This window comes from Xenopus tropicalis, chromosome 1 (assembly GCF_000004195.4).
Source record: "Xenopus tropicalis strain Nigerian chromosome 1, UCB_Xtro_10.0, whole genome shotgun sequence".
Taxonomy (NCBI): Eukaryota; Metazoa; Chordata; class Amphibia; order Anura; family Pipidae; genus Xenopus; species Xenopus tropicalis.
The window spans coordinates 14393575-14537753 of record NC_030677.2 but is presented as its reverse complement, the minus strand read 5'-3'; the positions used below and the strand labels follow the sequence as shown (position 1 = coordinate 14537753).

Genomic DNA, 144179 nt, shown 5'->3' with positions numbered 1-144179 from the left:
TCATTTAAAATACAAACAAAAAAAAGGACAGAGACTGAAAAACATGGAAAATTATAACCAAGGTGCTGTTATTCCTGTCATACGGGTGTGCTGCAAAGGGTTAAAAGACAGCGACCTTCCCCAATCAGAGCAGGTGATGTGCAAGACAGCTGAACTCGGCTCATATTTTATTGATATATCAAAATTAAAATAAATAAATCCCACATTAGCACTGATTGCATTCCTCATCCCATAACCCCTGCACCTGTAACAAGGGCCCCTAATCAGACACGTATTATACATTAAAAAAAAAAAATTAACATTACATTTCAAAAGACAAAAAAAATAAGTACGGTATTGAAATCAGTAATTCAGATTTATAATATTCACCCACCCCCAGAATAGGTTTTTTTTTTATATATAAATTAGCTCCAGTTTAATCAATTTAATTCTTAAGTGGGCAGCTTTCTCGGCTGTATAAGTTCATTAGGTGCTGCAGGTGTAAGAGAGCATTCTTGGAGTTTCATATTGGGCCTGCTTTGTGCCTCTCTGGGGGGAAAGGGGTAAAGCAGAGAGGTTAGTGGGCAGAAAGGGGATCTGACGGCTGTGAAACGCGTGGTCATACAATGAAATCTTCAGTAGTGTATAAAATATGTCTAAAGGAAAACTATACCCCCAAACAATGTGGCTCTATAAAAATATATTGCATAAAGCAGCTTATACGCAACACCCTGCTTCATCTAAATAAACCATTTTTATAAATATATAGTTTTTTAGTAGTATGTGCCATTGGGTAATCCTAAACAAAAAACTGCCATTTCAAGTACTAAAGGCCACCCCCTGGGATCATTTCAGCACGACTGAAAAAAATTCGGAGTAACCACAATAATTTCTGATGTGCGAAAATGTCACGAAAATCATTTTCTTGGTCGTACGAAAATATCATGGTTGCGGAAAGTCATGAAATTTTCGGATCCGAACGATTGTAAACGGCGCAAAAATCTTTCTGGCTTTGAAACTTCAATGCATGATTTTGGAAGTCTCCCATAGGACTCAATGGCACTCTGCAGCTCCAACCTGGCCCAAGGAAAGTCTCCCATAGGGCTCAATGGCACTCTGCAGCTCCAACCCAGCCCAAGGGAAGTCTCCCATAGGGCTCAATGGCACTCTGCAGCTCCAACCCGGCCCAAGGAAAGTCTCCCATAGGGCTTCAATGGCACTCTGCAGCTCCAACCCGGCCCAAGGAAAGTCTCCCCATAGGGCTCAATGGCACTCTGCCAGCTCCAACCCGGCCCAAGGGAAGTCTCCCATAGGGCTCAATGGCACTCTGCAGCTCCAACCCGGCCCAAGGAAAGTCTCCCATAGGGCTCAATGGCACTCTGCAGCTCCAACCTGGCCCAAGGAAAGTCTCCCATAGGGCTCAATGGCACTCTGCAGCTCCAACCCGGCCCAAGGAAAGCCTCCCATAGGGCTCAATGGCACTCTGCAGCTCCAACCTGGCCCAAGGAAAGTCTCCCATAGGGCTCAATGGCACTCTGCAGCTCCAACCCGGCCCAAGGAAAGTCTCCCATAGGGCTCAATGGCACTCTGCAGCTCCAACCCGGCCCAAGGAAAGTCTCCCATAGGGCCTCAATGGCCACTCTGCAGCTCCAACCCGGCCCAAGGAAAGCCTCCCATAGGGCTCAATGCACTCTGCAGCTCCAACCCGGCCCAAGGAAAGTCTCCCATAGGGCTCAATGGCACTCTGCAGCTCCAACCGGCCCCAAGGAAAGTCTCCCATAGGGCTCAATGGCACTCTGCAGCTCCAACCCGCGGCCCAAGGAAAGCCTCCCATAGGGCTCAATGGCACTCTGCAGCTCCAACCCGGCCCAAGGAAAGCCTCTCCATAGGGCTCAATGGCACTCTGCAGCTCCAACCCGGCCCAAGGAAAGTCTCCCATAGGGCTCAATGGCACTCTGCAGCTCCCAACGCCGGCCCCAAGGAAAGCCTCCCATAGGGCTCAATGGCACTCTGCAGCTCCAACCCGGCACCAAGGAAAGCCTCCCATAGGCTCAATGGCACTCTGCAGCTCCAACCCGGACCCAAGGAAAGTTTCCCATAGGGCTCAATGGCACTCTGCAGCTCCAACCCGGCCCAAGGAAAGCCTCCCATAGGGCTCAATGGCACTCTGCAGCTCCAACCCGGCCCAAGGAAAGCCTCCCCATAGGGCTCAATGGCACTCTGCAGCTCCAACCCGGCCCAAGGAAAGCTCCCATAGGGCTCAATGGCACTCTGCAGCTCCAACCTGGCCCAAGAAAGCCCATAGGGCTCAATGGCACTCTGCAGCCCAACCTGGCCCAAGGAAAGTCTCCCATAGGCTCATGGCACTCGCAGCTCCAACCCGGCCCAAGGAAAGTCTCCCATAGGGCTCAATGGCACTCTGCAGCTCCAACCCGGGCCCAAGGAAAGCCTCCCATAGGGCTCAATGGCACTCTGCAGCTCCAACCCGGCCCGAGGAAAGTCTCCCATAGGGCTCAATGGCACTTTCCAGCTCCAATCTGGCCAATAGATAGTCACGATACCGAAGCTTGAATGAATCCGAAATGATGGTAGTCTTTGTGAAAAATACGACTTTTTCGTGAAAGCTAACGAAAACCACAAACAAGTCGTGTAATTTCAACTATATCATCGTGGTCATTACGAAAAGTTCTATAAATGAGAAAAAATACGTTTTTTTCTGGAAAAAAAAAATTGTGCTTTCATGAATGGGCCCCTTATACTACTTCCTGTTACAGTTAGAGCTGCATCACTTCCTGTCAGCTGATCTCTGAGGGGGCACACAGCCCATCACAAAATGGCAGCTCAAGGGAAAGGCTGTAAAAGGGCAATATTTACTGATATATATATTCCAGTTTGGTGAGATTCTTTACTAGGTCACCTAATATGATATACACTGTCTAAGTAGTCAACCGTTTAAAAAAAAAATGCTTATTCCATGGCTTTTTTTTTAGGTCACCCAAGAAGTAATCGTTCCAAAACCCTTTTTTTCATTCACACACACCTGAAACTAAAGCCTTATATGTTTCCCAGAGCTGTAGGCTGATTTACTCAATGGCGCCCTAATACACATAACACAGATAATCTCACGTGCAGCATTTTCAAAAAGTTTGAAAAACTGAAATTGAAAAAATTGATTGTACGGTATTAACAGTAATCAGAAAGAGATTAGGCTGATGCCACACGTGGCGTTTTTACGCTGCATTTTTTCTCAGCCTAAAAAAACGCCACACAAGCCACACAGCCCCTGACTATGGCGTTTTTCATCTAGTACTGGTGACGTAGCAAATCCCGTTTCCATGGTGCTAATAGTGCGAAATAGTAAAAAACGCCGCGTATTTCCGCTAGGTCTGGCAGCTGCCTTTGTGTATACAAATTTTATGGGGTACTTTTTATTTCTAAATGACACTGTTACACAGCAAATTATTCCCTCTGCCATTTAACCTTTTATTCTTGAACCAACAAATGTATTTGTAGCTGTAATATTGGTGTGTAGGCGCCATCTCAGTGCATTGTGCCTGAGTCTGAGCTTTCAGCCAGCGCTACACATTAGAACTGCTTTCAGCTAACCTATTGTTTCTCCTACTCCCATGTAACTGGAGGAGTCCCAAGCCGGACTTGGATTTCTTACTATTGAGTGCTATTCTGATACCTACTGGGAGCTGCTATCTTGCTCCCTTCCCATTGTTCTGCTGATCGGCTGCTGGGGGTGAGGGGGGGGGGATATCACTCCAACTTGCAGCGCAGCAGTAAAGTGTGCCTGAGTCTGAGCTTTCAGCCAGCGCTACACATTAGAACTGCTTTCAGCTAACCTATTGTTTCTCCTACTCCCATGTAACTGGAGGAGTCCCAAGCCGGACTTGGATTTCTGACTATTGAGTACTATTCTGATACCTACAGGGAGCTGCTATCTTGCTCCCTTCCCATTGTTCTGCTGATTGGCTGCTAGGGGTGAGGGGGGGGGGATATCACTCCAACTTGCAGCGCAGCAGTAAAGTGTGCCTGAGTCTGAGCTTTCAGCCAGCGCTACACATTAGAACTGCTTTCAGCTAACCTATTGTTTCTCCTACTCCCATGTAACTGGAGGAGTCCCAAGCCGGACTTGGATTTCTTACTATTGAGTGCTATTCTGATACCTACAGGGAGCTGCTATCTTGCTCCCTTCCCATTGTTCTGCTGATCGGCTGCTGGGGGGGAAGGGAGGGGGATGATAGTTTGCACTTGAATCAGACCTGCATGCTCACAAACTAACTGAACAGTTATGTCCCTTATAGCCCCTCCCTCAAGTCACTGATTGATTGGTTACTAACTGCTAACAGCTTGGAGAGCTGAAAGCAGGAAGTAGTGTTCTGGCTATTATTTTAGACATCTGTTCCACTCCAGCTTTTATAACAAACAAACTATATAAGAAATATTTTATACTGTGTTTTGCGCAGTCTGTCTATTTAACCCAGTTTCATTTTTACACTGCAAAATGGTGCTTGGCCGAGTGTATAGTCCCCTGTATGAGTGACAGCCGCTTTCTGAATGTATAGTAGGGCTTAGTGCTGCTCTGCAAAATACCCCCCCAGCTTGTCGGATATTGATCAGCTCTAACGTAATTAGACCTGCCGTATGCACCCCCCCCCCAAAAAAAATTAGCACCATTTTGATATGATTTCACATTTAATCAGACTAATTTGCACCTAATGTTTTTTCCTTTTAATTTTTTTTTTTTATAATGTTAATGTTAATTCACCAAACATTTCAGTACATATGCAGGTGTGATAATTAATGGGAAGCTCCAGGCATGAATTATTCCTGGCTAATTGTGGGTGGGCGGGAGCACTGGCACGCACAGCAGAATATACACAAGCTGATACAGAAGGGGGTTTCCATGAGAGTCGTATCCAGCGCTGCATTCCAACTACAGGTAGTATTTACCTTGCCCAAAGGCTTAGTAGCCGGTTCGCAGCCTTCGACTATAGGGCCGGCCTTAAGCTGAATGGATCAGTAGCACTGTATACACTGGGGCTCACTTATAAACAGTGGGCAGTAACCAACAGCAACCAATCGATAACCAATGTTCATAAATGAGCCCCACTGTCTGTCTTCAGTGTGATAGACTGTTCCACATACAGTAGGTCTCCCCCCCCCCTCAAAGGTTGGTCCTGTCCAACTTCAGCTAAAGTTTCGGTCTGTGTAGGGCAGGGCCCCCCAACCTTTCTTACTCGTGAGCCCCAGTCAAATATAAAAAGACTTGGGGAGCAACACAAGCACCATAAAAGTTCATGGAGGAGCCAAATAAGGGCTGTGATTGGTTTTTAGGGGCCTCTATGCAGCCTATCAGCTTACAGGGGCTTTATTTGGTAGGAAATCTTGTTTTTATTCAACCAAAACTTGCCCCCAAGTCAGGAATTCAAAAATAACTCCCTGGTTTGGGGGCACTGGGAGCAACATCCAAGGGGTTGGGGAGCAACATGTTGCCCTGAGCCGCTGGTTGGGGATCACTGCTGTAGGGGAACAAATGTCAGTCTGATTGACTGTGATTGGCCAGTGGAGGTGATACTCCCAAAACTTGATGACACTGGTCTCCAATGGGATGGAAAGAGGGTAATAATTTAATAATTATATAGTAATAATAATTTAAACATTAAATAAACCCAATAGGATTGGTTTGCCACCAAGAAGCATTTTATGTTTTATTATTACTGAGAAAAAAAGAAATCATTTTTAAAAACCTGAATTATTTGATTAAAATGGAGTCTATGGGACATGGCCTTCCTGTAATTCGGAGCTTTCTGGATAATGGGTTCCTGGATAAACGTTCCCATACCTCTACTTGTTCCATGGAACTGTGTTCTCTTGCACCCCCAGAATACCCCAATCTCAGCATTGCTTGCTCTCACCCCTACTATTTAGTCTACTCCAATGAGAAATCAGTTATTATGTCTCATAGGCCCCACATAGGTGGTAAATAAGCCTTAGGCCCATTGCAATCCCTGACTTTAAGAGTACAATTTAAATTGCCCCCATGATGATGTTCTCTCGCCCCCTGTCAAACCTCAAGCTTTGGCCAAATGCTGGGGGGGGGAAACATTGATCAGATTCAACATATTATCTAGATCACGGACCTGGAGATGTAATAGACACCCTGGGGCAACATTTGCAGCCCTGGTCAGGGTCCCACCCCACATAATTCAGATGTAAAGTGGCTGACAAAGACCTTGTCTCTCTACATTCCAGTTGGCTTCAAGGTCTGGATTGGCATAGGCTTCCTCCTCATACCTGTGGAGCCCATTGGCCATTGGTTTTTAGAATGATCCTCACTGGTCTGGTTCCACAGGTCTTGTCTTGCTCCCTGGCCCTGGTTAATAACCTGTCACTCCACATCTTTATGCCCAGGTGCAACTTCTTTGTGCTCCTCACACCAAGAGGTCTTTTTAGAAATGATCTGAATTCCTCAGCAGAGATGTCAAACACAGAAGGATCTACCTGAGCTGCGGCATCTTCTTTAATTCCATCCCCATAATTATAGCAGATTAGGGAGGAAATGAACTCAGCACCCAGTGATTTGGAAGTAGCAGTCCTACCCACTACTAATAGCTAATGGGCCTTAAAGGGAATGTTGGGGGGGGGATTCACCTAATGTGGGGGGCAGAGATTCCAGCACAGCCCTGCACAGTACATTTCCCATAAGTCCCTATATAAAGGGGAATGTTGGGGGGATACACCTAATGTGGGGGGCAGAGATTCCAGCACAGCCCTGCACAGTACATTTCCCATAAGTCCCTATATAAAGGGGAATGTTGGGGGGATTCACCTAATGTGGGGGGGCAGAGATTCCAGCACAGCCCTGCACAGTACATTTCCCATAAGCCCCTATATAAAGGGGAATGTTGGGGGGATACACCTAATGTGGGGGGCAGAGATTCCAGCACAGCCCTGCACAGTACATTTCCCATAAGTCCCTATATAAAGGGGAATGTTGGGGGGATTCACCTAATGTGGGGGGCAGAGATTCCAGCACAGCCCTGCACAGTACATTTCCCATAAGTCCCTATATAAAGGGGAATGTTGGGGGGGATACACCTAATGTGGGGGGCAGAGATTCCAGCACAGCCCTGCACAGTACATTTCCCATAAGTCCCTATATAAAGGAGAATGTTGGGGGGATTCACCTAATGTGGGGGGGGGGGGGGGCAGAGATTCCAGCACAGCCCTGCACAGTACATTTCCCATAAGTCCCTATATAAAGGGGAATGTTGGGGGGATACACCTAATGTGGGGGGGCAGAGATTCCAGCACAGCCCTGCACAGTACATTTCCCATAAGTCCCTATATAAAGGAGAATGTTGGGGGGGATACACCTAATGTGGGGGGCAGAGATTCCAGCACAGCCCTGCACAGTACATTTCCCATAAGTCCCTATATAAAGGGGAATGTTGGGGGGATACACCTAATGTGGGGGGCAGAGATTCCAGCACAGCCCTGCACAGTACATTTCCCATAAGTCCCTATATAAAGGAGAATGTTGGGGGGATTCACCTAATGTGGGGGGGGGGGGGGCAGAGATTCCAGCACAGCCCTGCACAGTACATTTCCCATAAGTCCCTATATAAAGGGGAATGTTGGGGGGATTCACCTAATGTGGGGGGCAGAGATTCCAGCACAGCCCTGCACAGTACATTTCCCATAAGTCCCTATATAAAGGAGAATGTTGGGGGGATTCACCTAATGTGGGGGGGCAGAGATTCCAGCACAGCCCTGCACAGTACATTTCCCATAAGTCCCTATATAAAGGGGAATGTTGGGGGGATACACCTAATGTGGGGGGGCAGAGATTCCAGCACAGCCCTGCACAGTACATTTCCCATAAGTCCCTATATAAAGGGGAATGTTGGGGGGATACACCTAATGTGGGGGGCAGAGATTCCAGCACAGCCCTGCACAGTACATTTCCCATAAGTCCCTATATAAAGGGGAATGTTGAGGGGATACACCTAATGTGGGGGGCAGAGATTCCAGCACAGCCCTGCACAGTACATTACCCATAAGCCCCTATATAAAGGGGAATGTTGGGGGGATACACCTAATGTGGGGGGCAGAGATTCCAGCACAGCCCTGCACAGTACATTACCCATAAGTCCCTATATAAAGGGGAATGTTGGGGGGATACACCTAATGTGGGGGGCAGAGATTCCAGCACAGCCCTGCACAGTACATTTCCCATAAGTCCCTATATAAAGGGGAATGTTGGGGGGATTCACCTAATGTGGGGGGGGGGGGGGCAGAGATTCCAGCACAGCCCTGCACAGTACATTTCCCATAAGTCCCTATATAAAGGGGAATGTTGGGGGGATACACCTAATGTGGGGGGGGGCAGAGATTCCAGCACAGCCCTGCACAGTACATTTCCCATAAGTCCCTATATAAAGGGAATGTTGGGGGGATACACCTAATGTGGGGGGGCAGAGATTCCAGCACAGCCCTGCACAGTACATTTCCCATAAGTCCCTATATAAAGGGGAATGTTGGGGGGATCCACCTAATGTGGGGGGGTGCAGAGATTCCAGCACAGCCCTGCACAGTACATTTCCCATAAGTCCCCTATATAAAGGGGAATGTTGGGGGGATCACCTAATGTGGGGGGGGGGGGCAGAGATTCCAGCACAGCCCTGCACAGTACATTTCCCATAAGTCCCTATATAAAGGGGAATGTTGGGGGGATACACCTAATGTGGGGGGGCAGAGATTCCAGCACAGCCCTGCACAGTACATTACCCATAAGTCCCTATATAAAGGGGAATGTTGGGGGGATACACCTAATGTGGGGGCAGAGATTCCAGCACAGCCCTGCACAGTACATTTCCCATAAGTCCCTATATAAAGGGGGAAGTTGGGGGGATACACCTAATGTGGGGGGCAGAGATTCCAGCACAGCCCTGCACAGTACATTTCCCATAAGTCCCTATATAAAGGGGAATGTTGGGGGGATACACCTAATGTGGGGGGCAGAGATTCCAGCACAGCCCTGCACAGTACATTTCCCATAAGTCCCTATATAAAGGGGAATGTTGGGGGGATACACCTAATGTGGGGGGCAGAGATTCCAGCACAGCCCTGCACAGTACATTTCCCATAAGCCCCTATATAAAGGGGAATGTTGGGGGGGATACACCTAATGTGGGGGGGGGGGGGCAGAGATTCCAGCACAGCCCTGCACAGTACATTTCCCATAAGTCCCTATATAAAGGGGAATGTTGGGGGGATACACCTAATGTGGGGGGGCAGAGAATTCATCGTTCTTATAACGGTGCCTTTTGGGGAGGCTGCAGGACAGTATTTAGTTGCTGTCTGTGTTCATCACAGGGAGGATTGGCCCTGACACCTTGCTGCCGGGCCTGGGAAACAAACTTCAGATTTAATTGACATTATTTACATTTCCCTTTGATTAAATACAGTCTCCCGCAGGTGTGAGGTGCAAATCAGCTTCAGCGTGAGAGCTTATTTAGCCCAATTTCCATAAAGCTGAACTGAATGATGAGTTTGCCCCAGCTGTCTGACCCTGCATGTTCCTTCTGGCACCACTAGGGGGCACTACTACATTGTAGTTTGCTCTGTAGCTGACCCATAATCCATGACTGCTTGCAGCCAGCAGCTGAGGTGTAATTAATGCAGCAGAAATTCACGTTAGGAAGGTTCTACTAATAGTTATCTGTGATTCCAGCGGGGAACAGGGCAAGAGAGATTTTGCAGAACTTCATTATTTGTATAAAGTGGAGCTGCCCATCATATATGGCTCTTTAGCTATTGCAGAGCTACAAACCCCACCCAATCCTCACCATCCATTGGCTGTCAGCAGGGGGCAGACTGGACAACAATATTATAAAGTGTAATTTTCACCATCTTGCCCTACAGTAACCAACGTCAGATTACTATTATCTTACTCTTCCTCTTTTCTACTATTACTCATGTTATTTCTTGCCCTGTTGTTGTTACCTCTCCCTACTATACCTGTTATCCCACAGCCCCAGTCCCTTCCCAGAGGCTATTACCCCCCCACTGCTACTATAGGCACCATCTCTCCCTACTATACCTGTTATCCCACAGCCCCAGTCCCTTCCCAGAGGCTATTATCCCCCCACTGCTACTATAGGCACCATCTCTCCCTACTATACCTGCTATCCCACAGCCCCAGTCCCTTCCCAGAGGCTATTATCCCCCACTGCTACTATAGGCACCATCTCTCCCTACTATACCTGCTATCACACAGCCCCAGTCCCTTCCCAGAGGCTATTATCCCCCCACTGCTACTATAGGCACCATCTCTCCCTACTATACCTGCTATCCCACAGCCCCAGTCCCTTCCCAGAGGCTATTATCCCCCCACTGCTACTATAGGCACCATCTCTCCCTACTATACCTGCTATCCCACAGCCCCAGTCCCTTCCCAGAGGCTATTATCCCCCCACTGCTACTATAGGCACCATCTCTCCCTACTATACTTGCTATCCCACAGCCCAGTCCCTTCCCAGAGGCTATTATCCCCCCCCCACTGCTACTATAGGCACCATCTCTCCCTACAATACCTGCTATCCCACAGCCCCAGTCCCTTCCCAGAGGCTATTATCCCCCCACTGCTACTATAGGCACCATCTCTCCCTACTATACCTGCTATCCCACAGCCCCAGTCCCTTCCCAGAGGCTATTATCCCCCCACTGCTACTATAGGCACCATCTCTCCCTACTATACCTGCTATCCCACAGCCCCAGTCCCTTCCCAGAGGCTATTATCCCCCCCACTGCTACTATAGGCACCATCTCTCCCTACTATACCTGCTATCCCACAGCCCCAGTCCCTTCCCAGAGGCTATTATCCCCCCACTGCTACTATAGGCACCATCTCTCCCTACTATACCTGCTATCCCACAGCCCCAGTCCCTTCCCAGAGGCTATTATCCCCCACTGCTACTATAGGCACCATCTCTCCCTACTATACTTGCTATCCCACAGCCCCAGTCCCTTCCCAGAGGCTATTATCCCCCCCCCACTGCTACTATAGGCACCATCTCTCCCTACTATACCTGCTATCCCACAGCCCCAGTCCCTTCCCAGAGGCTATTATCCCCCCACTGCTACTATAGGCACCATCTCTCCCTACTATACCTGCTATCCCACAGCCCCAGTCCCTTCCCAGAGGCTATTATCCCCCACTGCTACTATAGGCACCATCTCTCCCTACTATACCTGCTATCCCACAGCCCCAGTCCCTTCCCAGAGGCTATTATCCCCCCACTGCTACTATAGGCACCATCTCTCCCTACTATACCTGCTATCCCACAGCCCCAGTCCCTTCCCAGAGGCTATTATCCCCCACTGCTACTATAGGCACCATCTCTCCCTACTATACCTGCTATCCCACAGCCCCAGTCCCTTCCCAGAGGCTATTATCCCCCCACTGCTACTATAGGCACCATCTCTCCCTACTATACCTGCTATCCCACAGCCCCAGTCCCTTCCCAGAGGCTATTATCCCCCACTGCTACTATAGGCACCATCTCTCCCTACTATACCTGCTATCCCACAGCCCCAGTCCCTTCCCAGAGGCTATTATCCCCCCACTGCTACTATAGGCACCATCTCTCCCTACTATACCTGCTATCCCACAGCCCCAGTCCCTTCCAGAGGCTATTATCCCCCCACTGCTACTATAGGCACCATCTCTCCCTACTATACCTGCTATCCCACAGCCCCAGTCCCTTCCCAGAGGCTATTATCCCCCCACTGCTACTATAGGCACCATCTCTCCCTACTATACCTGCTATCCCACAGCCCCAGTCCCTTCCCAGAGGCTATTATCCCCCCCCACTGCTACTATAGGCACCATCTCTCCCTACTACACCTGCTATCCCACAGCCCCAGTCCCTTCCCAGAGGCTATTATCCCCCCACTGCTACTATAGGCACCATCTCTCCCTACTATACCTGCTATCCCACAGCCCCAGTCCCTTCCCAGAGGCTATTATCCCCCCACTGCTACTATAGGCACCATCTCTCCCTACTATACCTGCTATCCCACAGCCCCAGTCCCTTCCCAGAGGCTATTATCCCCCACTGCTACTATAGGCACCATCTCTCCCTACTATACCTGCTATCCCACAGCCCCAGTCCCTTCCAGAGGCTATTATCCCCCACTGCTACTATAGGCACCATCTCTCCCTACTATACCTGCTATCCCACAGCCCCAGTCCCTTCCCAGAGGCTATTATCCCCCACTGCTACTATAGGCACCATCTCTCACTACTATACCTGCTATCCCACAGCCCCAGTCCCTTCCCAGAGGCTATTATCCCCCACTGCTACTATAGGCACCATCTCTCCCTACTATACCTGCTATCCACAGCCCCAGTCCCTTCCCAGAGGCTATTATCCCCCACTGCTACTATAGGCACCATCTCTCACTACTATACCTGCTATCCCACAGCCCCAGTCCCTTCCCAGAGGCTATTATCCCCCACTGCTACTATAGGCACCATCTCTCACTACTATACCTGCTATCCCACAGCCCCAGTCCCTTCCCAGAGGCTATTATCCCCCACTGCTACTATAGGCACCATCTCTCCCTACTATACCTGCTATCCCACAGCCCCAGTCCCTTCCCAGAGGCTATTATCCCCCACTGCTACTATAGGCACCATCTCTCCCTACTATACCTGCTATCCCACAGCCCCAGTCCCTTCCCAGAGGCTATTATCCCCCACTGCTACTATAGGCACCATCTCTCCCTACTATACCTGCTATCACACAGCCCCAGTCCCTTCCCAGAGGCTATTATCCCCCACTGCTACTATAGGCACCATCTCTCCCTACTATACCTGCTATCCCACAGCCCCAGTCCCCTTCCCAGAGGCTATTATCCCCCACTGCTACCTATAGGCACCATCTCTCCCTACTATACCTGCTATCACACAGCCCCAGTCCCTTCCCAGAGGCTATTATCCCCCACTGCTACTATAGGCACCATCTCTCCCTACTATACCTGCTATCCCACAGCCCCAGTCCCTTCCCAGAGGCTATTATCCCCCACTGCTACTATAGGCACCATCTCTCCCTACTATACCTGCTATCCCACAGCCCCAGTCCCTTCCCAGAGGCTATTATCCCCCTACTGCTACTATAGGCACCATCTCTCCCTACTATACCTGCTATCCCACAGCCCCAGTCCCTTCCCAGAGGCTATTATCCCCCCACTGCTACTATAGGCACCATCTCTCCCTACTATACCTGCTATCCCACAGCCCCAGTCCCTTCCCAGAGGCTATTATCCCACTGCTACTATAGGCACCATCTCTCCCTACTATACCTGCTATCCCACAGCCCCAGTCCCTTCCAGAGGCTATTATCCCCCCACTGCTACTATAGGCACCATCTCTCCCTACTATACCTGCTATCCCACAGCCCCAGTCCCTTCCCAGAGGCTATTATCCCCCCACTGCTACTATAGGCACCATCTCTCCCTACTATACCTGCTATCCCACAGCCACAGTCCCTTCCCAGAGGCTATTATCCCCCCACTGCTACTATAGGCACCATCTCTCCCTACTATACCTGCTATCCCACAGCCCCAGTCCCTTCCCAGAGGCTATTATCCCCCCACTGCTACTATAGGCACCATCTCTCCCTACTATACCTGCTATCCCACAGCCCCAGTCCCTTCCCAGAGGCTATTATCCCCCTACTGCTACTATAGGCACCATCTCTCCCTACTATACCTGCTATCCCACAGCCCCAGTCCCTTCCCAGAGGCTATTATCCCCCCACTGCTACTATAGGCACCATCTCTCCCTACTATACCTGCTATCCCACAGCCCCAGTCCCTTCCCAGAGGCTATTATCCCTACTGCTACTATAGGCACCATCTCTCCCTACTATACCTGCTATCCCACAGCCCCAGTCCCTTCCCAGAGGCTATTATCCCCCCACTGCTACTATAGGCACCATCTCTCCCTACTATAACTGCTATCCCACAGCCCCAGTCCCTTCCCAGAGGCTATTATCCCCCCACTGCTACTATAGGCACCATCTCTCCCTACTATACCTGCTATCCCACAGCCCCAGTCCCTTCCCAGAGGCTATTATCCCCCACTGCTACTATAGGCACCATCTCTCCCTACTATACCTGCTATCCCACAGCCCCAGTCCCTTCCCAGAGGCTATTATCCCACTGCTACTATAGGCACCATCTCTCCCTACTATACCTGCTATCCCACAGCCCCAGCCCCTTCCCAGAGGCTATTATCCCCCCACTGCTACTATAGGCACCATCTCTCCCTACTATACCTGCTATCCCACAGCCCCAGTCCCTTCCCAGAGGCTATTATCCCCCCACTGCTACTATAGGCACCATCTCTCCCTACTATACCTGCTATCCCACAGCCCCAGTCCCTTCCCAGAGGCTATTATCCCCCCACTGCTACTATAGGCACCATCTCTCCCTACTATACCTGCTATCCCACAGCCCCAGTCCCTTCCCAGAGGCTATTATCCCCCCCACTGCTACTATAGGCACCATCTCTCCCTACTATACCTGCTATCCCACAGCCCCAGTCCCTTCCCAGAGGCTATTATCCCCCCACTGCTACTATAGGCCCCTTGCTCACTTTTATCCCAAGAAACCCATAAAATATGTTAAGGCAGAGAGTTTGCCAGAATGTTTGTGTATTTCTCCTGCAAGAAACCATCATGATTTGCACAGTTAAAATAACTTTATGCAGTGGCCCCTATTTCCCTATGTGAGACCTTTGCAAACCCTTCTTTGGCTAAATTCATTGAAGAATCCCATGGCCTTCATAACAACCCAGAGGGGGTGAGGCTGATGGGGTGGGGTGCCGGCCTGGTTACACATCTCGGAGGTCCCTTTCTCCCAGGTGGCAGGTGTTCCGGCCCGAGGTGAGGAAATACATTTTCATTGTTTGAAACAATTTTCCTTTCACACCCAGTGAATTTTTTTGTATTCCTTCTAAGCCTTAAACTACTAGTTACCTTATAATCCCTGCAGTGAAAAGTGTCTAGACTGCCAGCCCTTTATATCAGATGAACAGCAGTTACCTTTCTCCCAGCGGGAGGTACATAAGCCCAGGGGTGTCTGGGTGGGAGGGTGGGACGCGTGTGCCAGAATATCCCATTTGCACCAAGGAGAGAGGTAGAAGGCTGCAAAGTTGAACCATGTGACTTTTACATGAAAGATCCTCTTTCCCATTCACAAATATGCATATAAGTCTCCACCATTTTGTTCTTTGCATTCCATGCTTCCTGCTGAGGGATTAGGGACTGAGGCCAAGACAATTGCAAATAGCTGGAAAACATGTATATAGAGTTTGTAATGCCCTGTAATCTAATGCAGCTTCATGTTATGGTTCTAAATATAGTTTATGTCCACACTAAGCAGGGATGGATTAGAACAAAATGGGGTGCTAGGAATGGTTGGGATTTAGGGTTCATCATGTCACTGCCAGTTTATTGCCCCTTCCCAGAAAGTTCTGTTTAGGTGGTCCAGAGAAGAGAGACTGCCCTGTGAAGATCTGTGGAGCAGCAGTTATGGGTAGTAGCAGGTATGGTAGGATTGCTGGTATAGTATACTTAGATTGTAAGCTCTACGGGGCAGGGACCCCTGCAGGGACCTCCTTCCTACTGTGGCACGTATTCCCTGTGCATTTATATATATATTTATTGTATTTATTTATTATAACACTTGTCCTCCCTGTGTGTAATTTTGTATATTGTAAGATTGTACAGCGCTGCGTACCCTTGTGGCGCTTTATAAATAAAGTTATACATACATACATACTTAGTGGGACATCATGGCAACAAAAGTTAAGAAGACATTGGATACAGTAGGGCAGGATGGACAGCAGGAGAAGATAACAACAGTAAGACAAGATGGAGACATTAGGGCAAGATGCTAGCAGCAGAACAAGATGGAAACAGTAGGGCAAGATGGAGAAACTAGGACTAGATAGAGACAATAAGTCAAGATGGAGACAGTAGGGCAAGATGAAAACAGTATGGCAAGATAGAGACAGAAGGGCAAGATGGAGACAGTAGGACAAGATAGAGACAGAAGGGCAAGATGGAGACAGTAGGACAAGATAGAGACAGAAGGGCAAGATGGAGACAGTAGGACAAGATAGAGACAGAAGGGCAAGATGGAGACAGTAGGGCAAGATGGAGAAACTAGGACTAGATAGAGACAATAAGGCAATATGGAGACAGTAGGGCAAGATGGAGACAGTAGGGCAAGATAGAGACAGAAGGGCAAGATGGAGACAGTAGGACAAGATAGAGACAGAAGGGCAAGATGGAGACAGTAGGACAAGATGGAGACAGTAGGGCAAGATGAAAACAGTATGGCAAGATAGAGACAGAAGGGCAAGATGGAGACAGTAGGACAAGATGGAGACAGTAGGGCAAGATGGAGACAGTAGGACAAGATGGAGAAACTAGGACTAGATAGAGACAATAAGGCAAGATGGAGACAGTAGGGCAAGATGGAGACAGTAGGGCAAGATGGAGACAGTAGGGCAAGATGGAGACAGTAGGGCAAGATAGAGACAGAAGGGCAAGATGGAGACAGTAGGACAAGATAGAGACAGAAGGGCAAGATGGAGACAGTAGGACAAGATGGAGACAGTAGGGCAAGATGAAAACAGTATGGCAAGATAGAGACAGAAGGGCAAGATGGAGACAGTAGGACAAGATGGAGACAGTAGGGCAAGATGGAGACAGTAGGACAAGATAGAGACAGAAGGGCAAGATGGAGACAGTAGGACAAGATGGAGACAGTAGTGCAAGATGGAGACAGTAGGACAAGATGGAGACAGTAGTGCAAGATGGAGACAGTAGGACAAGATGGAGACAGTAAGGCAAGAAGGAAGAAGTAGGAGAAGATGGAGACAGTGCAAAATGGCAACATTAAGGTCAAATGGGGACAACTCTAGCTGTCAATAGAGAAATGTTTTGTTAAGTAATGGGTCCACTGCACCCTTAAAATCCCATTGAAAAAAAGAAATAAAAAAGAGTAGAGAATGACAAACAGGGAGTGCATAAGGGCCCGGGCAGAAGAAGCAAATTCATCAATACGAGCAGAAAGTGCTGTTTGCACAGTGCCTTACTTATACTCTGTGAGCCAGCACCTCACTCCCTGCTTGCAGGGTTGGACTGGGGGGTGCAGTGCATACCGGGGCTTGCACCCCCAAGGTGCCTTTGCCACGTCCCCCTAACCCCCTGCAGGGGCACCCTCCCGACGTCCTACCCTAAGAGTGCATAAGTGAAATGCGTCAGGGGAGGACACTGGCAGCTAAGCCCTGCCTGCCTGTTGGGCCACCGTAGGATCACTAATCAGGGGGAAGGTGCTCCTCAGGCTTGAATCCAAGACCTACATACCCTCAGTAAGTGCCCTGAGAGGCGATGGGACAGTGGGAGATGGAACCACTCTCGGACACACTTTGCTTCCCTGTTTAGGGTTTGAATTGTAGCATCTGTTTTTTGCCTTTCCCTTTAAATCCCTTTTATTGTTAAAAGAATTCTTGTAAGTGAGTAGAAAAAGCCAACAATTTCAAGGTTGTCAGTCCTGAACCTGTATCGGCACAAGTCCCTCCGGGAATAACAACACTTCTGTAGGTAATTCATACCAGCAGCTTTTAACCTTCTCTCTTTCTGACTGGTAAGAATCTTACTGATCTCTGTGGGAAACCCTTTCCCTGCCATGTTGTACTGGTGGGGAGCAGTGGCGTGTAGGTCACAACATGAACACTGCTGGGTTAGCTACTTCTTTCTTGTACACACACGGATACTTGTCCTTATATATCTACGACATATTCCATAGTGCTTAACAGATACCATACATCAGTCTGTCTCTACAATCTAGGTTTGCACGACCATCTCCTATTTTGTGTTCACCCTTTCTTGTGCTCTCGTTAGATTCTTCCCTTAATCTTACAAGGATAGGCTAAAAAATAATGTGGCACAATGTCTAGCACTGGCTATTGCCTAGCAATGCACATTAGCACCTCACCGTTCCCATAGTAATGAGTGAGCGCCTACTTGCCCCTTTTTTGCCCTCTCTCCTGCCTGCATTGGCTTTTGCCCCGCACTTCTCATATGTGCAGATTTCCTTCTTTCCTTGTGATGTTTTGCCCTCCCTCTTCCTGACTAATTAGCCATTCTCTCCCTTCTAGTTCTCTCTCTTGCTCTTGCCCCTCCAATGTCAATGGTTTCCCCCGCTTTCCACTAATGCCAACTCTCCTGTACTCAGTGTCTATTTGTCCATTCTGCTTTTTAGGGGTATTTGTGCCCTAACTCCCCTCTTCTCCATGTGTTTTGCACACTCAGATATGGTAGCAACTGTGACTTCATCTTCATTTTTAAGCTTCCGAATCCCTGTATATTGTTCCATAGTTATAGGCCTGAAACAAGGACTAAAGGTGGCCATACACGTCGGTGAGGTCGCCAAGCGAGTGAATCTTCTCCTGATATACCCACCTACAGGTGGGCAATATTGCGAAAATGTAGGCTAATTCGATCGTTTAGCCCTGGGGCCAAACAATCGAATTATAACGGGAGCAATGGGCACAGTCGGTTCGGGGACCGCATCAACGTGCCAATGTGGTCCCCGATCTGACTAAATCTTTTAATCTGCCCAATCAATATCTGGCCAATTTCAGGCCAGATATCGGTCAGGTTTGGCCGTCGTTTCTGCCCCTTATCGGGCTGATAAGCTGCTGAATCGGTCCAAGGGACTGATATCGGCAGCTACAATCGGCCCGTGTCCTATACTGCATGGCTATAGTTATGAACATATGGGGGTACATCCTTTCTGAAGCCACTAGCTGACCCTACAGGTCTGAAAACTAGAACACAAACTTCCCAATTGTCAGTTCCCTAGCTGCCAACAATGGATGTTACTGTGGCAATTCCCTTCCTGAGTTGCATTATTCTCGTCAATGAGCTATTTCAATGGTACTTTCCTCACTCCACCCTGGTGTCTAGGTGTGTCTGCCTTTGTCTTCTGGGCCACTAATTGCCCCTTTCTATTCTTTCTGCCATTTATTTATTTCCTGTGGCAAACAGTTTCTTAATAAAATGGATACCAACAATTTGAGGCTTATTGTTTTCCTCCTGGCAGACACTTGTTTGGGTGCTTGCTGAGAGTCAGACCAGGATCTGGATTACATGTAAACATTTCCTATTCTTGTATGAAGCTGATCTTTCCTACATCTATTTCTCAATTACTGTTTAGCAGTTTGATTTTTGTACCTGCTATTAAACAGCAATGGGGCTCATTCAGTTACTAATGCGACCGACACTGTTGTAGACATAGTTACAACAGACTCAAGATTGCTTGGCGCCCAGTGGACATTTTGCCAGATACACAATTTCATAATGTCTGCGGAACAGGTTGTCTTCTTATAGGTTTGTGGGATGTGTGGCTCTAAAGAGATTTTCCTTTGGCATCCAAGAACTTGCCCACCTGCTGGTTCCTATTAATGAGTTCCCTCATTTTTGTGCCAGGGTAGTGTTTGTATCCTTACTGACCCCAATTTTTAAAATATCTCTATCTAATCATTAGATAGAGATAGAAGGTGAGATTAGAAGGTGGTGGTCCACCTTTTGCAAAATGCTACAACTCTGGTAGGACTTCTCCATTAAAGCAGATGTGTGTCAAGCCACAAGCCTCCAGTTATACAGGGCCGGTCAGTAAACCCTACACATTTTGCCTGTGACTTGTTCTTGAGTCCCGTCTAGAATGTTCTTAGCAGTGTCTATCATGTTTCTGATTCTTTTCTGACATGTTCCTGAGCCTGGCCTACCTTGTTCCTAAATTCTCCCTTCTTTTGAGTCTTTGCAACCATATTTCTGAGTTATTCTTTGCTTGTTCCTGAGGATTCCAGCTTTGTCCTTTAGTTTTATTGACATGTCCCTGAGTTCTAACCTGCCTTTTTTTCATTTATGACTCTTCTGCTTGGCTTGGCATGCTAAATGTTGTTGGCTTAAACCTTAGAGAGTTGTCCTTGTCCTTGTTCCTGTCTACTGCCAACTGCCTGGCAAATTTCATGCTTTCCATTTCTCTAAAACCAAACCAATGTATCCTTGTTCTTGTCTGCAGCCTCCTTTATCCAGTATTTGTAGTCGCCAACTCACTGTTTCAGTCTCTCCCTCTTTTCCAGTGTCGGACTGGGAACCTAGGGGCCCACCAGAAAACCATAGACCCTAGGCTCGCTTTCCAAACTATTTTTCCTCCTTTCCTCACCCAACCACTTTATTCTCCTAGTCCCTTTTATTTACATGCTAGCATCTATTCTTCCATCTATTTCTCCTCTTTCTTCCCATTCAGAAATAGGTAATAACCATGAAACAGACCAAATGGTCAGGAGCAGGAGGGCTCACTTATACCTGGGCCCACCGGGAGTTTTCCTGGTATCCTGGTGGGCCAGTCCGACACTGCTCTTTTCCCATGTCTTCTCTAGCCAGAGACAATCCTTACTTGTGGTGGGCTATTCTGCTCCAGTTGCCCCGTTCTGCCCTATTTTTAACCCTGGCTATATCATAATCCATTCCAGTCAAATGTTTATCCCAGGAGGATTCCCAACCTTATGAGCAGGGCCTCCACCGCCACCAGAGCTCTGAAGAACTCATTCTTACAGAAAAAGCAGAAACGTAAGACTGCCCATTTAATGGTAATTAACTTCTTTATCCTCAGAGCGCTAAGTTTTCCATTAATGCTACGTTTGTTAATGGGATATTTTCCCATTAATTGCTACTTAGAAGACCATATTCCTCCTTCTCAATCCCCGGCTGCCATTTCTCTGGCCCAGTGGAACGGATAACTCAGGGCTTTATTAATTCATAACTGTGTGAACTTGTGACCCGTTCTCTTGTCATTCGGAGATTGCCCTGTGCCCTTCTTAACACTCGTCACTCGCAGGGACCCAAGTGCTGAGGACGCATTTTGCACATCGCAGGACACGAGAGGTCGCAGGGGTCACCCATACGAGTGAAGGCATCTCCCGCAGTTACTAAAATCATTTTTCTCTGCATATTCTATGGGATGTATGATGCTAAGGGCCCTTGTAGTGTTTCATTTTGTGTTTGACACACATTCAGTCGCGCCTAAATGCATCAGATAATTGATTCCTGCTTGTACCCTTGGGAGTTGCACATTCTGTTGCATTTATTTACCATTTGCTGCATATTCAATAATGATAGAAATTCACATCAAACTCACAATGTATATCAATTGGAGTACATCAAGGACCCTTGTAGGGGGCGTGCACCTTTAAATTAACTCAAGTATGATGCGAAGAGTGCAATTGGTCTTCATTATTTATTATTTGCAGTTTTTGAACTTCTGCGGCTCTCCAGTTTTTAATTTTGGCAGCTATCTGGTTGGTGCCCCCTTGGCGCAATTTAACCTAGCAACCATGCAGTGGTTTAAAAGAGAGATGAATAGGTATAGAGGGGGGCCCCATAGTGTAAAATCAATGATAAATATTTATTAAGCAAAAAAAATTGCACAATTGTACAATCAGCATCTCAAATAATACGGTCCAGATTGATAGCTTAACGCGTTTTGTCTTGCTTTGGACTTCATCAGGGGAACCCTTTCTTCTTGGATTTCATCTAAAAAGTAACAATAAAATTGTAGCCCCAAAGAGCAACCTTTTTTTTTTTGCTGTTAGGGTCACTGACCCCGGTTTGAAAGCACGAAAAAGTTGAAAAGATGAAGGCAAATAATTAAAAAACTATAGAAAAGAAAAAATGAAGACCAGTTGAAAAGTTGCTCAGAACCTTAAGGTGATCCACACCCCCAGCCACTGCTGTGCTCGCTCTTCTGCACTACTTACATTGCTGATAAAAATTAATGATGGCTTTGCGTTCCACTGTGGAATGCACAGCCATCTTTATTTTTTAAGTAACTAGTGCAGCAGATCAGTGACCAAGATAGCTGGGGGCAACTGGCAGATTTTAGCTGTTCCAATTGTTCGGGCTGTCCAAGCCATCAGAAAACTAGGAAGGCAGCCTTACCATGTACAGGGATAGGACCCATTATCCAGAATGCTCGGGACCAAGGGTATTCCGGATAAGGGGTCTTGCTGTAATTTGGATCTCCATACCTTAAGTCTACAAAAAAAATCAATAAAACATTCATTAAATCCAATAGGATTGTTTTACATCCAGTAAGGGTTATTTATATCTTAGTTGGGATCAAGTACAGGTACTGTTTTATTATTACAGAGAAAAGGGAATCATTTAACCATTAAATAAACCCAATAGGGCTGTTCTGCCCCCAATAAGGGGTAATTATATCTTAGTTGGGATCAAGTACAGGTACTGTTTTATTATTACAGAGAAAAGGGAATCATTTAACCATTAAATAAACCCAATAGGGCTGTTCTGCCCCCAATAAGGGGTAATTATATCTTAGTTGGGATCAAGTACAGGTACTGTTTTATTATTACAGAGAAAAGGGAATCATTTAACCATTAAATAAACCCAATAGGGCTGTTCTGCCCCAATAAGGGGTAATTATATCTTAGTTGGGATCAAGTACAGGTACTGTTTTATTATTACAGAGAAAAGGGAATCATTTAACCATTAAATAAACCCAATAGGGCTGTTCTGCCCCAATAAGGGGTAATTATATCTTAGTTGGGATCAAGTACAGGTACTGTTTTATTATTACAGAGAAAAAGGAATCATTTAACCATTAAATAAACCCAATAGGGCTGTTCTGCCCCCAATAAGGGGTAATTATATCTTAATTGGGATCAAGTACAGGTACTTTTTTTATTATTACAGAGAAAAGGGAATCATTTAACCATGAAATAAACCCAATAGGGCTGTTCTGCCCCCAATAAGGGGTAATTATATCTTAGTTGGGATCAAGTACAGGTACTGTTTTATTATTACAGAGAAAAGGGAATCATTTAACCATGAAATAAACCCAATAGGGCTGTTCTGCCCCCAATAAGGGGTAATTATATCTTAGTTGGGATCAATTACAAGTTACTGTTTTATTTCTACAGAAAATTATGAATTATTTGATTAAAATGCAGTCTATGGGAGACAGGCTCTCGGTAATTCGGAGCTTTCTGGATAACGGGTTTCCAGATAAGGGATCCTCTACCTGTATTACTTTCTACCTATTCAGCTGGTGGACCAATCCGAACGGTAACTCTCAGGGTGGCCTAAAATTGTCTTGATTGGTAGTTGGCTGTCTGGAGTAAGTATGTTAGACCCTGGAAATCACTAAGGTTATAATGGCATATGGGCTGGTTTTGAGTGTTTTGTCACCCCAGCACTTAGTAGCTCCATAGAAGCAGACAACAGGGCTATAGGGGACAAATAGGGTTGCCACCCCTTTATATTGAATCCACATACTGCATGGCTAGTTAGCAAATAATTTAGATACATGGCTGCACATAAATCAGTTCAGTCTGCAGCATGCACCTAAATGAATTGCTTATCAGCTTGATGAGCTAAATAATTTTTAAGACAGTTCCACAAGGTGTAAAGTTAAAACACAATATGGAGTTTGGACCTTTGGTACCCCGTTCTCTTTTTAAAAGAAGGAGGTTGCTCTAAACAGCTTAGTGGGTTTTACTAACGTCTCCCATAATTGATTGATCTGTAGATGCAACAATTAACTCGGGAATGAATGAACTTTGGGAGGAATGTCTATTATTAGCATCACGGACGTTAGTTCACGGTGGCGTTTCATGAATGCCGTACAGCCGCAGCCCAAGCAAGTCATTACAGGATACCTAATTAACACCCACTAGTGTATTAATCAAGGCTAATTGCTGTTCGTGTGAAGGGCCTTTACAATTCATCAGCCACGCGTGATTAAGTCTTATTGCCTTACACAATGTTGCAAGACGTTGCGAGGTCACGGATATCGAGCTCCGGCGTGACACGGTGTCAGGGAGCAAAAATAAGGAAATTCCAGAGTTTTGGTGCAAAGAATGTCACGGTTTTTGGTCTTTTTTCACTTGTTCCCAACATCAGCAGGGGAGATTTTCTATGTTTAGGGGCTGGATTTTGGGCAAGGAAAAATGTTGCAACTGGCTGAATGTGCCCTCGTTGCAGGTCTGGACTGGGATACAAAATCCTGGCAATTAGTGATGAGCGAATCTGTCCCGTTTCGGTTCGCCATAAAATTCGCGAAACAGCAAGAAAATTAGTGAAACGCTGCTAAAATTTTTTATTGTCGTCTGCGCTTTTTTTGACATGACCGTGCCCTTTTTTGACGCGATCACGCCCATTATTGATGTACGGCGAAATTTTTTTCAGCGCGCCAAATTTTTCCACGGTGAATTTTCACGCCAATAGCGAAATGCGGAAATACGCTGGGAATCCATGCCTGTCGAAAAAAATTCGCTTATCACTACTGCCAATTTAAGTACACAGAGGCCCAAACAGCCCCCCCAGCCCAATAAATAGTGACTGTCTGTGGCACCTTACAGCCCCCCTGGCATTCCCAGTACCCAGAGGCACAAACAGCCCCCCCCAGCCCAATAAATAGTGTCTGTCTGTGGCATCTTACAGCCCCCCTGGCATTCCCAGTACCCAGAGGCACAAACAGCCCCCCCAGCCCAATAAATAGTGACTGTCTGTGGCACCTTACAGCCCCCCTGGCATTCCCAGTACCCAGAGGCACAAACAGCCCCCCAGCCCAATAAATAGTGAGTGTCTGTGGCACCTTACAGCCCCCCTGGCATTCCCAGTACCCAGAGGCACAAACAGCCCCCCAGCCCAATAAATAGTGAGTGTCTGTGGCACCTTACAGCCCTCCTGGCATTCCCAGTACCCAGAGGCACAAACAGCCCCCCCAGCCCAATAATTAGTGACTGTCTGTGGCACCTTACAGCCCCCCCCGGCATTCCCAGTACCCAGAGGCACAAACAGCCCCCCCCAGCCCAATAAATAGTGACTGTCTGTGCCACCTTACAGCCCCCCCGGCATTCCCAGTACCCAGAGGCACAAACAGCACCCCCCCCAGCCCAATAAATAGTGACTGTCTGTGGCACCTTACAGCCCCCCCGGCATTCCCAGTACCCAGAGGCACAAACAGCCCCCCCCCAGCCCAATAAATAGTGACTGTCTGTGGCACCTTACAGCCCCCCTGGCATTCCCAGTACCCAGAGGCACAAACAGCCCCCCCAGCCCAATAAATAGTAACTGTCTGTGGCACCTTACAGCCCCCCTGGCATTCCCAGTACCCAGAAGCACAAACAGCCCCCCCCAGCCCAATAAATAGTGACTGTCTGTGGCACCTTACAGCCCCCCTGGCATTCCCAGTACCCAGAGGCCCAAACAGCCCCCCCAGCCCAATAAATAGTGACAGTCTGTGGCACCTTACAGCAGCCCCTCTGGCATTCCCAGTACCCAGAGGCCCAAACAGCCCCCCCCCCAGCCCAATAAATAGTGACTGTCTGTGGCACCTTACAGCCCCCCTGGCATTCCCAGTACCCAGAGGCACAAACAGCCCCCCAGCCCAATAAAGAGTGACTGTCTGTGGCACCTTACAGCCTCCCTGGCATTCCCAGTACCCAGAGGCACAAACAGCCCCCCCAGCCCAATAAATAGTGACTGTCTGTGGCACCTTACAGCCCCCCTGGCATTCCCAGTACCCAGAGGCACAAACAGCCCCCCCAGCCCAATAAATAGTGACTGTCTGTGGCACCTTACAGCCCCCCTGGCATTCCCAGTACCCAGAGGCACAAACAGCCCCCCCCAGCCCAATAAATAGTGACTGTCTGTGGCACCTTACAGCCCCCCTGGCATTCCCAGTACCCAGAGGCACAAACAGCCCCCCCAGCCCAATAAATAGTGACTGTCTGTGGCACCTTACAGCCCCCCTGGCATTCCCAGTACCCAGAGGCACAAACAGCCCCCCCAGCCCAATAAATAGTGACTGTCTGTGGCACCTTACAGCCCCCCTGGCATTCCCAGTACCCAGAGGCACAAACAGCCCCCCCAGCCCAATAAATAGTGACTGTCTGTGGCATCTTACAGCAGCCCCTCTGGCAGAACCCACAGATTGCCAGTCCGGGCCTGCCTCATTGTATAAAAAAAACAGTATTAAGGCCGATCATTTTTTATATAGAAAGATGAATCATTAACATGAAGACTGGTCTCGTGGATCGTTCATTGGGAAGATTGCTGGGCAGACTGGGTATGAAGTCAGTTAGGAACCAATCAAGAATGCAGCCCTTTGCTACTATCTCTCTATCAGAACCATCAGACGATAAACAACTGATATTATGGTTTGTTCCAAACTTCATTTTCAAACCAAATGAATGAAATAAGCAATATCCATGGCATGATATGTCTGTTCTGTTCTGATCGCTGCTTGAAAACACGATAGAATGAAGCCTTGTATCCAGGCATAGGGGCTGATTTATCATTTTCAGACTTTCGGACTAAAAGTACGATTCAAATTGACGGAAAGCACGAAAAAGTCGAGGAAATTAATGAAAAAATCAGTTATTCAGTCTAGGCACCCTGTTTGGGACATTCCAAATACTTGCCTAAAGGAAAATTATACCACCAAAATGAATACTTAACCAACATATTTATACAAAGACCAATTAAACTAGCTTACCAAACTGGAACACATATGTCAGTAAATATTGCCCTTTTACATTGCTTACCTTTAGCCGCCATTTGGTGATGGGCTGTGTGTTCCCTCTGACAGCTATACCCCCACAAACAATGTAGGTCTCTAGGGATCTTTCCGTAATTTTGATCTCCATACCTTAAGTCTACTAAAAAATTATTTAAACATCATTTAACCCCAATAGAATTGTTTAGCCTCCAATAAGGATTAATTATATCTTAGTTGGGATCAAGTACAGGTACTGTTTTATTATTACAGAGAAAAGGGAATCATTTAACCATGAAATAAACCCAATAGGGCTGTTCTGCCCCAATAAGGGGTAATTATATCTTAGTTGGGATCAAGTACAGGTACTGTTTTATTATTACAGAGAAAAGGGAATCATTTAACCATTAAATAAACCCAATAGGGCTGTTCTGCCCCCAATAAGGGGTAATTATATCTTAGTTGGGATCAAGTACAGGTACTGTTTTATTATTACAGAGAAAAGGGAATCATTTAACCATTAAATAAACCCAATAGGGCTGTTCTGCCCCAATAAGGGGTAATTATATCTTAGTTGGGAACAAGTACAGGTACTGTTTTATTATTACAGAGAAAAGGGAATCATTTAACCATGACTTAAACCCAATAGGATGGTTCTGCTCGGATCTGTTCTGTTTCCTGTCAGGAGCACACAAAACGCTCACAAAATGGCGGCTCAATGTACAAGATGTAAAAGGGCACTATTTACTGATATATATATTCCAGTAGTTTTCCTTTAAAATGTAGTGGTGTGCCTCATCTCAGCATTTATACTTAATGTTAGGGTTGTTTATTATCATCCTGATGAGCAGTAGTAGCCAATAGTAAGAATGAATTGCTAGGCACGCCTGACTACTGAATGGCAGGGAAGTGCTTTATTGTTTTTGCAAAGAAGTGACATAATGGGCCACCAAATCCGTATTGGCCAACAGATGATAAGGGAGTCGTACACGCTGACCTCTGCAAAGCTTTTTACTACATTCACATTGTGGGTAATTACAACAATATGTACAGCATTTGGGTGGGGGGCTGTAGTTTTTTTTCCTTAGGGGCACTCAAGCAAATCCCTGCTGAGTCAATAGACCACTACTTTCTTTACAAGAAAACGCATATATTAAGCAGCAAATCAATACTGAATGGCAGAAAGGCAGACAGCATCCTGAACTTTTGCTTATGCCAACCCTGACACTCGAGCATTAAGCATATTACTGCCATAATAGGGAGCACAATATAAAGTCACGGGGTGTCGTTCTTTAGTGCCATAATAGGAAGCTGAATAGGAAAAGCACAGGGTGTCGTTCTTTACTTCCACATGACAATGGTTGAAACCAAGGGGGGTGGGTTGGGGTGTAAAAGGGTATGACATGTCTTTATTTTCCTGCATTCAAATTGGGCTCCTAAGGACCACCAACACAGGTTCCAATGGTATCCTCATAGGACAGTGGTCTCCAGCTCTCTATCCTCTCAGTAACAGTCATTTATGTTATATGTTGGTGCTGTGAATCCATGGGCCAACCAACACTGTATATATGAGCAGACGCAGGCCACAATGGAGCCATATGGCAAGTGGTGAGGACAGGGCTGACTTTCATCTGCTGGCAGGGCTAGAACTAGGGGTCAGCATGGTAGGCATGTGTGCAGTTCCAAAGTTCCAAGTTCAGTTCCAAGACCTGGCGAAATGGAGGAAACTGGTTATTAATGGAGAGGGGTAGTGTGGGCAGTGGCAGCAAGGGTGTTGGGGGAGTTGTGGGTGCCTGCAGGAAGGGGGCAAGCTGGTGGGGCACTGGGCTAATTAGTACAGGTATTGGATCCCTTATCTGGAAACCTGTTATCCAGAAAGTTCAGAATTACGGAAAGACCATCTCCCATAGACTCCATTATAAGTAAATAATTATAATTTTTAAAAATGATTTCCTTTTTCTCTGTAATTATAAGACAGTACCTTGTACTTGATCCCAACTGAGATATAATTACCCCTTATTGGGGCAGAACAGCCCTATTGGGTTTATTTAATGGTTAAATTATTTCCTTTTTTCTGTATTAATAAAACAGTACCTGTACTTGATCCCAACTAAGATATAATTACCCCTTATTGGGGGCAGAACAGTCCTAATGGGTTTATTTAATGGTTAAATGATTCCCTTTTCTCTGTAATAATAAGACAGTACCTGTACTTGATCCCAACTAAGATATAATTACCCCTTATTGGGGGCAGAACAGCCCTATTGGGTTTATTTCATGGTTAAATGATTCCCTTTTCTCTGTAATAATAAAACAGTACCTGTACTTGATCCCAACTAAGATATAATTACCCCTTATTGGGGCAGAACAGCCCTATTGGGTTTATTTAATGGTTAAATGATTCCCTTTTCTCTGTAATAATAAAACAGTACCTGTACTTGATCCCAACTAAGATATAATTAATCCTTATTGGAGGCAAAACAAGCCTATTGGGTTTATTCATTATTTAAATGATTTTTAGCAGACTTAAATTGTGGGGATCCAAATTACGGAAAGATCCCTTATCCGGAAAACCCCAGGTCCCAAGTATTCTGGATAACGGGTCTCATACTGTATTGCCTTGAGTGGAAAAACTACTTGGCTCTGCCCGTGGCCATTGCGCCCTGCGCCTCACACCGGATTTTTAATTCTGCTAAAACCTCAGCACTGTCCCAGCAGCACATCCACAGTGAACGAGCTGCTTGCTGGCCACTAAAAGTCCCAAAGTCGTAGTAAAAATAATAATTATATTGTATCGAAAATAAAATAGTAGTTAAATGTTACTGAAAATGTCATTTCAATAATCAAACATTTACAAATTTACTTCCTGTATACATTTTTACATTCACTTTATTATGCCATGTCACGCTAATGACATCACTAAGCACTGATTATAACTGATGACATCACTAAGTACCATTTTTAAGTATTTTACAGGTTATTTATGGCTCCAGTGTATTATATAGAATTTGATTACATGCCAGGAAGCTTAATTATTGTAAATCTGAGTACCGCAAGTTCTTGGTGTGTTATGTTCTGTACTTGGCACAATACTGCTGATGCTTTCCCTATGCACTGCTCAGGAGAGATTTTACAGCTTTGTCATGGTGTTTTTGCATACACAATTTGTGTAGAGTATTTATATATATATATATATACAAATATATACACTTGAGGCATCATAGCTCATAAATAACTCTCTTTATCACCTGTGGTAAAGGCTTATTTAAAGAAATAATAATAAACCATACTGGCCAGAAAAGCGTCTGGATGGAGAATTATTTTAATGCAAAAACACAGAGGTCAGGAATTTAAGTCTCCCCTTTTTTTCCATGACAAAAGCTGCCAACTGTCACTATTGTAAAGACCAATTTGTAGCGCTGCTCCCTTCATTCTTCCTTAGCAGCAAATCCTGGGGCCACAATATGGTTAAAAAGCCCTCCTGCGGTGTAGATAGCTGACCCCTACAGTCTTGCCATTTAGAGGCTGGGTGGTATCTTTTATAACATAGAGGACTGAGGGTGTGCGAGGGAGGTCAGAGGGCAATTGCTGTGGGCTGCTCAGGAAAACACCTCCACTGGCCTTTATTATTCCATGAAGAATGGATGGGGAAGGCTTGGATAAACCCTTGGTTTTAACTACTTACGTATAAAGCCCAAGGCTGTTAGGGGACGCCGGGAGCTGTAGTTGGGCTGTGAGTATAATTAAGGAGCAAAGTAGCATTTTAAAACCCAGTATTTTGTTTTACATGTGGGTTGCCCCGATTATTTAGGGCTGCTGTATGTGCTTTTGTGTAAAGCAGCAATAAAATATGTACCCATGTCAAAGCTGTAGGTTTACCATTGGCATTCTTTATTCTGTGCGCTGATATATTAAAGTTAAAGGGGGCTTATCACTACCAGTAAGACACGGCCTGCTGTTTGGGTGTAAGGGGACTGAATGGACACAGTGGCGCAACCAGCTGTGCTGATCCCTTGAGCGTTTGCCTGCCTCACAGCCTTGGTATGTACATGGCAACTGGGGGCACCTCTACCTGTGTTTTACATCAGAGACGGGGCCAAGAATACTTATGGAAATAGGCAATACACCTGTCACTACTGGGGTGTAGTGTGAAATAGTGGTCGGGGTTAATGAAAGGCGACACTGAGTTATATGGCACTTAATTTGTCTATGCAGAGTGAAACTTACAAAAGTGATTCTAGTTGCCCTTGAATTTAAAATCTTCCCTTTTTTAATTCTCACTGAATATACCCGCTTATCATGTGTTTCAATGCACTCATATATTTTTTCAGGGGCTCTGGGAATGGATAAGGATTGGCTGAAGTACAGAAGACCTATTGGACTGCTCCATGTTTACCACACTCCTCAGTATGTACCTGCTGCTCAGTGTGTATGTATGGGTTGTGCTGCCCAAGGTGATAATGCCTCTGAGCATGGGCGACCGTGGGAAGTTTAAAAAGGACGGCGCTTGTGCCCATTAGTTTGCCCTCGCAAGAAAAAAAAAAGTGTGAATTTTTGGCAGGCATTTAGCTGCCTAATGCAGTCACATGACCCATATTGGGGTCCTGAACAAGTACAAGCAAAGGAGCTGGTATTGTGTACTATATATTTACTCAGCCTCAGCCTGATTTATACAGGGAACTCTGAGTATCACTCATGTATTATAAGGGATAATGTACCCCCTACTGTAAATGATAAGGATATTAGCAGTCACTGAGGGGTTCTGTGCCCATATAAAGGCACAAGGCTGCAGGCTGAGTTATACAGGGAACTCTGAGTATCACTCATGTATTATAAGGGATAATGTACCCCCTACTGTAAATGATAAGGATATTAGCAGTCACTGAGGGGTTCTGTGCCCATATAAAGGCACAAGGCTGCAGGCTGAGTTATACAGGGAACTCTGAGTATCACTCATGTATTATAAGGGATAATGTACCCCTACTGTAAATGATAAGGATATTAGCAGTCACTGAGGGGTTCTGTGCCCATATAAAGGCACAAGGCTGCAGGCTGAGTTATACAGGGAACTCTGAGTATCACTCATGTATTATAAGGGATAATGTACCCCCTACTGTAAATGATAAGGATATTAGCAGTCACTGAGGGGTTCTGTGCCCATATAAAGGCACAAGGCTGCAGGCTGAGTTATACAGGGAACTCTGAGTATCACTCATGTATTATAAGGGATAATGTACCCCCTACTGTAAATGATAAGGATATTAGCAGTCACTGAGGGGTTCTGTGCCCATATAAAGGCACAAGGCTGCAGGCTGAGTTATACAGGGAACTCTGAGTATCACTCATGTATTATAAGGGATAATGTACCCCCTACTGTAAATGATAAGGATATGAGCAGTCACTGAGGGGTTCTGTGCCCATATAAAGGCACAAGGCTGCAGGCTGAGTTATACAGGGAACTCTGAGTATCACTCATGTATTATAAGGGATAATGTACCCCCTACTGTAAATGATAAGGATATGAGCAGTCACTGAGGGGTTCTGTGCCCATATAAAGGCACAAGGCTGCAGGCTGAGTTATACAGGGAACTCTGAGTATCACTCATGTATTATAAGGGATAATGTGCCCCCTACTGTAAAGTAGGGATTAGATACCCCAATAAACATTGATGAATTTTGTAAATGTTGTAGAAGCTGGCATCAAGACGTTAGATGTCCTAGTGACACAGACATAGGTGGCCATGCACAGGCATCAATTAGAGTCCTTTAGACTGATTTGGCAGCTTATCAGCCCCTTTATGGGCACCCCCGACCGACATACCTGACCACCATGTGTCCTAAAATTGGCCAGATCTCGATTAAGCAGGTTTGATTTTCTGCTGGATAGGGGACTTGATTGGCTCATTGATGTGGACCAACAGCACCTATGCCCACTGTTTTCATTTGATCCTGTGGCCCTAGGGCCAAATGATCAAATTAGCCCAATATCGCCCCCCTTAGGTAGACATATCAGAAGAAGATCCGCTCATTTGGCGACCTCAGCAAACAAGGGGAACCCAACATAACCATCTTATGTCTAGATACACATGGCTAGTTTGGACAATTTAGACCAAACGGTTTTGACATCTGCCAATTTGTGCACCCATCACAACCCAATCCAATATCTCAGGATCAGGTTCCAGTGTCATCAGTGTTGTTTTGTAATTTGGGTTGAACAATTAAAAGACAAGTAAGTGTAACCCATCTTGACCCACACATCACTACTGTATGGCCCCAACCTGCTATAGAACTCCACAGAATTGTTCAAGTACAGGTACTGTTTTATTATTACAGAGAAAAGGGAATCATTTAACCATTAAAAAACCCAATAGGGCTGTTCTGCCCCAATAAGGGGTAATTATATCTTAGTTGGGATCAAGTACAGGTACTGTTTTATTATTACAGAGAAAAGGGAATCATTTAACCATGAAATAAACCCAATAGGGCTGTTCTGCCCCAATAAGGGGTAATTATATCTTAGTTGGGATCAAGTACAGGTACTGTTTTATTATTACAGAGAAAAGGGAATCATTTAACCATTAAATAAACCCAATAGGGCTGTTCTGCCCCCAATAAGGGGTAATTATATCTTAGTTGGGATCAAGTACAGGTACTGTTTTATTATTACAGAGAAAAGGGAATCATTTAACCATTAAATAAACCCAATAGGGCTGTTCTGCCCCCAATAAGGGGTAATTATATCTTAGTTGGGATCAAGTACAGGTACTGTTTTATTATTACAGAGAAAAGGGAATCATTTAACCATTAAATAAACCCAATAGGGCTGTTCTGCCCCAATAAGGGGTAATTATATCTTAGTTGGGATCAAGTACAGGTACTGTTTTATTATTACAGAGAAAAGGAAATCATTTTTAAAAATTACAATTATTTCCTTATAATGGCGTCTATGGGAGATGGCCTTTCCGTAATTCGGAACTTTCTGGATACTGGGTTTCCAGATAACAGATCCCATACCTGTACCTTGTACTTAAACCCAACTAAGATATAATTAATCCTTATTGAAGGTAAAACATTCCTATTGGGGTTATTTAATGTTTATATTATATTTTTTAACAGTCTAAATATATGGAGATCCAAATTACAGAAAGACCCCTTATCTGGAAAACCCCATGTCCCAAGCATTCTGGAAATCAGGTTCCATACCTGTAGCTGCGCTAGTGTATACAGTATTATTCAATAGGAGCTTTTTGTGTACAGACATAGGATCAGTTATCTGGAAACCCATTTCCCATAGACCCCATTTTGAACAACTAATTCAATTTTTTAAAAATGATTTCCTTTTTCCCTTTGTAATAATAAAACAGTACCTGTACTTGATACCAACTAAGATATAATTACCCCTTATTGGGGGCAGAACAGCCCTATTGGGTTTATTTAATGGTTAAATGATTCCCTTTTCTCTGTATTAATAAAACAGTACCTGTACTTGATCCCAACTGAGATATAATTACCCCTTATTGGGGCAGAACAGCCCTATTGGGTTTATTTCATGGTTAAATGATTCCCTTTTCTCTGTAATAATAAAACAGTACCTGTACTTGATCCCAACTAAGATATAATTACCCCTTATTGGGGCAGAACAGCCCTATTGGGTTTATTTAATGGTTAAATGATTCCCTTTTCTCTGTAATAATAAAACAGTACCTGTACTTGATCCCAACTAAGATATAATTACCCCTTATTGGGGCAGAACAGCCCTATTGGGTTTATTTAATGGTTAAATGATTCCCTTTTCTCTGTAATAATAAAACAGTACCTGTACTTGATCCCAACTAAGATATAATTACCCCTTATTGGGGCAGAACAGCCCTATTGGGTTTATTTAATGGTTAAATGATTCCCTTTTCTCTGTAATAATAAAACAGTACCTGTACTTGATCCCAACTAAGATATAATTACCCCTTATTGGGGCAGAACAGCCCTATTGGGTTTATTTAATGGTTAAATGATTCCCTTTTCTCTGTAATAATAAAACAGTACCTGTACTTGATCCCAACTAAGATATAATTACCCCTTATTGGGGCAGAACAGTCCAATTGGGTTTATTTAATGTTTATATGTTTATAAAAAGCCTTAAGGTATTGAGATCCATATAACAGAAAGATCCCTTATTGAGAAAACAACAGCATTCTGGATAACAGGTCACATACCTGTACAGTCTGTAAAACATTTTGTAAATTTGAATTGAATAGCCTTTTAAATGATTTCATAATAATAAGGATGGCGTAACTTTTAGGCAATGGGGCGTATTTGCAAAGTGCTAAACCAGTAATAGCTTTAATAAACTCTTTCTATTATTTACATTCATATGGAATATAAGAGAAAGAAAAAAAAAAAAAAGAACCAGTATTGGGCTTTTCTATTTGGAGGTTTACACAGTGCTAAATGTGAATATTGCTTGTGAAGCAAAAAAACAAATACCATGTTAAAAGTGCTGGAGAGATTTTACACAGTACAAGGAAAATACATTAAAGGGGAAGCTGAGTTCTTCATTCAATTAAAACTCTTTTTCTACTCTTTATACATCAGTTCATGTAAAATATTCTTTTGCTTTTTTTTTGTCTTATTGCAGTCCCAGTACAACACCTGACAAACTTTATTACAGTCAGAAAGTGAGAATAAACCAACAATATTTAACTTCAAACTGTGCCGTATAAGTCCAGCCCAAGCAAGCACATTTCTTCTTTTTTTTTTTTTTAAAGAGATATACCACATTAAGATTATTTTTCGTAATAAATCCCGTGATATTTTGTTTAACAAAAAATAAAAACAGTACATAAACAGTACATAACAGTACATAAAGTGCATATCATGAGGCGAGGCACAGAAAAAAAAAAATATATATATCTATATGAATCTATAGTTCTGTTTACACCTAAATTGTCACTTGTCACAAATAATCACCCAATGCACAGGTATGTCATTGACTTAAATATATAAATAAATATATATATATATAAAATAAATCTTAGAATTTGTTTCCTAACAATTTAAACCTGGCTTTGGACCCTTAGCATTTCCTTAATCTGCTGTCGTGGCTGGAAGGTCAGCACAGTAATATTATGGTATATATTTATCTGAGGGGAAGAGAAAATCCCCCAAAACAACTTCAAACGGATAACTGAAGATAACTGAGCCTCTTCACTCCTGGTGGGTTATTTTAAATAAATGTATTTGCACTCAAAAAGATACATTTGTAGAAACATGTGCACTATATATAGATTGTAAGCTCTATGGGGCAGGGACCTCCATCCTCTTGTGTCTTTGACTCTTAACTTATTGCAACTGTATCTTGTATTTATTGTTATACTTTTGAATTTATCTATTATTATCTTAATAACCCCCTGTTTGTATTATTCTATTCTACTGTACAGTTCTGCGTACATAAGTATAAATAAAGATATACATACATACATACACTAAATATTATTGTTCTGCTATTAAATATTCAGCCATACATTTAGGGGCAAATATATCCATATGTGTGTTTAGAGCTAAATATATAAAAACTCACCCACGTTCTATTCATTCCTATGGGGTTTGTAGAAGCAAATTTGATCCAATTTGATCCAATATTTTACCCATTCATAAATAGGAATGACTAGAAAGTGGGTGAGTTTTTAGGTATTAAGCTCTAAACTCACATTTTGGTGTAAATTATAAGACGTTAGTGCTAATTCAGATGTTACAGTTAGTCTATATTGTGTTTAGTATTATGTAAGAAATTAAAAGTTTAATAAAATGCTTGAATCATTTAAAAACAGAAGGAACATTAACAATAATTTATTTTTTTTCTAGATTATGCTCTTGCGTATATGAATGTGAGGCTTGATGGCAAGGGGTGCCTTCTCACTACATCTATTTAACTTTGCCTGCCAAGGTGGAGGAAAAGTTATCCGAAAGTCCGCGTTTCAGATAATCTGCTCTTTTATTCTTTACTTTTTTATTGGAAAACATATAAAAAATAATTCTAGTTTGTATCCCTTTTTATTTTTTCATTGCATTGGATTTCTGTCAGGGAAAATAGCAGAGGAAATACTACTATCAAAGCTGAATAAAGGGGAAAAAAACAGTTGATATTTGTTTGAGATTCTTAGCTATCATATCAATATATACATCAATATACTGACTGATAAACACACATTGAAAGATCTAAGTATAATGGTCTGAAGTCGTAATGTAACGCAAAATGTAAGAAAATATTACATATATATATTCTTTAATTTTATATTATTTTATATATATATTGTTTTTTTATATGATGTATTTTTTATATTCTAGGCTACTGGAGAAAAAGAAACAAAAATATAAATATAATCGGACTGTTAGCTGGCAGCGATTCTCCTATTTCGTGTGTGTTTATATGCTTTTATTTATTTACCTTATATTTCTAGATATTTATTCCTTCATAAAAATCCTCCTCCCCCCAAAAAAGTCCAACATTACGTTATATTTTGTTTTAGTTTTATTTAAAAAAGCGCCTCGTTCTGATTCGATGGGAAGTTTTCCTTCGTTGTTTTCAAACCTATTTACTTCAAAATACATTCTTATAAATAAATATATATTCTTTATATCTCTATATAAAAATGGGGATGATTTATGCTTTGTCTGTACATGAAATGGCATTTCTGAAATACCAGTTTACGTTGCTGATGTTTGAAAGAAAAATATATATTTCTCAAATTGTTGTTTTTTTTTTGTCACCGTATTATTCAGTTCTTACCAAGACTTAACTACTCTTTTCTTATTTTCCTCCTTAATTTCTTCAGCTTCTTTTGACATGTTAATTGTGTTCAATTAACAAATTTTGCTAGTTTCCTTTCCTTAGACCCCAGTGGAAGTCAGACAAGCATATCCAATTAACAGGCTTGTTCATTTAAACCTTTTGTGCGTTTCAAACCTCTGCGGCTAAAGATACTTTAAAATAGTCACAAGATGTGACAAGACATAAGGATTAGTACTTTTTTGGGGGGGATTTCGTACTTCTTCCAACCCACAAATTATTTGCTGTTATTGGCTGAGAGAGTTCTCAGATTCCTGTGCCATTCAGTTCCCAGTCAGGCTTTACCATAGGTTACACTTTCTCGTCCCGGTGACAGTAACTGAAGAGGAAGGAAATAATAAACAAGCGTCACTCTTAAATAAGGTAAGAATCTCAGCAGGAAATACACAGGAATTCATGACTTTGTATAAGCTACTCGTCTTCAGCTATTTATTTAAGACGCCTATTACAGGCTTATTTTAGACCTTGTTTCTTCATTCATGGGTGCTATTAGTTGCATTACTGGTTTTAAAGAAACCACGTAAGGCGTGCTTATGTAAAGCGAAAGCTTACTAATAATCTCCCATGACATAATTAGCCATGAAAATTGCAGTTTCTGTTTTATAACATTTCCCCCGGCATTAATGTCAGCCTTTTGTAAATGTTGCCCCGTAGCAAGTCAGTGCAAGATAATGGTAGCATTTATATTTACATGTTGCTGTAATTGAACGACACGTGAAAAAATTAAAAATTGGTCGCGTCAGATAGTCGCTGAAATTTGCCAGCAAGTTGCCGAAGGTCCGTAATATAAAAACGATCAGGCCAAGAGCTTGGTAGAGAGCCGGACACATGCATTGATCAGCAAAACATGCCCAAAATGCTTAATACCTGGCAATTTATCTCAAATTAATTTTAAAGTATTTGGACAAGAATATACAAAAGCTTTTACACTAAATTATATAGATATATACTGTAAATAGGTCTTATTTGGCTTTGGATGTCTGCCTACACCATACGCCCGCCTTGCAGCACATCATATATGCTCTGTTGTTTCTAATTTTAAAAAGATCTCAAAATGGCACATTTTCCGTGTCCTTTTTTTTCTTTTACCCACCACTCCCCCTTTTCTGCCTGTGTATTCAAATACCTGCCACAAAATAGATTCTTTGTTTACCAATCAATGGCAGGCATCTGACAAGCAGGAAATTACGTTGCGGTAAGCACCCAATTTAAAAATGCCTCCTACCTACCTCTTTTCTGAACAGAAGCATTTGTGTGGCTGCGATCCCAAGGTAGTCCCTTTAGTTTATCAGAAAAAAAAGCAAATTAGGAGGGAGGAAATGGGAGTTGAACATATAGACAAGCTGTACTAATCTTGCGTTTCCCCACCCCTTTTTCCCCCATGCCCCCCCTTTTCCATCCCTCTATCCCCTCCTTCCTCCCCTCCAAAAAATATATATATATTTTTTTAAGTAGTATTGATCTTTTACCCAGGCAATCATATTTGAAAGTCCAACCTGTCAGGGAAAATGCAAAGAAGGATTTTTTTCCTGAGCAAGATGATGAACTGTTGGGTCCCGGAGCGTACGGAACAGACTTCGGAACACTAACTCGTTCTTAAATATATTTCAAAGACTTGAGAAGTTTTTGGACAGCGGTGATATTACAACTGTCCGAGTCTGACCTCGTAAGAAAAAAATATTCCCAGGAACTTACATACAATTTTTCCCTTTCTTACTTGACTGGACACAAAAAAAGCGGGTCTGCACCTCCGGTACTAAAGAGTATCAGAATTACTTATTTTAAACACATTATACGCCTTAATTTGGCACATTGATTCTAAGATTCATGCCTTTTTTATTTTGGATTTTTGGCCACTGAGCAGTCTGTCAATGTACAAAGAAGACATAAGTTGCCGAAGTGAACCTGTGCTTGTATAGACTTGCTACCATGGCAAGACCTTTAGTGGAATATTTGTGTGGAACCTCTGATGCCCTACATGCATTTGGCTGCTGACTTCTGCCTGCGTGAATTGTGTTTTTTTTTTTTTTCTGGAAGTGTTATTGGCAGGAGGGGGCAGCTTAAGGGTTAGTAGGGGTTCTCTTGATGTTTGATCAAGCTACTAGTATGGGCGATGGAGTGTCCGAGGAGAGAAGCCCTCTGTGTGGCAAATCAGCCACAGAACGAGTCAGAGACAAGGGAACAAGGGCTGATCTGGAGTGCTCCTTGCGAGGCCACAGTCTAAAGGAGATTCCTGTGACCTCCACCTCCAGCCCCGGCTCGTCCAAGGAAGAGGGTCAGGACAGCCAGTCCACAGGAGAAGCTGATTACTGTCGACGGATCCTGGTTAGAGGTAAGGATTTAACTGTGAAGGAGGGGGTATAGGGAATGGGATGGCACGGGAAGAACATAGATGAATGGAGGCATCTGAGAGATGGGTGAGCAAAATAATCCAAACCTTGTCCTTCTAAATGTGAAAAGGGTGCCCCACTGTGTACTAGTAAGGAGCAGGAATGAGTGGAGTTAACTAGCCGTTAGAATTATGTATCGGAGCATGGCAGTTTCATAGCTGAAGGTGCTTATTTCCCTTTCACAGTGATCATGGGAAAGTTACCCGATCCTAACAATGACCAGGGGATCTAGAAGATATCAGTTCTTCCATTGCCTATGTCATGCTAGAAATCTAGCAGTTTGCTCCAGAAGAAACTGTATTTCCTTCCCAGCAGAGCACAATGCACGTTATTGTTCTGTGTGTAGGGCTGGCATGAAATCCTCCTACGTCAAGCACGATATGGATAGTATAGCTGGAAACGTGCATTCACAAAGCATGAAATATGGATAAAGTTGCATTAACGAGGTCAGCTTTCAGTTTTGCAGGAGAACAATGACTGCAAGTGCATGTAACCTAAAAGCTGTGTAACTAGTCTATAATATCTCTGCCTGTTACTTCTAGTAAGAAACCAGCATGGACCAATACAGTCTGTGCATGATATAGAGCAAAATATAAATACTGCTATATATATAAATATATGAAGAACATGTCTTGTCTTCTTGAGTCCCCTACAGACACAGCACTTTTAATATATTGTTCTGTGTTGTTGCTTTAAAAAAAAAAAAAAATCCAACATCCCCTATGAAAATCGTGGGTTTTTTTCATATGCAGAGATCCATAACTTTATTGTTCACTCACTCACAATACGAGCAGGATGCGGCCTTGTCTGTGGGGACCCAAATGCATTCAGCCTTCTCCGAGACATACGTTACTGCAAACAAACTTGTCTACACTCAGCCATAGTGATTAAGGGCCCCAATATCAGCATGGTGTTTGGTTCATTAGCCTTTATTTATATTAAAACTGGGCTGCAATTATTGTGCATTATTTGTTTTCTCTGTAAAATGTAATAAGAAGGTATGTATGTAAGAATGTATGCCGACCCAGTAATTCAGAAAATTGAAAGTACAATGTTACGGCAAAAATTTTGCTGTAAAATTGTGAATGTGTGTAGTGACCATTGGCTGCTTCTGCCTTAGGATTCCGCAATCACATTAGAATGCCGTCAGTTTGGAATGTCCTCAGTCATTCTGAAATCAAAGGAATAAAACCATACGATTCTTACAATTCAATAAAAGTCCAGCGTTTAGAAATAAACAAACATTCAACCTGTATTATTGATTAATTAATTCATTTATATAGTAAGTCACTTTTCATGGTAAATGCACTTTAGAGAAAAAAAATGATGTTTTTGGTAGCTTTCTGGTGTGACATTGGCATCACAACATATCTGTTTATTTCCTTGCTTTTGCCTTCAGCGAAACTGTGAGATAATATTCTATTTCATACTTAATTTTTTTTTTTTTAAATGAGGAAACGTGCAAATTACAATTTTACACTTTTTTTTTTCAAAATTACGATGTATGTTTCCTACCATGTTTCCTACCTCTGTATAAACAGGCTCCATACTTCATTTGTCTTAGAGGCTTTCTGCTTTATTTAAGTGTCTTCTGTGTTATCTTCAAGAATACAGGTTGTTTTATGCTGTTACCGACCAACTGCAAAAGTTTATTGGGGTAGCCATTTCTCTTTGGGCATCGAGGCTGAAAGAACTATAGTCTCATAGCTCTCTTGTGCCCTCCAGTCTTGCAATGCAATGAGTTCATACCATTTCCAACATGGGTTCCTGAGTTTTATTTGGGTGTTCTCGGTCACTATGGCAGATATGGACAGTCTCGCTCGTAGACCTATTAAGTGTGTAGAGACCCTCTGCTTTCTAAATATACATACATTGGTAATTGGTAGGAAACCCAGAGTGAATGGGAATGGGTCGAGCCAAATAAGCAACATTAACATGACGGCTCAGTAAACTCTCTAGTATGTTCTTGCATTGTATTTGCAAAGCCTATAAAAGCACATAATCATAAACCCAAATGTATATTAGCTTTGGTATATTATTTCAGTCTTGTGGAAAGAATATCTATTTCTGTGTTTGTTTAACGATCAGAACTAAGTGCTGCTGGAATTGGCAGCTGTTAGAAATTACCAGCAAAATATAATAAAAAATAACTTAATGAACTAATGGAATACAATTCAACCCACTGCGGTTCCCAGGTAGGTAACATTAAATTGATTAATTTAAGAGATTAAAGCACAATTGTTATCTACATATGAATAAAAAGTAGCTTTTGCGCCCTATGCAGATATTCAGATATATATTTTTATATTCAGTATATTCCTAATAAACAAAGTCTGTTTGGGTTCCAGTAACCCGGAGGCAAATGACCGTGCCATTCTGCAAAATAAAACAACGTACATGGGGTTATAATAAAAATGGGGATACATATATTTTTTATTGCTAAATCCCCTATAAATGAATATAGGCTGAATACATTTGTACTCACTACCTGTCCGTAGCACTTTCTGTAAAAAAAAAAAAAAAATCCCAGCGGAACCAAAAAAAAAATACACTTTTGCAGTGTAAACGATTTTAAAAAATGACTTATTGATATAGAAAAAATCCCAAGTTTAAAAAAAAAAAACCCTATTCATAAATAAGAACCACTATGAAAAAGTTTCAATTTAATTTTTTTTTATTATTTTTTATTATTTATTTTTTGGTTGTATGTGGGATTCACTTGCTAAGGCTTCATACATATATATATATATATATATATATATATATATATACCCATCAGTGTAGTAATTTGTCATTTATTCAATCTTTTCTATTGATGGTTATATAGGTACTTATATATTCATTAACAGTCACATTCTCTGTGCTCTGTTCCACCATGTAATGAAAGATATGGTAGTGAATCTGTATTAAATTTGGCATAAAATCAATGCAATTTAGTTCATTTAATAATATTATGTTTAATATAAGGGTTTCCGTCATGCTGCCCGTTGGGGTTATTGGGTTCATTGCAGCTACCATCAAACTGTTTCCATTGTTAAAATAAATAAATTTTCAATTTTTGTCCACATAGACAGTAGACCAACTGCAACTATAACTTTTCGCTGGTGACGATTGATCATTTCAATTATCGAGGCTTGATACCCTGTTGCAATTATTTTATGGCATATTAGGAATGGCCACCATTTTGCTCGCCAGCGCCCTATCAGCGATCAAAATGGTGGCTCTGTGTATAGTATATACAGTATATATTTCTGCCTTGCACAGAGATATCAAGTCACGAATGTAATATAAAAAAATATTTGTGACTATGAGCGATAACATTGATATAAGTCTGTTAAAAAAGGGAGCACAAATGAAAGAGATAGAATAATAAATTCTAGAGCTGCGGTTTGAGCCATTTTAGGTTGAAGCCAACCCAACTGTTCTCCCAAATTTGGCTTTAGCTCATAGGCTATAGATAAGGGAAAAAGTGGTTGTAAATGTTTCAGGGATCCAAAGTTTTCACTCACAAGCTGGGCCCTGCACTATTATACACTATATATTAGAGGGGAGCAGCTACTTTAGAGGACGTGCAGTTTAACGCTGCCATTGAGTCATATTGACTATGTAACTACTTCAGATGTACAGCCGACTGTGCAGCAAAGAGTCTGAGGAGGTTACTACACTTAATATTGCCTTTAATTTGCCTTCCCATAACATGGTATCAGGATAGACAACTTGGGAAGGTTTTTCGCCATTTTGTTTCACTATTGCGGTGTATTTTGTACAAAAATCTATGTTTCGCTGACTATATTAGCGATTGTTTTGAAATGAAATCAAGCTAGAGCCTGTGTTGCTGCAGGATTAATACTCATAGGAAAGGAAACTTCTCAAATTGAATGTAGTTTACAATATTTCTTTTCCCTCAATTCCCCCGGATCATGTATATTAATCTGAACGTCCATAAGGGGTCCTCATACTCTTCTGTATGCTCAATGTGTTCCACTGGTTGATGTTTTATTCTCTGTACAGGAAGGATTTAATCATTTATCATCTGATTATTTTTTATTTGATGTTTTAGGCAACAAGCTTAGTGGGTGAGGGTGGGGCAAATACCTAGTGCCAAATACCTCTCCGACAGAACTAGAACTGCTCTAGGTTGCTATCTTCAACATTTGTTTCCCTTACCGTAAACACTTTATAAAAATCTGTATATCATTTACCCAAGAAATGGGTCAACTTTGCTGTAAAATGAAATAGATGTGGGGTTAGTACTGTTCCCGAGCTTTGTCTCTGGGTGTAAACACCAACGTAGAGACCCTGGATGCACTAATAATAAGATTCCGCATCATAATCATAGACTTGGCTTATTCCAATGAATGGGAAGACACAGTCACAGGCAGTAAACATAATTAAATTGGATGAGAACTTACCAGCTATGAAGCTTCTGGGTAAGTTTACAAGACTACCACCAAGATATATGATTTTTTTTACTTGCTGTATAAAATCTTATTTTGCACCGGTATTAAAGGTTCATCTAAAGTGTATCCATAACAGCAGCTCAGCCAAAATCCTGAGTCTTTATCCTTCCCCTTTCGCAGCCGAATTACAGCGAGAAATTGGCCCATTTGTGTTTGGGACATAGTTATTGATAGTTCTGATTGTATCTGACCAAATACTATATACGCTGCCTGATTCCAGCAATAATAGCTGCCTGTACTATGGCTACAACCAAGAAGCACGGAAGAGGTTGTTTTATTTTCCTCAATGTGAATGGTACAGTCCAGCATTCAGGGAACAATGAGGCTTCTCAGTTGGGCTGTGTGGGGTGCGCCCTACAATGCTCGGCAGCTGGAAATCTGATTTCCTTTCTTCCACGAAAAGTGAAAGAATTAATGTGAAAACTAAAGAACTGAGCTCACTGTAAAGTCTGGGTTCCTATCTACTCAGGATTTATGGTGCTTACTATTTCTAAAGCACCAATGCAGTAAAATGGAATATTGCATTGAGAATATTTTGTAACCGTATCATATTCTTGAACAAGCAGAGTATCCAAGGCTATTGTGATACTAATAGCTACAGTTAGTATTAGTGGTTGTATATATAGTTTATGTATGTGAGTGTATAGATTGGTAGGTGTGGGTTGTGTTTGCTGGGTTTACTTGGATGGGTTGAACTTGATGTAACTATATAATATATATATATATATATGTATTTTTTTATAGATATATATTTATATTTTTTTAAAAATCCTTTTGCGTTACTGTACCACAGAACGAATGATGAAAGTATTTTGGGACTCTTGAAGTTTAGAGTTTGGATTTGGATTGTTTTGGGGAAGATGTGACATTGAGCTAAATGTACGATCTTGTGAGATTCGAAAGCCCCAATGGGCATGTACATTACTTACTGGGAAAAGCCTGCCTTTAGCTCTATGAATAGAATTATATCCATGTCTTTCCACCTTGAGAAAATTTCAGCTTACAGAAAAACCTTTCCTTTTCTTTATCTGCCTTTGCCATTGTTCAGCTGAGCTTTTATTGTTATTCCCACCCCACAAACTGTTTCACTCTGGGACTTATTTCCATATACTTAATTCTGTACATAATATCAGTATACTTACATTTTAGCCCAATGTTTTTAGTTGATCGAACATTACCCCAAAACTGTTTTTTCCATAATGATCGAATATAATTTCAATAAACTTTCCTTATCTGGAAACCCATTATCCAGAAAGTTCTGAATTATGGAAAGGCCATCTCCCATAGACTCCACTTTATTCAAATAATTCACATTTTATTATTATTCTCTGTAATAATAAAATAGTACCTGTACTTGACTCCAACTAAGATATAATTACCCCTTATTGGGGACAGAACAGCCCTATTGGGTTTATTTAATGGTTAAATGATTCCCTTTTCTCTGTAATAATAAAACAGTACCTGTACTTGATCCCAACTAAGATATAATTACCCCTTATTGGGGCAGAACAGCCCTATTGGGTTTATTTCATGGTTAAATGATTCCCTTTTCTCTGTAATAATAAAACAGTACCTGTACTTGATCCCAACTAAGATATAATTACCCCTTATTGGGCAGAACAGCCCTATTGGGTTTATTTCATGGTTAAATGATTCCCTTTTCTCTGTAATAATAAAACAGTACCTGTACTTGATTCCAACTAAAATATAATTACCCCTTATTGGGGCAGAACAGCCCTGTTGGGTTTATTTCATGGTTAAATGATTCCCTTTTCTCTGTAATAATAAAACAGTACCTGTACTTGATCCCAACTAAGATATAATTACCCCTTATTGGGGCAGAACAACCCTATTGGGTTTATTTAATGGTTAAATGATTCCCTTTTCTCTGTAATAATAAAACAGTACCTGTACTTGATCCCAACTAAGATATAATTACCCCTTATTGGGGCAGAACAACCCTATTGGGTTTATTTAATGGTTAAATGATTCCCTTTTCTCTGTAATAATAAAACAGTACCTGTACTTGATCCCAACTAAGATATAATTACCCCTTATTGGGGCAGAACAACCCTATTGGGTTTATTTAATGGTTAAATGATTCCCTTTTCTCTGCAATAATAAAACAGTACCTGTACTTGATCCCAACTAAGATATAATTACCCCTTATTGGGGCAGAACAGCGCTATTGGGTTTATTTAATGGTTAAATGATTCCCTTTTCTCTGTAATAATAAAACAGTATCTGTACTTGATCCCAACTAAGATATAATTACCCCTTATTGGGGGCAGAACAGCCCTATTGGGTTTATTTAATGGTTAAATGATTCCCTTTTCTCTGTAATAATAAAACAGTACCTGTACTTGATCCCAGCTAAGATATAATTAGCCCTTATTGGGGGCAGAATAATACTATTGAGTATTATTTGATCTTTAAATTAAACATGGAGATCCAAATTACAGAAACACCCCAGGTCCCGAGCATTTTGGATAACAGGTCCCATACCTGTCCGGGGGAACTTTCAGCCCACTGAAAATGTCTACTTAATATATGTTACTGGCAAGTTACTTCAAATTACATTTTCTTCCATTGTGTGTGGGATGGAGATCCCCTTGCAGGTGAAAACTTTAGGAACTAGGGTTGGACTGGGTCGCCGGGACATCGGGAAAAAACCCAGTGGGCCCCGGCCCTAGTGGGCCCGAGTGGCCCAGACCCGACCCTTGCTGGCGCTCCCCCTGCCAACGGTGTTCCTTCCCATGGCGAGTTAAATTTAATCTCGCTCAGGGGAGGACATTGGGCAGGGGGCGCTGTGGGGGGTTAGGGAGGCTCAGCGGGGCCCCTAGGGGGTGCGGGGGACACGGCCGGCGGGGGCACCTGCAGAGCCCCAGTGGCAGTAAACCCGGTGGATCCTGCACCCCCCAGTCCGACCCTGTTAGGAACATGGATGTTTCCGACTCCTTCAGTTATTAATTCAACCTATTGTACAAACTTGACATAACTACACCAGAAGGGCATTTCAGTGGGGGCAAAAAACTATAGGGGGAATGTAATAAAAATCGCAAGCGCTGTGTAAAATGGTGTTTTTGGGAATGTTTTTGCAATGTAATAATGTCCACTAAACATTTAATACATTGTGAATGCTTAACACCTGCTTGAAGATGGAGTAATTGCGAGTGCGACTTTTTCATTAAGAAGTTTAATTACATTCGCTGAGCATGTGCGCAAACTAAAAAATTTGCGATCGCAAACCTTCTGTCGCAAGAAATGCAAAGGGTTTACAAACGTCAAATTTGTCTCAAAGCGCCATTTTGGTTCCAAATGTTAAATCCTGGTTGTTTTTGGCGGCAAGATTTTTGTTATCTGAAAAAAAATATAACTGAAGGATAAAAACTGCGCTTTGGGAAAAAATTGAACTTAAAAATTGTGATTTTTGTTGCTTGATTTAGGGCAAACGCTGCATTTTCTTTCGAGTAAATCACCTTTATTGCCCGCTACGTATTTTGCAACGTGACCCATTTATCCCTCTCCTGAAACATCCGCACATGGAAACAAAGCTTTATTCCTTTTACAATGGCTGTTAATTACTTAAATAGGGAGCTCGGTTTAGATTTGAATTTAATTTGTCGGGCTGGGGATATACAAATCATCTCATTGAGATTTACGGAAACCTAATTGCTTCCTGCACCCCCCCCCGCCCAAGACTTTCCAGGCACTTCCAAGGTTAAAAAGAAACTCTGATTGGCTAAATCTGAACTGCACCGAACTTTATATCTCCCGGGTGAGTTCAAGGGCTACAGAGAATTCCTGAAACTATATTACAGGTATAAGACCCCTCATCTGGAAACCCGTTATCCAGAAGGTTCCCAATTACGGAATGCCACCTCCCATAGACTCCATTATAAGCAAATAATTCTAATTCTAAAAAATTATTTCCTTTTTCTCTGTAATAATAAAACAGTACCTGTACTTGATCCCAACTAAGATATAATTACCCCTTATTGGGGCAGAACAGTCCTATTGGGTTTATTTCATGGTTAAATGATTCCCTTTTCTCTGTAATAATAAAACAGTACCTGTACTTGATCCCAACTAAGATATAATTACCCCTTATTGGGGCAGAACAGTCCTATTGGGTTTATTTCATGGTTAAATGATTCCCTTTTCTCTGTAATAATAAAACAGTACCTGTACTTGATCCCAACTAAGATATAATTACCCCTTATTTTTCAAACAACATCCAAAGGGTTGGCATTTACAGCCAGTGGATATAGAGTGTATATATATATATATATATATACATGGGTATACATGACACAAGTTCCATACTTAGCCTAGTTCCACTATACAAGTACTCCATGATGATATTTATAACCCTTATATTCTTATGCAGGGAGGTACATTATCTCTTATAATACACAACTTTTAGTCATGTGACACACGTGACCTTGCTAAGCACTGATAACACCGCTAAGCCCCATTTTAGATAATTTTAGAGCTTTGGCATATTAGTTATTTGGCAATTCATATATATTCATACAACAAAACAGGCCCTGCTTGTAGCCCTTGAGCGCAAACTATAACTCTCAGCATCCTTTGCTAATCCTCGGTTGTGTATTAGAGCGTTCGAGCCCTATAACCAATGGGGAGCTTCACGTGCGTGTATAGCCTCGGATCTCCGAGCTAACTTTATATTCTTTAGAATTTGCTGCAAGGAGTGTATTGTATCATAAACCCCCCTTTCTTTTTGATCTGTAAGGAAAGTTTTAAAGCTCAGGAAATATGAACTAAACAGCATGCACACAGCAAACAGAAATTATCCGCAAGGTGGGAAAGACAAGTGTGCGCTGTAGTCTGTAATCAGCAATGTGACAGCTTCAGGGAGCTAAATGATATGTTTGTCCCATACATTTACTGCTCCTGTGCAACATGGTTTCTTCTATAAAGATTATATCACTCTACTTAACTGAGCTTTTGCCTACATAGTATATTGGGGTTTCCCTGTGTTCTATCTCTAAGGCTTTTGCCTACATAGTATGTCGGGGTTTCCCTGTGTTCTATCTCTAAGGCTTTTGCCTACATAGTATGTCGGGGTTTCCCTGTGTTCTATCTCTAAGGCTTTTGCCTACATAGTATGTCGGGGTTACCCTGTGTTCTATCTCTAAGGCTTTTGCCTACATAGTATGTTGGGGTTTCCCTGTGCTGTATCTAAGGCTTTTGCCTACATAGTATGTCGGGGTTTCCCTGTGTTCTATATCTAAGGCTTTTGCCTACATAGTATATCGGGGTTACCCTGTGTTCTATATCTAAGGCTTTTGCCTACATAGGATGTTGGGGTTACCCTGTGTTCTATATCTAAGGCTTTTGCCTACATAGGATGTTGGGGTTACCCTGTGTTCTATCTCTAAGGCTTTGCCTACATAGTATGTCGGGGTTTCCCTGTGCTATCTTAAGGCTTTTGCCTACATAGTATGTTGGGGTTACCCTGTGCTGTATCTAAGGCTTTTGCCTACATAGTATGTCGGGGTTACCCTGTGTTCTATCTCTAAGGCTTTTGCCTACATAGTATGTTGGGGTTACCCTGTGTTCTATTCTAAGGCTTTTGCCTACATAGTATGTTGGGTTTCCCTGTGTTCTATCTAAGGCTTTTGCCTACATAGTATGTTGGGTTACCCTGTGTTCTATATCTAAGGCTTTTGCCTACATAGTATGTCGGGGTTACCCTGTGTTCTATCTCTAAGGCTTTTGCCTACATAGTATGTCGGGGTTACCCTGTGTTCTATATCTAAGGCTTTTGCCTACATAGTATGTCGGGGTTACCCTGTGTTCTATCTCTAAGGCTTTTGCCTACATAGTATGTCGGGGTTACCCTGTGTTCTATCTCTAAGGCTTTTGCCTACATAGTATGTCGGGGTTACCCTGTGTTCTATATCTAAGGCTTTTGCCTACATAGTATGTTGGGGTTACCCTGTGTTCTATATCTAAGGCTTTTGCCTACATAGTATGTCGGGGTTACCCTGTGTTCTATCTCTAAGGCTTTTGCCTACATAGTATGTCGGGGTTACCCTGTGTTCTATCTCTAAGGCTTTTGCCTACATAGTATGTTGGGGTTACCCTGTGTTCTATCTCTAAGGCTTTTGCCTACATAGTATGTCGGGGTTACCCTGTGTTCTATCTCTAAGGCTTTTGCCTACATAGTATGTCGGGGTTTCCCTGTGTTCTATCTCTAAGGCTTTTGCCTACATAGTATGTTGGGGTTTCCCTGTGTTCTATCTCTAAGGCTTTTGCCTACATAGTATGTCGGGGTTACCCTGTGTTCTATATCTAAGGCTTTTGCCTACATAGTATGTTGGGGTTACCCTGTGTTCTATCTCTAAGGCTTTTGCCTACATAGTATGTCGGGGTTACCCTGTGTTCTATATCTAAGGCTTTTGCCTACATAGTATGTTGGGGTTACCCTGTGTTCTATATCTAAGGCTTTGCCTACATAGTATGTTGGGGTTACCCTGTGTTCTATCTCTAAGGCTTTTGCTACATAGGATGTTGGGGTTACCCTGTGTTCTATCTCTAAGGCTTTTGCTACATAGTATGTTGGGGTTACCCTGTGTTCTATATCTAAGGCTTTTGCCTACATAGTATGTTGGGGTTACCCTGTGTTCTATATCTAAGGCTTTTGCCTACATAGTATGTTGGGGGTTACCCTGTGTTCTATCTCTAAGGCTTTTGCTACATAGGATGTTGGGGTTACCCTGTGTTCTATCTCTAAGGCTTTTGCCTAACATAGTATGTTGGGGTTACCCTGTGTTCTATATCTAGCTTTGCCTACATAGGATTGGGGTTACCCTGTTCATCCTAAGGTTTGCCTACATAGTATGTTGGGGTTACCCTGTGTTCTATATCTAAGGCTTTTGCCTACATAGTATGTTGGGGTTACCCTGTGTTCTATCTCTAAGGCTTTTGCCTACATAGTATGTCGGGGTTACCCTGTGTTCTATCTCTAAGGCTTTTGCCTACATAGTATGTTGGGGTTACCCTGTGTTCTATCTCTAAGGCTTTTGCCTACATAGTATGTCGGGGTTACCCTGTGTTCTATCTCTAAGGCTTTTGCCTACATAGTATGTCGGGGTTACCCTGTGTTCTATATCTAAGGCTTTTGCCTACATAGTATGTCGGGGTTACCCTGTGTTCTATATCTAAGGCTTTTGCCTACATAGTATGTTGGGGTTTCCCTGTGTTCTATATCTAAGGCTTTTGCCTACATAGTATGTCGGGGTTACCCTGTGTTCTATCTCTAAGGCTTTTGCCTACATAGTATGTCGGGGTTACCCTGTGTTCTATCTCTAAGGCTTTTGCCTACATAGTATGTGGGGGTTACCCTGTGTTCTATCTCTAAGGCTTTTGCCTACATAGTATGTCGGGGTTACCCTGTGTTCTATCTCTAAGGCTTTTGCCTACATAGTATGTCGGGGTTACCCTGTGTTCTATCTCTAAGGCTTTTGCCGACATAGTATGTGGGGGTTACCCTGTGTTCTATCTCTAAGGCTTTTGCCTACATAGTATGTCGGGGTTTCCCTGTGTTCTATCTCTAAGGCTTTTGCCGACATAGTATGTCGGGGTTTCCCTGTGTTCTATCTTTAAGGCTTTTTGCCTACATAGTATGTCGGGGTTACCCTGTGTTCTATATCTAAGGCTTTGCCTACATAGTATGTCGGGGTTACCCTGTGTTCTATATCTAAGGCTTTTGCCTACATAGTATGTCGGGGTTACCCTGTGTTCTATATCTAAGGCTTTTGCCTACATAGTATGTTGGGGTTACCCTGTGTTCTATCTCTAAGGCTTTTGCCTACATAGTATGTCGGGGTTACCCTGTGTTCTATATCTAAGGCTTTTGCCTACATAGTATGTTGGGGTTTCCCTGTGTTCTATCTCTAAGGCTTTTGCCAACATAGTATGTCGGGGTTTCCCTGTGTTCTATCTCTAAGGCTTTTGCCTACATAGTATGTCGGGGTTACCCTGTGTTCTATCTCTAAGGCTTTTGCCTACATAGTATGTCGGGGTTACCCTGTGTTCTATCTCTAAGGCTTTTGCCTACATAGTATGTCGGGGTTACCCTGTGTTCTATATCTAAGGCTTTTGCCTACATAGTATGTCGGGGTTACCCTGTGCTCTATCTCTAAGGTTTTTGCCTACATAGTATGTCGGGGTTACCCTGTGTTCTATATCTAAGGCTTTTGCCTACATAGTATGTCGGGGTTACCCTGTGTTCTATCTCTAAGGCTTTTGCCTACATAGTATGTCGGGGTTACCCTGTGTTCTATCTCTAAGGCTTTTGCCTACATAGTATGTTGGGGTTACCCTGTGTTCTATATCTAAGGCTTTTGCCTACATAGTATGTTGGGGTTTCCCTGTGCTCTATCTCTAAGGCTTTTGCCTACATAGTATGTCGGGGTTACCCTGTGTTCTATATCTAAGGCTTTTGCCTACATAGTATGTTGGGGTTTCCCTGTGTTCTATCTCTAAGGCTTTTGCCAACATAGTATGTCGGGGTTTCCCTGTGTTCTATCTCTAAGGCTTTTGCCTACATAGTATGTTGGGGTTACCCTGTGTTCTATCTCTAAGGCTTTTGCCTACATAGTATGTCGGGGTTACCCTGTGTTCTATCTCTAAGGCTTTTGCCTACATAGTATGTTGGGGTTACCCTGTGTTCTGTATCTAAGGCTTTTGCCTACATAGTATGTCGGGGTTACCCTGTGTTCTATCTCTAAGGCTTTTGCCTACATAGTATGTTGGGGTTACCCTGTGTTCTATCTCTAAGGCTTTTGCCTACATAGTATGTTGGGGTTACCCTGTGTTCTATCTCTAAGGCTTTTGCCTACATAGGATGTTGGGGTTACCCTGTGTTCTATCTCTAAGGCTTTTGCCTACATAGGATGTTGGGGTTACCCTGTGTTCTATCTCTAAGGCTTTTGCCTACATAGTACGTTTGGGTTTCCCTGTGTTCTATCTCTAAGGCTTTTGCCTACATAGTATGTCGGGGTTTCCCTGTGTTCTATCTCTAAGGCTTTTGCCTACATAGTATGTCGGGGTTACCCTGTGTTCTATCTCTAAGGCTTTTGCCTACATAGTATGTCGGGGTTACCCTGTGTTCTATATCTAAGGCTTTTGCCTACATAGTATGTCGGGGTTACCCTGTGTTCTATCTCTAAGGCTTTTGCCTACATAGTATGTTGGGGTTACCCTGTGTTCTATCTCTAAGGCTTTTGCCTACATAGTATGTTGGGGTTACCCTGTGTTCTATATCTAAGGCTCTTGCCTACATAGTATGTTGGGGTTACCCTGTGTTCTATCTCTAAGGCTTTTGCTTACATAGTATGTTGGGGTTACCCTGTGTTCTATCGCTAAGGCTGTTGCCTACATAATATGTCGGGGTTACCCTGTGTTCTATATCTAAGGCTTTTGCCTACATAGTATGTTGGGGTTACCCTGTGTTCTATATCTAAGGCTTTTGCCTACATAGTATGTCGGGGTTACCCTGTGTTCTATATCTAAGGCTTTTGCCTACATAGTATGTTGGGGTTACCCTGTGTTCTATATCTAAGGCTCTTGCCTACATAGTATGTCGGGGTTACCCTGTGTTCTATATCTAAGGCTTTTGCCTACATAGTATGTTGGGGTTACCCTGTGTTCTATATCTAAGGCTTTTGCCTACATAGTATGTCGGGGTTACCCTGTGTTCTATATCTAAGGCTTTTGCCTACATAGTATGTTGGGGTTACCCTGTGTTCTATATCTAAGGCTTTTGCCTACATAGTATGTTGGGGTTACCCTGTGTTCTATATCTAAGGCTTTTGCCTACATAGTATGTTGGGGTTACCCTGTGTTCTATATCTAAGGCTTTTGCCTACATAGTATGTCGGGGTTACCCTGTGTTCTATATCTAAGGCTTTTGCCTACATAGTATGTCGGGGTTACCCTGTGTTCTATATCTAAGGCTTTTGCCTACATAGTATGTCGGGGTTACCCTGAGTTCTATATCTAAGGCTTTTGCCTACATAGAATGTCGGGGTTACACTGTGCTCTATCTCTAAGGCTTTTGCCTACATAGAATGTCGGGGTTACACTGTGCTCTATCTCTAAGGCTTTTGCCTACATAGTATGTTGGGGTTACCCTGTGTTCTATATCTAAGGCTGTTGCCTACATAGTATGTTGGAGTTACCCTGTGTTCTATATCTAAGGCTTTTGCCTACATAGTATGTCGGGGTTACCCTGTGCTCTATCTCTAAGGCTTTTGCCTACATAGTATGTCGGGGTTACCCTGTGTTCTATATCTAAGGCTTTTGCCTACATAGTATGTCGGGGTTACCCTGTGTTCTATATCTAAGGCTGTTGCCTACATAGTATGTTGGAGTTACCCTGTGTTCTATATCTAAGGCTTTTGCCTACATAGTATGTCGGGGTTACCCTGTGTTCTATCTCTAAGGCTTTTGCCTACATAGTATGTCAGGGTTTCCCTGTGTTCTATTTCTAAGGCTTTTGCCTACATAGTATGTCGGGGTTACCCTGTGTTCTATATCTAAGGCTGTTGCCTACATAGTATGTCGGGGTTACCCTGTGTTCTATATCTAAGGCTTTTGCCTACATAGTATGTCGGGGTTACCCTGTGTTCTATCTCTAAGGCTTTTGCCTACATAGTATGTCGGGGTTTCCCTGTGTTCTATTTCTAAGGCTTTTGCCTACATAGTATGTCGGGGTTACCCTGTGTTCTATATCTAAGGCTGTTGCCTACATAGTATGTTGGAGTTACCCTGTGCTCTATCTCTAAGGCTTTTGCCTACATAGTATGTCGGGGTTACCCTGTGTTCTATATCTAAGGCTGTTGCCTACATAGTATGTTGGAGTTACCCTGTGTTCTATATCTAAGGCTTTTGCCTACATAGTATGTCGGGGTTACCCTGTGTTCTATCTCTAAGGCTTTTGCCTACATAGTATGTCGGGGTTTCCCTGTGTTCTATTTCTAAGGCTTTTGCCTACATAGTATGTCGGGGTTACCCTGAGTTCTATATCTAAGGCTTTTGCCTACATAGAATGTCGGGGTTACACTGTGCTCTATCTCTAAGGCTTTTGCCTACATAGAATGTCGGGGTTACACTGTGCTCTATCTCTAAGGCTTTTGCCTACATAGTATGTCGGGGTTACCCTGTGTTCTATATCTAAGGCTGTTGCCTACATAGTATGTTGGAGTTACCCTGTGTTCTATATCTAAGGCTTTTGCCTACATAGTATGTCGGGGTTACCCTGTGTTCTATATCTAAGGCTTTTGCCTACATAGTATGTCGGGGTTACCCTGTGTTCTATATCTAAGGCTGTTGCCTACATAGTATGTTGGAGTTACCCTGTGTTCTATATCTAAGGCTTTTGCCTACATAGTATGTCGGGGTTACCCTGTGTTCTATCTCTAAGGCTTTTGCCTACATAGTATGTCGGGGTTTCCCTGTGTTCTATTTCTAAGGCTTTTGCCTACATAGTATGTCGGGGTTTCCCTGTGTTCTATCTCTAAGGCTTTTGCCTACATAGTATGTTTGGGTTTCCCTGTGCTGTATCTAAGGCTTTTGCCTACATAGTATGTCGGGGTTTCCCTGTGTTCTATATCTAAGGCTTTTGCCTACATAGTATGTCGGGGTTTCCCTGTGTTCTATATCTAAGGCTTTTGCCTACATAGTATGTTGGGGTTTCCCTGTGTTCTATATCTAAGGCTTTTGCCTACATAGTATGTTGGGGTTTCCCTGTGTTCTATCTCTAAGGCTGTTGCCTACATAGTATGTTGGGGTTTCCCTGTGTTCTATATCTAAGGCTTTTGCCTACATAGTATGTCGGGGTTTCCCTGTGTTCTATCTCTAAGGCTGTTGCCTACATAGTATGTCGGGGTTACCCTGTGTTCTATATCTAAGGCTGTTGCCTACATAGTATGTCGGGGTTTCCCTGTGTTCTATCTCTAAGGCTTTTGCCTACATAGTATGTCGGGGTTACCCTGTGTTCTATCTCTAAGGCTTTTGCCTACATAGTATGTTGGGGTTTCCCTGTGTTCTATCTCTAAGGCTGTTGCCTACATAGTATGTCGGGGTTTCCCTGTGCTGTATCTAAGGCTTTTGCCTACATAGTATGTTGGGGTTACCCTGTGTTCTATCTCTAAGGCTGTTGCCTACATAGTATGTCGGGGTTACCCTGTGTTCTATCGCTAAGGCTTTTGCCTACATAGTATGTCGGGGTTTCCCTGTGTTCTATATCTAAGGCTTTTGCCTACATAGTATGTTGGGGTTACCCTGTGTTCTATCGCTAAGGCTTTTACCTCCATAGTATGTCGGGGTTTCCCTGTGCTGTATCTAAGGCTTTTGCCTACATAGTATGTCGGGGTTTCCCTGTGTTCTATCTCTAAGGCTTTTGCCTACATAGTATGTTGGGGTTACCCTGTGTTCTATCGCTAAGGCTTTTGCCTACATAGTATGTCGGGGTTACCCTGTGCTGTATCTAAGGCTTTTGCCTACATAGTATGTCGGGGTTACCCTGTGTTCTATATCTAAGGCTTTTACCTACATAGTATGTTGGGGTTACCCTGTGTTCTATCTCTAAGGCTGTTGCCTACATAGTATGTCGGGGTTACCCTGTGTTCTATATCTAAGGCTTTTACCTACATAGTATGTCGGGGTTTCCCTGTGTTCTATCTCTAAGGCTTTTGCCTATGTAGTATGTTGGGGTTTCCCTGTGTTCTATCGCTAAGGCTGTTGCCTACATAGTATGTCGGGGTTTCCCTGTGTTCTATATCTAAGGCTTTTGCCTACATAGTATGTCGGGGTTTCCCTGTGTTCTATCGCTAAGGCTGTTGCCTACATAGTATGTCGGGGTTTCCCTGTGTTCTATCTCTAAGGCTTTTGCCTACATAGTATGTCGGGGTTTCCCTGTGCTGTATCTTAGGCTTTTGCCTACATAGTATGTTGGGGTTTCCCTGTGCTGTATCTAAGGCTTTTGCCTACATAGTATGTTGGGGTTTCCCTGTGTTCTATCTCTAAGGCTTTTGCCTATGTAGTATGTCGGGGTTTCCCTGTGTTCTATCGCTAAGGCTGTTGCCTACATAGTATGTCGGGGTTACCCTGTGTTCTATCGCTAAGGCTTTTACCTACATAGTATGTCGGGGTTTCCCTGTGCTGTATCTAAGGCTTTTGCCTACATAGTATGTCGGGGTTTCCCTGTGTTCTATCTCTAAGGCTTTTGCCTACATAGTATGTTGGGGTTACCCTGTGTTCTATCGCTAAGGCTTTTGCCTACATAGTATGTCGGGGTTACCCTGTGCTGTATCTAAGGCTTTTGCCTACATAGTATGTCGGGGTTACCCTGTGTTCTATATCTAAGGCTTTTACCTACATAGTATGTTGGGGTTACCCTGTGTTCTATCTCTAAGGCTGTTGCCTACATAGTATGTCGGGGTTACCCTGTGTTCTATATCTAAGGCTTTTACCTACATAGTATGTCGGGGTTTCCCTGTGTTCTATCTCTAAGGCTTTTGCCTATGTAGTATGTTGGGGTTTCCCTGTGTTCTATCGCTAAGGCTGTTGCCTACATAGTATGTCGGGGTTTCCCTGTGTTCTATATCTAAGGCTTTTGCCTACATAGTATGTCGGGGTTTCCCTGTGTTCTATCGCTAAGGCTGTTGCCTACATAGTATGTCGGGGTTTCCCTGTGTTCTATCTCTAAGGCTTTTGCCTACATAGTATGTCGGGGTTTCCCTGTGCTGTATCTTAGGCTTTTGCCTACATAGTATGTTGGGGTTTCCCTGTGCTGTATCTAAGGCTTTTGCCTACATAGTATGTTGGGGTTACCCTGTGTTCTATCGCTAAGGCTGTTGCCTACATAGTATGTCGGGGTTTCCCTGTGTTCTATCTCTAAGGCTTTTGCCTATGTAGTATGTCGGGGTTTCCCTGTGTTCTATCGCTAAGGCTGTTGCCTACATAGTATGTCGGGGTTTCCCTGTGCTGTATCTTAGGCTTTTGCCTACATAGTATGTTGGGGTTTCCCTGTGCTGTATCTTAGGCTTTTGCCTATGTAGTATGTCGGGGTTTCCCTGTGTTCTATCGCTAAGGCTGTTGCCTACATAGTATGTCGGGGTTTCCCTGTGCTGTATCTTAGGCTTTTGCCTATGTAGTATGTCGGGGTTTCCCTGTGTTCTATCGCTAAGGCTGTTGCCTACATAGTATGTCGGGGTTTCCCTGTGCTGTATCTTAGGCTTTTGCCTACATAGTATGTCGGGGTTTCCCTGTGCTGTATCTAAGGCTTTTGCCTACATAGTATGTCGGGGTTTCCCTGTGTTCTATCTCTAAGGCTTTTGTCTACATAGTATGTTGGGGTTACCCTGTGTTCTATCGCTAAGGCTGTTGCCTACATAGTATGTTGGAGTTTCCCTGTGCTGTATCTAAGGCTTTTGCCTACATAGTATGTCGGGGTTACCCTGTGTTCTATATCTAAGGCTTTTGCCTACATAGTATGTCGGGGTTACCCTGTGTTCTATATCTAAGGCTTTTACCTACATAGTATGTTGGGGTTACCCTGTGTTCTATCTCTAAGGCTGTTGCCTACATAGTATGTCGGGGTTACCCTGTGTTCTATATCTAAGGCTTTTACCTACATAGTATGTCGGGGTTTCCCTGTGTTCTATCTCTAATGCTTTTGCCTATGTAGTATGTTGGGGTTTCCCTGTGTTCTATCGCTAAGGCTGTTGCCTACATAGTATGTCGGGGTTTCCCTGTGTTCTATCTCTAAGGCTTTTGCCTACATAGTATGTTGGGGTTTCCCTGTGCTGTATCTAAGGCTTTTGCCTACATAGTATGTCGGGGTTACCCTGTGTTCTATATCTAAGGCTTTTACCTACATAGTATGTCGGGGTTTCCCTGTGTTCTATCTCTAAGGCTTTTGCCTATGTAGTATGTTGGGGTTTCCCTGTGTTCTATCTCTAAGGCTGTTGCCTACATAGTATGTTGGGGTTTCCCTGTGCTGTATCTAAGGCTTTTGCCTACATAGTATGTCGGGGTTACCCTGTGTTCTATATCTAAGGCTTTTACCTACATAGTATGTTGGGGTTACCCTGTGTTCTATCTCTAAGGCTGTTGTCTACATAGTATGTCGGGGTTTCCCTGTGTTCTATCTCTAAGGCTTTTGCCTATGTAGTATGTCGGGGTTTCCCTGTGTTCTATCGCTAAGGCTGTTGCCTACATAGTATGTCGGGGTTTCCCTGTGTTCTATCTCTAAGGCTTTTGCCTACATAGTATGTCGGGGTTACCCTGTGTTCTATCTCTAAGGCTTTTGCCTACATAGTATGTTGGGGTTTCCCTGTGCTGTATCTAAGGCTTTTGCCTACATAGTATGTCGGGGTTACCCTGTGTTCTATATGTAAGGCTTTTACCTACATAGTATGTCGGGGTTTCCCTGTGTTCTATCTCTAAGGCTTTTGCCTACATAGTATGTCGGGGTTTCCCTGTGTTCTATATCTAAGGCTTTTACCTACATAGTATGTCGGGGTTACCCTGTGTTCTATCTCTAAGGCTGTTGCCTACATAGTATGTCGGGGTTTCCCTGTGCTGTATCTTAGGGTTTTGCCTACATAGTATGTTGGGGTTTCCCTGTGCTCTATATCTAAGGCTGTTGCCTACATAGTATGTCGGGGTTTCCCTGTGCTGTATCTTAGGGTTTTGCCTACATAGTATGTTGGGGTTTCCCTGTGCTCTATATCTAAGGCTTTTGCCTATATAGTATGTCGGGGTTTCCCTGTGTTCTATATCTAAGGCTTTTACCTACATAGTATGTTGGGGTTACCCTGTGTTCTATCGCTAAGGCTGTTGCCTACATAGTATGTTGGGGTTTCCCTGTGCTGTATCTAAGGCTTTTGCCTACATAGTATGTTGGGGTTTCCCTGTGCTGTATCTAAGGCTTTTGCCTACATAGTATGTTGGGGTTTCCCTGTGCTGTATCTAAGGCTGTTGCCTACATAGTATGTTCGAGTTTCCCTGTGTTCTATATCTAAGGCTTTTGCCTACATAGTATGTCGGGGTTACCCTGTGCTGTATCTAAGGCTTTTGCCTACATAGTATGTCGGGGTTTCCCTGTGTTCTATCTCTAAGGCTTTTGTCTACATAGTATGTTGGGGTTACCCTGTGTTCTATCGCTAAGGCTGTTGCCTACATAGTATGTTGGAGTTTCTCTGTGCTGTATCTAAGGCTTTTGCCTACATAGTATGTCGGGGTTACCCTGTGTTCTATATCTAAGGCTTTTGCCTACATAGTATGTCGGGGTTACCCTGTGTTCTATATCTAAGGCTTTTACCTACATAGTATGTTGGGGTTACCCTGTGTTCTATCTCTAAGGCTGTTGCCTACATAGTATGTCGGGGTTACCCTGTGTTCTATATCTAAGGCTTTTACCTACATAGTATGTCGGGGTTTCCCTGTGTTCTATCTCTAATGCTTTTGCCTATGTAGTATGTTGGGGTTTCCCTGTGTTCTATCGCTAAGGCTGTTGCCTACATAGTATGTCGGGGTTTCCCTGTGTTCTATCTCTAAGGCTTTTGCCTACATAGTATGTTGGGGTTTCCCTGTGCTGTATCTAAGGCTTTTGCCTACATAGTATGTCGGGGTTACCCTGTGTTCTATATCTAAGGCTTTTACCTACATAGTATGTCGGGGTTTCCCTGTGTTCCATCTCTAAGGCTTTTGCCTATGTAGTATGTTGGGGTTTCCCTGTGTTCTATCTCTAAGGCTGTTGCCTACATAGTATGTTGGGGTTTCCCTGTGCTGTATCTAAGGCTTTTGCCTACATAGTATGTCGGGGTTACCCTGTGTTCTATATCTAAGGCTTTTACCTACATAGTATGTTGGGGTTACCCTGTGTTCTATCTCTAAGGCTGTTGTCTACATAGTATGTCGGGGTTTCCCTGTGTTCTATCTCTAAGGCTTTTGCCTATGTAGTATGTCGGGGTTTCCCTGTGTTCTATCGCTAAGGCTGTTGCCTACATAGTATGTCGGGGTTTCCCTGTGTTCTATCTCTAAGGCTTTTGCCTACATAGTATGTCGGGGTTACCCTGTGTTCTATCTCTAAGGCTTTTGCCTACATAGTATGTTGGGGTTTCCCTGTGCTGTATCTAAGGCTTTTGCCTACATAGTATGTCGGGGTTACCCTGTGTTCTATATGTAAGGCTTTTACCTACATAGTATGTCGGGGTTTCCCTGTGTTCTATCTCTAAGGCTTTTGCCTACATAGTATGTCGGGGTTTCCCTGTGTTCTATATCTAAGGCTTTTACCTACATAGTATGTCGGGGTTACCCTGTGTTCTATCTCTAAGGCTGTTGCCTACATAGTATGTCGGGGTTTCCCTGTGCTGTATCTTAGGGTTTTGCCTACATAGTATGTTGGGGTTTCCCTGTGCTCTATATCTAAGGCTGTTGCCTACATAGTATGTCGGGGTTTCCCTGTGCTGTATCTTAGGGTTTTGCCTACATAGTATGTTGGGGTTTCCCTGTGCTCTATATCTAAGGCTTTTGCCTATATAGTATGTCGGGGTTTCCCTGTGTTCTATATCTAAGGCTTTTACCTACATAGTATGTTGGGGTTACCCTGTGTTCTATCGCTAAGGCTGTTGCCTACATAGTATGTTGGGGTTTCCCTGTGCTGTATCTAAGGCTTTTGCCTACATAGTATGTTGGGGTTTCCCTGTGCTGTATCTAAGGCTTTTGCCTACATAGTATGTTGGGGTTTCCCTGTGCTGTATCTAAGGCTGTTGCCTACATAGTATGTTCGAGTTTCCCTGTGTTCTATATCTAAGGCTTTTGCCTACATAGTATGTCGGGGTTACCCTGTGCTGTATCTAAGGCTTTTGTCTACATAGTATGTCGGGGTTACCCTGTGCTGTATCTAAGGCTTTTGCCTACATAGTATGTTGGGGTTACCCTGTGCTGTATCTAAGGCTTTTGCCTACATAGTATGTCGGGGTTACCCTGTGCTGTATCTAAGGCTTTTGCCTACATAGTATGTCGGGGTTTCCCTGTGTTCTATCGCTAAGGCTTTTGCCTACATAGTATGTTGGGGTTTCCCTGTGCTGTATTTAAGGCTTTTGCCTACATAGTATGTTGGGGTTTCCCTGTGCTGTATTTAAGGCTTTTGCCTACATAGTATGTTGGGGTTTCCCTGTGCTGTATTTAAGGCTTTTGCCTACATAGTATGTTGGGGTTTCCCTGTGCTGTATTTAAGGCTTTTGCCTACATAGCTTGTTGGGGTTTCCCTGTGCTGTATCTAAGGCTTTTGCCTACATAGTATGTTGGGGTTTCCTTGTGCTGTATTTAAGGCTTTTACCTACATAGTATGTTGGGGTTTCCCTGTGCTGTATTTAAGGCTTTTACCTACATAGTATGTTGGGGTTTCCCTGTGCTGTACCTAAAGCTTTTGCCTGCATTGTTACTGCCTGCTCAAGGCTTAAGTACAGAGCTCCCCTGCACAAACCATCTCCCATTTGTGCAATGGACTTGCCATTATATATATTTCATAGAAATTTGCCAACACATTTTTGTGAAGTAAATAAATTACTTAAAAATACTGTGCCATTGAAGTCTGGGTTTTACTCACTTCCTAACTCCCATAATCCTTCAGATTCCCCCCCCCCCCCCCCCCCCCCCAGTGAGTGCATTTTTCTATTCTAGCCCTTCTGCACATTATACTTATAATACACAAGAGCCATGTAAGCCATCGATGCTTAGTATGTCATTTGTGTCACGACTCACTAAAACTTGTATATTATAATAAATAAAGTACCCCCTGTTGAAAAATATATGGATATTAGAAGTCACCTCGAAGTTCCATGACCTGTATAAAATCATAAGGCCAAAGGCCTCATAACTTTATATGGCTATTGAACTCCTCTGTCACTTATAATATCCCTATATTTTGCAAAAGAGTGGTCACATCATGTCACGTTTATTTCATTAGGAGCAAGTTCAAGGCAGCAGGGAGCAGCCCCGGGCTGGTAGAGCCCACTGGGTTTTTTCCTGGGGTCTCGCCGGCCCAGTCCGACCCTGGACAAAGGAAACTTTGGTTCATTTGCAACTATTTGTAGATTGTAAGCTCTTTTGGGCAGGGCTCTCTTCACCTCTTGTATCGGTTATTGGTTGCTTTATATGTTACTCTGTATGCCCAATGTATGGAACCCACTTATTGTACAGCGCTGCGGGATATGTTGGTGCTTTATAAATAAATGTTGATAATAATAATATTTGTAACTCCTTGCCTCTTATAGGGGTAATGTTAGTAGGCTATAAAATGGCAAATTCTAAGCAACTTTCCAAATTATCTTCATTCTTCTTGCTCCGCGAGACTACAATTTTATTGTTATTGTTACTTTTTATTACTTTTTTTTTCTAATCAGGTCCTGTCCTATTCATATAAAAGTCTCTCCTTCAAACCACTCTGTGGTTTCTAAGGTAATTTGGACCCTAGAAACCAGTAAGCAGCTGAAAGAAGGTGAAGGCTGTTCGCACCAGGTCTAGTAACCCAAAGCCACCAACCAGCAGGTAGCGTTTACTGGGCACCTTGGTGTGGGTTACCAGGCTGAGTGCAGACTAGGCAGCCTTTATTACATTTGCCCACGTGACTTACAATAAAGCGTTTCTGTTTCTCGATGAAGTTGCAATTAGCCCCTAATTAATCAGCTTCAGTTAAATCAATGATGCACAACAATGTACAGTACCTGGCCCCTTGCCCTAATTAATCACAATGTAACTCTCCGATAAATCGGATAAATTGCTTTGTTCCAACTACAACTCCTAAAATTCACCAGTTCCCAAAATTCTGGCAATTATAAACCTTCTGCATCAAACAGGATGTCAGGTAAAATCTACAGACCGTCGGCAGAAATACTCATTGGTTAATGAATGCTCATATGGTGAATGATCCGGCGTCGTTTCATTCATTGGTTTCCTTCCTAATTGCCCAGTTTTAGGAATAATCAGACACATTTTCCACTTCTGTTGGTGTCTTTTCTCTGGAAAAAATGTGGCACAAGAAGAAATTAGTTTTATTGGTATTAAAGGTACCAAAGGCCGTTTTTATACTGTATATAGGCAAGGGAAGGCCTGTGGGTGGCCCTTGGTGCCTATATAATCAGTAAAATTAAAAAAATTAAAAATGAAATACTCCCCAGCCACCAGATCATACCTATACAAATCCATTGGGGGGGGGGTGGGTTAGGGTTCAGAGGGCAATGTAAAGTGGAAGTGATGTCACACATAGCAGAAGTAATATCACTTCCTGGTGTGTTTAGGTCTGGTACCTAGGGTGGCACCGGATCCAAATACAGCCCTGGAGGGGGGTCTTCTGGTTTTTCTTCTCTAAACTCTTACTGACTTTGTCTTGATTATATACATCACTCAGAATAGGCTTGGGATTCAAAATAGGCCTTGGCATTTCCACTACACAGATGCCCAAACAGCCTATGGCATCTTACAGCAGCCCCCTCGGGTATTTTCCAGAACCCATAGTATGTGGCCCTGAAGTGACCATAAACCGTAATCACTTTCATTGGCTACTCTTGACTTTGTGATTGGGTGACTGCATCTGATCTCATCTATGCTGTGGTTCCATATGCTGCAATATTTTTCTGAATCTGGTTTATTTTGTAGATGTGATAAAAGCTCATTTCATAGGCATGAATATACAAGGCTCCTTTAAAAACTTCTGGGTTGGTTCTGGGAGACAATTCTCCTTAATTTAGCACCAACCTTTCCTTTTTATCTACTTCTCCCTCCCTTGGGTTCCCCATTGATGTCACAGTGATATTCTTGTAGGCAGTTGCAGGTAACATGGGTTTCTGGTTGGTTGCCGTTTGTGCATAAGACTTAGTAACTCTGCAGGCTGAGTGCACCCATACCAACTCATTCGCTATTTTCAAGGTCAAACCACTTTTCCCCACTCACCCCCTACTTTGCCTTCAGGCTGGGCCCCCTTAGCCCATAACAAGGTTACAGATATATAGAAACATTGGGTAACAGTCACCCCGTTATAGTTCCAGGGGTACCCAGGGCACAAATAAGCACTCACCCCAAATCCCCCCCTAACTGGCCTTCAGGCTGGGCCCCCTTAGCCCATAACAAGGTTACAGATATATAGAAACATTGGGGTAACAGTCACCCCGCTATAGTTCCAGGGGTACCCAGGGCACAAATAAGCACTCACCCCAAATCCCCCCCTAACTGGCCTTCAGGCTGGGCCCCCTTAGCCCATAACAAGGTTACAGATATATAGAAACATTGGGGTAACAGTCACCCTGCTATAGTTCCAGGGGTACCCAGGGCACAAATAAGCACTCACCCCAAATCCCCCCCTAACTGGCCTTCAGGCTGGGCCCCTTAGCCCATAACAAGGTTACAGATATATAGAAACATTGGGGTAACAGTCACCCCGCTATAGTTCCAGGGGTACCCAGGGCACAAATAAGCACTTACCCCAAATCCCCCCTTAACTGGCCTTCAGGCTGGGCCCCCTTAGCCCATAACAAGGTTACAGATATATAGGAACATTGGGGTAACAGTCACCCTGCTATAGTTTCAGGGGTACCCAGGGCACAAATAAGCACTCACCACAACCCCCCCCCTAACTGGCCTTCAGGCTGGGCCCCATTAGCCGATAACAAGGTTACAGATATATAGAAACATTGGGGTAACAGTCACCCCGCTATAGTTCCAGGGGTACCCAGGGCACAAATAAGCACTCACCCCAAATCCCCCCCTAACTGGCCTTCAGGCTGGGCCCCCTTAGCCCATAACAAGGTTACAGATATATAGAAACATTGGGTAACAGTCACCCCGTTATAGTTCCAGGGGTACCCAGGGCACAAATAAGCACTCACCCCAAATCCCCCCCTAACTGGCCTTCAGGCTGGGCCCCCTTAGCCCATAACAAGGTTACAGATATATAGAAACATTGGGGGTAACAGTCACCCTGCTATAGTTCCAGGGGTACCCAGGGCACAAATAAGCACTCACCCCAAATCCCCCCCTAACTGGCCTTCAGGCTGGGCCCCTTAGCCCATAACAAGGTTACAGATATATAGAAACATTGGGGTAACAGTCACCCCGCTATAGTTCCAGGGGTACCCAGGGCACAAATAAGCACTTACCCCAAATCCCCCCTTAACTGGCCTTCAGGCTGGGCCCCCTTAGCCCATAACAAGGTTACAGATATATAGGAACATTGGGGTAACAGTCACCCTGCTATAGTTTCAGGGGTACCCAGGGCACAAATAAGCACTCACCACAAAACCCCCCCCTAACTGGCCTTCAGGCTGGGCCCCATTAGCCGATAACAAGGTTACAGATATATAGAAACATTGGGGTAACAGTCACCCCGCTATAGTTCCAGGGGTACCCAGGGCACAAATAAGCACTCACCCCAAATCCCCCCCTAACTGGCCTTCAGGCTGGGCCCCCTTAGCCCATAACAAGGTTACAGATATATAGAAACATTGGGGTAACAGTCACCCTGCTATAGTTCCAGGGGTACCCAGGGCACAAATAAGCACTCACCCCAAATCCCCCCCTAACTGGCCTTCAGGCTGGGCCCCCTTAGCCCATAACAAGGTTACAGATATATAGAAACATTGGGGTAACAGTCACCCTGCTATAGTTCCAGGGGTACCCAGGGCACAAATAAGCACTCACCCCAAATCCCCCCCTAACTGGCCTTCAGGCTGGGCCCCCTTAGCCCATAACAAGGTTACAGATATATAGAAACATTGGGGTAACAGTCACCCTGCTATAGTTCCAGGGGTACCCAGGGCACAAATAAGCACTCACCCCATATATATAGAAACATTGGGGTCACCCTGATATAGTATAGGATTTGGTTAGGGTACAATACCTTTTCCTTTATTAAGTTAGGTTTTTTTTCCACATTGGAGAAACTCAGCATTCAGTGTAATTAGCATTAATGCATTATTATTTTATTATGCATTTTCCAGACATTAAACAAGGGCTCCTTGTGTCAGTGTTTCTGTATCTAGGTCCCTGCTCAGAAGCCGCGTAACTTACAGTGCCGGGTATAAATAGACTCCGTTCCGACCTGAAATAACCCTCTGCGCTTGGCGAAAGAGCATAAAACCTTATCCCAGTTATTAGATGAAAATAGCCCTTTCATTTCATAGGCTTGAAATATTAATTCGACAATAACTGGATTCGGTATGTTCATATGCACAGTACATCAGATCTGCTGGAAATATGATATAGACCTCACTGTTATAAGATGTGTTTTATATTGTAGAAATGTTATGGCTGGAAATATATCTACATGGCCATTAAGGACTGAACCTCAAATTATGGGGAAACTTTCCTGGTTTCAGTCAGGCTGCTGCCAGAAGTTTTTAAATTTAGGGTGGGTGAAGACACACGGAGCTACTAGTAGCAGCTACTTTTTCACAGCTACTAAACACCAGAAAATCCCCTGCCATAGACAATACTGAGAATTGCCTCTGCTAAACACACACATAGAGACAATTATCAGAAAATGATCAGAATTGCCTATTTTAGTAGCTGCTACTAGTAGCTCCGTGTGTCTTCAACCTAAATCTTGCAGAAATAGGCTTGGGCAAACTTGGCCACAATCACTTGTTGTTCCTTAACTATTTATTAAAAGGTTCCAACACGCTTTACATAATGTAAAATGGTAGCCTTACATGTTTGTGCCTCCATGGGGAACATAGACATGGCCTATTTGTGCAAGATTTGAACAGGGATTTTCCTTAAGCTGAAGGTCTGGGGCATGTGTACCAGGACCTACCATGTCATGTGTTGAGTCTACTAAAATCATTCGGGCAGATATTGATGAGGCGGGTTTAAAAATCCTGTTGGGTCATTGAGGCGGTCATTGCCCCGATGGCCTACATTTAACATGGTTGTGATGAGGGCCAAGCGATCAGATCATCTTGGCACATTAAGGAAAGAGCAGCTTGTTTGTACATTTCAACTCGTTGTGATCCAGTCCTTCGACCTGAGGGCAAAGCAACTGGACCAGCCTGATATTGCCCACCTCAAGGTGGCCATATTGGGGTAAGATCTGCTGGTATGGATAGCTTTAATAAAGTAGGTGCATAGGCACCTGCATACTAGCTTGGTGCCTCCATTCCTCCAGTTAATTGTGGAAGATTTAGAAACATAACCAATATGTTTATCTCTAAATGTTCTACACAATGGCAGACTTTGAAGGCAGCTCCAGGAAAAACTTTTTTTCATCATAGAGGACCTAGTGTTTCATGAATAGAAAGCTCATGTCTATCTGTGTTACCAGCATGTTCCATGCTTACGGCAATTCCAGTTGTCCAACAATATAGAATGAATAGAATGAAAGAAAGCAATTCAGATAAAAGTGCTAGTGGGGTATAAACTACCAGCAACCTTACACCAAGTGAGTTTATGAAAGAAACCAAAGCCCTGAAATATCTTGGATATCTTGAATGGTTTTGGTGCCACTCATAGAGCACAGGTTCCCAAACCCTGTAGATGGGGTGTTGCATGAAGGCCAGTAAGGCTGAATGCAATGAATGATTATTTTTTGTCTTGGCTACACCTGAACCTACAGTATGATGTGTAATGCACAACAATCAACATTTGTCACACACTACATTTACTTTTAAGTGACCAATCACAAGTACACAATAAATAAGGCACTGACACTTATCGTATGGATTGGCAGTTGCCATGTCAAGCTGATTTCTGGGTATCTGTACACACAATCCACTGGACTTCATGTAGTTTGGCCTGTGTAACCAACTAGAGCCCTGGCCTCTATTAATACACAACCAGCATGGGAGCTGAAGAAGGTCTGTTTGGGCTGAAGTTCTGCACCCAGTTATATGACCAGCACAGCGGCAACCAATCATTACTCTGAGAGTGAACATCAGTGTCTCTTCACTAACTCATACCTCTCCGGTTTCTTTTCTAGATGCCAAAGGGACGATTAGGGAGATTGTTCTCCCAAAGGGCTTGGATCTGGATCGGCCCAAACGTACCAGAACGTCCTTCACAGCTGAACAGCTTTACCGCCTGGAGCTGGAATTCCAGAGGTGCCAGTATGTTGTTGGCAGAGAGAGGACAGAGCTGGCCAGGCAACTCAATCTGTCGGAAACCCAGGTAAGGAAGCCACACATTGTGCCAAACTTACTATGCACCATAGACATATGTTGGTAAATTTGACCTACTGTATATAATTAGTTGATGTAGACATTTAGACGGTTAGTTGTCAGGGAATGTTCTTTCTATACAAGGTGAGTTTTGCAACATTTAACTTAAAATTAAATCAACCCAACCATCAAACCAATGAAAGTAATAGGAGTCATGTACTGTACCTAGACCAGGAGTGGCCAATGCGTCGATCGCGGTCCACCAGTCGAGTCAAAAGTAGATCTCCCAGGGCCAAAGTCTGGGCACCCCTGACCTAGACCCTTGACAGAAGTGTTCTTTTGAATAAGTACTAAGGGGAGCACTTTTGCACTTCTTTCCAGGGTCTATGTAAATGACTCCTATTATTTTTATTGTATTAATGGTTGGGCAGCACCTTGAGCCTGATAAAAAGTCTGGGGCAAAGTGTAAAGGCCGGCATCTGCAGGTGTAAGGCAGCTTTGCCAAATACCCTAGGGCAGATGGTAAGTACAGGGCCCAACTGCAACCTGTGCCTGCCTGAATGATGTGCAAGTTAGGGGATGGTTACGGGGCAGGAGGGGTTTGCCCACACTTCATGAATACAGCATTGCAGACCAGAGGGGAAGGGGGGGACTTGAAGGTCTCTGTGCTCCCTCTCGGATTGCCGGGACCGGTGCCAGTTGCTCCATGTACAGATTGTGCCATTGGGACCCTGCTCTACACATAATAAATGATCCCTAATGCAAACAAGTTTAATTGAATAAAAACTCTATTAAGTTCTACCATTCCAAATGGAATCAATTGCCAGTAATGGGTTGACAAACTATATCTATATACATATATATATCCCATCCAACCCTCTGTGATTCCTACCAATGGATCGCTCATTACCTGCCCCCTCCATAACCTGCCCATTCATACTCCTATGGGGAAGTTATACCTGTTTGTTCCCACCTTTATAGAAAGTTTATACTGACAGGTGGGGGCAGGCACAAAAGGGGACAGGGCGATGATGTAAAATGAGTAGGGCTATGACGTTGCGACTACCCTTTAGGGGTAAATTAATGCAATTGGGGCAGTTCCCATTCAAGTTAACTCTTAGGGGTATATTTATCATGCTGTGTAAAAAATGGAGTAAAACATTACCGGTGCTGTTGCTCATAGCAGCCAATCAGATGCTTTGCTTTGGTTTTGTAACTGTTGAAATCTAATTGCTGATTGGTTGCCCTGGGCTTCACTCCACTTTTTACACAGCACGATAAATATACCCCTTAGTACGTTATAGAATGTCCTATTCCTAGCAACTTTGCAATTGGCCTTCATTATTTGCTTTCTATAGTTTAGTAATTATTTACCTTCTTTTCTTCTGCTTTTTTCTATTTTTCAAATGGGGGGTCACTGACCCCGGCAGCCAAAACCTATTTCTCTATGAGGCTACAGTTTTATTGTCATTGTTACTTTTTATTCCTTATCTTCCTATTCTGTCTCTCTCTTATTCATGTTCAGATTCTCATTCAAGCCATTGCCTTGTTGCTAGGGTAAATAAGACCCTAGTAACCAGATGGCTGTTGAAATACCAAGAGCTGCTGAACAAAAAGCTAAAATACTGTAAAGACTAATTGCAAATAGTCGCAGAACATCAGTATCTACATCGTACTAAGAGTTAATTTAAAGGTGAACTACCCATTTAAAGGGTACGGTGGGTACGTCCCACTTACTAACAAAATGGCGGCTGCCTGCTTGCTGTAGTTGTATAATTCCAAGACTGAAAGAAACAAAATATAAATAATTTATATAGTGTAAGTGAAGTTTATTATGCTGGACTAACCCAACAGAAAATATTTTGGAATTCTTTTATTAGGGTGACAGGTCCCCTTACAGCCAATAACAATGTACTGGCCTAACACTAGTTCCTCTGCTATTGGCCAGTTTTGGGCAAACAGTCTTGACATATCCGTGGGGGTTGGGGGGGCGAATCTACTAACATAGATCCTAAATTGCAACGGTGCCTTGCAACCAAATGTTGTAGCCTTGGCTGGGGGGGGGGGGTGTTGTTGATGCAGAACCCATCTTTATTCTGCAGAATGGACCAGGGGGGGTTGTTGCTTTGTAGCTGCCATATTGTTATTGCGTGTAATGAGCAGAATGGGAAAGCCGGGGCACGTCTGGGACATTAGTTCTGTTGGCAGGAATGAGATGAGAGATGTTTGTGAAAGGCGCACTCCTACGCTATTTAATTAGCCATCGGGACAATTATGACATTGTTTACAAATACAGAGACACCTTGAATGGCGTTCCTCTACTTATCAGTGGCGCATTACACACATATAATTACCTGCTTTAATTACGGAGCAGCGGAGAACTATTGACTCGCCGTGTAATCAGGGGAGTGTTATTGTGTCACTGCTGGAGGCGCTGGGGAAAAACTGGTTAATGTAACCGATACGCTCCCGCTAGGGCTTTCCGCGGGTTAACCCTTTACTCAGGTTTGGTCTTGTGTTGCCTACCTTGGTTGTTCACCTTTGAGTTAACTTTTAGTATGTTGTAGAATGGCTAAATCTAAGCGACTTTTCAATTGGTCTTCCTTTTTATAGTTTTTTTAATTATTTGCCTTCTTTTTTTCTTAAAAAATAGGGGTCACTGACCCCGGCAGCCAAAATCTATTGCTCTGTGGGGCTACAATTACTGTAACTTTTTATTACTTGCATTTTTATTTGGGCCATCTCCTATTTATATTCCATGAAGACCAATTGCAAATGTCTCAGATTGTCACCCTCTACACCATACTAAAAGTTAAGTTAAAGGCGACCAACCTATTTGAGGCCAAAGCCCAGTGCAAAGTTGACTTTGATAGATGAAGTCTATTACCCTTTAGCTACGTTTGAACAGAACAACTTAGGAGGGCAGCATGGGCAGTAATTATACTCTCCTGTTTGCCCTGCTCGTCCGTTATTCATCCTACTTTTAACTTCTGCTAAGCAGCCCCGCAATGTTCATAGCCCAGAACAGATGCCTATATTTACTACCCACAAAGAGAGTTCTACTTTGCACTAGAGATATTTTTGAGTTAATTATTCCACTGCTACTATAGGCACCATCTCTCCCTACTATACCTGCTATCCCACAGCCCCAGTCCCTTCCCAGAGGCTATTATCCCCCCACTGCTACTATAGGCACCATCTCTCCCTACTATACCTGCTATCCCACAGCCCCAGCCCCTTCCCAGAGGCTATTATCCCCCCACTGCTACTATAGGCACCATCTCTCCCTACTATACCTGCTATCCCACAGCCCCAGTCCCTTCCCAGAGGCTATTATCCCCCCACTGCTACTATAGGCACCATCTCTCCCTACTATACCTGCTATCCCACAGCCCCAGTCCCTTCCCAGAGGCTATTATCCCACACTGCTACTATAGGCACCATCTCTCCCTACTATACCTGCTATCCCACAGCCCCAGTCCCTTCCCAGAGGCTATTATCCCCCCACTGCTACTATAGGCACCATCTCTCCCTACTATACCTGCTATCCCACAGCCCCAGTTCCTTCCCAGAGGCTATTATCCCACTGCTACTATAGGCACCATCTCTCCCTACTATACCTGCTATCCCACAGCCCCAGTCCCTTCCCAGAGGCTATTATCCCACTGCTACTATAGGCACCATCTCTCCCTACTATACCTGCTATCCCACAGCCCTAGTCCCTTCCCAGAGGCTATTATCCCCCCACTGCTACTATAGGCACCATCTCTCCCTACTATACCTGCTATCCCACAGCCCTAGTCCCTTCCCAGAGGCTATTATCCCCCCCACTGCTACTATAGGCACCATCTCTCCCTACTATACCTGCTATCCCACAGCCCCAGTCCCTTCCCAGAGGCTATTATCCCCCCACTGCTACTATAGGCACCATCTCTCCCTACTATACCTGCTATCCCACAGCCCCAGTCCCTTCCCAGAGGCTATTATCCCCCCACTGCTACTATAGGCACCATCTCTCCCTACTATACCTGCTATCCCACAGCCCCAGTCCCTTCCCTGCCATACAAACCAATAGGAAATGGCGGGACAGATGGATTAATAGTGCCATTAAAACAGCAGATAATTCGGTGTATGTTAGTGTATGACACTATGGCTAAGGCTGGGGTAATTGAATAAGAGGGGCATCAGTGACAAAGCCCTAGTTCCAGCTGCTGTCCCTGTGGCCCCGCTGATATATAACATATAGGGCCCATAGGTTACAGTGCGGGTCAGCGGGAGGTTAATATACGCTTATAGGTTAGAAGTTCAGGCGGCAGCTGCTCCCCCCGTACTTATACACAGGGCTGAATGCAGCAGCTGCAGGAAAGTAGGTCGCTGGATGCAGTTTCTCCGGGGCACGGAGCTTCCCCCCCCCCCTCTGATTATTCCTGCGCTGCCGTATACGTGTCTGTATTACTGCGAGGGGTTATGAGAATATTCATGTTTGCTTTGTGCCTCTATTCAGTGTGTCATAATACTGAGATCCATCTACATTCATTAGTCTGTCAGTGTGTATCTCTCTATGGACTTATATCTGCCTCTGTGTATCTCTCTATGGACTTATATCTGCCTCTGTGTATCTCTCTATGTACTTATATCTGCCTCTGTGTATCTCTCTATGTACTTATATCTGCCTCTGTGTATCTCTCTATGTACTTATATCTGCCTCTGTGTATCTCTCTATGTACTTATATCTGCCTCTGTGTATCTCTCTATGTACTTATATCTGCCTCTGTGTATCTCTCTATGGACTTATATCTGCCTCTGTGTATCTCTCTATGTACTTATATCTGCCTCTGTGTATCTCTCTATGTACTTATATCTGCCTCTGTGTATCTCTCTATGTACTTATATCTGCCTCTGTGTATCTCTCTATGGACTTATATCTGCCTCTGTGTATCTCTCTATGGACTTATATCTGCCTCTGTGTATCTCTCTGCCTAACAGGATCCAAATACATTTAGCCTCGTATTTATATAGTTCTCTATTCTAACATCTATTTATGTACTACTTTTATCCATCCCATTTATCATCTATCTATCTATCTATCTCATTTATCATCTATCGATCCCTGAGCTTTATAACTCAGTAGCCTTGTGTCTTTATATGGGCACAGAACCCCTCAGTGACTGCTAATATCCTTATCATTTACAGTAGGGGGTACATTATCCCTTATAATACATGAGTGATACTCAGAGTTCCCTGTATAACTCAGCCTGCAGCCTTGTGCCTTTATATGGGCACAGAACCCCTCAGTGACTGCTAATATCCTTATCATTTACAGTAGGGGGTACATTATCCCTTATAATACATGAGTGATACTCAGAGTTCCCTGTATAACTCAGTAGCCTTGTGCCTTTATATGGGCACAGAACCCCTCAGTGACTGCTAATATCCTTATCATTTACAGTAGGGGGTACATTATCCCTTATAATACATGAGTGATACTCAGAGTTCCCTGTCTAACTCAGCCTGCAGCCTTGTGCCTTTATATGGGCACAGAACCCCTCAGTGACTGCTAATATCCTTATCATTTACAGTAGGGGGTACATTATCCCTTATAATACATGAGTGATACTCAGAGTTCCCTGTATAACTCAGCCTGCAGCCTTGTGCCTTTATATGGGCACAGAACCCCTCAGTGACTGCTAATATCCTTATCATTTACAGTAGGGGGTACATTATCCCTTATAATACATGAGTGATACTCAGAGTTCCCTGTCTAACTCAGCCTGCAGCCTTGTGCCTTTATATGGTCACAGAACCCCTCAGTGACTGCTAATATCCTTATCATTTACAGTAGGGGGTACATTATCCCTTATAATACATGAGTGATACTCAGAGTTCCCTGTATAACTCAGCCTGCAGCCTTGTGCCTTTATATGGGCACAGAACCCCTCAGTGACTGCTAATATCCTTATCATTTACAGTAGGGGGTACATTATCCCTTATAATACATGAGTGATACTCAGAGTTCCCTGTATAACTCAGCCTGCAGCCTTGTGCCTTTATATGGGCACAGAACCCCTCAGTGACTGCTAATATCCTTATCATTTACAGTAGGGGGTACATTAGCCCTATGTATTTCACTATGGGGATAGATTATCACACACCTATACATTTGCTATTCCCTGACTTCTGTATCCGTTTAGGTCTCTGGTTGCCATAAGTCGATCCCGCAGATACAGTACGATAAGGAGAATATATACATTGCAGCACAATGGGATATACCGTGACAAGGGCAGAGAGCAAAGCTCCATCCATATCACAGTTTAATCCCTGAGCCTAAGGGGTGACAAGTGCAGAGCTTATGGCTTAAACCTTTGAGGTCACCAGTGTGGCAGCTGAGCGGGTCATGCACAGGGCACGGGGCGGAAGGCACAGTTGCGGATGCGGGCCGTACTGCTATTACAAGCTGTGCCGACCAATGAACTCATAATGCCCGCAGCACAAGCAGATCAATGGCAAAGCAGGAATAGCCCGATGGAGCAGCAGCCACCACTTGGCCAGTTCCACTTGCATGGCCATAGGGTCCCCCGCCCAGGGGTGCAACACAGGGGTGCCCAGAAATATAACATTTTCCCTAGGTTCAGCCTATTGGGTTTCTTGATCACTAGAATCTGTAGCCCATTGACTTGTGGAAAGGTATAAAGTGGCCCTTTAATTGCAGATATTACCCAGATCTCTTATTTTTTTTCCTATTACCCAAATCTCTTTTTCTAATACTTGAAATGGAATTTTGTTTTTTTTCTTTCATGGATTTCTGCAAAATACATTTGGCCCATTTATAGAGCTTTAATCAAATGTTCGCTCAACAGAAAGTCAAAGAGTTATTGATATAGAAATGGAAACCATGGCAGAATAGTATAATGCCAGCGAAATCCCATTACGTTCAGAGCAGTTATAGCTTCCAGTGTGTTTCCTATTCATTTCTCTGCATCATGTAGCAGCAAGTATCCGTCTGGCCATTTGTTATATATATTTGAAGGACATTTTCACTCTCTTTTGCCCAAAATTAAACTCTTTAGAATCTCATAGGACATAGTGGTTGGTGATAGGTCTGTAGCGAAGATAAAAGAAAAAAAAAATATATATATATATAAATAATGTTAATAAAAGGGAAATATCCAGTCTCTGCCAGTTTTCAGATTATAGTAATGGTGTGTCTCTTTGTCTGTAAGTGCCCTATAGACTGAAGTAATCTAAATTATTTTGCAGTTGGTCTTTATTTTATTTGTACTGGCTGCATAAAATGTTGATTAATAAATAAATAAGTAAAATCCCCAAATAAAGGTATTTATTTTACATTTTCCACTGATTTCTGCCCTAAAGCAAAGGCTGAAATGTTATTTTTTTTTGTAATTATTTATCTTTCTATTCAGCCCTTCTTCATGCACTTAATTTCTTTTAAAATTGTGAAAAAAATCATGAAAACAATTAAAAATTGGCATTTATTTAGATGTAAATTAATAAATAATTTCATAAACCACAAAAATATTGGTATTTACTGTATTTTACATTGGTGTTTTTGGTTCCATTGATTCCTGCCCATTATTACGTATATTGATTCAGCCCAATCTGACAGTCAGGCCATTGCCTTGTTGCTAAGATCAGTAGCTATAGCAGTTAGAGAGCAGTTGACAGTTTCAGACTGGGGTGTGCAGGGCCCATCAGGACTTCTACCTCAAGGGCCCACCTCCAGCCATTGAGGCCCCCCTATATTGTCACCCACCGTATTTTTCTCAAAATATAGATTAATAAATACAAATATGAAAAATAATTTAAAATAATTGACCCTAAAAGAAATAAAACAAAGACTGGACAATAACCATTGTTCCCACCTTACAAAAAGTTAATCTTTTGGTGAATTTCCCCTACTTGGGGCCTGAGCCGCATTCCTGCCCTTTCCATGAACTGCCCGGTACCAGGATAGTAAGGTGTTAGGGATTATAGTAATTCTCCTTTATACACTGATAGCTGCGCTATATGGGGGGAGCTGTCATCTCTAATTGGCCCTGATGGGATTGGCAGTCATGGAATGGATTAGAGAAAATGGCCGATTACGTTTCATGGTATGTAACAAGAGTTTAGCGAGAGCTTCCCAAACTGGGGGCCCGGCCCCCTATGGGGGTTGGGATAAATGGCCCCATTCTTTGTATCAACTACTATTGCGTGTTGAAGCCTTTGCCTACTATTGCCATCTTGCATTACTAATTCTATCTCGCCCTGGTGTTACCATGTTGCCTTTTTGATACCATCTTCCCTCCCGCCTCCATTTTATGTTAGAATTACTATTTTTCACCACTGTTACCCTCTTGCCCTGCTGTCTCCATTTTGCCATTTTGCTCTAACTTTTTACCCCACTGCCTCCATCATTTCCTACTGTTGCCATGTCAGTTTTACCCTCTTCTCTACTATCACAATGTTGCTCTGCAGCCATCTTGTCCTACTGCTTCTTTTTACTCTACTGTCTCCCTCTTACCCTACTGTCTCCATCTTGCCCTACTGTCTCCATCTTGTCCTACTGTCTCCATCTTGCCCTACTGTCTCCATCTTGCCCTACTGTCTCCATCTTGCCCTACTCTCTCCATCTTGTCCTACTGTCTCCATCTTGCCCTACTGTCCCCATCTTGCCCTACTGTCTCTATCTTGCCCTACTGTATCAATCTTGCCTTACTGTCTCCATCTTGCCCTACTGTCTCCATCTTGCCCTACTGTCTCCATCTTGTCCTACTGTCTCCATCTTGTCCTACTGTCTCCATCTTGTCCTACTGTCTCCATCTTGTCCTACTGTATCCATCTTAGACTACTGTCCCCATCTTGCCCTACTGTCTCCATCTTGTCCTACTGTCTCCATCTTGTCCTACTGTCCCCATCTTGCCCTACTGTCTCCATCTTGCCCTACTGTCTCCATCTTGTCTTACTGTCTCCATCTTGTCCTACTGTCTCCATCTTGCCCTACTGTCTCCATCTTGTCTTACTGTCTCCATCTTGTCCTACTGTCTCCATCTTGCCCTACTGTCTCCATCTTGTCTTACTGTCTCCATCTTAGCTTACTGACACCATCATGTCCTACTTTTCTTGCATTTTTTGTCTTTATCTTGCCTGACTGTCCTTGTTACCACTAAGCCCGACTCCCTTCTTTCTGTAACAGCTACTCTGTGTGGCCTCACTACATGTGGGGCTATCAGGGCCAGAACTAGGGGTAGATAGAAAAGGCACGTGCCTAGGGCACAATGCTGGGTGGGGGTGCTAGGCACGAATCTCTTGTTGGCCTACCCTTAGACCATGCCCTCCAGCCCCACTTATAATCCCTGTCTCACTGTTCCCCATTGCCCCCTCCCCACTGATCCCTCTTCACCATACCCCATTGCACGAATGCACGCTCACACTGGGTGGGCAGGGGTGTAGCAAGGTGGCCAGTCGGTTGCCTAGGGTGCCTGGTTGGCCTGGCCCGGCACTGGGGGCCATAAGCAGTTGACTCTATTGACTTGGCGTAGACTCACCCATAAAACTAGATTGGAATAATATGTTTCTGTTCCACAGGGTATCCCCATTAGCAACAAGTGCTTAGTGGAAACATTTATTAACGTTTTTCCACAATAAATGGTTGATTTGCGCCATCGCCATATTATTTTCACCTTGGCGCTAATGCGCTTTCTCCTTGCACCCGGATGTGAAGCTCCACACAATGGGACTATTACGTGTATTCCTAGCTAACACCCGTACTAAATAAAGGATATTTTCACATGAGGTGGATATCAGCATCTTCCGCACTAGTACAAAAAAATACACGACTTTTGTTTCTGCGTTTGTAGAAGAGAGATGGGGCACATAACCAATCGCAATTTATTTTCCCGCGGCTGCTGTTGAAGAAATATGGAAGGCTCCAGCGGGTGGCTCGCTTATAATAATAATTGAAAGGCTGCCAGCCGAGACTGCCAGCTGAGTCATTTGCCTGTTTATAAAAACAAGCCTCCGTGCCCCTCAATTCAGGCCCAAAAATCGCTCCTCTTACAGTAAGTGCTTTCCCAAGACTCGCGTTAATAGCTCCGTCAGGAGGTTTCAAATCACTTTGCTTTTTTATCTTTCTTTTGTTCCCTTCTGAATTTCTTGCTACCCACTGCCACCAGAACGGAGAGATAGAAATCTGACCAGAGCGCCGGGGTTTATACACGACTGGATTTAACCTTATCCGGACACAAAGCTTAGTCCAAGAAGTCATTCTAAATTGTATTTTTTAAAATCTCGCATTAAAGGGGGGATAAGATTTCATATATATATATATTAAGTTCTTAGGATTTGCTCAATCTGCCTTAGCTGAGGTTTATCTCATGGTTCCTTCACTCTCACAGCTCAGGGCAGGGTTGGACTGAGTTGGCGGAACACCAGGAAAAAACCCAGTGGGCCCTGGCGACCCAGAACCTATCCCGGCTGGGAAGCATCAGCCCTTTCCCACTGATGTTCCTCCCCAGAAGTTAGTATGACTGGGGCGTGGGGCGGTGTCAATGGTTGGGACCCAGTGGCCCCTGCACACCCCAGTGCAACCCTAGCTCAATGAGACGTTTGCTTTGATCCTGTCTGTCTAGAACCCCTGCCATAAAGCAAGGAAGGACTGCTGTTTATTTGGCAGCTAGGAAGTAGAAAAAGTTAAACGCATGGTATTTATTTTTCCCATTAATGGGTGGAGAGTAAGTAAAGATATTTTGACTCTATCGCCATTAAGAGCTCCATCATTTTGCTTTCTAATTCCAGCAGGGGGCCAAACCCAATGCACACTATACCGCTATTCACATGCTTTATGTAAATTGGCTTCCAATCAGAATATGAGATCCTTCAGTTCTTATTACAAAAGTTCTTATTATAACGATTCCAGATGTGTCTATGGGACACCTGAAAACCTCTGGTATAGTTTGGCATCTGCTAATATGGTGGGGTTAAATCAGAGGAAGCTCCTGACCATGGTTACCTACAGGGTGGAACTGACCCACTAAGTCTTGGTGTGGGGAAAATCTCCTTGGGCCCCATCGCATCTGGCCCCCCAGGAGTGCTGGTTTATCTGCAAGTGCAGTGGGGAGGGTTGTGACAGGGGTGCGAGGCCTCTGTGATGAAGGTGGAGGCCCATAGTTAAGAGGTATCCAGTGGTCCTAAATACCCCAGTCCAACAGTGGTTACCTTGGTTTCAATTATCCTTATTTATATAGTACTGCCATATAACGTACATCCAGTCATTGTCCTCAGACCCAGTCCTGGAGACAGGGATGCCCATGAATTTACTTACTGGCTTGGCAGGATTCTTAAGGTCCCCATACACGGGCCAATTCTAGCTGGCGATATGGATCCCTTAGACCAATTCGGCAGCTTATCGGCCCGTGTATGGGCACTACCAACAGGCCTGCCTGACCAACATTTGGCCTGAAATCGGCAAGATATAGATCGGGCAGGTTAAAAAATTTAGTCGGATCAGGGACAGCATTGGCTCATTGATGCGATCCCCCAACCGACTGCACCTATTACCGGCATTCTCACTCGATCGTTTGGCCCCAGGGCCAAATGATTGAATTACCCTAGATTCACCCAATATCGCCCACATAGGTAGGGATATCAGGAGAAGGTTGCTAAGCGAGTGGATCTTAACGTGTATGGCCATATTTAGGAAATGCCATTATCCCAGTATAGGGTGGAGTCTCTGCTGTACTTTCAGAAAGTCTAAATAGACTTTTGCAGCTTCTAGAAGATCTTGGTGCCTAGTTCTGATCCAATATAAACCATGGAGCGGTTAATCTGTTGGTATTGTTACCGGTTTCAGAATGTACAATTACAGACTCACTCTAGAACAATGTTGGTACCAGAGAACCATCTGTATGGTACCTAATGCGGCTTCTCCAAGAGCAGGGCACCGCAATGTGTGTGAGTGGAAAGGTCAATAAGGGCTAAAGGGCAAATAAAATCAGATGAAAATGCATTCTGTTTCATGGTTACTCACTGTGTATAATGCAGACATATATGGAGTATGGAGTAAAGCTCTCCCCCCCAACCTCAGGACAGTTAGAACATTCAAGGCAGCCATGTTTTTAATTAAGTAGAATGTGTAAGAATGTCAGCTAGGAGACCCCGGCACATTTCTACCAGACTCCAGCTTGAGACCATGAATCCCACCCAGGTGTTTCTTTATGTTTTCTTCACTTTCACATCTTCATCATTTATATATGTCTAATACTGCTCTGGGCAAAGACCAGCAAAGAATATACCCAATACACCAGTACCTAACCCCAAAGGGAATAGTTTTCTGTTTGTAGTGGTTCCTGGGATTAGAGTACTCTGGTTTGGGATCAGCAGCTCCCTTGCTGTGTCAGCGTCCCAGACTGACTAGGCACCACCTGTATAGTCATTAACCCTAAGATTGCTGACACAGCAATTTTCAAAAAGGGCTGCTGAGTCAAAAGCCTGGTATTAGTAGTCTACAACTGCCTAGAACTGCAGGTTCATGTTAGTATTGTACTGCATTTGGCCTTAACTTTCCATTAAAAGGAACATTAGGGAACAGGCTGTATAGATTGGTCAGTACAACTGAAACCTACAAGCTCACCAACGAGTATGGCTCACAAGCAAAATACTGCCCTAAACCATAGCAGAAACCATTTGGTGCATGTAACAATGCTAGAAGCCCAAGTGCCCAAGACATACATGGAGCATTTGTACCTGTCGTATAGGCAACTGCACCTTGCAACCTTGCACCACATGAAAAACCAGCACAAAGCCCTATAATTAACCCCTGCCTTGTGTTCCCCAGCTTGCTTCTGAAAGATGTGTAATCTAGATTCTTTCTAGGGGATGCCCATATGCTGCCCACCTCCTGCCCCTTCTGTGTGCAATGTTTCCCAATGTTTTCCTTTGCCCCATTCTAGAAGCACAAAGAGTTGCTACTCAGCTGCAGTGCACTTGGGGCAAGCTACAAAGTGTAAAGGTCCCCATACACCTTCAGATCCGCTCGCTTGGCGATGTCGCCAAGCGAGCGGATCTTCTCCCGACATCCCCACCTATGGGTGGGCGATATCGGGAGAATCCAGGCTAATTCGATCATTTGGCCCTGGTATACAAACGGTATAGGACGGGTATCAACAAGCAGATGCGGTCCCTGATCCAATTAGATTTTCTAACCTGCCCGATGAGATCTGCCCGATTTCATGCCAGATGTCGGTCGGGCAGGCCCGTCGGCCCGTGTATGGGGACCTTAATTAACAGGGGCATTTGTACCTTGCCCTATTGTTGGCCACGGAGGCCCTTATGGTTTGTAACTTTAGCAATGTTGAACCCCAACAATTCTAGAATCTTTTGTCCTGTTGTTATCCAATCACCGGCTCAGCACATATAACAATAATTCTGGGCACGGTTTCTGCCTTTGTTCATTAAACTTTTGCAGAAAACTTCGTAGCACAAACCACAAGCAAATGCCTGAAAACCCAATGTTCCCGGTTGGCGCTGCGTAGCATAAAATCAAACTAAACATAAGTCTGTGTGTTACTTTGTAAAACCCCGGAGGGTGCGAGTGAGTTATTTTGACTTCATTATTTTCCTTATTGTGTAACAACAGATCTTAATATTGGGTCCAGCTTCTGCAGCTGGTGGTCCGCCTGCTCTTGGCATTGTGTCCGCCCTGCTTGGGGACAGCAGAAAATAAGGTGTAAAAAGGAAAAAAAAAGAAAGGCTCCGAGCGTAGCCAGGCTGGTTACTGGGATTAGCTCTTTGCATGAATGTGCCGACTCGTCCCTTGCAATCACCGCCTCGGCACGGAGCATTGGCATTGTCTGGGTATTGCCGCTTTCTGCTCCGTTCTGTGCCCCTATTGTTCCTTGTCAAGTGAGGACACAGGGAGCCCACAAACCCTTTAACCAACCAACGCACGCAATTTACCAGATTGGGTGCAAGAATTCTAATTTTAATTTTCTTTATACGGAGGGAGGCCAGAATTCTAGAATAGAACTCGCACCCCGAAAGGGCACACACTGGCATCATAAACGCCACTTTTGCTCCTACTATAGTACACAAAATAAAAGTTTATATTTTTTTTTTGTATAAATGTAATAAGCTTTTGTGGGTTTGGATTAGGTCCTGCCCTGTAATAACAATGACAGCATGTGAAAAAATGCACACAAAGGTCAGCTTGTTATTGCCGCTAAATAATCTTATGTTTGTTTCTGGACAAAGGCGCGGAAGGCAGGAAAGAAAGCAAATATAATAACAGTAATAATTATAATAATATTTGTGCAGCCCTCGCAAGGCACACGCAGCTCAGGCCTTTCCTTACGGGTAAATATAGAGCTGCCTGCGAGGGACACGAACAAGGCATTTCTTTTTAACCCCATTTACAAGCACAGTAAAGCTGCTTGCAGATAACCCCCCAACTGACTGCCCTTCGGTAAGGAGAGTTGCGCACACACTGGGGGCACTCACACTTGGGTGCAACACTTTATAGGTGACAATTCTAAGACAGCCCTGGGCATAAAGAAAGAAGTTAGTGGGAAAGACTTTGCACCTTGAGTGGGATAAGTGGAAACAGCCATATTGCTTTCCTTATAAGTCTGAGAATTTCTAGCAAAAAGGAATAATATAATCTATTTATAACCACTAGGGGTGCTACTGCTCTATGTGGTGTAGTGATGAGTGGGTCAGAAAATTTTCAACCCAGCCCTAACCCCAGCCCTAACCCCAACCCTAACCCCAGCCCTAACCCCAGCCCTAACCCCAGCCCTAACCCCAACCCTAACCCCAGCCCTAATCCTAGCCCTAACCCCCACCCTAACCCCAACCCTAACCCCAACCCTAACCCCAGCCCTAACCCCAGCCCTAACCCCAGCCCTAACCACAACCCTAACCCCAACCCTAACCCCAGCCCTAACCCCAACCCTAACCCCAGCCCTAACCCCAGCCCTAACCCCAACCCTAACCCCCAACCTTAACCCCAGCCCTAACCCCAACCCTAACCCCAGCCCTAACCCCAACCCTAACCCCAGCCCTAACCCCAGCCCTAACCCCAGCCCTAACCCCAACCCTAACCCCAGCCCTAACCCCAGCCCTAACCCCAACCCCACCCTAACCCCAACCTTAACCCCAGCCCTAACCCCAGCCCTAACCACAACCCTAACCCCAGCCCTAACCCCAACCCTAACCCAGCCCTAACCACAACCCTAACCCCAGCCCTAACCCCAACCCTAACCCCCAACCCTAACCACAACCCTAACCCCAACCCTAACCCCAACCCTAACCCCAGCCCTAACCCCAACCCTAACCCCAACCCTAACCCCAGCCCTAACCCCAACCCTAACCCCAGCCCTAACCCACCAACCCAGCCCTAACCCCAGCCCTAACCCCAGCCCTAACCCCAGCCCTAACCCCAGCCCTAACCCCAGCCCTAACCCCAGCCCTAACCCCAGCCCTAACCCCAGCCCTAACCACCAGCCCTAACCACAACCCTAGCCCAACCTAACCCCCTAACCCCAACCCTAACCCCAGCCCTAACCCAACCCTAACCCCAGCCCTAACCCCAACCCTAACCCCAGCCCTAACCCCAACCCTAACCCCAGCCCTAACCCCAGCCCTAACCCCAGCCCTAACCCCAGCCCTAACCACAACCCTAGCCACAACCCTAACCCCAACCCTAACCCCAACCCTAACCCCAACCCTAACCCCAACCCTAACCCCAGCCCTAACCCCAGCCCTAACCCCAGCCCTAACCCCAGCCCTAACCACAACCCTAGCCACAACCCTAACCCCAACCCTAACCACAACCCCAACCCTAACCCCAGCCCTAACCCCAACCCTAACCCCAGCCCTAACCCCAACCCTAACCCCAGCCCTAACCCCAGCCCTAACCACAACCCTAGCCACAACCCTAACCCCAACCCTAACCCTAACCCCAACCCTAACCCCAGCCCTAACCCCAGCCCTAACCCCAACCCTAACCCCAGCCCTAACCCCAGCCCTAACCACAACCCTAGCCACAACCCTAACCCCAACCCTAACCCCAACCCTAACCCCAACCCTAACCCCAGCCCTAACCCAGAGGTCACCCCTTTAGATTAGAGGAACAGAGCTTCCATTTGAAGCAGCGTAGGGGGTTTTTCACGGTGAGGGCAGTGAGGGGGTTGAGGAATGCCCTGCCGGGGGATGTTGGGTAGGGGGTTCCTCACGGTGAGGGCAGTGAGGTTGGGGAATGCCCTTCCTAGTGATGGGGTAATGGCAGATTCTGTTAATGCCTTTAAGAGGGGCCTGGATGAGTTCTTGAACAATCAGAATATCCAAGGCTATTGTGATACTAATATCTACAGTTAGTATTACTGGTTGTATATATAGTTTGTATGTGAGTGTATAGATTGGTAACCCTAACCTCAACCCTAACCCCAACCCTAAACACAACCCTAGCCACAACCCTAACCCCAACCTTAACCCCAGCCCTAACCCCAACCCTAAACACAACCCTAGCCACAACCCTAACCCCAACCTTAACCCCAGCCCTAACCCCAACCCTAACCCCAACCCTAAACACAACCCTAGCCACAACCCTAACCCCAACCCTAACCCCAGCCCTAACCCCAACCCTAACTCCAACCCTAACCCCAGCCCTAACCCCAGCCCTAACCCCAACCCTAACCCCAGCCCTAACCCCAACCCTAACCCCAACCCTAACCCCAGCCCTAACCCCAGCCCTAACCCCAACCCTAGCCCCAACCCAAACCCTAACCCCAGCCCTAACCCCAGCCCTAACCCCAACCCTAACCACAACCCTAGCCCCAGCCCTAACCACAACCCTAGCCCCAGCCCTAACCACAACCCTAACCCCAACCCTAACCCCAGCCCTAACCACAACCCTAACCCCAGCCCTAACCACAACCCCAACCCTACTATGTGCGAACCCACTCCCAACCCAGTCAGATGTCATATTCTACTTTAGGACCTGAATCTGACCCTGATAACTCGTATTTGGGTGGGAGCCATAGGGGAGGAGTCAGCTGCTATTGGGGAGGGGTCAGAGTTTTTACATTAACAAAGGGGAGGGACCTTGCTTGAGGTTTGACTCACCACCTGCCCTAATCTGCACCTGGGGTTCACCATGGCAAGAACCCAAACTACTGGTGTGGGTAGTGTGTGCTGGGTGTACTTGGATGGGTTGAACTTGATGGACTCTGGTCTTTTTTCAACCCTATGTAACTATGTAACCCCAACCCGTTTCACGAAACGGATGAAAAAATTTGCCGCAACAAAAGAATAGTCGCACGTCAAAAAAGAATAGCCATGGGTGACAAAAGAATAGCCGCGGGTGACAAAAGAATAGTCGCAGGCGTCAAAAGAATAGCCACGGGCGTCAAAAGAATAGCCATGGGCGTCAAAAAAATAGCCGCGGGCGTCAAAAGAATAGCTGCGGGTGACAAAAGAATAGTCGCGGGCATCAAAAGAATAGCCGCAGGCGTCAAAAGAATAGCCATGGGCGTCAAAAGAATAGCCGTGGGCGTCAAAAGAATAGCCGCGGGCGTCAAAAGAATAACCATGGGCGACAAAAGAATAGCCGCGGGTGACAAAAGAATAGCTGCGGGTGACAAAAGAATAGTCGCGGGTGTCAAAAGAATAGCCATGGGTGACAAAAGAATAGTCGCGGGCATCAAAAGAATAGCTGCAGGCGTCAAAAGAATAGCCATGGGCGTCAAAAGAATAGCCATGGGCGTCAAAAGAATAGCCGCGGGCGTCAAAAGAATAACCATGGGCGACAAAAGAATAGCCGCGGGTGACAAAAGAATAGTCGCGGGTGTCAAAAGAATAGCCATGGGTGACAAAAGAATAGTCGCGGGTGTCAAAGGAATAGACGCATGACAAAAGAATATACCCACGGGCGACAATTTGTTTTTGACCCATAACATTCTTAGTCGTTTTGCGAATTTTTCGGGAAAAGTGAAAAGGGACAGATTCGCTCGTCACTATAAATCGCCCCTATAATGAAAGTAATTTATAAACCTCCACTCTAGTTTGTTTAATTTTTACAAAGACAGTTCCCCTTTAAACCGGCTACAGGGGCACATGAACGAGGCTCCTTACGCCTCTCAGCAAATCGGTAGAAAGGGCGCACAGACCCAATTCCCTTCTCTGCCCAACCCGACTCCTGTTTGTTTGCGAATGTATGAGCTTGCCGGCGTTTAATAACCCAACGCCCGGCCCAGCCTCTGCGTTTTAGCCAAATGAATGGCGTGCTTTCTCCAATCACCCGGGGTAAAAGCCAAAAATGAAAACTGTAATTGTCCCCTTTATTTTTTTTTTTTTTTAAAGCTGCGTAGAAGCGATTTACTTAAACAACAGAGTGGGCTTATAGCGAGAGATTTCTCAGCAGGCCCCTCGTGTTTGCTTTTGTGGCTGTCAGATTCGCTTAGCAGTAAGTGCATTTATTAATATAATGAATGATTTCGTTCAGCCACTTATTCTTTTTTACATGCTGGTTCCCATAGCTCCACTACTTGTCTTTTAATTTGTATTTAGCTGGGAGTGCTTGCGAGGCTGCCTTCCGACACGGCCATCTCTTTCTCTAAGGAATCATTTAAATCAACTTACAGGTTTTTTTTCTTGTAGATTTTAAAAACCCTGTTGAAATAAAGAAATATTAACTTTGTGCCCTTGTACGTCTACTGTTAGACCCTTTAAAGACTTCAGGTGGCCATACACGTGAAGATGTGCTCGCTTGGCGAGGTCGCGGATCTTCTCCCGATATCCCCACCTACGGCTGGGCAATATCTGGGAAAATGTAGGCTAATTTGATTGTTTGGCCAATTATATATATGGGGCAGTCGGTTTGGGGACCGCATCAACGAGCCGATGCGGTCCCCGATCTGACTAAATTTTTTAACCTGCCCGATCGAAATCTGCCCAATTTCAGGCCAGATATCGGTCAGGCAGGCTCCTTGGTTCTGCCCCTACATGGGCCGATAAGCTGCAGAATCGGTCCAAGGGATCGATATCGGTAGCTACAATCGGCCCGTGTATGGCCACCTTAAGTTGGGTCACTTCCAGTTTAGGATATAGTTGTTACATACATGGGCAATGATACAAGACATGTAAGGCAAGGCCTTCCCATCACACAGTATTTTATTGCTATGCGACATTGTGAAATAAAATCCTATAGGCCAAAAAAAAGGCTACTATTGGTACTAGTGTTCTGGTAGGACGGAAAACATAAATAGGCTGTGAGGTTGGGAAGCGCAAGAATAGACTCCATGTTCATATACTATAAGCTTCCCTTGGCTTGCAAGGTGGGTCCTTGGTCGAAGTCTTCCATTTTCAGATTCAGTTCAGATTCTGGTAATATCAGCCTGGGGTGTTTGTAACCCACTCAGGAGTCTCCCACCCCAGTAGCAAAACCCTCCCCCGCACACCATTCCTCTTACTTGCGCCTCGGGTTGCCGTTGGGTTGGTTGGGTCCACCCGGGTTTTTTCCCCGGTGTCCAACCCTGATATCAGCCTGGACATCAGAATGTTCTTTGGTTTTTGAAACAAGAACAGGTCATTGGTAGAAGCTGGGGAATGTCTTCCCTACCACGCTTGACCAGTGGGATATCCAATAAATGGTGAGAGTCTGCAGTACCCTGGAACTTTTTGCTGTAGGAGATAGATAATTATATTCTCTAAGAAAAGGGTTTTTTGTTATACAGTCAAGTAAAGCTGAAGTGTTATACTGCTACGGGGCATTTCCATTTACCCCCTTACCATGGCCTACTTATCTCACTCACTGTGGACACCCGAATGATCAACAGACAGGGAACTAGATAAGATTTTCATATCTTTGAGCTTGTGTTGCTGAGAGGAAAGCAGCTGATTATATTTTCTGGTGGGTGCCTAACAACCTAGCACCTCATTGATTCTGCCTTAGCTTATCCTTAATATATTGATATGGGTAGGTGCGTATTATTTATGTGGTCACACCCCGATTCCAACCAAGCAAGTAGGTCACAGATTGATAGTATAAGAAAGAGAAGCACAGTAACCATTAGAAAGCATACTGGTTGGTTAGTTGATCTGTATAGCAATAATTCTGTTGATCTCTAATCTGTCTATAATAGTAACGGTCTTCTCACCCTACAGGTCAAGGTTTGGTTCCAGAACAGAAGAACGAAACAGAAGAAAGATCAGAGCAGGGACTCTGAGAAACGTTCCTCTTCCACTTCCGAATCCTTCGCTACTTGCAATATTTTGCGATTGTTGGAACAGGGTAGACTTTTGTCGGTCCCGGCCCCACCGAATCTGATCTCCTCTAGTCAAAACAACATGGGCACTTCATCTGGCAACGGAGTCAGCCTGGGGACATCGGGAAGCACTTCACCAGTCATCAGTACTACACCTCCTGGAGTAGGAGCTTTCAGCCTCCAGGTTCCATCTTTAGCAGCCTCATCTTCTCCAAGGTTACCGACCCCACTTTGTTTTCCCGGTCCCCTATTGGGAGGTCTGCATGAAATACCCTCAGGGTATGGACTGGGGAGCTCTGCTTTTGAGCCTTACACACGTCTGGATAGGAAAGACACTGCTGCAGGCAAGAAGCCAACTTCTTAAAAACATGACTGAATGGAAGGTGTCTGTCTAAGTCGGAAGTGTTGGCTTCCCGGCACCCTGCGCTCAGTGACTGGTGGGAAGTGGGAATTGTCAAAAACTGTTTACCAAAATGTGTCTAGTGGTGTGTGTGTTTGTTTCACGGTTGTAACATAATCTGATATATATGGAGGTTCATTACTGGGCACGAAGAGGCTCTTGAAGCTCAACCAGATGGAAGCACAAATATCATCTCCAGCCAAGTGATCCTTAAGGGGAATCTATCATTACATGAATTCTAGCATCTTATTTCCTTCTAAGCACAGCCTTACGGTTCCTTTGTAGGACACCCTTGTAGCAGAATATAGACCTTGTGGTCCTCAACTGTTACACCATTAAGGTTTCCATTAAACAATATACAGGTAATAGAAGGTTCTAGATGGAATTAGAGAATTCAGCGCTCCAATAAACTATTACTCTCAAATATATCTCTGCAATTCCGTATTAGTTTGATAGATTCCCTTTAATCATTCATACAACATTGCCATTATAGTTATGGGACCATATTACAAGGCGGGCTAATGTAATGGCCAAGATTATTGGTAGATAAGTGTTTAAAAAAAAATGATGAAAATGCATTATTTATTTCAGATTTACAGCTTGCCAAATGTGTCTAATATTGTTGGTGGGAGGGGGCGGGGCAATGGAATAAAGGGGCAGTTCACGTTTTGTAAAAATGTTTCAATACGACGCAATCATGGCCACAGTAGAACGATTCATGTGTTTTTGGTTTCCAGTTCTACAGTCTGGTGTTTCAGCTGGCATCTAGTTGCCAGGCACCTGAAGAGTAGCAACTGGGCAGAGATTGGAATACCAGAGTGGAGGATGACCTAAACATAAAGATATGTCATGGAAAAATAATAGCAATAAAACTGTAGGACTGCAATTAGTTTTCTGGTCAAGTTGACAGGCACCAAAAAGAAAAGGGAGGAACCAACTGCTACTGGGTCGGAATACAAAACCACGGGCCCTAGTGGTCCCCTCTATGGTATAATGCCCATCAGTTCATTATTACTTATTCCCAAAAGCCATGGTAGCCCCGGAGGTCAAGTTCTCTGTTGGGCTTTAGAATGTCCAGCCAACACGGAATTGCTAAGATACCTTTCAACGCTTCTACCAAGTGATAGGGTAGTCATTCCACTGACTTGGTAAAAAAACAAGGCAATAGGGTTGTCTAAAAAAATCTTAATTATCCCCCTGATCCTAAATGAAAGCAGCAAGCCCCTCCCACCTACGTGTAACATTAATGTAGCATTATTGGGATCACTGATATGGAGTCTCTCTAGAACCATTGAGACAAGAGAGAGATCCTTCTGGGCTTCCTCTCAGTATTTAATTAGCCCGGGACGATGCATTTGATTGCCAAGGTCGTTATAGTTCTAACTAAAATAAATCTACAAATGCACTAGCCTGGCGACCAGACCCCCCTGTACGTCGGAAAATGTTTTTCTGTTGTAAAGTTCTTTGCAATGTAATGACGATGAATAGTCTATTGGAATCAAATATATACAGATTTACTTTACTAATAATATTTTCTTACACTAGTGTTTGTGATGTGTGCCGCTCAGTCAGTGCTATGAGCCGGAAACAAACAAAAAAAAAGAAGTCTTGACCTGAAGAGCTTTTAATATTGGGGGTGGGGTGCAAGGATATGATGTAACTTGACTCAAGAACCAATGGTAATGCAATATGTGGTCAGCTGACAAGCGTTGGGATTCCAAGGCTACGAGACTGGCCAACGGGCATTCTACTATGTATGTTGTTTGACAAAAATCCACCGCACAAGTAAATGTCTTAAATTTTCAACTGATGGGCATGTATCTCTCCGCCTCTTATTTGCACCAATAACACACGAATACGGGAAACGTTAACGTTGTTATGTTTATAGCTTCGACCAGAAAGGAGCCATTTATAAAAAGGACTTCAATTTGGTGGAAATAAAATCATTTTAGTGAAACTGGGTTTTTACAAGTCGATTAAATATAATAATCTGCGGAACTAGGGCCCGGTATAATCAGATTTACTGGGTTTCCTATCAAAGATTTAATAAGAAAGAGATCTATGTTTTATTCATGGTTTCTGTGCTGAGAGGGCAGACTGAGACTGTTGCTTACAGTGATTTGCAACATAGAATTAGTGGGTAGAATCCGAACAATGAGATATTTTACATTACTTGGTTACACTAAGCAGTGATTCTCCAGATACTTTGGCCTTTAGGGGCACAAAACCATGTCCACAATGGGGTATTTCAGTTCGGCAGCTGCCTGAGACCCGGCATTAGAGAAAGGGGCAGAAGGGGTGGGGGTTCTACCCAGAGCCATATCATAGGGCACTAGTTCTCAACCTTCCTAATGCCGCGACCCTTTAATACAGTTCCTCATGTTGCGGTGACCCCCAACCATAAAATTATTCCTAAAACCATCGGAAATATGTGTTTTCCGATGGTCTTAGGCGACCCCTGTGAAAGGGTCGTTCGACTCCCAAAGGGGTCCCGACCCACAGGTTGAGAACTGCTGTCATAGGGTATTCTGCCCCTGAATATCCATATAGTTTAGGGCAGGGGTGGCCAGACTTTTTTTGTCCGCGATCGACCGGACCGATATGGAATGTGGGAGTGCAGCGTGAATGCGCTTCATCGCGGTCCACCAGTAATCCCCATATTGGCCACCCCTGGTTTAGGGGACTCAAAAGATTAAACTGCAAAGGTACAGGTTCAGTTAAAACTGCCTTTAGTCACATAATAACCAGGGACACAACGTGCCAAGCCAGAGATACAAAATCAATGTTGTGTAGGTTACCCTTACCCTTGACTCGCCTGCAACTGTCTGGTCTGTGCTCTACAGGGACTTCTGTTGCAGATAAGAAGTAGAGCACTTTAAGCAGTGGTTTTCATGCTTTTAGTTGAAGCCTCCCTTTGAGGGACATTATTTGGCCAGCTCCCCCCTCCCAGCTTATCAGCCCATGTAGGAGGAACAACGACTGGCTTGCCCGACCGACATCTGGCCTGAAATCGGTCAGATATCAATCGGGCAGGTTAAAAAATTCAGTTGGATTAGGGACCACATCGGCTTGTTGATGCGGTCTCCAAACTGACTGCACCTATTCCAGTCGTTATAATTCGATCGGTTGGCCCCAGGGCCAAACGACCAAATTAGCCTAAATTCCCCCGATATTGCCCACCCGTAGGTGGGGATATTGGGAGAAGATCCGCTCGCTTGGCGACCTCGCCAGGCGAGCGGATCTTTACGTGTATGGGGACCTTAACAGATACAGAAACCATTGCATTACCACCTATCCAACCATAGTTACACAAATGTCATTGAAAGCAAAAGAGGGGTTGGGTTAACCCAAATTTCATCCTACATGGTCTTCATATTGGTGCCCAACCAACTACGATTAGGCACAGAACTCTATATGTTTGGCTGAGGGTATTCATTCCCAGGCCCCTTTCACACTCAACCATTGGGTTAACATTGCCTACTCAGGCCACCAATGGCTGCCTACCAATCTGCTTAATCACTGTATGTATCTCCAATGAAGAAGACTTTCCATTCAACCACAAAAAGCCATTTTATTGCCAAAAAAATCCTCAGAAGGGCATAACGCTGCCCATGGTGGTTCCAAACATCTTTCAGATTGCCCACTGTGTCCCTAAAAGTGCAAGGCATAGTCTATGGTGTCTCCAAGTTTAACACTTTGTTCACAATGCAATAAAATGACAATTGTATGGTTTATAGCATCACCGCAAGGGCCTGGTGTTCCCCAAAAACTGTTGTGAGAACCATTCCCCATCATTGCTTCATATGGGCCACTCTTGGGTGGCTGTGGAATAGCACTAGCCTCGGGGCAACCAGCACAGGTTTTTGGTGGCTTTCTCAGCTGGTGGCCAAGGTAACCCCCCTGCCCACAAGGAAGGAGCCATCTGCCCTTTACCAAAGCTGCCCCTCTACCCTTCATCTAAAGCAACAGACTGCAAGAAAAGTTAAAAGGAGTTTGAACAGGAATGTTTTGGGTATAAACAATAAAGTATAAGTAAATGGCCTTGGGGGACGAAACATAAATAACACTATTTTGTTACCGATCTACTAGATTGCAATGAAATGTATGGCATCTCTTAAAGCAGGACTACAGCTATCTGCAGAAATAAACACTGACGGTTAGGGATACTTTCCTGTATACTTGCTGATATAATTCCTGACACAGGTATGGGATCCCTTATCCGGAAACCCGTTATCCCAAAAGCTCCAAATTACGGAAAGCCCGTCTCCCATAGACTTTAATCAAATAATTTAGAATTTCTCTGTAATAATAAAACAGTACCTGCACTTGATCCCAACTAAGATATAATTACCCCTTATTGGGGGCAGAACAGCCCTATTGGGTTTATTTAATGGTTAAATGATTCCCTTTTCTCTGTAATAATAAAACAGTACCTGTACTTGATCCCAACTAAGATATAATTACCCCTTATTGGGGCAGAACAGCCCTATTGGGTTTATTTCATGGTTAAATGATTCCCTTTTCTCTGTAATAATAAAACAGTACCTGTACTTGATCCCAACTAAGATATAATTACCCCTTATTGGGGCAGAACAGCCCTATTGGGTTTATTTAATGGTTAAATGATTCCCTTTTCTCTGTAATAATAAAACAGTACCTGTACTTGATCCCAACTAAGATATAATTACCCCTTATTGGGGGCAGAACAGCCCTATTGGGTTTATTTAATGGTTAAATGATTCCCTTTTCTCTGTAATAATAAAACAGTACCTGTACTTGATCCCAACTAAGATATAATTACCCCTTATTGGAGGCAGAACAGCCCTATTGGGTTTATTTCATGGTTAAATGATTCCCTTTTCTCTGTAATAATAAAACAGTACCTGTACTTGATCCCAACTAAGATATAATTACCCCTTATTGGGGGCAGAACAGCCCTATTGGGTTTATTTCATGGTTAAATGATCCCCTTTTCTCTGTAATAATAAAACAGTACCTGTACTTGATCCCAACTAAGATATAATTACCCCTTATTGGGGCAGAACAGCCCTATTGGGTTTAATTAATGTTTTATTGATATTTTAGTAGAATTAAGGTATGGAGATCCAAATTACGGAAAGTCTTATACCTGTACATATCTGTCCCGTCCGAGCTCTCCGAGAGTGGCCCAAAAGGGTTAATGTCCCAGGGGCAGAGGCAGTTAATGTACATTTGGTAGATACTGTAGGGAGGAGGCAGTTTACAGTAAATATGGGAATGGTGCCACGAGGTAGCAGGGCCTGAGGGATGGGTTCAGACTGGAAATAGCACTCCCGGGGCAGGACAGATCTGCCTGGATCCACAGAGGGAAAACAGACAGAGAAACAATGGGGCCTGCCTGCCCCTCTCACCAGGTTATAAAAGCTGAGGATCCTGGAGTCACCGCCAGAGGCTTCCAGCTATGGCTACCAAGGTGGCAATGAGGGTGGAAGGGCACCAGGCAAACATGGCGGCAGCGAGGGAACACATGATGGCAGTGACCAGGAACTACATCTCCCAACCCAGGCTCAGTGAGTAGCAAGGATTCCTCCAGCACAGGGGAACCCTATATATGGGGACCAAAGTACTGACAATCTGTATACCCCTACCCTTATACTGTGATATATAGTGTATGGATATGCCTTAGCACATCTGCAGGTATTTGTTATACCCTTGAGCTGTTCTTCATATGCTTAATTGGAAACAAGTGACTTCACAGCCTTCCCACATGAATTTCCTGCTGTAGTGCAACAGGAAGCCAGAAGCAGCTTTCTCTTCTCCAGGACCCAATGCAAAAGGAAAGAAAATATATATATAAAGGGATAGGTGTCCCTTAAGAAATATGTATTATATAAAGTATCTAGATGTATACATATGAGCAGGAACTGCCATATTGTTTCCCTAAGACAGTACAGAATTAGGGTTTGACTTACTGTGTGCCCAGAACATTCCTTCTCTGTATATTTGTATTTATACATATGGGTAGGGGGTGCTATAGTGTTTCCCTTAGACAGTACAGTATGGGGGTACAGCTTATTGTGTGCCCAGAACATTCCTTCTCTGTATATTTGTATTTATACATATGGGTAGGGGGTGCCATAGTGTTTCCCTTAGACAGTACAGTATGGGGGTACAGCTTATTGTGTGCCCAGAACATTCCTTCTCTGTATATTTGTATTTATACATATGGGTAGGAGGTGCCATAGTGTTTCCCTTAGACAGTACAGTATGTGGGTACAGCTTATTGTGTGCCCAGAACATTCCTTCTCTGTATATTTGTATTTATACATATGGGTAGGAGGTGCCATAGTGTTTCCCTTAGACAGTACAGTATGGGGGTACAGCTTATTGTGTGCCCAGAACATTCCTTCTCTGTATATTTGTATTTATACATATGGGTAGGAGGTGCCATAGTGTTTCCCTTAGACAGTACAGTATGGGGGTACAGCTTATTGTGTGCCCAGAACATTCCTTCTCTGTATATTTGTATTTATACATATGGGTAGGAGGTGCCATAGTGTTTCCCTTAGACAGTACAGTATGGGGGTACAGCTTATTGTGTGCCCAGAACATTCCTTCTCTGTATATTTGTATTTATACATATGGGTAGGAGGTGCCATAGTGTTTCCCTTAGACAGTACAGTATGGGGGTACAGCTTATTGTGTGCCCAGAACATTCCTTCTCTGTATATTTGTATTTATACATATGGGTAGGGGGTGCCATAGTGTTTCCCTTAGACAGTACAGTATGGGGGTACAGCTTATTGTGTGCCCAGAACATTCCTTCTCTGTATATTTGTATTTATATATATGGGTAGGAGGTGCCATATTATTTCCATGAGGGTATAGCTTGTTGTGTGCCCAGAGCATTCCTTCTATATATTCTTTATTGGCAAATTCTCTGGTTATTTCTGATTAATCCTAGAGACAAATATACCCTGACTGTCTGTCCCTGCCCCAAATTATTACCCCAGACCTAGGCCTGAACCTTCAGCAGTCTCCCTGTGCCCTTGGGCAGCCCATAATAAGGCGTGAGTGTTGCACAATGAGTGTTTGTATTGGGTTCACTATGTTGCAATAAAATCACTTCACCCTTGAAAAGATCCCAGTGAAAGTGTAAACACCTGGCGCAGTCGCCTTATTGACTGTAAACTCCCTGAGAGCCTCTGCCGTTGCCCAATGTTACTCTGCCGGCCGCCCTGTCATCAGTGTAAAGAAAACCCTCTGTATTTGCTATCAACTAACAGTGACCCCTCTAGAGCCGACTATATATATATATATATATATATAAATTATATTGATGTAATATAAAGTTGGGTCATTTTTCTATGGGACCAAACTGTAAATTATATCCCTATAAACAGTGCTTAGTGATGTCATTTTTGTCACATGACTCACTAAAACGTGTATATTATAAAAAATAAAGTACCCCCTGTTTTAAAATATGAGGATATTAGAAATCACCTCGGAGTTCCATGACCTGTATAAAAGGCCTCGGTGACTTATAATATCCCTATATGTTACAATAGGGGGTACTTTATTCACTATATATTATAAGGAACTCCTCGGGGGCTTATAATATCCCTATATGTTACAATAGGGGGTACTTTATTCACTATATATTATAAGGAACTCCTCGGGGACTTATAATATCCCTATATGTTACAATAGGGGGTACTGTATTCACTATACATTATAAGGAACTCCTCGGGGGCTTATAATATCCCTATATGTTACAATAGGGGGTACTTTATTCACTATATATTATAAGGAACTCCTCAGGGGCTTATAATATCCCTATATGTTACAATAGGGGGTACTTTATTCACTATATATTATAAGGAACTCCTCGGGGGCTTATAATATCCCTATATGTTACAATAGGGGGTATTTTATTCACTATACATTATAAGGAACTCCTCGGGGACTTATAATATCCCTATATGTTACAATAGGGGGTATTTTATTCACTATACATTATAAGGAACTCCTCGGGGGCTTATAATATCCCTATATGTTACAATAGGGGGTACTTTATTCACTATATATTATAAGGAACTCCTCGGGGACTTATAATATCCCTATATGTTACAATAGGGGGTACTTTATTCACTATATATTATAAGGAACTCCTCGGGGGCTTATAATATCCCTATATGTTACAATAGGGGGTATTTTATTCACTATACATTATAAGGAACTCCTCGGGGACTTATAATATCCCTATATGTTACAATAGGGGGTACTTTATTCACTATATATTATAAGGAACTCCTCGGGGGCTTATAATATCCCTATATGTTACAATAGGGGGTACTTTATTCACTATATATTATAAGGAACTCCTCGGGGACTTATAATATCCCTATATGTTACAATAGGGGGTACTTTATTCACTATATATTATAAGGAACTCCTCGGGGGCTTATAATATCCCTATATGTTACAATAGGGGGTACTTTATTCACTATATATTATAAGGAACTCCTCGGGGACTTATAATATCCCTATATGTTACAATAGGGGGTACTTTATTCACTATATATTATAAGGAACTCCTCGGGGGCTTATAATATCCCTATATGTTACAATAGGGGGTACTTTATTCACATTTATTTAAATTATAAATTATATTTCTTGGCCTTACTACCACCCCACACATGGACTGGGTATAAGGGAGTGGGGAGGGGATATCAGTGGGCATAACACCCTGCAGCCACAGATCCTGCTCCCCCGATAGTTATGCCACTTTGTGTGGGGGGTTTGAGGGGGGTCACAGGTACACAAGAGATAGGCAGCCCAAGAGTTATAGCAATGTCCATTTTCCAGTGCTGCTGGGAGTTGTAGTTTGGCAACAGATATATATTGCAGCTTTAGGGTAGTCCCACCTCTGCTACATGCAACTGATAGGGTGCTCTTTAGCTTCACCCTCGGTAGGCAGGGAGATGTAGGACCAGGGGCCACAGGGTGAATTAGAGTATTTGGGGGCCCAGTGCATGATGCCAGATGGGCCAGTTGGATGCCCTTGAGGTGCTTAGAATGAGCCCCATAGGCTATCAGGGTAGTGCTAGAGGGGTGAGTGCCCATTCTGTACAGGGTAGGGATGCCATACACTATAAGTCACTGTGCCAGAAAGCAATGCCCCTATGCCGGGTTCTAATCTGTTTCACTGCAAAACCTTTTGACTCATTCTCCGCTCAGTCCCCTGGCACCACCGGGCACAGCTGGCACCAACAGCGCTTTTTAAATTCTCACACATTCGCTGCTCAGCCCGATGATGCAGTTGGCTTTATGGCACTACGGAGGATATTTGGGTCACAGGCCACACACTGTTCCCAGGTAGTGATATGGTTAATGTCACATTACGGGGTGTTAAGTGCAACCCAATGCATTTATAGTAGGGGACGAAAATGCTCGTTTCTTGAGGCAAACTGAATTGACGTGTGTCAGAAGAAGAGTTTAGTTACCCTTAAGGTAATGATTGTTTTATAAAGGAGCCAATGAGCATTGCTGGAATTACTTTGCCTTGGCCTGTAGGGGGCAGCGGCTGGGTAGTTCCCACACTGGGGCTCATTTACTAAGAGTGGGTAGGTGCCAATGGGAACAAGTTTATAGCCAGGGCTGTGAATATACACAGAGCAACGGGCACAGGGACAAGAAGGGAAGAACAAGGGAGGTTTTTATGTTGCCCCCCCCCCCAGTCATTTCTGAGATGGGCCCAAATCCTCAATCACACGTCTCATTCATTAATGGGCTCGGGGGTAGCTGTTTAAGCGCCACACCATCTGGTCATTAACTGCTCGGAAAGCCTTGTGCAGTGGCCATTTCTGCTTAATTAGAGCTGCTGCAGTAATTACCGTGTTGTCCTTACTCTGCGCAACATGGAAAGTGGGCGAGGAAACAACTGCTCTTTCCCTGTATAATCCTTTGTGCCCTATAGCGCCTGTCCCCACTGACTTCTAACAGGTTAGCCTGACAAGTCTCCGGCCAATGGGAATCCAGCCAAAATCTGCCCAGGATCTCTGTTTAAAGGGGAAATAAACAAGGGCGCCAGGGTTTGTTCAGCTGAATAATATAAATGGCCTCCCATTGGTCCAAAGCAGAAAGTTATTGTGATTTAAAAGTCTCTGTGTAAGTTGCAGAACCATAGTTTGCCTGGGTTACTTGCATAGAGTTCACTGGCTGAACCCCCAACTTTTACTGACTGACCCCCCGGTGATGAACCCCCAGGTCACTAATTCCCCTGTGTTACTGACTGACCCCCCAGTGTAAGTGATGGACCCCCGGGTCACTAATTCCCCTGTGTTACTGACTGACCCCCCTGTGTAAGCGATGGACCCCCGGGTCACTAATTCCCCTGTGTTACTGACTGACCCCCCTGTGTAAGTGATGGACCCCCGGGTCACTAATTCCCCTGTGTTACTGACTGACCCCCCTGTGTAAGCGATGGACCCCCGGGTCACTAATTCCCCTGTGTTACTGACTGACCCCCCTGTGTAAGTGATGGACCCCCGGGTCACTAATTCCCCTGTGTTACTGACTGACCCCCCAGTGATGGACCCCCGGGTCACTAATTCCCCTGTGTTACTGACTGACCCCCCTGTGTAAGCGATGGACCCCCGGGTCACTAATTCCCCTGTGTTACTGACTGACCCCCCTGTGTAAGTGATGGACCCCCGGGTCACTAATTCCCCTGTGTTACTGACTGACCCCCCTGTGTAAGCGATGGACCCCCGGGTCACTAATTCCCCTGTGTTACTGACTGACCCCCCTGTGTAAGCGATGGACCCCCGGGTCACTAATTCCCCTGTGTTACTGACTGACCCCCCTGTGTAAGTGATGGACCCCCAGGTCACTAATTCCCCTGTGTTACTGACTGACCCCCCTGTGTATGTGATGGACCCCCGGGTCACTAATTCCCCTGTGTTACTGACTGACCCCCCTACTCTGATGCTGAACGGATGCCCCCTGTGTGCCTGGATGATTCCCCAGTTGTACTGACTGCCGCCCCCCATGTTACCAACCCCAGAACCCCAATCTCATAATCTCTGTGTAACTGACTGATCCCCCACATGGTATTTACTAATACACCTGTTGCTTCTCACTGATGCCCCTGTACTACTGACAATTCCCCTCCCTGTATTAATTACCCCCCCCCGCGTTACTGACTAATCTCCCAGTGTTTCTTACTGAGCCCCTACATAATTTACTGCCCCCCTCCCCGTGTTACTGATTTAGGGCCCTGTTTACATTGTATTAGTTATTGACAGTTTTCGTGTATGTTTAATTACTCACCCAGTTATGGTACCATGCTGCAAAATAGGTTGGGATTTTATAAATACATGTTAATAATAATAGTAATTTCCCAAGGTTTCATACCAAGCCTCTATAATATTTTCTGCCCCAGGTGTAACTAGCTTATCTCCTGTGTCAATAAATTATTTACCCTGTGTACCCAACGCTCCCCAAGTGTTACAGACTGATCCCCTTAATGTCACTCCCTAATTCCCCATGTTACTGACCGATCCCCCCCATGTTACTGACTGATCCCCATATTACTGATCCCCCATGTTAGATTGATCCCCATGTTACAGACTGATCCCCATGTTACAGACTGATCCCCCCATGTTACAGACTGATCCCCATGTTACAGACTGATCCCCCCATGTTACAGACTGATCCCCCCATGTTACAGACTGATCCCCCATGTTACAGACTGATCCCCCCATGTTACAGACTGATCCCCCATGTTACAGACTGATCCCCCCATGTTACAGACTGATCCCCCCATGTTACAGGACTGATCCCCCATGTTACAGACTGATCCCCCCATGTTACAGACTGATCCCCCATGTTACAGACTGATCCCCCCATGTTACAGACTGATCCCCCCATGTTACAGACTGATCCCCCATGTTACAGACTGATCCCCCCATGTTACAGACGATCCCCCATGTTCAGACTGATCCCCCCCGTGTACAGACTGATCCCCCCATGTTACAGACTGATCCCCCATGTTACAGACTGATCCCCCATGTTACAGACTGATCCCCCCATGTTACAGACTGATCCCCCCCCCATGTTACTGACTGTTTATTTTGGTTCTTGACTGATCCCCCATGTTATCAAGTGATTCTCTGTGTTACTGACTAATTCCCTTGTGTATCTGACTGATCCCCCATGTTACAGACTGATCCCCCCATGTTACAGACTGATCCCCCCATGTTACAGACTGATCCCCCATGTTACAGACTGATCCCCCCATGTTACAGACTGATCCCCCCATGTTACAGACTGAATCCCCCCATGTTACAGACTGATCCCCCCATGTTACAGACTGATCCCCCCATGTTACAGACTGATCCCCCATGTTACAGACTGATCCCCCCATGTTACAGACTGATCCCCCATGTTACAGACTGATCCTCCCATGTTACAGACTGATCCCCCATGTTACAGACTGATCCCCCATGTTACAGACTGATCCCCCCCCCATGTTACAGACTGATTCCCCATGTTACAGACTGATCCCCCATGTTACAGACTGATCCCCCCATGTTACAGACTGATCCCCCCATGTTACAGACTGATCCCCCATGTTACAGACTGATCCCCCATGTTACAGACTGATCCCCCATGTTACAGACTGATCCCCCCATGTTACAGACTGATCCCCCATGTTACAGACTGATCCCCCATGTTACAGACTGATCCCCCCATGTTACAGACTGATCCCCCATGTTACAGACTGATCCCCCCATGTTACAGACTGATCCCCCCATGTTACAGACTGATCCCCCATGTTACAGACTGATCCTATTAAGAATAAGAGTCTATAAAGTCTATAATTACTTTGGCTGTGCAATAACAGTTGTGTGCTTTTAATTAAAAACAATGACCAATTGAAATAAAGAGCAAAGAGAAATGAATGGGGAGCCAGAGGGTTTTATACACAAACAAGAAAACACGTTTCAATATTTTTGTCCCCAAAAGCCTAATTAATAGCTGAAACCTCCTTTATTTTAGTGGTTGGATTTGTGCATAAAATGAAGATGCAGGTGTCCCCCCGATGTGCGGGGGCCCCGGGCGCAGCTGTGGGAGCTTTGTGGGTGCCCTCAAGCAGGACCTGATTCCAAGTGACATAATTCCTATAGAAACAGGAGGTCCTGCGGCCGGGGCTTCTCCTCCATAACGTGCCATGTCTGACGGGTGTGAAAATGATTAGCGACTCATTACGCTTCTTTCCCCTTCAACAATGACTGCTCTTTCACAAAACATTTCAAAGTTTTAGCGGCTGTTTCTCTGAGCGACGAGAACGTTCCGATTTCCTGCTGGGTCAGCGCAGCGAGAGAAAAACCCACCAACTTCCTCCTGTTCCCTAATAATAATCACCCCAAATAAGCACAAAAACACTCAAAAAAGGCCAAGGGAGTTTTTTTCCCCTTAATACGAGGCACTGATTTATATTTATAATTATACAAGAGTTTTAGTACAGGTACTGTTTTATTATTACAGGGAAAAGGGAATCATTTAACCATTAAATAAACCCAATAGGGCTGTTCTGCCCCCAATAAGGGGTAATTATATCTTAGTTGGGATCAAGTACAGGTACTGTTTTATTATTACAGAGAAAAGGGAATCATTTAACCATGAAATAAACCCAATAGGGCTGTTCTGCCCCCAATAAGGGGTAATTATATCTTAGTTGGGATCAAGTACAGGTACTGTTTTATTATTACAGAGAAAAGGGAATCATTTAACCATGAAATAAACCCAATAGGGCTGTTCTGCCCCAATAAGGGGTAATTATATCTTAGTTGGGATCAAGTACAGGTACTGTTTTATTATTACAGAGAAAAGGGAATCATTTAACCATTAAATAAACCCAATAGGGCTGTTCTGCCCCAATAAGGGGTAATTATATCTTAGTTGGGATCAAGTACAGGTACTGTTTTATTATTACAGAGAAAAGGGAATCATTTAACCATTAAATAAACCCAATAGGGCTGTTCTGCCCCAATAAGGGGTAATTATATCTTAGTTGGGATCAAGTACAGGTACTTTTTTATTATTACAGAGAAAAGGGAATCATTTAACCATTAAATAAACCCAATAGGGCTGTTCTGCCCCCAATAAGGGGTAATTATATCTTAGTTGGGATCAAGTACAGGTACTGTTTTATTATTACAGAGAAAAGGGAATCATTTAACCATGAAATAAACCCAATAGGGCTGTTCTGCCCCCAATAAGGGGTAATTATATCTTAGTTGGGATCAAGTACAGGTACTGTTTTATTATTACAGAGAAAAGGGAATCATTTAACCATTAAATAAACCCAATAGGGCTGTTCTGCCCCAATAAGGGGTAATTATATCTTAGTTGGGATCAAGTACAGGTACTGTTTTATTATTACAGAGAAAAAGGAAATCATTTTTTAAAATTAGAATTATTTGTGTATAATGGAGTCTATGGGAGATGGCCTTTCTGTAATTTGGAACTTTCTGGATAACCAGCTTCCGGATAAGGGTTCCCATACCTGTACTAGAATAAGAATTAAATAATAGTAAATTTATTTAAAAAATCCACTTTTTTGGGTTTTAACTGAACCCAGAATCCTTTGTGAAGCTTTGGCCAAATACCGAACTGAATCCCAACTTGGATATACAAATAAGGCCACAGAAGGGTTAAAGAGAACTGTGATTTTAGGTATTTGGATTTGGTTTGGCCGGACACGGGGGTTCGTCTGAATCCAAATCCTGTTGAAAAAGGCTGAATCTTGGGCAAAACCCGAACGATTCGGTGCATCCCTTGAAAAGATATTTTTATAAAAATCTAACCAAAATAGATAAAAAGTAAATAATAATAATTATACTAATATTGATATTATTGTATAATCATTATGTTTCTATTAATATAACAGTAGTAATGTTATTGTATCAATAGATAATAATGCCAGATTAATAATGCAAATGATATTACCTAATATACTTGGGGAAACCTTAATTGCTTATTAATTACTATCTGTCTCTGTAGCAGGCACAGCCCATAGGGTTAAAGTTCTGGACAATTAGGTAGAAAACCAAATCCCCCCCCACAGGGCAATAGGGCTCTGTAGTAGCCGGGCTGTACCAAGATCTATAGGATGGGGGTGCAGCCCACTGGTGCCCTGAGGGTTCGGCCCCATTTGGGGGAAATAAAACAAGAGGAATAAGCTGCCCCTGAGTTTGGTAGGGAAGCCATTGCTGGGAGAAGTGCAAATATTCTCATTGAATATGACTCTGCCTTAAATCTGCGCTCTTGGCTTTTATTGATTTACTAATTATTTTTCTGGCAAGAGCTCAGGGATTCAAACCAAATTCCCTTTTTTCCCGCAGGACTCATGACAGAGGCCATTAACAATGACAATTAGAGATCCGGTTAAGACGCAGCACATTCCCTTTTGTGTCAGGCCCCCCCCCCCCCCCAGCCGTCCCACAGTCATGTGCTCCTGACCCCAGTGACCCCCATTCTAGCAGGCGTGAAGGCGTACGCAGCCCCTCACACCCCAGCCGCCCTGCTGCACCCCCCAGCACTCATCCTGCCGCCGCTCACACCCCCTCACACCCCAGCCGCCCTGCTGCACCCCCAGCACTCATCCTGCCACCGCTGCTCACACCCCCTCACACCCCAGCCACCCTGATGCACCCCCCAGCACTCATCCTGCCACCGCTGCTCACACCCCCTCACACCCCAGCCGCCCTGCTGCACCCCCAGCACTCATCCTGCCACCGCTGCTCACACCCCCTCACACCCCAGCCACCCTGATGCACCCCCCAGCACTCATCCTGCCACCGCTGCTCACACCCCTCACACCCCAGCCGCCCTGCTGCACCCCCAGCACTCATCCTGCCACCGCTGCTCACACCCCCTCCACACCCAGCCACCCTGCTGCACCCCCCAGCACTCATCCTGCCACCGCTGCTCACAACCCCCTCACACCCCAGCCACCCTGCTGCACCCCCCAGCACTCATCCTGCCACCGCTGCTTCACACCCCCTCACACCCCAGCCACCCTGCTGCACCCCCCAGCACTCATCCTGCCACCGCTGCTCACACCCCTCACACCCCAGCCGCCCTGCTGCACCCCCAGCACTCATCCTGCCACCGCCGCTCACACCCCCTCACCACCCCAGCCACCCTGCTGCACCCCCAGCACTCATCCTGCCACCGGCTGCTCACACCCCCTCACACCCCAGCCACCCTGCTGCACCCCCCAGCACTCATCCTGCCACCGCTGCTCACACCCCCTCACACCCCAGCCGCCCTGCTGCACCCCAGCACTCATCCTGCCACCGCCGCTCACACCCCCTCACACCCCAGCCACCCTGCTGCACCCCCCAGCACTCATCCTGCCGCCGCTTCACACCCCCTCACACCCCAGCCACCCTGCTGCACCCCCCAGCACTCATCCTGCCCGCCGCCACTCACTCACTTACTGCCCATGGGGTTACCCAATTCCTTCCCCCATCATCCCCTGTATCAGTTACACTGTTCCCCGCCCCATCACCCCCTGTATCCCTGCCCTGTATAAATACATGAGATTATGAAATTCAGTGGAATAGTTATGATATTATTTGCCGGATCATACAACAAACATTTTTGGCCACGCCCACTTTATGGCCACGCCCCAATTGCCACACCCCGTTTTTAAAATAGTTAAAATAGTGCCCACGATGGCCCAATAGACAGCACCCCCATAGACAGTGCCCCCATAGACAGTGCCCCCCATACACAGTGCCCCATTTGCCCCCATAAACAGTACCCCCCATAGACAGTGCCCCCAATTGACCCCATAGACCATGCCCTCAATTGCCCCACAGACAGTAGCCCCCATACAAAGTGCCCCCATAGAAAGTACCCTCCATACACAATGCCCCCATAGAAAGTGCCCCCATACACAGTGCCCCCATACACAGTAGCCCTCCTTACACAGTGCCCCCCATACAGTGCCCCCCCATACACAGTAGCCCTCCTTACACAGTGCCCCCCCATACAGTGCCCCCCATACACAGTACCCCCCATACACAGTGCCCCCCCCATACACAGTGCCCCCATACACAGTGCCCCCCATACACAGTAGCCCTCCTTACACAGTGCCCCCATACACAGTGCCCCCCATACACAGTAGCCCTCCATACACAGTGCCCCCCATACACAGTAGCCCTCCACACACAGTTCCTCCCATACACAGTGCCCCCCCATACACAGTAGCCCTCCTTACACAGTGCCCCCCCATACACAGTAGCCCTCCACACACAGTTCCCCCCATACACAGTGCCCCCCCATACACAGTAGCCCTCCTTACACAGTGCCCCCCCATACACAGTAGCCCTCCACACACAGTTCCCCCCATACACACTGCCCCCCCATACACAGTAGCCCTCCTTACACAGTGCCCCCCATACACAGTAGCCCTCCTTACACAGTGCCCCCCATACACAGTAGCCCTCCTTACACAGTGTCCCCCCATACAGTGCCCCCCACACACAGTGCCCCCCATACACAGTGGCCCTCCTTACACAGAGCCCCCCCATACACAGAGCCCCCCACACACAGTGCCCCCCCATACACAGTAGCCCTCCTTACACAGTGCCCCCCATACACAGTAGCCCTCCATACACAGTGCCCCCCATACACAGTACCCCCCCATACACAGAGCCCCCCAATTGCCCCCATAGTGAGTACCTCCAATAGAAAATGCCCCCATACATAGCGGCCCCCATAGACTTCTTGGGCTCCTGCTCCTTATTCGGCTCCTCGTATGGCGGTGACAGGACCTTTTATAAGGTTGCGCCCGTGCTTACGCGTGACGTCACACCCACAGGCGCAACCTTATAAAAGGACCTGTCGCCGCCGTACGAGGAGCCGAATAAGGAGCAGGAGCCCAAGAAGAGACGGAGCCGGAGCGCTCCGCTGTAGCCAGCGCATCCCGCTGGCCTGGATAGTTTAATGAATGTTCTGCATTTCCGTAATGCGGGACATTCATTGAACAATCCGGAACAGCGGGATGCGCTGTAAAAACCGGGACTGTCCCGCGAAAAGCGGGACAGTTGGGGGGTATGATACAATGTAGTTGTATATTTTACTTGTGGTTATACTTGTATTGGCTTTTGTCTGTCACTGTCAGGTCTATGGCAGAGCCCCCTGATTATTCCCTATTGGATATGGAGATTTGCCAGAGATGTTTGTCGCTCCGTCCAAGTCATTGCTCGCTGGAAGCTGCCGAATGGGTTCCTGGTACTTGTCCCCAGCTCCACTTGGCAAGTTCCTGCAGCTTGGCAGCCCCCCATTTGGCAGGAAGCCCCCAACTCAGCCTTTGTCTCTTCCCAGCAAACAATCTGTCCAACTGGACAAAATGTGATCTAAATTGTGTGCTGGCCACGGCCCACGGACAGTCTGTGCCCAACTCTACTGTGTGCTTCAGTTATAGAGAGGCCCCCCAGCCCCACTGTATATTCCATTCTATCGGGCAGAGCGGTTATAGAGAGGCCCCCCAGCCCCACTGTATATTCCATTCTATCGGGCAGAGCGGTTATAGAGATACACGGCATACAAGAACAGGGCCAGTCCCCTATGGAGCTTATGGTGCAGTCGGTGCATCGGTTCCCCCAGACAGCGCCGGGTCTGTGTGCTAAGGTACCAGGACAAACAGGCTTGTATGTGAGGTGGTCCCAGGCAAGGGCCACACATACGGCGAGCGACAAAAGAAGCAACAACACTTGCAAATTAATCCGTTCCTCTCTGAATCAATGAAAAAACGGACTCTCTCCGGCTGCGTGTTTCTCTTTGGAGGCCGCAGCCGGGCCCTTGTTGTGTCTCCCATTTGTATCGGAGCCTTTTTTTTTCCCCCCTTCACGCTTGGCCGGTCCGGCTTTTCTTTGAGAATTTTGTTCCCAGTTCCCTCACATGACCATGCAGGTGTGTATGGGAACCCGGCGCTGTAATTAGTGGCATAGTGTGAGATTTCCCGCTGAGCCTTTAACAAGGCCTGAGCGCTTTGGATAGGCCGGGGCAACTTGACAGCACTGCCCAGCCTGACACTTCCAACAATGAGCAGGGTGCAAAGGGCAACCGGGGAGGCGGGGGGCGAAGCTGTGCCCTATTTAGGATTGTGTTTAAGTGTCTAAAAGACTTTTTTTTCCACTGAATCAGCGGGGGGGGCCCTATCTGTGCCGCTACTTTCTGCAACCGGCCAAATGTAACTCAAACTGCAACATTTAAAGGGGAATAGAGTCGCTTCCATCAGCTGCTTTGTTCACACGTTACTGCATTACAAACATCAATGTTTAGACACCCCCTCGTCCATTAGTGAAGGCAGCGGCTCTATTGCTGCCTGTCGGTGTGATTTGCTGCCGCAACAGGCAGATGGTGGTACTGCAAGTGACAGGGCTGTATTATTGATTACAGGAAAACTATACCTGTTTATAAAAATATACAGTGTAAAACAGCTCATATGTAAAACCCTGCTTCATCTAAATAAACCAATTTCTTAAAAATATACTTTTTTCATAGTATGTGCCATTGGGTAATCCTAAATAGGAAACTGCCATTTTAGGTACTAAGGGCCGCCCCCTGGGATCATAGGAGTCACAGTGCACACAAACAAGCCAAGGCACACATACATGCTAGGCCCCATCAGCCAATGAATGGGCAGAGTTCTGCCTTTTGCTCCCACACTACTTCCTGTTACAGTTAGAGCTGCATCACTTCCTGTCAGCTGATCTCTGAGGGAGCACACAGACCATCACAAAATGGCGGCTCAAGGGGAAGGAAGTAAAAGGGCAATATTTACTGATATATATATTCCAGTTTGGTGAGATTCTTTAATAGGTCACTTAATATGATATAAACTATCTGTTGGTTACGTATTCATTTTGGGGGCTATAGTTTTCCTATAAAGTGTCAAAACAACAATTGTCTTTTCTCTTACTGGGTTTTTGCCACAATTTCTCTTATATATATATATATAAAGCATGGCAAAATAGAAAATACATCCCCCCCCCGAAATACCAACATACAGTGACACCCCTCCTTGTGCCCCAACAGCACACAATTAGCGCCTTCCTTAACCCCCCCCAGGTCAGTTTGGTTTGGTCCCTCCCCCCCCCCATCCCGTTAGGATGTGACTTAATAACGCATTGCTCTCAGGCCTAATTCTGATTACATGTGACAGGACTGTGAATTCTGGGAGGGGGAGCAGCTTAAAAGAATTTTTTTCCCCTTCTTGCTGAATCGACAGTCATTCCCAACAGCTTTTACTCCTTTAAAAATCTGAGCCCACCCAGTCAGCTTTTTTTGTTATTTAGGGCTGGAGGTGATTTTCTCCTGTAGTCGATTTTTTTTTTTTATCAGCAGCTCAACCCATCAATTACTAGAATTAGTGTTTTCCGCTGGAGTTTCACCTTTCTCTCATGTGCTCTGTGATTTCCTTGGCCGCCCCAGCATTCAGTTTGTGCAGCCTACAGCGCGGTGTCTGTGGTGAGAATGAATAGCGATGGGGGCACAGCTCGGGGAAAGATACCGCCGGCCTTTAGGGGGGAAATGGGCATTTTTAGTTTCAACTTGGACATTTTAGGCATTTTCGGTTAAAGTGAATATTGTAGCAAAAAGTATTCATATATAGATAGGTATTCTGTAGCCCCTACTGTAAATGATAAGGATATTAGCAGTCACTGAGGGGTTCTGTGCCCATATAAAGGCACAAGGCTGCAGGCTGAGTTATACAGGGAACTCTGAGTATCACTCATGTATTATAAGGGATAATGTACCCCCTACTGTAAATGATAAGGATATTAGCAGTCACTGAGGGGTTCTGTGCCCATATAAAGGCACAAGGCTGCAGGCTGAGTTACACAGGGAACTCTGAGTATCACTCATGTATTATAAGGGATAATGTACCCCCTACTGTAAATGATAAGGATATTAGCAGTCACTGAGGGGTTATGTGCCCATATAAAGGCACAAGGCTGCAGGCTGAGTTATACAGGGAACTCTGAGTATCACTCATGTATTATAAGGGATAATGTACCCCCTACTGTAAATGATAAGGATATTAGCAGTCACTGAGGGGTTCTGTGCCCATATAAAGGCACAAGGCTGCAGGCTGAGTTATACAGGGAACTCTGAGTATCACTCATGTATTATAAGGGATAATGTACCCCCTACTGTAAATGATAAGGATATTAGCAGTCACTGAGGGGTTCTGTGCCCATATAAAGGCACAAGGCTGCAGGCTGAGTTATACAGGGAACTCTGAGTATCACTCATGTATTATAAGGGATAATGTACCCCCTACTGTAAATGATAAGGATATTAGCAGTCACTGAGGGGTTCTGTGCCCATATAAAGGCACAAGGCTGCAGGCTGAGTTATACAGGGAACTCTGAGTATCACTCATGTATTATAAGGGATAATGTACCCCCTACTGTAAATGATAAGGATATTAGCAGTCACTGAGGGGTTCTGTGCCCATATAAAGGCACAAGGCTGCAGGCTGAGTTATACAGGGAACTCTGAGTATCACTCATGTATTATAAGGGATAATGTACCCCCTACTGTAAATGATAAGGATATTAGCAGTCACTGAGGGGTTCTGTGCCCATATAAAGGCACAAGGCTGCAGGCTGAGTTATATGGGGAACTCTGAAAGACTTTGAAGCGAGTAGCTGTTTCACACTATAATACTGTAGGCTTGCTATCAATAGACTGTGGGTAAATAGTCTATCATCTGGTTAAGAGTTTGAAGTTTACTTTTATTATATATAAATTTTGTTAAAACTGGTCTTTTCTTCCCCTATAGGTTACAGGACAGTGTGTGGAGTGAATGGACCTCTGGTTGTACTGGATAATGTTAAGGTACAGATAAGTAAATAACTGGATTTAAATTACATAAACACTATGAACATCTGTCTAACTTTTGACTATCTATCTTGAATCTCTGCCGTAAAGCAAGGGAGAACTGCAGTGTAATTTTGGCAGAAGGCAGTAAAGCAGTGACACAGGTACCAGTGAATAACCCCCATGTCAGTGCTTTAACTCAGCTTTAACTCATCACCGACAGAGAAGGAAGAGTGAACCAATCGACTGGAGGTCACGGCAACATTGGTTTGGGCAGCTTGGCCACATCTCACTGTGGAAGTTCTGGTGTCTGGAACGAGGAGAAATCCTGTGATCTGCTTTCAAGCAAAGCAACGTAGCATAATAATATAGGGAGGAAAGCCTTCCTCAAGCCTAATGAGCCATTGAACAGGAGAAAGGAAAATCCTCCTTGTAATGTGCGCGGGACAATGTAATTGCACAATCCACCCTTGTCTAAGGGGTTAATACCCTTCAAGAAAATATACATTGATTTTCATTTCTAATTACAGTGTGTAGTTATTCTAAAGAACCGGTTCATGAATGAACCTATACTATGCATTTAACAGGCAGTGGAATTCAGACAGTTTGCAGTTGGTCTCTATTTTTTATTCTTCATGTTTTACCAGTTTGGAATTTAATCTGGTTTCCTGGGGTCTCACTTACTAACAAATTGAAAAAGGAATGGGGAAAGTGGCTAAAAAATGGCAGGTAATAATTCTTGTTGCCGGGGTCAATCTCCTGGGCAACCAAAAATAATATTTGCTTGGAAGTTGAAGAGTCTAAACCGGCCTGACCGCACCGGTATATTTAAGGTTGGAGAGGAGGGACTAAGGTACAGCAGACCCCCTGGTCTGGACCCCCTGCGACCTGCGGAGTCTGCTGTATATATGGTTACACCAAAACCCACAAATATATATCTACAAATACAGGTATGGGATCCCTTATCCGGAAACCCGTTATCCAGAAAGTTCCGATTTACAGAAAGGCCATCTCCCATAGACTCCATTATAAGCAAATAATTCTAATTTTTAAAAATTATTTCCTTTTTCTCTGTAATAATAAAACAGTACCTGTACTTGATCCCAACTAAGATATAATTACCCCTTATTGGGGGCAGAACAGCCCTATTGGGTTTATTTCATGGTTAAATGATTCCCTTTTCTCTGTAATAATAAAACAGTACCTGTACTTGATCCCAACTAAGATATAATTACCCCTTATTGGGGCAGAACAGCCCTATTGGGTTTATTTAATGGTTAAATGATTCCCTTTTCTCTGTAATAATAAAACAGTACCTGTACTTGATCCCAACTAAGATATAATTACCCCTTATTGGGGCAGAACAGCCCTATTGGGTTTATTTAATGGTTAAATGATTCCCTTTTCTCTGTAATAATAAAACAGTACCTGTACTTGATCCCAACTAAGATATAATTACCCCTTATTGGGGCAGAACAGCCCTATTGGGTTTATTTCATGGTTAAATGATTCCCTTTTCTCTGTAATAATAAAACAGTACCTGTACTTGATCCCAACTAAGATATAATTAACAATTACGGAAAGATCCCTCATCCGAAAACCCCCAGGTCCCGAGTATTCTGGATAACAGGCGCCATACTTATACAGCTAAACAGCTAAGCAAGCATTCTGCCATTGTGGATAACACTTTATCCACCAGGGGTCGCTGTTTCCTTAAAGACTTTCCAAAAACAGCAAACAACATGGCAGCCCTGTTAAGGTGGATGGCTACAAATGCAGATGAAATAAGGCCCTCTAGACAAGACAGCTTATGTCAGGCGTGGGGGGGGGGCACATAGGGAAGGCGGGTAGGGAGGGCAAGTAGGGAGGGCACATAGGGAGGGCACATAGGCAAGGTGGGTAGGGAGGGCAAGTAGTGAGGGCACATAGGCAGGGCAAGGGGAGGCAGAACTGGAGAATCTCCAGGCTCTGTACAGGTTATAATGTTGGTCGCAGGCAAGACTGCCAATAATAATTGCAACAATATCATCTGAAGGAAAATAAGACGATGGCTCCGTACCAGCCAGTAATCTTATTAAATAGACTCTCTGGGAAAGAACACAACGCTTAGAATTCAGCTCAGTTATACAACAGAGCACAGAGATTACTCGGCAGCATTAGCCGCTCTCCAAAGCCTTTCAGAATGCGGGGATATTAGGGGCTTATTCTGTTGGCGAGGAAAAGCCGGTCAGTGAGTGTATTTCTTCCCACTCAGGTAACAGTCCGACTGTCAGCTCTTCTACCGCTATATGCAGGGCCCGGGGTAAAGATTAGTTGCCTGCGATAAATCCTCGCTACCGCGGGCAACTAATCTCCCCGGAATCCCTTCCCACCGGCAATAATGTGGATCACCAGTGGGAAGGCAATGGGCATTGCTTCGTTTTTCCAAAGTCGCCTTAAGTTTGAAATTGCCTATTGCCTTCCCATTCCCATGCCTTCCTATTATTGCCAGTGGTAAGGGATTTCAGGGAGATTAGTCGCCTGCAGTAGTAAAGTAACTTCCATCTCATATATACACCTATAGTAACTTCCATCTCATATATACACCTATAGTAACTTCCATCTCATATATACACCTATAGTAACTTCCATCTCATATATACACCTATAGTAACTTCCATCTCATATATACACCTATAGTAACTTCCATCTCATATATACACCTATAGTAACTTCCATCTCATATATACACCTATAGTAACTTCCATCTCATATATACACCTATAGTAACTTCCATCTCATATATACACCTATAGTAACTTCCATCTCATATATACACCTATAGTAACTTCCATCTCATATATACACCTATAGTAACTTCCATCTCATATATACACCTATAGTAACTTCCATCTCATATACACCTATAGTAACTTCCATCTCATATACATCTCATATATACACCTATAGTAACTTCCATCTCATATATACACCTATAGTAACTTCCATCTCATATCTACACCTATAGTAACTTCCATCATGTATATACACCTATAGTAACTTCCATCTCCTATATACACCTATAGTAACTTCCATCTCATATATACACCTATAGTAACTTCCATCATGTATATACACCTATAGTAACTTCCATCTCATATATACACCTATAGTAACTTCCATCTCATATATACACCTATAGTAACTTCCATCATGTATATACACCTATAGTAACTTCCATCTCCTATATACACCTATAGTAACTTCCATCTCATATATACACCTATAGTAACTTCCATCATGTATATACACCTATAGTAACTTCCATCTCATATATACACCTATAGTAACTTCCATCTCATATATACACCTATAGTAACTTCCATCTCATATATACACCTATAGTAACTTCCATCTCATATATACACCTATAGTAACTTCCATCTCATATATACACCTATAGTAACTTCCATCTCATATATACACCTATAGTAACTTCCATCTCATATATACACCTATAGTAACTTCCATCTCATATATACACCTATAGTAACTTCCATCATGTATATACACCTATAGTAACTTTCATATCATATTATACCCCTAGGGGCATATTTATTAACATTGGAGGCAAACCAATTAGATTGGTTGCTATGGGCAACATCACTGGTGATTTTGGCTTACACACTATAATAAATACACCCCTAAAGTAACTTCCATAGCATTTTATAAAATTTATCAAAATTTCAATTATGGTTGAAACACTTGAATATCCGATATTTTTTAGTACAAAAAACCTGAAAACTCGATTGTAAAATGTCGGCATCTAAACGTTTGTAAACTCCAAACTGATCCTTCTTTCCTTTGAAACGTTTGGATTTTTTACACTGGTTTTTGTGCCACAATTAAAAAAAGTTGTGGTTTTCATGCAACAAGTTGAACAATTCCGGATTTCCGTGACTTTAACAATAAGATGTTGAATTTGCTGATTTGCAGTATAAATACTGAGTGACCGGGCGCGTTTTGTATTCCGTGTCTGCCGGTACCACTGGGCCCCTGCCCAGCCCCGCCCCTGCCCCGCCCCTGCCCCGCCCCACGAGCCAGCTGCTGAGATGCCTACATACAATACTTTAACCGCTTCCTCTCTATTTGCCCCGGCAGTTTGCCCAGTATGCGGAAATCGTTAACTTCACGCTACCCGATGGCACCAGTCGGAGTGGGCAGATCCTGGAGGTTTCAGGTTCTAAGGCCATTGTGCAGGTAAGGGTACCCTAATACTATTACGCAGCCCCCCCTTATACTGCTTTTCCTTCAACTCGGTCAGATCATCCATAAAGTGCTAGTGAAGCCACCTTGCCTTACTATACACACAATCCAACTAAGCCACCTTGCCTTACTATACACACAATCCAACTAAGCCACCTTGCCTTACTATACACACAATCCAACTAAGCCACCTTACCTTACTATACAAACAATCCAACTAAGCCACCTTGCCTTACTATACACACAATCCAACTAAGCCACCTTGCCTTACTATACACACAATCCAACTAAGCCACCTTGCCTTACTATACACACAATCCAACTAAGCCACCTTGCCTTACTATACACACAATCCAACTAAGCCACCTTGCCTTACTATACACCCAATCCAACTAAGCCACCTTGCCTTACTATACACACAATCCAACTAAGCCACCTTGCCTTACTATACACCCAATCCAACTAAGCCACCTTGCCTTACTATACACCCAATCCAACTAAGCCACCTTGCCTTACTATACACACAATCCAACTAAGCCACCTTGCCTTACTATACACACAATCCAACTAAGCCACCTTGCTTACTATACACCCAATCCAACTAAGCCACCTTGCCTTACTATACACACAATCCAACTAAGCCACCTTACCTTACTATACACACAATCCAACTAAGCCACCTTGCCTTACTATACACACAATCCAACTAAGCCACCTTGCCTTACTATACACACAATCCAACTAAGCCACCTTGCCTTACTATACACACAATCCAACTAAGCCACCTTACCTTACTATACACACAATCCAACTAAGCCACCTTGCCTTACTATACACACAATCCAACTAAGCCACCTTGCCTTACTATACACACAATCCAACTGTTAAGGTGGCCATACACTGTAAGATCAGCTAGTTTGGCAAGTGAGCGGATCTTCTCCCCAGTATGCCCACCTATCGGGCTCTAGGGCCAAATGATTGGATTAAAATGGGGGGTATAGGGGCCTGCATAAACGATCCTATGTGGTCCTCTATCCGACGGAAAAATCCCAATGGAGATCTGACCAATTTTAGGTCAGATGTCAGTCGGAGAGGCCCGTCGTTGGTGCCCATACACAGGCAGATAAGCTGCCCAATCTGTCTAAAGGACCCGTGTATGGGCACCTTTACGCAAGGGTGACCAACATGGAGATTATTGCTTAGGCCGCTATCTCATCCCTTTAAGGGCGAAGACACACTGAGCTACTTAGTAGCAGCTACTTTATCATGGCTACTAAACACCAGAGATACCCTGCCATAGACAGTACTGAGAATTGCCTCTGAAGAGGTAGCCAGCCCAAATGACCTGCCAAGAACGCCCCCCCCCTGGCAATTGGCCGACCGTCTCTTGGTTAATCCCAATGAGACCTTTCCAGGGCCCTGCTAATCCCATTAGAGAGTCAGCCTCAGAGCCGAGCCAGAAGCCGCAGTCCTTTATCAGTTTCTGCCACAGAACGGCCTCTGTGCGGCTACATTCCCCACACACGGATCTAATTAAACCCAAGGGCCGGGGGGGGGGGGGTTAATCAGCACTAATGGTGTCAGATATTAAACATATATAAACTGTTGGCTCTGGGGTTACACTGACACCCATTATAGTGACTGGGAAAGAAATATGGCTTCCACCCCGCCCCCAGCACCCCTAGGCCACACCTCTACTTTTCCAATAGGGGCCAATCAGAACTTAGAGCTGAGTGTCAGTATAGTACAGTTAGAGGTTACTGGGGTTGCCAGCTGGTTTGTCCCCCCCATCCCAGATTCCTTTCTGCCCCACCTGGGGCATACCTACCAGGGGAGTAGAGCAAAGTACACAACTCTGCTGGGGCCCTGGCATTCCCAGTACCCAGAGGCACAAACAGCCCCCCCAGCCCAATAAATAGTGACTGTCTGTGGCACCTTACAGCCCCCCTGGCATTCCCAGTACCCAGAGGCACAAACAGCCCCCCCAGCCCATAAATAGTGACTGTCTGTGGCACCTTACAGCCCCCCTGGCATTCCCAGTACCCAGAGGCACAAACCCCCAGCCCAATAAATAGTGACTGTCTGTGGCACCTTACAGCCCCCCTGGCATTCCCAGTACCCAGAGGCACAAACAGCCCCCCCAGCCCAATAAATAGTGACTGTCTGTGGCACCTTACAGCCCCCCTGGCATTCCCAGTACCCAGAGGCACAAACAGCCCCCCCAGCCCAATAAATAGTGACTGTCTGTGGCACCTTACAGCCCCCTGGCATTCCCAGTACCCAGAGGCACAAACAGCCCCCCCAGCCCAATAAATAGTGACTGTCTGTGGCACCTTACAGCCCCCCTGGCATTCCCAGTACCCAGAGGCACAAACAGCCCCCCCAGCCCAATAAATAGTGACTGTCTGTGGCACCTTACAGCCCCCCTGGCATTCCCAGTACCCAGAGGCACAAACAGCCCCCCCAGCCCAATAAATAGTGACTGTCTGTGGCACCTTACAGCCCCCCTGGCATTCCCAGTACCCAGAGGCACAAAACAGCCCCCCCAGCCCAATAAATAGTGACTGTCTGTGGCACCTTACAGCCCCCCTGGCATTCCCATACCCAGAGGCACAAACAGCCCCCCCAGCCCAATATATAGTGACTGTCTGTGGCACCTTACAGCCCCCCTGGCATTCCCATTACCCAGAGGCACAAACAGCCCCCCCAGCCCAATATATAGGTGACTGTCTGTGGCACCTTACAGCCCCCCTGGCATTCCCAGTACCCAGAGGCACAAACAAGCCCCCCAGCCCAATAAATAGTGACTGTCTGTGGCCACCTTACAGCCCCCCTGGCATTCCCAGTACCCAGAGGCACAAACAGCCCCCCCCCAGGCCCCAATAAATAGTGACTGTCTGTGGCACCGTTACAGCCCCCCTGGCATTCCCAGTACCCAGAGGCACAAAACAGCCCCCCCAGCCCAATAAATAGTGACTGTCTGTGGCACCTTACAGCCCCCCTGGCATTCCCAGTACCCAGAGGCACAAACAGCCCCCCCAGCCCAATAAATAGTGACTGTCTGTGGCACCTTACAGCCCCCCTGGCATTCCCAGTACCCAGAGGCACAAACAGCCCCCCCAGCCCAATAAATAGTGACTGTCTGTGGCACCTTACAGCCCCCCTGGCATTCCCAGTACCCAGAGGCACAAACAGCCCCCCCCCCCAGCCCAATAAATAGTGACTGTCTGTGGCACCTTACAGCCCCCCTGGCATTCCCAGTACCCAGAGGCACAAACAGCCCCCCCCCAGCCCAATAAATAGTGACTGTCTGTGGCACCTTACAGCCCCCCTGGCATTCCCAGTACCCAGAGGCACAAACAGCCCCCCCAGCCCAATAAATAGTGACTGTCTGTGGCACCTTACAGCCCCTCTGGCATTTGCCAGTACCCACAGATTGCCAGTCTGGGCCTGGGCGGAATCCAATGAAGCCCATTGAGCCTGGCAGCGTTCATGTCAACATGGCACTAGGGGCCCTTAATAATACTGGCACCAAGGGCAATCCTACTGGTTATTGCGCTGGGGCAAATTTGCACTTATGGGGGTCGTTCCCAATGGCCGAGCTCTGGAATCCTGGGCCGGAACCCCCTCACTGTTATAGACTCATTTACTAACTGCCAATGGGGGGGCAAAGTATAAGAAGTGGCGCAAATCTGCGTGTAGTGTTCGCCCTAATGGCTATAGGGGGCACATTGCGTCCATTTTGCCCGAGCGTAGTAAATGGGGGCCTGGGTATATAGTTATTCATTCCCTACCAGACAGAGAGGAAGAGGTTAAATAATGGTTAACCCTTGCGCGGCGGAGGGTGCATAGTAGTAAAGAGCCGTGTCCCCCCCCCCCGCACCCCCAGCCTAAATCCCTGAACATTAGGCTTTGCATTGGCCCCCGCCGCGCCTCCTCTAATCCCCACTAATTGCCACTAATTGGGCTCTTGCCCCGGTCCCGGCAGGTGTTTGAAGGCACATCTGGGATCGATGCCAAGAAAACAACCTGCGAATTCACGGGAGACATTCTGCGGACACCTGTCTCAGAGGACATGCTGGGTACGTGGGCCGGGGGGGGCGGGGGGAACAGAGAGTTAATGGGCTGCCCGGTGCATTAATGAACAGCGAGAGCTTAATCTGACTGCGGGGAAGGCCAAATGCCGCACAGCCAGGGAGGGACTGTGTCTGTGCGACTAAATCTGCGCATCTGGCCCGGGGGCGTGGCCTTCTGGCACTAGGAATTCACTTGCGCTCTGCAGAGCAGTTTGGGATAAAAGGGGGGGGGGGGGCTTGTCCAGTTACATAGGGGGCTTGTCCAGTTACATAGGGGGGGCTTGTCCAGTTACATGGGGGGGCTTGTCCAGTTACATAGGGGGGGCTTGTCCAGTTACATAGGGGGGCTTGTCCAGTTACATAGGGGGGGCTTGTCCAGTTACATAGGGGGGCTTGTCCAGTTACATAGGGGGGGCTTGTCCAGTTACATAGGGGGGCTTGTCCAGTTACATAGGGGGGGCTTGTCCAGTTACATTGGGGGCTTGTCCAGTTTACATGGGGGGGCTTGTCCAGTTACATAGGGGGGCTTGTCCAGTTACATGGGGGGGGCTTGTCCAGTTACATAGGGGGGGCTTGTCCAGTTACATAGGGGGGGCTTGTCCAGTTACATAGGGGGGGCTTGTCCAGTTACATAGGGGGCTTGTCCAGTTACATGGGGGGCTTGTCCATTACATAGGGGGGCTTGTCCAGTTACATAGGGGGGCTTGTCCAGTTACATAGGGGGCTTGTCCAGTTACATAGGGGGGGCTTGTCCAGTTACATGGGGGGGCTTGTCCAGTTACATAGGGGGGCTTGTCCAGTTACATGGGGGGGGCTTGTCCAGTTACATAGGGGGGCTTGTCCAGTTACATAGGGGGGCTTGTCCAGTTACATAGGGGGGGCTTGTCCAGTTACATGGGGGGCTTGTCCAGTTACATAGGGGGGCTTGTCCAGTTACATAGGGGGGCTTGTCCAGTTACATAGGGGGGGCTTGTCCAGTTACATGGGGGGGCTTGTCCAGTTACATAGGGGGGCTTGTCCAGTTACATTGGGGGGCTTGTTCATTTAAATAGGGGGGCTTGCCAGTTATATAGGGGACACTCAATAGCAGGTTTGAGGGTAGGACAGAAAGGGAATTTGCCCTGTGCCCCAATTAACAGAAGGACCCCATGGGGCAACATAGATGAAGAACGTGCAAGGGACATGTATTACCAATTGATATCTACCCAGTGGAAGCTTCAGGCATGCTATGACTGGGCAATTCTGGGAGCTGTAGTTCAACAACACCTGGAGGTTTGCAGGTTGGACATCACTGGCGGTACCAGCTTTGCTACAACGTTGGAACAAAATGGGGCATGAAGTGCCATAAATAATAATAAGCTATAAGGTGCCTCATCTTGGTGCCATGTTAATGCGGCCATACATAGCTTGCCAGATAAGGCTGCCTACATGCTGGGCCAATTGGGCCGATCCGATTGTTGGCCCTGTTTAGATGCCCATAGACCAAAAGAGCCACTGTTTGGTGAAGTTGCCAAATGAGCAGATCTTTTCCCCACATACAATATGAGGTTAATCGGATTGTTTGTGCCTCAGGCCAACAGCTATGGGAATGCAGTCTGTCGGGCAGCGATGGCGTAAAGACCCGATGCAATGCTTGCCCCAAAGGATTTTTAGATCTGCCCACGTTGGAGGACCCCATTCATGGGCAAATAAGCTGCCAACTCGGTCAGAAATGAGGAATCGGCAGAGTAAAACTGCCCATGTATGGCCATCATAAGCAATATGTCCTGCAAGGGGAGCAGGATTGCTCAGTAGCTCCACCTGCTGGGGATGGAAGAACACTGCAATGATAAGGAATCAATAATAGCTATTCAGTGCCCCTTTACCAACCTACCCCATCCACAAACTCTCTTCTAATCATTTTGAACTTAAACTTCAAATAAACTCACCCAGACACCCAGAAACCCTATCCTTCAAACCTCTTACTTGTTGCTATGTGCACTGACCATAGCAACCAGCTGTATAAATTCCAAACTGGAGATCCTAAAACAGCACTTTTACACCTCCACCGACACCTGGGCACAGGTAGTTTTCCAGGTATCCCAGTGGGCCAGTCCACATGGCAGATCTATTGATTCAGGAGTGAATGGCTACATTTGGGAAGAAATGCCCCTCCCCGTTTAATTAAGATGTTAACTTCATGAAAACCTTCAAAATAAAAATTAACAGAGAAAAAAAGATGAAAAAATAAAAAAAAAACCCAATTAATTCCCCATTTGTTATTCCCCTTGTGCAGCAGCTAAGAGCCTCTCTAAATAAAGTGAATTATAGGTCGGTGGGAGGCGGCTAATTAGGCTTGGAAGTCTGAAATGCAGAAGATTATTTCCCTTCCTGGCAGCACTCTCTAGTTACCGGAGGGCAGCGGCGTCTGTTGTACGTGTGACTCTGGTTAGGGTGCCACCCTTGGGTGCCTGATTATAAACCAAAACATTTTATTAAATAATAACTCATATAGCTTCCCTGTATTAAGGAGGGACCCTGCTTAACCTGCGCTATATGCCCCCCTTGGGCAAAATCTGATTAAACATGTGCAATGCTGGCAAGGAAAGGGTGTGTGAGACTGTAAGCCAAGCATGGCAAATCTGCCTTTAAGCTACTGCTGAAGCTGCGTCGCTGAGGGATGTCTAGGGAAGCTGTTAGTTGTAGTTCAGCAAGAGCCTGAGAACTTGAATAAAGTGGAGTCTAATTTTGTCATATGACTTGATCATATTCCTTAAATCCAGGGGTCGCAGGGGGTGATGAATTAGAGTTATAAATATAAGCTAAACTTATTTTGATGTTGCTGCACAATATAGATACCGGCACGGGCAGCAGCGGCCAGAGATGCACCCCACTAGGTGTCGCTGGGGGGCAGGGGGTACACCCACAGCTATTTAGCACATGGGGAATCCACTGTTTGACCAATGGAAACTGACAGTAGATATTTAAAACAACCAAACCTGCGCCAGTGTATAGGTGCCCCTTCAATTCTATAGTTACAATGTTATTAATTTCAAACGCATTAACTTTCACCCGTTAAACAAAATTGTGATAAAAAAATGATTATTATAACAAGTGCACTAATAAATTCCTGCAATAGTGAGCGGCCTTCCTCCACCTGATCCCAATTAAGACACATTAATATAAATCCCCAAAGAGTTGGCGCTCCTCTCGTGTCAAAGTAACAAATATTTGGGTTTTAAAGAAAATTCCGTGTTATTAAATCCATGCTGCAGCAAATTCATCAGTAAAACGCATCAATATAAAATATGGCTGTGCATTACTCAATACATATATATACAGATCAAATAAAATATTTATATTATTATTTCTATTTATTTTATACTATTGGGAACAATTTTCAACTAAGTGCCCTCAATATATAGGTTTAAACAAGTCTCCCTTTGGTGATTATCATGTTTATAATTACAATAAATACCCTGTTCCCCCTTAAGTAACAGGCCCCTAATATTAGATACGACATTCTCTGTCTTATTTAAACTAATGTCTGTGTCTGAGCTATTAGGTTTCCCACAACTTGATGTACTTAGTTTATATTAACCATTACTTGTATTATTATTTTATTTGATCTGTATATATATATATATGTATTGAGTAATTCACAGCCATATTTTATATAGATGCATTTTATTGATGAATTTGTTGTAGCATGGATTTAATAAAATGAAACTGACAGTAGGGCAAGGTGATTAGCATTAGGCAGTTGGGTAAGATGGTGACAGATGGGCAAAATGTGTTGAGGTTGATAAGAAAAAATGTGCTTTTAAAGCAGTCAAGTTAGCTGGGACTCTCATCAGGTACAAGGAAGCAAATAAAGCTATCGGGCAGCTAAAATAGAGATGGAAAGGGGTATTGCAGCTAGGAGTAACAGGAATGACAGTAGGGCAAGATGGCGACTGGGGCCCCAAGAAGGTGACAGTAGGGCAAGATGGCGACTGGGGCCCCAAGAAGGTGACAGTAGGGCAAGATGGTGACTGGGGACCCAAGAAGGTGACTGTAGGGCAAGATGGTGACTGGGGCCCCAAGAAGGTGACAGTAGGGCAAGATGGCGACTGGGGCCCCAAGAAGGTGACAGTAGGGCAAGATGGCAACTGGGGCCCCAAGAAGGTGACAGTAGGGCAAGATGGCGACTGGGGACCCAAGAAGGTGACAGTAGGGCAAGATGGCGACTGGGGCCCCAAGAAGGTGACAGTAGGGCAAGATGGCGACTGGGGCCCCAAGAATGTGACAGTAGGGCAAGATGGCGACTGGGGCCCCAAGAAGGTGACAATAGGGCAAGATGGCGACTGGGGCCCCAAGAACGTGATAGTAGGGCAAGATGGCGACTGGGGCCCCAAGAAAGTGACAGTAGGGCAAGATGGCGACTGGGGCCCCAAGAAGGTGACAGTAGGGCAAGATGGCGACTGGGGCCCCAAGAAGGTGACAGTAGGGCAAGATGGCGACTGGGGCCCCAAGAAGATGATAGTAGGGCAAGACGGCGACTGGGGCCCCAAGAAGGTGACAGTAGGGCAAGATGGTGACTGGGGCCCCAAGAAGGTGACAGTAGGGCAAGATGGCGACTGGGGCCCCAAGAAAGTGACAGTAGGGCAAGATGGCGACTGGGGTCCCAAGAAGGTGACAGTAGGGCAAGATGGCGCCTGGGGCCCCAAGAAGGTGACAGTAGGGCAAGATGGCGACTGGGGCCCCAAGAAGGTGACAGTAGGGCAAGATGGCGACTGGGGCCCCAAGAAGGTGACAGTAGGGCAAGATGGCGACTGGGGCCCCAAGAAGGTGACAGTAGGGCAAGATGGCGACTGGGGTCCCAAGAAGGCGACAGTAGGGCAAGATGGCGACTGGCGCCCCAAGAAGGTGACAGTAGGGCAAGATGGCGACTGGGGACCCAAGAAGGTGACTGTAGGGCAAGATGGCGACTGGGGCCCCAAGAAGGTGACAGTAGGGCAAGATGGCGACTGGGGCCCCAAGAAGGTGACAGTAGGGCAAGATGGCGACTGGGGCCCCAAGAAGGTGACAGTAGGGCAAGATGGTGACTGGGGCCACAAGAAGGTGACAGTAGGGCAAGATGGTGACTGGGGCCCCAAGAAGGTGACAGTAGGGCAAGATGGCGACTGGGGACCCAAGAAGGTGACTGTAGGGCAAGATGGTGACTGGGGCCCCAAGAAGGTGACAGTAGGGCAAGATGGCGACTGAGGCCCCAAGAAGGTGACAGTAGGGCAAGATGGCGAATGGGGCCCCAAGAAGGTGACAATAGGGCAAGATGGCGACTGGGGCCCCAAGAACGTGATAGTAGGGCAAGATGGCGACTGGGGCCCCAAGAAAGTGACAGTAGGGCAAGATGGTGACTGGGGCCCCAAGAAGGTGACAGTAGGGCAAGATTGCGACTGGGGCCCCAAGAAGGTGACAGTAGGGCAAGATGGCGACTGGGGCCCCAAGAAGATGACAGTAGGGCAAGATGGCGACTGGGGCCCCAAGAAGGTGACAGTAGGGCAAGATGGCGACTGGGGCCCTAAAGACTGCAATCATTATATAGAGATTGCAGTTCCCTTCCAGCAGACTATTCAGTAACAATATAAAATAAGGGGGGAGGTGGAATAGCTGGGTTGAAGCCACCAGTTGTGCTCTCTGACCCCATCTGTTGGCCATTGCTCGCTAGTACAATCAGCCTCCCACTAAGATACTGTGATTTTGATGTAAACGTCCAGCTCTGCCAGACTGGGGAAATCATTATGGCAACTCCCTCTAAAAAGTGTAACTGCAAAGAGAGACACTTACAACCAGTCCCCAAAACATAGGTGGCTGTGGTCTCAGTCTAAAGAGCTTGCACTCTAGCAATGAGCCCTTCCAGTGAGACAAAGCTGTGTCCATGGCTTTGTAATGAGGTTCTAATGTGAATGTGGGTTTTATGTGTTTTTATTAAAAACTTCACAAGAAAGAATTAACATAACTGAGACCGACATGCCAGCCAATAATTTCAACTTACAACCAAAATTCACCCCGAAGAGGAATTGTGTGGATAACAACCTCCCTGCCAAATTAGCAGCTCGCCCCCTGCTGTTAGCAGAATGAATTACATACTGAGTTCTATATCCCTACAGTGATCACCTGTCCCTATAACCAGCGCTTATTGCTCTGCCTTACTCTAGCCCCACCTACAGTCACAGGGCAGTAAAACAAGGGCATCTCTAAAGCTTTTTTTTTTGCCTAATGATTGCCATCTGATTAACAGGCCTGTAGGTGGAGTGACTTCTACTATATTGTTTCAGGAGTCAGAACAGAAAGGGACAGATAGTTCTTTCAATAGCAATTACATTTGCAAATAACTTTATAACCATGGAGGAATCCATGCCCACATGGGCAGACCCTAAATCCTTCTATTTGGGGGGTTCATGTTTATGTGCGACAGTGACAGGGGGACATGGCAGGGAGGTACCAGCCCAGCTCCCGTGGCTACTGACCTTTCATGCTCACTGAATCTCCCATTGGAAGTGGCCGGGAGTGTGATGTGCTGTGACAGTAAAGCAGTGACAGACCTGGGATAACCCAACCGGCCAGTGACGCGGGGGGGTGGGGGCAGATCCCTGATGCAGAGCCTAGTGGCTTCTTAGTCACGCAACCCAAACTGATTCACTCTGTTAGTGTATTTATAACCATATCCCTCAGACTGTTGTTGAACTGCAACTCCCAGTACCCCCAGTTACCCAGTGGCGTTTTTTTAAATGGCAGCGATTTTTGCTGCCCACGCGATTTCCTTCTCCACAGGCTGAAAATGGCTGGGAATTGCGTCTCCGCTCCCTTGAATAATAATTGCTACGCCAGGCATGTGAGCTGATGATCATTCAAGCGAATGAAAGGGCAAAATTATTCTGTGTATTCTAAGAAATGGGGCTCATTCAGAATGCAGAGCTGATTTGCACGGCCTAGTAAATCAGTAGTAAACTGAATGGAATATCACGGGGTTGTGGCTTCTGTGCCTTTAAAACAAACCGGTTGATTATGTGCGAATTGCGTGAAATTATGCAATTAAAAAGGGGAGGGGCTATGTAAGATCAGGGAGGAGCTAGGTAAGATCAGGGTGAACTTAGAGCTGAGAGGGGTGTGGCTTAAGAAAATGGATGATTTTGGAATGTCATGAAATAACGCAATCACTCCTCATTTCATTTCAGGGCGTGTGTTTAACGGTTCTGGGAAACCAATTGACAAAGGCCCCACCGTAATGGCGGAAGATTATTTAGATATCAACGGTAAGGGAAAAAAACTTCAATGGGTTGTTCGCCGTAATTTAACTTTTGGTATAGTGTAGAGAGGGCTATTCTGAGACTATTTGCAACTGGTTGCTAGGGTATGTTTTAACCTAGCAACCAGGCAGTGGTTTGAAAGAGAGACAGGAATATGGACAGGCGTAATAGCAAGATAAGTAATAAAAGGTAACACTAACAATACAATTGTAGCCTTTTAAAAGAATAGTTTTTTGGTTCCTGGGATCAGTGACCCCCATTTAAAAGCTGGAAAGAGCTATGGGCAAGCTTAGGGGGCTGTTCCTACTGGATTGTGCTGATCACAGGAAAATATCTGTGCTACCATAATTTCATGGTACAGGTATGGAACCCATTATCCAGAATGCTCGGGACCAAGGGTATTCCGGATAAGGGGTCTTTCCGTAATTTGGATCTCCATACCTAAAGTTTGCTAAAAAATCAATAAAACATTAATTAACCCCAATAGGATTGTTTTGCATCCAATAAGGATTAATTATATCTTAGTTGGGATCAATTACAAGGTATTTTTTTATTACTACAGAGAAAAAGGAAATCAGTTTTAAAATTCTGAATTATTTGATTAAAATGGAGTCTATGGGAGACAGGCTTTCCGTAATTCGGAGCTTTCTGGATAACGGGTTTCCAGATAAGGGGTCCGATACCTGTACTGCATCTACCTATATCGGCTATAAGAAAATTCCTAATGGATTCTATCATACTCCCTCTTGCTAGCTGGGACTTACCTCCTCTGGTTCCCATTGATTAGAAAGTGAACTGCCTGAAAGCTTGACAAGGACTAGGCTGAAAATATCACATGTCTGTGGGCTTTATAACACAACAGAAGGCCTATGGGACAAAATAAGGTTATGAGCCATCCGGTCACAAAGTCAGGAGTGTATAAAGTAAGCTATGTAACTGGGCATCACTTTTATATGAGCAAAGGCAGGGGAGAGAGGGATAACCTGATAGAAAAGCAATTATCCCTAACAAGTTCCTTATTACATTGTTACAGGACAGCCAATCAACCCCTATGTGCGAACGTACCCCGAGGAGATGATTCAGACTGGGATCTCACCTATCGACGTTATGAACAGCATTGCCAGAGGGCAGAAAATCCCTATCTTTTCAGCTGCCGGGTTGCCCCATAATGAGGTACCTGTGTTCCTTTATGTTAAGTTTAACAGTTCCCAAAGGCTCATAGTATCTGACCAATCAAACCATGGATGCCATACAAGGGCTTGGCCACCTTTGCATTGTTGGTTCAGGTTGACCACCTAGACCATTGATCCCCAACCTTTTTTACTTGTGAGCCACTCTCAGATGTAAAAAGTGTTGATGAGCCACACAAGCATGAAATAAGTTCTTTGGGGAGGCCAAATTAGGGCTGTGATTGGCTATTTAGTAGCCCCATGTGGACTCATAGACTGCAGGAGGCTTCCAAAATTTGTCAGAAATGTAAAAATGGCACCTACTTTGAGACCACTGAGAGCAACATCAAATGGGGTGGGGAGCAACATGTTGCCCCAGAGCCACTGGTTGGGGATCACCGGCCTAGACTATTGTGAAGGGGCCTCTTTGCTTCTTTTCGGCCACCCAATGGAAAGTAGTTTGTTTGTAGGTGGGAAACCTGTGGGGACCCTGTGGTAAGTCCCTATAAGTCTAAGGACAAATGTAGAACTTTCTATAACCGCTTGAATCAGGATGTTGTTGTCCAGACCTCATTCTCTAGACAAACGTTCTGTTTTTTCTGTAGATAGCAGCTCAGATCTGCAGGCAGGCCGGCCTGGTAAAGAAGTCCAAGGACGTGATGGATTACAGCGACGATAACTTTGCCATTGTGTTTGCTGCAATGGGGGTAAGTACGGAGGAGGAGCATGAAGGCAACATTAAGCCATTCAATTGCCCAGAGTTGGGAGCAAAGAGGTTGACACATCCTTATTTCAACCCTCTTATACTTGTAATCCAAATAAAAATACAGACTCTTAGTTACCCTCACATCCCCTAATATCTTTGTTAACAGTTACTGCTAATAGTCTAGGTCTCTATGCAATGAATAGTCAAGGGCTCTATAGTCTGCAATGAATAGTCTAGGGCTCTATAGTCTAGGGCTCTATAGTCTAGGGCTCTATGCAATGAATAGTCTAGGGCTCTATAGTCTAGGGCTCTATAGTCTAGGGCTCTATGCAATGAATAGTCTAGGGCTCTATAGTCTAGGGCTCTATGCAATGAATAGTCTACGGCTCTATGCAATGAATAGTCTAGGGCTTTATAGTCTAGGGCTCTATAGTCTAGGGCTCTATAGTCTGGGGCTCTATAGTCTAGGGCTCTATAGTCTAGGGCTCTATGCAATGAATAGTCTAGGGCTCTATGCAATGAAAAGACTCTATAGATAGTCTAGGGCTCTATGCAATGAATAGTCTAGGGCTCTATGCAATGAATAGTCTAGGGCTCTATGCAATGAATAGTCTATGGCTCTATAGTCTAGGGCTCTCTGCAATGAATAGTCTAGGGCTCTATAGTCTAGGGCTCTATGCAATGAATAGTCTAGGGCTCTATACAATGAATAGTCTAGGGCTCTATGCAATGAATAGTCTAGGGCTCTATGCAATGAAAAGACTCTTTAGATATTATTAGAACTTCTACCACCATGGCATCTCCTGCTATCTCTTATTACCATTTGCCTTAATATTGGCCAATAACCTGATAAATGCATGATTTTTGCACCACACGGTTGGGGCGACATATATTTCGCCCTGTCTTTGCCCTAAGGGGTTACTTACTGTCAGGTTTTCAGTTTCAGCTGAGAAACTCTCATGGGTCTTGGTCTTTCAGCCATTTTGTTTATAGATCATCAGGTATTTCCAAATGTAACCCTTCAAACCCTTTCCCTGCCCAGAGGTAGAAGACTGTAGACTAGCTAATGTGCCCTGCTATTGGTGAAAGCATCTAAAGAGGTCAATATAATTGCCTTGATTTTCCTACTTACGTTGGCAGGTAAACATGGAGACTGCCCGTTTTTTCAAGTCTGACTTTGAGCAGAATGGGACCATGGACAATGTCTGTCTCTTCTTGAATCTCGCCAACGATCCCACGTACGTATTCACCTAGAGACGGTACAAAAAAGTGCAGAATAATCCAGTTGTAATGAATGAAAACGCCTTGTGTTTCTCTAAGGCAGTGGGCGTCTGAATTTTTTCAGTTCAGGCCTCCCTTAGGGTTCCAAGATAACAGATATAAAGAAAGAAAACATTGGTGTATCAGTCATTCAGCCATAGTTCCAAGAATATCTACACAACCAATAAGTATTTGTCCCATATCTCAGAGATATGGGATGAGATATGGGACAAATACTTATTGGTTGTGTAGATACTCTTGGAACTATGGCTGAATGACTGATACCTTCTTTATATCTGTTATCTTGACTGGCCCACCGGCTGGGCTTTTAGGTGTATCTAGACAGCAGATAAACCTTCTACCCATATTTACCCCAAACTAACCTTCAGACATGGCCACCCCTGTTACTGCTGAAGGCCCCCCCAAGGGGGAAGACCTTCTGGGAACCACTAGGTCTTATGGTGTATTTTATCTTCATTGTATCTCCATTTACCTTACAATAGTAACCATTGAACAATGGCTGTGACCAGGCAAAATGCTGCCATACTAAAGTGGAGTGCAAGCAGTTTTTGACTGTAAAATAGAAAGGAACCATCCCACGGGACACTTTTTCTGATATGTTTCTGATCAGACAGTGAGAAGCAAACTTGACAAGGGCAGTAACTGGTTAGCAGGCCGCCATTTTGAAATGGACCCGTCAACACACTCCTCATTGGGAAAATAGGTGAAATAAAAGTCCTTCCTCAGACTCGTGTCACCGATGTGTAGATATCTTGGTTACACAACTCACACTTATTCTTGTACACACTCCCTTCAACTCAAAGGCTTTTGCCTTGAGGTTCTAGATCATAGAACCTTCCAAACTGAATGCCTCCTATTTAATATCACATTATTTGATCACAATCAAATAGTCCATAGTCCATAAGTCAGAGAATGCAATAATCTTGGATCTTTATTCATCTATACTCCATTGCATTGGGTTCAGTCATGGTTGCACATTTGGGATATTATGATGGTATCTCCTCGTAAGGTAGAAGTAACAATGAAAGCTTCATTTTAGAATTGAGAGGATAATTACCCCTCGCCTGGCCCTGACGGAGGCGGAATACCTGGCCTATCAGTGTGAGAAGCATGTCCTGGTCATTCTCACAGACATGAGCTCCTATGCTGAAGCCCTGCGTGAGGTATGTATCATTGGGAGGGGGAGGGGACACTCTGAGGGTCACAATGGTACATAGTTGTGTTGTGCTTTTGCTTCCCATATTGCAGTGGGTGAGTAAAACACACAATATACAGATTGAAGGATTCCATGGATTCATGAGTGGGTCCTACAGACATATCTAAAGTAGTTTTTAGGTGGACTCACTAATATCTTTCAGTATTTGCATTTACTTTATTGAAAGATAAAGTAGCTCACTTACTCCCCCACCATGGCAAATGGCTATGGCAACACACTGTCATGGGAAAACATGTTTGTTTCAAAACGCATCAGTTAATAGAGCTTCTCCAGCAGAATCCTGCATTGTAATCTGTTTTCCCATGGGGCTAGCCATATTCTTAATTTCCCAGGGTGCCCCAGCCATGTGACCTGTGCTCTGATAAACTTCAGGAACACTTTACTGCTGCGCTGCAAGTTGGAGTGATATCCCCCCCCTCACCCTCAGCAGCCGATCAGCAGAACAATGGGAAGGGAGCAAGATAGCAGCTCCCAGTAGGTATCAGAATAGCACTCAATAGTAAGAAATCCAAGTCCGGCTTGGGACTCCTCCAGCTACATGAGAGTAGGAGAAACAATAGGTTAGCTGAAAGCCGTTCTAATGTGTAGCGCTGGCTCCTTCTGAAAGCTCAGACTCAGGCACACTTTACTGCTGAGCTGCAAGTTGGAGTGATATCCCCCCCCTCACCCCCAGCAGCCGATCAGCAGAACAATGGGAAGGGAGCAAGATAGGAGCTCTCAGAATAGCACTCAATAGTAAGAAACCTATAGGTTGGACCCAAAACTGGGTCTCCATTTTGTTTATGATAGATCATGAACCCCATGATTCTCTTTAGTAAAGATAATTATTCTTCTATAACATTCAATAATTAATATGGTGCAAAATAGATTCTTTGACCATGACCTGAGTCGCAGACTAAATTTTGGTCCCCTGAGACAAATGCCAAGAAAACCAATAGAACTAATTTAAACATCTTTCCTTTTGGTCTTGTAGGTATCAGCCGCACGAGAAGAAGTGCCAGGCAGACGCGGATTCCCGGGGTACATGTACACGGATTTGGCCACTATCTATGAGCGCGCAGGCAGAGTGGAGGGGAGGAGTGGCTCAATCACACAGATCCCTATTCTAACCATGCCCAATGATGGTGAGTGATCTATATTAAGGCTAACCTACCGTTATCATGGTGTATTTGTAATGTTCTGCCCATATATGCCCTGGTGTCTCATTTAATAATCACTAACAGGGGCAATAACAGCACCACTGCAGTTACCCATAGCAACCAATCGGCAGTTAGTTCTGATCTGTCAACTGCAGTTTATAGTCTTCGCCATTATGTCTGACGTATAGTCCCTGAAAGTATCTTTAATTACGTTTGGATCTTTGTTCCCCTTTAGATATTACTCACCCAATTCCCGACTTAACTGGGTTTATCACAGAAGGACAGATCTACGTAGACCGACAGCTGCATAACAGACAGGTCAGTGAGTGTTCCGCCAGCCTCTAGTTTGGGTTTCATTGCCAGTCATTGTGCTCCCTCCTTCATATATAGATACAAACATAGTGAGGAGAAAGGTACTGAGAATCCAATGAGCTATACCCATTATACTGTACAGTCCAGGGCTGTAAGTATAAAGGCCATGATTGGTTATTTGGCAGCCTCTATGTGGACTTGAAGCCTACAGGAGGAAACATATTTTACAGAATATTTTCCACAGATCTATCCACCAATAAATGTGCTGCCGTCCCTGTCACGTCTCATGAAGTCGGCTATAGGAGAAGGCATGACTCGCAAGGACCATGGAGATGTGTCTAACCAACTGGTGAGTAGTTGTACCCACTATTACTTTGTACAGTCCTTGCTTTGTTTAACTAAGGTAAACTCTCTGGTTTTCAGCATTTGTTAGGCAGGAAAAAACACATTACACACTGGCCAACCTCTTGCCCACTTGTTGGTGGCCTTCCTCATCGTCATACAATGAGCACCCCTTGTGTAAAAATGAAAAATTCCAGCCATCACTGTCCAACTGTTCCTCTGTTGATGCCCCCGGGGTATAAAGGATAAGACCTCACTACATTAGTAGCTTAGCTATATTCTAACCAGGTTGTCCATGGGGGTTTTCATTCATCCAGGTCATGGTATATCCAGTAGAAGTAAATCTAGAGCAACTGGACTTGCTGAGTAATTCCATTTGCTCTACATTTACTTCAACTATATATTTATCCAGGTTGTTCTTCATTGTTTAGAATGGTGTCGGTGGGGTCCATGGTAAAAAGGGGTGCTACTGTTATTCCACACTTCCAAACAGGATATAGAGTCTCATCTACTTACACTAAACCTATAAGCTTGGCCATTCTAGCGGCAATTTATGTGAGGGTTTGTTCTAGAATTAAATTTAAGACAGTAATAACATAGAGTTGTACTTGCTCTTAATGATACAAGGGAGTAGGAAGTTGAACAATGAAGTTGTGTTACAGTGCCACCACATTTGCTCTTTGAACTTGAGTTTATTTGGCTTTGGAAGACTTGCCCCCTGATAGAGAACTAGCTGAGGAAGCAAGAATAGAGATACTATCAATTAATGTCTTGTAAATGGGTATTTGTTTGCTGTTGCCTAAGCCAATGGCCTAATGCCCTCTACCCGTGCCCGTGTCTCGCCACAGTATGCCTGCTATGCTATTGGGAAGGATGTGCAGGCAATGAAGGCTGTTGTTGGAGAAGAAGCCCTGTCGTCAGATGACCTTCTCTATCTGGAATTCCTTCAGAAATTCGAAAAGCAGTTTATCGCTCAAGGTTAGTGACTGTCTACACCCTAAACCATCACGTGACTTCTACGGAAAACTGTTGTATAGAAGGCAGCACTATACAAAACGCAAGATATAGTAGCCGGCAGTCTATAGAGAGTGACAGAGTTGTGACTGTGCAAAACGTTTCCCAAAGGAACCGTCACGCTCATTTCTGATAGTATTTAAAGGGGAGGTTAATCTTACAGTCTGATTCTAGTATTCTGTAGATTCTAAAGCTGGCCATACACAGCAAGATCCTTTCATTTTGCAAGAGGGTCTCTGATGTGGTTACCCATGAGCTGGGCCAAAATGGCTGACTATTCAGTGGGCCTAGGAATGCCTCAATGCGCTGATGTAGTTCTCGCCCGACATAATGCACTTAATCTCCATTAATCTCCATTTTGGCATCGGAACTGTTATCTGACTGCAGGGGTCGCTGACCCTAGCTACTAGAAATTTGCCTTATTATCAAGGATAAATAACTGAGGGTAGAGCCCTGAACAGTTCCAGTTGGCCAGACCCATGCCCAAATCAGACCTGCTGACCCACAACCCGACTCCGACCCATTACACACTTGGCTCCTTCCCTGTCCCTGCTGCCCACCCCTACCTGCAAATCAATTCAAGCCAGGAACCCAGGCAGGGTACCCACCAACTGCACACAGGGAATCGGGGACTTTCCGCCCAACTAACTGAGGGCCTAAAAAGAAGGAGGAGTTATGAGAAAGAAATGAAAACAACAAACATCTGCTTTCTGGTTGCTGTGGGTCACTCACCTTAGCAACTAGGTGCTATTTCTAGTTGCACCTTGGAGAAAGATGATGGAATACTGTAGTATATGCAAAGCTGCACAGAAAACGATCATCTCAATTGTGTCAGATATTAAAACCGTAATTTGAGGCAGACTTCCCCTTTAAACCTTATCTGGCAGAACTTGGATTTTAGCAAATTTACACTCATTCTCACCCCTTCAGGTCCGTATGAGAACAGAAGCATCTTTGAGTCGCTGGACATTGGCTGGCAGCTGCTGCGTATCTTCCCCAAGGAGCTGCTGAAGCGGATTCCGGAATCCATGTTGGCTGAATTCTACCCACGGGAATCCAGGGCGCATGGGGAGGGGCCCAGTAAAACCCGGTAGAGGCGACGCTCTCTGGAATCATCACAGAAATCACAGAGCAGCTCACAAAATAATCTGTTCAATGTATCGTTACAGCATTCAATTTGCCTTCTTTAAAAAGGTCTATTTAATTTTTATGACTGTTACTAAATATATCAAGTTTTCATAAAATTACATATTTTAAAGCTGCTGTGGGGTTGTTTTCATTGCCTTGCTAAGCTTTCCTAACTCTATCCCCCGGGTAAATTGGCCTGGTAGGAAACTTACCTGAATCCCCCTACTGGTGCTTCTGTTAAGGGTGAAGACACACTGAGCTACTTGTAGCAGCTACTTTTTCATGGCTACTAAACTCCAGAAATTAACATGCCATAGACAATACTGAGAATTGCCTCTGCTAAAACACACGTAGAGATAGCATTGTCTATTTTAGTAGCCGCGACAAGTAGCTGCTACTAGTAGCTCTGTGTGTCTTCACCCTTAGACACACAGAGCTACCAGTAGCAGCTACTTGTCACGGCTACTAAATGCCAGAAATTAACGTGCCATAGACAATAGTGAGAATTGCCTCTGCTAAAACACACATAGAGACAATTATCAGTAAATGATCAGCATTGTCTATTTTAGTAGCCACGACAAGTAGCTGCTACTAGTAGCTCTGTTTGTCTTCACCCTTAGACACACAGAGCTACCAGTAGCAGCTACTTGTCACAGCTACTAAACACCAGAAAATCCCATGCCATAGACAATACTGAGAATTGCCTCTTCCATTGACATTGTCTATTTTAGTAGCCACGACAAGTAGCTGCTACTAGTAGCTCCATGTCTGACTGATCAGCATTGTCTATTTTAGTAGCCACAACAAGTAACTGCTACTAGTAGCTCTGTGTGTATTCACCCTAAGGGTGAAGACACATGGAGCTACTAGTAGCAGCTACTTGTCACAGCTACTAAAATAGACAATGCTGATCATTTACTGATAACTGTCTCTACGTGTGTTTTAGCAGAGGCAATTCTCAGTATTGTCTATGGCACGTTAATTTCTGGCATTTAGTAGCCGTGACAAGTAGCTGCTACTAATAGCTCCGTGTGTCTTCACCCTTAGGGTGATCATTTACTGATAACTGATTTACTGATGTCCCTACGTGTGTTTAGCAGAGGCAATTTTCAGTATTGTCTATGGCAGGGGATTTTCTGGCATTTAGTAGCCATGACAAGTAGCTGCTACTCGTAGCTCCGTGTGTTTTAACAGTAGGGGGTTTCAGGTAAGCGATTGCAATTACTGGGGGGCTATCTAACATTTGGCACCCCCAATGATCTAGCCTTGCCTTCTCTCTGTTTGTGGCCCCCTACACGTGCCTTATAGGCAACTGGCGGCTGTGCAGCTCATGAGATGTCCCTATAATGGTGAGTGGGTTGTTTCCTTTCCTTTTAATTCTTTGTGGGATTCCCCTCACTCCCTGCGTGACTGCTGCACAATTCTCATGTGGAAGGGGGGGGGTCTGATTGGCAGCGGAACTGTTATTTATGTAGAAGTGAAATGACGGCGTGGGCTGGCTATTGGCCGTTTGCAGAAGCGAAAGCTTTGGGTGTGTATCGCTCTCGCTTCCCCCAGGTCTCTCATTAGAGATCAGCCACGAGCCCTGGGTGACAGTTATACAATGTTAGAAAAACACATATCTTTTTTTTATATATATATATATATATACTGTATATTAGATATAACTGATTGTACCAAGTCTCTGCATATAATGCTCTGGGAGTCTTTGGATCTTTTACTGAGTGATAGAAACATATCTAACTGGATACTAAAGATAAACTCTCACACAGCACCTAGAGGTGCCCAAACTGGGCACAGGGTGTATGAGTCGGCTCTCACTGATACAGAATAATTGGCCGAATCCTGTAAGTGCTGTGTGCGCCAGGAATCCCCTTTTCTATCCCCCCTGCAGGCTGACCCCCGCTTATTATGACTTGCTGCTGACTCAAGATGGCCATACAGGGGTAGACCATACCCACATTAATGGTGGGAGAACACACCAAAAACCCAAATGGTTGGTGCTCACTGCAAGGATATCACCCATCACCTTTATGTGAAAGAAGTGGATAGCGCCCCCAGCCCACATCCCCTAACAACTATTTCTTAATGCTAACAAACTCCCAGAACAGACCCCTGCCAGGTTCAACTTCCACAGGCAGCATAGGGCAGGCAGAGTATGGCACACACAGGCAGCATAGGCCAGGCAGAGAATGGCACACACAGGCAGCATAGGGCAGGCAGAGTATGGCACACACAGGCAGCATAGGGCAGGCAGAGTATGGCACACAGTGGCAGCATAGGGCAGGCAGAGTATGGCACACACAGGCAGCATAGGGCAGGCAGAGTATAACACACACAGGCAGCATAGGGAAGGCAGAGTATGGCACGCACAGGCAGCATAGGGCAGGCAGAGTATGGCACACACAGGCAGGGTAGGGCAGGCAGAGTATGGCACACACACGCAGCATAGGGCAGGCAGAGTATGGCACACACAGGCAGCATAGGACAGGCACAGTATGGCACACACAGGCAGCATAGGGCAGGGAGGGTATGGCACACACAGGCAGCATAGGGCAGGCAGAGTATGGCACACACAGGCAGCATAGGGCAGGCAGAGTATGGCACACACAGGCAGCATAGGGCAGGCAGAGTATGGCACACACAGGCAGCATAGGGCAGGCAGAGTATGGCACACAGTGGCAGCATAGGGCAGGCAGAGAATGGCACACACAGGCAGCATAGGGCAGGCAGAGTATGGCACACACAGGCAGCATAGGGCAGGCAGAGTATGGCACACACAGGCAGCATAGGGCAGGCAGAGTATGGCACACACACGCAGCATAGGGCAGGCAGAGTATGGCACACAAAGGCAGCAAAGGGCAGGCAGAGTATGGCACACACAGGCAGCATAGGCCAGGCAGAGTATGGCACACACAGGCAGCATAGGGCAGGCAGAGTATGGCACACACAGGCAGCATAGGGCAGGCAGAGTATAACACACACAGGCAGCATAGGGAAGGCAGAGTATGGCACGCACAGGCAGCATAGGGCAGGCAGAGTATGGCACACACAGGCAGGGTAGGGCAGGCAGAGTATGGCACACACACGCAGCATAGGGCAGGCAGAGTATAGCACACACAGGCAGCATAGGGCAGGCACAGTATGGCACACACAGGGAGGGTATGGCACACACAGGCAGCATAGGGCAGGCACAGTATGGCACACACAGGCAGCATAGGGCAGGCAGAGTATGGCACATACAGGCAGCATAGGGCAGGTAGAGTATGGCACACACAGACAGGCAGCATAGGGCAGGTAGAGTATGGCACACACAAGCAGCATAGGGCAGGCAGAGTATGACACACACAGGCAGCATAGGGCAGGCAGAGCATGGCACACACAGGCAGCATAGGGCAGGCAGAGCATGGCACACACAGGCAGGGTAGGGCAGGCAGAGTATGGCACACACAAGCAGGGTAGGGTAGGCAGAGTATGGCACACACAGGCAGCATAGGGCGGAGACAGGGAAATCAGTACCTAGAAAGTAACTGATCAAAACCCTCTGACCCACAATACATACTGTACTACATACAGTGACACACACAGGCAGCATAGGGCAGGCAGAGTATGGCACACACAGGCAGCATAGGGCAGGCAGAGTATGGCACGCACAGGCAGCATAGGGCAGGCAGAGTATGGCACACACAGGCAGCATAGGGCAGGCAGAGTATGGCACACACAGGCAGGGTAGGGCAGGCAGAGTATGGCACACACAGGCAGCATAGGGCAGGCAGAGTATGGCACACACAGGCAGCATAGGGCAGGCACAAAATGGCACACACAGGCGGCATAGGGCAGGGAGGGTATGGCACACACAGGCAGCATAGGGCAGGCAGAGTATGGCACACACAGGCAGCATAGGGCAGCCAGAGTATGGCACACACAGGCAGCATAGGGCAGGCAGAGTATGGCACATACAGGCAGCATAGGGCAGGTAGAGTATGGCACACACAGACAGGCAGCATAGGGCAGGTAGAGTATGGCACACACAAGCAGCATAGGGCAGGCAGAGTATGACACACACAGGCAGCATAGGGCAGGCAGAGTATGGAACACACAGGCAGGGTAGGGCAGGCAGAGTATGGCACACACAGGCAGGGTAGGGCAGGCAGAGTATGGCACACACAGGCAGCATAGGGCAGGCAGAGTATGGCACACACAGGCAGCATAGGGCAGGCAGAGCATGGGACACACAGGCAGCATAGGGCAGGCAGAGCATGGCACACCCAGGTAGCATAGGGCAGGCAGAGTATGACACACACAGGCAGGGTAGGGCAGGCAGAGTATGGCACACACAGGCAGGGTAGGGCAGGCAGAGTATGGCACACACAGGCAGCATAGGGCAGGAGACAGGGAAATCAGTACCTAGAAAGTAACTGATCAAAACCCTCTGACCCACAATACATACTGTACTACATACAGTGACACAATGCCGGCGCTACTCCTACAGTACTGTCTGAGGTGTGAACAGGTGAACAATGCAGGTCTGAGCATAAGGTATGAACAATATGGGGGCTTGCAGGGGGCACACAAGGTTATCAGCAAAGGCATAAACATGGAACACCGCCATCAGAGTGAAGCCAAACTCCACCTTTAAGTTGTGTTGTCTCTGCCAGCAAACAATGAGTTAAACTTCTGCAACAGAGAGGGAAAAGTTTCATTTCCTTAAAGTAATAAAGTGAGGAGCCACTTGAGGCTGTGAGTTGTGCAGATTGCACCCTGTCCCAGCACCGAGGCATGGAGCTACAGCAGCAGAACATGATTTCTACCAAGGACCAGTCCCACCATCATCTCCCAGGTTATGTCTGTTTCTTTCCCCCCGGGGGCTGCTGGCTGGGGTTTGTAGTGGGATTTCATTCATTTCTTTGCTTCTTTCCTTCTCTTCTCTTTCATTCTTGGATATTTTGCTTCCTCTGTAAAACAATGAAGTAGAAACCACTCAGCTACACACTGCACTCATGTACCAACGTCACACTTACAGGAAAGGAATTTTCCTCCCAAATTTGACTCAGTGTTCGATGATGCAATTAAAATCAAGTCCCCCAGCAAACAATGTGACTGAGTAGTAAGACCATGTTGGACCTACCCTTAGCTCAGAAGCTCTAGTAAGAAAGCAGGGCCCTGCTATCCCACAGCCCCCAGTCCCTTCCCAGAGGCTATTATCCCCCACTGCTACTATAGGCACCATCTCTCCCTACTATACCTGCTATCCCACAGTCCCAGTCCCTTCCCAGAGGCTATTATCCCACTGCTACTATAGGCACCATCTCTCCCTACTATACCTGCTATCCCACAGCCCCAGTCCCTTCCCAGAGGCTATTATCCCCCACTGCTACTATAGGCACCATCTCTCCCTACTATACCTGCTATCCCACAGCCCCAGTCCCTTCCCAGAGGCTATTATCCCACTGCTACTATAGGCACCATCTCTCCCTACTATACCTGCTATCCCACAGCCCCCAGTCCCTTCCCAGAGGCTATTATCCCCCACTGCTACTATAGGCACCATCTCTCCCTACTATACCTGCTATCCCACAGCCCCAGTCCCTTCCCAGAGGCTATTATCCCACTGCTACTATAGGCACCATCTCTCCCTACTATACCTGCTATCCCACAGCCCCAGTCCCTTCCCAGAGGCTATTATCCCCCCACTGCTACTATAGGCACCATCTCTCCCTACTATACCTGCTATCCCACAGCCCCAGTCCCTTCCCAGAGGCTATTATCCCCCACTGCTACTATAGGCACCATCTCTCCCTACTATACCTGCTATCCCACAGCCCCAGTCCCTTCCCAGAGGCTATAATCCCCCCACTGCTACTATAGGCACCATCTCTCCCTACTATACCTGCTATCCCACAGCCCCAGTCCCTTCCCAGAGGCTATTATCCCACTGTTACTATAGGCACCATCTCTCCCTACTATACCTGCTATCCCACAGCCCCAGTCCCTTCCCAGAGGCTATTATCCCCCCACTGCTACTATAGGCACCATCTCTCCCTACTATACCTGCTATCCTACAGCCCCAGTCCCTTCCCAGAGGCTATTATCCCCCCACTGCTACTATAGGCACCATCTCTCCCTACTATACCTGCTATCCCACAGCCCCAGTCACTTCCCAGAGGCTATTATCCTACTGCTACTATAGGCACCATCTCGCCCTACTATACTTGCTATCCAACAGCCCCAGTCCCTTCCCAGAGGCTATTATCCCCCAACTGCTACTATAGGCACCATCTCTCCCTACTATACCTGCTATCCCACAGCCCCAGTCCCTTCCCAGAGGCTATTATCCCCCCACTGCTACTATAGGCACCATCTCTCCCTACTACACCTGCTATCCCACAGCCCCAGTCCCTTCCCAGAGGCTATTATCCCCCCACTGCTACTATAGGCACCATCTCTCCCTACTACACCTGCTATCCCACAGCCCCAGTCCCTTCCCAGAGGCTATTATCCCCACTGCTACTATAGGCACCATCTCTCCCTACTATACCTGCTATCCCACAGCCCCAGTCCCTTCCCAGAGGCTATTATCCCCCCACTGCTACTATAGGCACCATCTCTCCCTACTATACCTGCTATCCCACAGCCCCAGTCCCTTCCCAGAGGCTATTATCCCCCCACTGCTTACTATAGGCACCATCTCTCCCTACTACACCTGCTATCCCACAGCCCCAGTCCCTTCCCAGAGGCTATTATCCCCCCACTGCTACTATAGGCACCATCTCTCCCTACTATACCTGCTATCCCACAGCCCCAGTCCCTTCCCAGAGGCTATTATCCCCCCACTGCTACTAGAGGCACCATCTCTCCCTACTATACCTGCTATCCCACAGCCCCAGTCCCTTCCCAGAGGCTATTATCCCCCCACTGCTACTATAGGCACCATCTCTCCCTACTATACCTGCTATTCCACAGCCCCAGTCCCTTCCCAGAGGCTATTATCCCCCACTGCTACTATAGGCACCATCTCTCCCTACTATACCTGCTATCCCACAGCCCCAGTCCCTTCCCAGAGGCTATTATCCCCCCACTGCTACTATAGGCACCATCTCTCCCGTCTCCCTACTATACCTGCTATCCCACAGCCCCAGTCCCTTCCCAGAGGCTATTATCCCCCCACTGCTACTATAGGCACCATCTCTCCCTACTATACCTGCTATCCCACAGCCCCAGTCCCTTCCCAGAGGCTATTATCCCACTGCTACTATAGGCACCATCTCTCCCTACTATACCTGCTATCCACAGCCCCAGTCCCTTCCCAGAGGCTATTATCCCCCCACTGCTACTATAGGCACCATCTCTCCCTACTATACCTGCTATCCCACAGCCCCAGTCCCTTCCCAGAGGCTATTATCCCCCCACTGCTACTATAGGCACCATCTCTCCCTACTATACCTGCTATCCCACAGCCCCAGTCCCTTCCCAGAGGCTATTATCCCCCCACTGCTACTATAGGCACCATCTCTCCCTACTATACCTGCTATCCCACAGCCCCAGTCCCTTCCCAGAGGCTATTATCCCCCCACTGCTACTATAGGCACCATCTCTTCCTACCATGGGGTTGATTCACTAAAGTGTGATAAATATTATCGCACTTTTTTTGCGTTAAATAAGACACGACAATTAACGCACGATTCACAACAGTATTACGGCGTGCGTTATTTCGCATATCGCATGCGTTAATTTGCGCGCAGAAATGAAAACGAACCCATGATTCACAAACACTTAGGCACGCTAAATATCGCATTAGTCTATGTGAAAATTAACACCTACTACAGGCAGGCGATAATTATAGAAAAGTACAGTTAATGAGTTTTTTGCAATAAAATATGGACTTAGCAGTGTTATTTATTCAAGCATGTGTTTTTTTATGAAATTTCACTAAAGTATTGGCATGTATGGCTAACATGGCGTTCATATTCGCTACTATAGTGGTGAATATTTAGTCGCACAAATACAATACTATGTATATTGGCGACTCTTTTGTTGCGACTTTGTAATCTTGTGACATGTGCTACTTGCGGCCATTCTGTGTCATTGAGCCTGCTGTATGAGACTGAGACATCATGCCTGGGGTTTCTGATCTGCTACCGGGGGAGAGGCGCTATATTGTGAGCTTTTTCCTGCGCTCAG

General features: G+C 45.0%; 2 protein-coding genes across 2 annotated transcripts; both read left to right on the top strand.

The window, feature by feature from the left end:
• Window positions 1-37457: 37457 nt before the first annotated feature.
• Window positions 37458-92015, top strand: vax2 (ventral anterior homeobox 2). Its single transcript, XM_002938396.5, has 4 exons — window positions 37458-37867; window positions 38978-39836; window positions 69370-69557; window positions 89705-92015. Exons 2-4 carry the CDS (start codon window positions 39590-39592, stop codon window positions 90167-90169), a joined length of 900 nt encoding a protein of 299 aa, XP_002938442.1. The 5' UTR covers window positions 37458-37867; window positions 38978-39589; the 3' UTR covers window positions 90170-92015.
• Window positions 92016-95668: 3653 nt separating this feature from the next.
• atp6v1b1 (ATPase H+ transporting V1 subunit B1) lies at window positions 95669-136128 on the top strand. Its single transcript, NM_001114262.1, is given in 14 exon segments — window positions 95669-95754; window positions 112062-112117; window positions 116240-116338; window positions 120333-120426; window positions 127620-127697; window positions 128725-128864; window positions 129466-129567; window positions 130707-130804; window positions 131887-132010; window positions 133037-133187; window positions 133438-133520; window positions 133759-133863; window positions 134705-134834; window positions 135801-136128. Coding segments are annotated over 14 exon segments (1488 nt in total). The 5' UTR covers window positions 95669-95690; the 3' UTR covers window positions 135965-136128.
• The last annotated feature ends 8051 nt before the right edge of the window (window positions 136129-144179 follow it).

What these genes read in the sequence shown, in the direction of transcription:
- vax2 (XM_002938396.5), top strand. Translation starts at nt 39,590, where the DNA reads ATGTTTGATCAAGCTACTAGTATGGGCGATGGAGTGTCCGAGGAGAGA. An exon ending in TCGACGGATCCTGGTTAGAG is followed by an intron (nt 39,837 to 69,369) that starts GTAAGGATTTAA and finishes TTTCTTTTCTAG; the next exon opens with ATGCCAAAGGGACGATTAGG. An exon ending in TCAATCTGTCGGAAACCCAG is followed by an intron (nt 69,558 to 89,704) that starts GTAAGGAAGCCA and finishes CTCACCCTACAG; the next exon opens with GTCAAGGTTTGGTTCCAGAA.